This window comes from Magnolia sinica, chromosome 4, assembly GCF_029962835.1.
Source record: "Magnolia sinica isolate HGM2019 chromosome 4, MsV1, whole genome shotgun sequence".
NCBI classification, from domain to species: Eukaryota; Viridiplantae; Streptophyta; class Magnoliopsida; order Magnoliales; family Magnoliaceae; genus Magnolia; species Magnolia sinica.
The window spans coordinates 76,379,520-76,523,698 of record NC_080576.1 but is presented as its reverse complement, the minus strand read 5'-3'; the positions used below and the strand labels follow the sequence as shown (position 1 = coordinate 76,523,698).

Below are 144,179 nucleotides of genomic sequence, written 5' to 3'. Positions count from 1 at the left end.
ATCTACACTCAACTATGCACATTAATGATAGGATTATATGTTCAACATTTTTTAAGAGCTTTTACCCCAAGTACACCCATTGTTTCATGTGAGCGTCGCAATAACATCACTTTTTAAAATATTATTTTTCTACACTGGAGGGCATTATTTGCCATTTTCTTTGACAAAAATGCCTATAATCACAATTTTCAATTTTACATGCACTTATACCTTCTTTTATCATTACTCTTTGACAAACTCTCTAGCAGAAACTCCCACCTCAGAAAAATGAGTTCTTTTTCTCTTTTACTTATTATGTTGAATTGGGCATATTAGTGAAGAAAATGAGAGAAAATTAAGTGGAAAAAATTACAAATATTTCACTTTTAAAAGATATTAAAAAATAGATTTTTCTTAGATGGGTCTTTTCTACTTTTAAAAGATGGGTTCTTTTTTCTATAAAAATTATGATTAAATTGGTCTACTTGGTAAGAAACTAATATACAGAGAGAAGATATGCCAAAAATTCCACTTTTACAAGATAAGTTTTTATGATCTTTCTTCAAAATATTAGGCTTAGATTGGTCATTTGCCAAGAACTGAACTTTGGGCCCACTTTTGAAAGGATAAACGATGTCTAAATGAGATGATTCAAGAGCAATATGAAAGTTTGTCAAATTATCTTTCTAATGATCACCTTGATCCAACTTGTAACGAGGGAGTTATGACCATTTTCATAGGACCGTGTGATGCATTGTCCTAATCGTGATATAGGTTTTAACCAAATCGAGATTTGAATTTTGGGCCCACTTTTGAAAAATCCAATTGATCTACAAATGAGATGATTCTAAAGCCATTTGAAAGTTCGTTGAATTATTTTTCTAATGAGTACAAGATCATCCCAATCCGACCTATAACGAGGGAATTATGATTATTTTCGTAGGGCCACGCTAAGCATTATTCAAACCGTGATCATTGTTTTGTCCAAATTATAAGACTTTGAGCCCACTTTTAAAAGGTCAAATAATGTCTAAATGAGATGATTCCAAATCTATTTGAAAGTTCATCAAATTATCTTTTAAATGAGTACAAGATCACCCCAATTTAACTTATAATAAGAGAGTTATGATTGTTTTTGTGGGATCGCGCGATGTATTATCCTAACCACAATTTATATTTTACTCAAATAGTGATTTAGACTTTAAGCACACTTTTGAAAAGTTAAATGGTCTTCAAAAGAGATGATTGTAAAGAAATCTAAAAGTTCATTGAATTATCTTTCCAACGAGCCCAAGATCACCCTGTTTGATTTATAAAGAGAGAGTTATAAGTGTTTTCATGGGATTGCGTGATGCATTGTTCAAACCATGATCACTGATTTGCACCCACTTTGGAAAGTCAAAGTCTCCAAATAGTATGATTTTAATGCTATTTTAAAGATCATTGAATTATCTTTATAATGAGTATAAGATTACCTCAATACAACTTATAAAGAGGGAGTTATGATCGTTTTCATGGGATGATGTGATGCATTGTCCAAACTGTGATCACTATTTTGTCTAAATTATGATATGGAATTTGGGCCCAGTTTTGACAGGTCAAACAGTCTTTAAATGAGCTGATTCAAAAGTCATTTGAAAGTTCATCGAATTGTCTTTGCAACGAGTATAAAATCACCCCGATTCGACCTATAATGAGGGAGTTATGTAATTTTTATCGGACTACGCGATGCATTGTCCAAACTGCAATTGTTGTTTTGTCCAAATTATAATATGAAGTTTAGACTCACATTTCATAAGTCAAATGGTCTCCAAATGAGCTTATTCTAAAGCCATTTAAAAGTTTGTTGAATTATCTTTCCAACGAGCACAAGATCACCCCGATCCAACTAATAACAAGGGAGTTATGCCTATTTTTATGAGACTGCGCGATGCCTGGTTCAAACCATAATCGTTGTTTTTTCTAAAATACAATTGATGCATTGTCTAAACCATGATCATTGTTTTTGACAAGATAACAATCGTCGTTTGGACTAGGCAACGTGCGGTCCAACGAAACTAGAATAACTACCTTGTTACTAATCAGCTCGGGGTGATTTTGTGCTCCTTGGAAAGATAACTAAACAAAATTTCACATAAATTTAGAATTAACTCATTTGAAGACTATTTGACTTGTTAAAAGTGGGCTCAAAGTCTACAGTACAATTTAAACAAAACAACAATCGCAGTTTGGATAAGGCATTGCGCAGTCCCACGAAAATGTTCATAATGCCCTTGTTATACATCATATCGGGGTGATCTTATGCTCATTGGAATGATAATTCAATAAACTTTCAAATGGATTTGGAATCAGCTTATTTGGAGACCGTTTAACTTGTGAAAATTGGGCCTAAAGTTTAGATTGTAATTCAGACAAAATAGTGATCGTGATTTGGACAATACATTTTGCGGTCCTACAAAAACGGTAATAACTCCCTCATTATAAGTTGGATTAGGGTGATCTTATACTTGTTAAAAAGATAATTCGATAATCTTTCAGGTGGATTTGGAATCATCATATTTGGAGACCATTTGACCTTTCAAAATTGGGCCCAAAACAACGATTGTTGTTTGAACAATGCATCACAAGGTCTCACGAAAATGCTCATAACTCTCTCGTTACAGGTCAGATCGAGGCGATCTTAAGCTTGTTAGAAAGATAATCTGATGAACTTTCAAATGGATTTAGAAACATCTTATTTAAAGACCATTTGAGATTTTAAAAGTGGGCTCAAAATCTAGCTTTTAGTAAAAGACCAATCTAAACCTAATCTTTTGAAGAAAGAAGAAGAACTCATCTTCTAAATGTGGGTTTTTGAAATCTCCCTTCTCCTTATATTAGTTTCTTCTTAGGTAAATGTATTTGAGCATAATTTTTGTAGAAAGAAAAAAAATATATCTTTTAAAAGTAGAGATTTTTTTCTCTTTCTTTTCTTCTATCTGTTTCTTTGTAAAAGACCGATCTAAGCAAAATCTTTTGAAAAAAAGAAGAAAAAGCCATCTTTTGAAAGTGAAATATTTGTAAAAAAATTTCATACAATTTCCTCTCATTTTCTTCTCAGGCAAGCCTAATTTAACATAATAGGTAAAAAGGACTCAATTTTCTGAGGTGTGAGTTTCTACAAGAGAGTTTGTCAGAGAGTAATGATAAAAAAAGGTATGGGCATATAAAAATTTGAAAAAAGGTGATTATGGGCATTTTCGTTCAAGAAAAAGGAAAACATTTCCCTTCAATGTAAAAAAAAAAAATGTTTTGATAAGTGATGTTATGGTGATGCTCCCACGAAACAATGGGTGTACTAGGGGTAAAAATCTTTTTTTTTTTCTTCAATTGTTACCTATCTTGTATTGGAACATGAGAATAAATGGTTGTAATCATCTAACCATATCATGGTAGACTAGATATGAGATGTGGTAGACAGGTGTATGAAATTGCACATGGTGTAAGATACCACGTCTATGTGAGGAAGCTTAGCGGAGCTATAGAATAGTGGCTTTGTCCGAGGGGGAGGGATTAGGACCAAATAATTTTTTTCTTTTAACACTCAATTACTTAAACTAATATGCTAATTTAAATTAAGTAAGACAATTAACTTTAAGACTTCCAATCCAATGGAGGGTCTAATCATATATACTATAATAGATACAATATACTAAGCAACTAGTATAAACAAGATAATGTACATGTATGTGTGGGATGGGCTAACTATCAACTCATAGCATTCATGTAATCATGCATACATATAATTCATCTAAATAATTACATAAGTATTGTTGAGGTCAAAATTTGGACCACCCTCCACTCAATGCTGCGAACCTCGAACGGACCCTGATCCTGCATAGAAAGGTGAGCAAAGGAGACCCTGGCTTAAACAGGGAACCCTCCGATGCCTAAGTCAGGCTAGGGAATCTGGGTCTAAGTTGTGTGTAATGTAGAGAGAGGGTGCAAGATATTGCATACCTGTTGCAATGTGGTCCCTGGTATTTATACCTGTTGCAATGGGGTCCCTGGTATTTATACCTGTGGGTAGAGAGGATCGCGTTCGTTAATCTCAGCACTATTTACTCAATCATGCAAATATTGTAATCGTGGGGATATTATCCATAATCTTTGGGTCATGTAGAGTATCGTGTCTTAAGGGCGCGTATCCTCGGGCGAGATCGTCGGTCACGTCTGCATTTAGGATAGTACCCGGGTTCGGTACTCGGAGCGTCACAACCCGTTCTCGGCCTTGTTTTACCTAAGCCTAGGACCGAGCAATAGTGGTTAGAGTTTACCATTGGAACGCTTGGGATCGGAGTTCATTGAATGCTGTCATCTTCAGATGAGGATGAGGACGAGGACGAGAGCTTGTCTCGGCCGGCCTATAGGTGTAACTCAGAGGTCGGCTCACACTTGACATAATGTTCTCTTTCTAAGGCCTTGATAGCTGATTCGAATAGCTCAGGATGACCTTGATTGTCCTTATTCAGGTTCCCCATAACAGAAGCCCCCTACTCTCTTGGTCTAAGCCTGGACTTAGAGAGTAAATGCCTGAAGAAATGAGACGACGCCTCCACGTCTCTGCTCATGATGACGATTGGGATAACCGGGGTGCAATCACTACAATGATCACGCTTCGGATTCCTCATGCTGTATGGCAGTTACACCTATTCAGGTCACGACATCCATGACACATGGCGACGGTTACGATTCGCGATTTGCGGGGTAGAGGAGACACTGTTATGTGCTCGTGGGGGAACGAGAGGCCGCCAGCATCATAAATAACACTTAATGTTGAGATGATCCGGCTCTGGGAACACGGACTCGGACGTATCGTCTCCCTCCACGTGTCCCTCGATTTCAGTGCCGAATTGTCTCGGCCTCGAGGACAATTGTCCGCAATGATGGCATTGAGTGATTTGGGGGGGGGGGGGGTATATAAACCCCTCCCGTTCTCATTCATACACTTCTTTTACGTCTCTCACTCTCTCACTTTCCACTTCCCTTGCCTTTTCCTTTCAAATCACCCTTTGCTGGAAAAAGGATTTTCGTCATCGGAAAAAGGGTTTCTAACGATCGGAGAAGGGATTCTACTCGGAGGAAGCCGTCGGAGTTGGGAAAATCTCTACTAGAGAAAATCGTCTGAGCGCTGTGAGTCTTCCATCACTTAAGACTTTTTCCTTTCACAATGTCAAGCAATTCTGATGAAGTAGAAGAGATCCGAGGAGCTGATTCCAACTCCAGACTAGAGACCATCGCCTCAGGGCCCGGAGACTCTGAAGGCCCTCTTAAGGCCATACCACTTGGCACCTCAGCCTAGGGAACCGCGAGTCGGAGGGCCAAAGGCTGTGGCAAGAGGTCGAAGAGGGTTCTCAGAAATCCCACGGGGCGGTCGAAGGCAGGCCCTTCGGGAGGCAGGTCGAAGCCATTAGTCCTTGGGGGCTCGATCTTGGTCGAGTCCCAGATGGCCCATCTTCGTGAAGATATTAGATTCCCGACTCGGTGCACATCCGATCCCCTGCCTTCATGGACCAAGCGGGCCTTCCTGCTGAAGGGGAGATCGCCATCTTCACCAGTGCCATCCAATGTGGGCTTTAATTCCCTATCCACCCATTTATACGCAAGCTGACCTTACGGCTGGGAGTGGCTTCGGGCTAGCTAGTCTCGAATGCTTGGAGGATCCTTATCTCCACCTTTATTCTCTGGCATTGGGTGAACAACCAGAGGTTGATGCCGGACGAGTTCTTATTTTTGTACATGGCCAAGTACGACAGGTCAGAGTTGGCTTGGTACTACTTTTCGGCTGGGCCTCCATGCATCCCAGGTCTGGTAACCTAACTTCCTACTTCCAACAAGGACTGGAAAGGGAATTGGTTTTGGTCCTCGGGGGAATGGGAGGCCCCTGCCTCTGAGTTGGACGGACTGCGGGTTCGAGTCCCCACTAAATTTTCCAACCAAGGTCAGACACTTCTTTTCATCACACTGTATGCTTGATTTGTCCTTCTGTGTTTTAACTCGAGCTCTGCCTCTGCTTGTAATTTAGCCGAAAGGGGCCCTAGACCTCTCTCCTCTCCAACAGCAGCAAGTTGCCCAAGCCAGACTGCTCGTTGAGGACCGATGTGTCTGGTTCGAACTCGTTAACGGGGAGAACCTGGTGTCGTCTGGTTTCTGCAAACTCCGGCCACTCCCTTTGCTTTGGGTAAGTGGGGAAAGGGTCCTCGGAGATTATTTGCTGACATTTAGTAGATTTTACTTTGGTTGATTTCCCTTCTTTTTTTTTGGAAATGAATGGAGACAGATGGCTCAAAGAGGAGGTGACTGGTTGTACCACGCCCTCCGATGGACGTTGTCTTCTCATCCAAGCCGAGGACAAAAGTGATGCCGAAAAAGAGAAAGATTTCCAAGGCTGAGCCTGTTCCGACTTCAGCCATGACCTTCTCTGCTCCCAGGGCTGAACCTTTTCCAGCTGCAGCCATGACCTTCCTAGTCGAAGCCGTCCCATCCGCAGCCCCAACTGAGGCCGCACCTGCTATAGCCCCCACCTACTCCCAAAGTCTAGGCTCCCGAGGCCCCTATCGGAGTCGAGCCTATCACTATCTCGACGTTGTCTCTAAAGAAACATACCCCCGAGGTTCCACCCGCGAGGACGGGGAGACTCTTGATGTTGATGTCCCCGCACAATCCGTAACCCGCCACGCTGCTGCTGAGGTAGAGCTCTTAGCCAGCTGAACCGATGCCCTAGCGGATATACTACCACGCCCGAAGTCGCTGCTGATGCTTCTGCGGCTAGTGGGGTCGGGGGAGCTTCCAAGTCCTCTCCTCCAGAGACTCTGCCTCCTAGTTACCACATGACTTTGCTGAACCCTTGGGCGGCCAAGCATGTGCCAGAGTCGAAGATAGCTGATACCCTCTCCCGCAACTACATCAAGTTCATGAATGACTACGCAACAGTCTACTATCAGTCGCTGTCGATGATGGTGGAGGTGAAGGAGAGGTTGAAGAAAATGAAGAGGCTCAAGGCAGAGAAAGTCGAGCTCGAGGCGCAAAAGGCTGAGCACGAGGTGCGGAGGGCCGAGCTCGAATGGCTTCTTGAGGCCTCGGCTGCGGAGGGAGAGGAGCTGAGAAAGGTTGCTGATGAGGGCTGAGCGAGGGAGCTAACGCTCCAGGGTGAAGTCAACCAACTCCAAGCACGCTTGGAAGTGGCCAACCCCGAAGTTGTGCACCTACAGGAGGCTATCGAGCGCCTGGAGGCCTCTATTGCTGATGTAGAAGTTGACTCCACATAACTAGAGAAAGATCTCACAAGGGTGAAGCACGAGGCTACCAAGGGGTTGACTTAGCCGCGGTTTGTTCTCGAGGCCGCAACTACTGCGGAACAGGAGAGGCTGCGAGGGGAGCTCAAGGCTCTTGTGGCCTCGCAAGCTGTCGTAGTAGTGGCAGCATATAAGGAGTCGGTGGAGAGGACCAGAGAATTGGACAAACTGTTTCTCTTCGGCTACAACACCGACTTTGACACTTGCCTTGTCGAGGTCAAAAAGCTTCATCCCAACATCAACCTCAACCTTCTCGTTACGGATGAGGCCGAGGACGTTGGTCTTGCTGCGGTCAATGAATCTGAGCATGGTCCCCTTGCCGCCGAAGTTGCCCCTGACGTCCAGCCCCTTGACTCAACGGTTGGCCCCTCTGCTCGGAGGGAGTGAAATACTTTTTCTCTTTTTTTAATGGAATGGTTATGAATGACAATTTTTTGGATGGATGATGATTTTTTTATTTTGGATAATGATCTTTTAACCCTCGGTCGAAGGCATAATTTTATGTGCTGATTGCTACGTGATGATTTATTGATGTTGAGAGCCAACCCCTAGAGGGGTCAACTATCCACGAATGGCGTATGACAGGCATTTTGTAGATCTTTTGACATATGATGAGCCGACCCCTTCTTTAAGGGATCGGTTCACCTACGGGTTTTTTCTCTGCACATGAGAGGACCCTTTTGTAGATTTCCGTGGATTAACGAGCCAACCCCTTCATTAAGGGATCGGTCCGTTGAGCTCGCCTCTGCTCATGAGAGGCAATTCTTTTCGTTTGTAGATAGACCACACAAGTGGACCATGTAGAAAGAGACTTTTATTAAGAGCCTTAAAAGGCTTGTAGCTCCGAGCTATACATTCATTGAAAGCCTCCAATGGCCAATAGATCCTCATGGATAGTAAATTTTCAAGTGTTCGACATTCCAGGGGTGGGGGAGCTGACGCCCTTTAAGATCTTCCAAGTGATAGGAGCTCAGCTTAGTTGACCTGACCACATGATAAGGCCCTTCCCAGTTCGGTCCGAGTGTCCCAGCCCCCGACTCTGCTGTATTCTGGAAGATGCGGCGGAGGACTAGGTCTCCTGGCTGAAATCGCCTCATCTTGACCCTAGAATTGTAAAACCGTGACACTTGCTGATGTCGAGTAGCGACTCGGATTTTAGTGACGTCTTTGGCTTCCTCGAGCAAGTCGAGGTTTGCTGCGATCTGGTCGGTGTTCTGATCCTCCTGGTAGTTACTAACCCGAGTTGTCGGGAGGCCGATCTCGACGAGACCATCACCTCCAAACCGTAAGATAGCGAAAACGGGGTCTCCCCAGTAGACGACTGAGCTGTAGTCCTATAGGCACAAAAGACAAATGGGAGCTCCTCTGCCCAGTTGTCTTTCACTTTTTCTAACTTTGTCTTGAGATGGTGCTTGATGACCTTGTTTACAACTTTGACCTGTACATTAGACTGTGGGTGCCAAGGCGAAGAGTATGCATTTGAAATACCGAGCCCCTTGCACATGCCTCGGAATCTATCGTTATCAAACTGCTTCCCATTATCAAAGACAATCGTGCACGGGATTCCAAACCGACAGATGATATTCTTCCAGACGAAGTCAATCACCTTTTGTTCTGCAATCTTTACCATCGGTTGGGCTTCGACCCATTTAGTAAAATAGTCAACTGCTATGATAGTGAACTTAACCTATCCTTTTTCAGTGGGCAGAGGTCCAATAATGTCAATCCCCCATTGAGCAAACGGCCACGACCCGCTCATAAGGGTCATCTCTTCCGCAGGCTGCCTCGGCACAGCAGCAAACCTCTAACATTTATCACACCTCTTGATGTAGTTCTTGGAGTCTTCTTTAATTGTCGGCCAGAAGTACCCCTGACGGAGTATCTTCAGAGGAGTGATTTTCGTAGATTTCCTCATGAATCTCTCGAATCACGTAGTCTGCTTCATCGGGTCGGAGGCGCCTGAGATAGGGCTGTGAATGCCCCTTCTTGTACAGGATCCCATCTAAGACTACGTATCTTGTAACTCTAATCTTTAAGTGTCGGGCCTCTATCCTGTCTTGGGGGACCTCACCGGATCTGAGGTGGTTGTGATTGGGTCCATCCAACTCGGAGTGGTCTCTATTGGGTTAACCATCTCCTGATCAGTCCGGTCGATGCTCGGACTATCCAAAATCTCCACCGGGATAATACGTGGAATCTTTCCTTCCACAGTCGAGGCTAACCTTGCGAGGGCGTCAGCCCAAGAGTTCTGTCCTTGGAATCTGAGTGATGATGCAGCTCCAAAACCTTTCTTTCAGCTTCCTGGCCTCGGCCAGATAAGACACCATCCTTCGCTTCTTAGCTTCATACTCAGTGGAGATATGGTTTACGACAATTTGAGAGTCGCACCTCACCTCGAGGGATTGAAGCCCCAGACTGGCTGCCAGTCTGAGTCCTACCAACAAGGCCTCGTACTTTGCCTCATTGTTGGAGGCTTTTAAGCCAAGTCTGATTGCATACTGAATGGAGGTTGCATCAGGTGCCACCAGGACAATCCCTGCCCCGGCGCGCTTAGAGTTGGATGATCCATCCACATATAGTATCCATTTCTACTCCGATTCTACATCCTGGGTAAGCGGGGTTGCGGGAACTGCCTCCGCTCCCGCATCTGCCTCTTCTACATCCAAGGTAGTGAATTCTATTATGAAGTCGGCCACAGCCTGACCCTTAATTGCGGTCCTTGAACGATATTGGATGTCAAACTCCTCAAGTTCTATTGCCCACTTAGTCAACCGACCTGAAACCTCAGGCTTTTGTAGGACTTGCCTGAGGGGGGAGTCTGTCAGGACAATAATGGTATGCACGTGGAAGTAGGGACACAACCTTCGTGCTGATAAGACCAAGCTGAGTGCTAACTTCTCCATACTTGGGTCTATGGTCTCGGCAGGTACCATTGCCTTGCTTACATAGGAGATGGGGTGTTGTTTGCCCCCCATTTCCCTGATGAGTGTGAAACTGATGGCCGAGGTAAAGACCACTAGATATAGGAATAGGGGTTCACCTTCTTCCAGCTTGGATTGCAGGGGAGGTGAACCCATATATTGCTTCAATTGCTGAAAGACTTGCTTGCACTCCGGGGTCCACTCGGCCTTCTTGTGACCCTTCAACTGTTGGAAGAAGGGGAGGCACTTATCGGTGGCTCGGGATATAAATCGACTGAGCACCGCTACCCGACTAGTGAGATATTGGATCTCCTTCGTAGTCCGAGGTGAACTCATTCGAGGAGCGCCTTAATCTTCTCGGGATTCGCCTCAATACCCCTTTGGCTGACTTGAAAACCAAGGAACTTGCCTAAGCCGACTCCGAAGGCACACTTGGCTAGATTTAGCTTCATACGGTACTCTCGGAGGATTGAGAAGGTCTCTCCGAGGTCAGTGATGTGGTCGGACGCTCTAACGCTCTTTACCAACATGTCATCGACATAGACTTCCATAGTCCGACCAATCTGCTTGGCGAATATCTGGTTTACCAACCTCTGATATGTTGCTCCAGCATTCTTTAGGCCAAAAGGCATGACCCGGTAACAGTAGAGACCTTTATCATTGACAAAGGTCGTTTTCTGCCTGTCTGGAGGATGCATGGTAATCTTGTTACACCCGGAGTAAGCATCTAAGAAGGAGAGTTACTCATGTCCAGTCGTGCTGTCCACCAGCTGATCAATCCGAGGCAGGGGGAAGCTGTCTTTGGGGCAGACCTTGTTCAGGTCCGAATAGTCTACACAAACCTGCCACTTCTTGTTCGCTTTCTTCACGAGGACCATGTTAATGATCTAGTTTGGATAATGTACCTCCTCGTGAATCCAACGCTGAGAAACTTCGACACTTCATCTGCTATGGCTGAGTACCTCTCGGTGTCGAATGCTCTTCTCTTCTGTTTTACTGGCCTGTGATCCAGATCCACATTCAGCCTATGGATCATAACATCGGGGGAAATCTCTGGCAATCTTCATGCGACCAAGCAAAGACATCTGCGACCTTTGCTCAGAATTTAGTGACAATCCAAGCTGAATAGTTTTGCTCGGGTCGGCTTCCTCGAGCATGATGGTTACCAAATCCTCCGTGGAGTCTTTTGTAAGAGCTTTGGGGTCGAGGACGTTCACAGTGAGGGTCTGCTTCATCGAACCCTTCCTTACGGCCACGAAATAACACTTCCGGGCCTCACGTTGATCACCTCGGAGATATCCGACTCCTCCCTCTGCAGGAAACTTCATCATGAGATAATAAGTGGACACGACCGCCCTCATTGTGTTAAGGGAAGGTCGGCCCAGTATGACATTGTGCACCGACGACACGTTCACGATGAGGAAGTCCATTAGAAGTGTAACCTAATGCTGCCCTTCCCCCTGCCATCACTAGGAGGGAGATGACTCCCTCAGAGATTACTTTATCTCCGGCAAAGTCGTGTAGTGGGGTCTTCACAGGTCGGAGGCGTGACCTGTCGATCCCTATTCTTTCGAATGCCTCGGAGTAGATGATATCAGATGAACTTCCAGTGTCGATCAGGATGCGGTAAACCTTGTGGTTAGCTATAGTCATAGCCGCCATTAGGGCATCATCGTGCAGATGATGAATTCCGTGCGCGTCGTCCTCCGTGAAGGTCAAGCTATAGGGGCTCACTCGGAGTTCTTTCCTCTACCTTTCGGCCAAGTGGACGTAATGTTCTGGGTCAGAGCTCCAGGAATAAGTTTTACGAGCCCTATTCGAGTCGCCTCCACTAGATGAATTGTTATAGATGGTGCAGATCTCAACGGGCTCTTCCGCAATCTTGCTTGGCTACTCTTCTCTCCGAGTTGACTTCTTTTCCTTGGTGTGTCATCGCAGATGACCCTTACGGATGAGGGTCTCGATCTCATCCTTGAGATCCACACATTCGCTTGTATTGTGACCGTGGTCACGATGAAAATGGCAGTACTTGTGCTTATCTCGTTGTTCTGCGTCGGCCTTAATGCAAACTGGCCAGTGCAGGAGTTTCTGATCCCTGATATCTAATAGGATCTACTATGGAAATGTGTTAAGGGGGGTGTAGGAGCGGAACTTGCTCTTAGGCCTCTTGCATGGTCGGCAAACGCGAGAGGCTTGATCGTCAGGCTTCTTGTAAGATGACTGAGGCTCTTCATTCCTCGGTCTCTTCTCCTTGGATGACTGCTCAGCAACTCGGACATTCATTCAGGTATTTTTGAGTTCGGCTGATGAGCTTAACTAAAGCAGACAGCGGATTCTTCCTGATTGAGAAGACAAACTTCTCATCCCTGAGTCTACTAAACATGGCAGAAAGTGTCATCTTGTCATCGTAGTCGGCCACTAACAGCGCCTCTTCATTGAAGCGGGCGATGAAGTCCTTCAATGACTCCTTGTTCCCCTGTTTGAGGGTAAACAGGTGGGTAGTTGGCTTCCGACTCTTCTTACTAGAGATGAACTAGGTAAGGAACAATGTGCTGAGCTCTGCAAAGGAGCCGATTGACTTTGGCTTAAGCTGTCGATACCAACTCCGAGCAGATTCAAAGAGGGTTATCGAGAAGCCTCTGCACATCATTGCATCTGTGGTCGACTGGATCTGTAAGACCCGTATCCTAGACCATACCATTTCGTAGACTCCCACAGTCCTCCCTGTCGAATTTTGGCGACCCACGATCTGTAATCGGCGTTTGCACGCGACCTTGAGTCACATCCTGTCAACCTGAGACTTGTATCCTAGCGACCGCGCCATCGCCGCGGTTCCAATGCCACATCTTACGCACCAATGCGATACCCAGGCCGGAGTTGTGGGGCCGCGTTTATTTCGAAGAAAAGCCGCACGTTGCAAATCGCAAGAGAATCTCTACAACCCATCACATTAATTAATCAAAGTAAAATAAGTACACAACCCATCCCTCTCCCATTCCCAAAGTCAACTCTCTCTCTCTCTCCGCCCATCCCTTTCTTACACACACCCATCACCTATTTGGGACCCATCTTGATGATTCATGTCCATGGAGGAGCTCATAATGGCGGAGCTCCTCCCATCTCCGCCATTTCTTTCTCTCTCTCTTTCTTTTTTTCTTGATGATGATCATGATGTGTGGCCCACCTGATGTGCATGGCACATCCAGACTATCCAGGGCCAACAGGCCCACCTGATGTGCATGGCACATCCAGACTATCCAGGGCCAACAGGCCCACCATGATGCATTCTTATCGATGCTGTCTGTCCAGTGAATGGGGCCTGCATTGCTACTTATTTTGGGCCAACTAGGACGAAGGAAAACACCAATATCAGCTTAATCCAAAGATGGTGGGTCCCACATGTGTGGACCCACCTTGATGTGTGCTGGATCCACACCGTCCAGAGGTCCCATGCAGCACAATTGCTACTGGATTGAAGTCAGCAAGTTCTGGGGTTTGACGTGAGGTATGTGTCATAACCATACCGTCCGTCCATTTTTTCCCTGATGGTGGGACCCACTCCACACGTGCTACATGTGTGGAGGTGGGGCCCACATTGATATATGCATTCTAATTCACACCTTCCATTGCCCAGGACGGTGTGACGCCATGAGGTATGTGTTTTATACACACCGTCCACCATCCAATCATGGACAGTGGAAGCCCACTGATGCAAGTGTAACACTGGACATGGACCCCCACTTGACGTATGTATTGTATCCACATTGTCCATCCAACTTCCCAACTCATTTTAGGCATTAAGCCGAAATATGAAGCCAATCCAAATCTTTGGTGGGCCGCACCATTAAAAGATTATTTTAATAGTGATAAATTTGTTAAGGCCCATTGTGATGTTTCTATATGTCAAAACATATCGAATATTGGGCTCATTGGACCTGTTACGAACCACAGAATCCGACTAATGGAGTGGATCGTCTTGATGTGGGCCCCACCCATGAAAAACCTGGAATAAACAAAAAAAGGTTGGACGCTGATTGCTGCTAACGTCCTACTGCTTGGATAGGCAGGGACCATGGGCCCCACCACTGGTCCCACCGTGATGTATGTTGGACATCTACGCCATGCATTTGATAGGTCCCCTTTAAATTCAGGGTTATCTCAAAAATCAGCCGTACATGGAACTCAGGTGGTCCACACTACAAAAAGCAGCAGGGAATTGGATTGAACGTCTACCATTGAAACCCTTTTTGGGTCACAAAAGTTTTAGATCAATATGAAATTTGTTTTTCCTCTTAATTCAGGTCATTGTGACCTTATGAACAAATGGGATGGAAACTAAACGTTATGGTGGGCCCCACATGGGACCCACCTGCTGTAAAACGAATTGGCTAGTGTACCGCACACAGCTATATAGCTGCTGTATCGGCGTTAGCAAGTTATGGGGGTCTGATCATGAGGTATGAGTTTGATCCACACCGTCCATTGACAGTGGGACCCACCCCCATGTATTTCATCCACCGTCTAACCCATGGACGGTGGATCCCAACATGATGTAAGTGTTTTATTTACATCGTCCATATGACGGTGGGCCCTACCATGATATAAGTAATTATCCCACCGTCCATCTGGACGGTGGGGACCACTGTGATATGTGTTTTACCTGCGCCGGCCATCTGTCTTCTTGTGGGACCCACCTCTATGTATGTATTCTGCATCCACATTGTCCATCTGCCAGCTGGGCGTGGGACACACCATGATGTATGTGCATTGTCTACACCGTCCGTGAGACCCACTGCACATGTGCAGTCCACAACGTCCGTCCTTGGGTCCCACTTTGTGATGTGTTGTATATTCACACTGTCCATCTACGTGATGTACGTGTTTGATCCAAGTTGTCCGTTTGGTGGGGCCCATTTGGAATGTGTAGGGCCCACCTCAATGTGATGTATTTGTGGTCCATCCATGAGGCCTACCTTGATGTATTTATGGCCCATCCATGAGGCCCACATTGATGTATTTGTGGCCCATCCATAAGGCCCACCTTATGTATTTGTGGCCCATCTATGAGGCCCACCTTGATGTATTTGTGGCCCATTCGTTAAGGCCCACCTTGATGCAATTGCGGCCCATTTGATGAGGCCCGATGTGATATATATTGGCCCATATGATGAAGCCCAATATGATGTATATGAGGCCCATGAGTGAGGCCTGATATGATGTATATGTGGCCCTTGAGTAAGGCCCATTGTGATGTATATAAGGCCCATGTGAGCGGCCCATTGTGATGTGCATTAAGCCCGTGTGAGAGGCCCATCGTGATGCATATGAGGCCCATTGTGATGTGTATTAAGCCCATGAGATGAGGCCCATTGCGATGTGTAGGGCCCATGTGATGCGACCCATTGTGATGTATATGAGGCCCATACGATGCGGCCCACTTGATGTATATGAGGCCCATGTAATGCTGCCTATTGTGATATGTGAGGCCCATTGTGTTGTATGTGAGGCCCTTATGTGAGGCCGTGGGCCTCACTATATGTTTGGCCCTGTAAGGGCCACTCCTTGGGAGCAATGTTGGTTGAATGTCTACATTGATGGGCAATGATGGTTAAATGTCCACATTGTGACCTTCCCTTTGAAATGGCCAAGCTATATGTCTTAGAGGGGGGGTGAATAGGACTATGCCAAATTAAATTTAAATATAGCGGAATATGAAATAAAAAATAGATAGCACTATACACTAATCACAGTATAGGAATGGAAGGCAACCTAAAATAGAGAAATAGAAACAAAAATTGTTCTAAGGACAACCTTAGACCGAAAACCAAAGTTTATGGTAGGACAACCTTATTTCTAGAACAAATAGAGAAACTGAAGCTCAATGTAATAAAGAGATAGCAAAAATATAATGCTGAAATGTAAATCTAAATTATTACAATATTCCCCACTGTGATTGAAATGTAAAATTTACAACATTCACATCCACACATACATTCCACAATTTAGAATGATAAAATATAGAAAATATAAATCACACATCCACAACACAGAATTATAGTGGTTCGCCTATGTGTTCACCAACTGTTAAACAACAGCCACACAGAATGCTACTCCACTCCTAATATCCTCACACAGGGGATATTAGCGTTCGCTATCAAATAGGCTTTCACAGGTTTACCCAAAACCTTCACAATTGTGTCTTTTTCAAAGGGCATACACAATTTAAAAACCCTCACTTCTGAGTTTTCTGGCTCTCCTCAGATAACCAACAACTTTGAGATTTTTCTAGCTTAATCTCAAATAAAACCAAATAATGTAAATTACACAAATTGTAAAATACATGATTTTCTCCTTCGTTGTAGTAGCCCAGAAGAACCAAGTCGGAGTAGAGATTTGAATGTCAAAGTTCAATGTCCAATACTCACTTTATAATGGTTTTAGGTTCTAATAGATTTTAAATTAAAACAAAAGGATTAGCTCTAATTGATTTTGATTCCAGAAAAAGGAAAACAACAATTTCTCTTTTCAGATTAGATTGGAATGCAAGAAACAAAATCAATTAACAAATCTAAAGAAAGAGAATATTAAATATACACACTTAGCTTAAATGGAGCACCGACTTATCTCTCAGAAAACCGAATTAAATTAACTTGAATTGCTTGTTTTATTCTGAGATACGTGCTCTATTTATAGGTGAGCAAATCATATCTTCAACTGGTCTAAGGACATCTTCGACTGGTCGTAGAACCAACGGATATTTGAAAATTCAGGAGCGATAAGATTTGACGGTTTCACGACTGGTCGTAGGTTTCCTTCGACTGGTTGTAGGTCTCCTTCGACTGGTCATAGGATACCTTCGATTGGTTGTAGGTGGCCGAATTTCAACGCTGTTCTTTGAGTCGTAGGTCTATGACTGGTCGAAGATGCAGTCGATACTGTTCGTACGACTGGTCGAACAGTCCTCAGGACTAGTTGAAGCCTAACAGAAAATTTTCAATTTTGCAACAAACTTACGACTGATGCAGGAAATGTTTAGACAGGTCGAAGCAGTGCTAGGACTAGTCGAACAAAGTCCAAAACTAGTCTTAGAACAGACCAAACTCACTTATATAAAACATATGAATTATGTATCCAAAATGGCCTACTCTGAAGGTCAACCTAAGGACAGTCATACCTCAATAGTGAAGTAAGGACATTAAAACTTTAGAGACGAGTGACCTTTAAAAGTAATGGAGCTTGAAGTCTTGCTGTCGTTTAAACTTGAGAGCTTTTTGAGATCTTGAATTGAACTTGAAAGCTTCTTGAGATTCTTGACTTGTGAACAGTGCTTGTCAACCTAAGTTGATCTTGAGTAGAGCATTGTTCTTCACAGATGCAAGCTTCATAACAGTGTCTTTGGCACCACAAATTTGACAACATAAAGGGCTATAAACTATGACACTTACAATCTCCCCCTTTGTCAAATTAGTTACAAAACACACTTTCAAGATATGTTACATAACACAGAATATCTGATTAAAGAATCATGCACCAGTTGTTATATCTGATTAAAGAATCATGCACCAGTTGTTATCAACCGGCATCCTGCAGACTTGTAAATCAATATTTAGTCTACCTCTACAGATCTCTACACATACTCCCCCTGAGTAACATACTCATAAAACACCATACAATCTCCATAACATATCCATACTCCCCCTTTTTGTCACAATAAGACAAAGGAAGGACAAAATAGATGCCTGAGAAGAAATAATCAATGAGAAATATGAGAGGTAACTAGTCAAGATATGAGAACATAGCATAAGCAACACACATAATTCATAAACTAAGCTAAGTTAAAGAGAGTGACAAACTCAAAAACTAGTTAGGAGTAACAAAGTTATTACAGACCAGTAATCTTAAAAATATTAATCTGACCCAGATGAAGGAGCAGGAATGGAAGGATCAAGTTGATGGATGCCTTTGTTCAAGTGCCTAAGATATTTGCGCATATATTTAAACTGTAAATCATGGGCAACAGACATGTTTTCCATCTTAACATTTAGATTCTTAACTTTATCTTCCAATGCACTCAGACGTGCATCAAATGAAGAAGGCTCATAATCTGGATCATTTATAGAATCGGACTCAAGTTCTTCAAAAATATCATCCATGTTAATATCATCAGCAGGAAGATCACCAGCTTCTTCCTCATGTTCAGCTTTAGCACTGCAACACCATCACCTTGGCCAGGAAGGAAATCCAGCTTCATCTTATTGATATTGGAATTGTTAAATATCAGATGATGGCTAGGGGCCTCTCCAACCGGCATGTCGACTGACATATGTGTAGCCAACACAGTCATCAAATATCTAAACGGAATGTCACTGTGACTAGGATGGAGTCGAAACTGAATGATGAAGTGACAAATCAAGGATGGTAAACAAATGTTAACGCCACCGACAATAACATAAAGAATACGAACCATGAAGGAAGTCAATTCAGATTTATTACCCGACCAAGGATACAAATTAGACACAAAGATTTTGTGAAGGACTCTGTATTTGGGTAACAAATATTTTGAAGGAAGCGCATTCGCTTTATGCGTCCATTGTACATCTAAATTGCATAAGTCCTTAGTCAGCATACGTTTTTCAGCGACAGAGGGTTTATTAAATAAAGTATGGATGGGAATACCCTCATCATTCACTGGAATATCCATAAGGGCTGAAATCAAATGATGATCAACTTCAAATGGCCCTTCTCTTGTGGAGATAGAAAAAGTTAAATTTTCCAGTGAGAAAGCACATATGCATGCAAACATGGATTGGGCAATGGACCGGTATGCTGGCCCACCCCAAAGCAATAAGTTATTCCAACCTACAGATTGGAGCATAGAAAAAATATCAAAAGGAGCAACATGATTAATATCAACTGGATGCTCAACATAACATTACACAATCTGATGTCCCAAACATAAGATGGATCGTCCTCAGGAGCCCTAAGATGACGCTTAGTGATAGGGGCCGATCTGGAAGAAGAAGACGGACCACGAGACGTTGATTTTCTTCCTCTAGAAGCCATATGCAACAAAGATTTCAAGAATATAAAGAGTTGCAAAGGATTGAGAAAAGGGTTTTCTCAAATCAGATTTTTCAAAAGAAAAACCCCAAATCTCAACTAAATTCGAAATAGACAACTCCAAGAGAGAAATAGAAGCAATCTAGACATAAATCTACAAGAAAAATGTAAATGGAGCACTAACCTTGAAGATTTTGGAAGATGGGTTCGACTAGTTGTGTGTCGGCTCGTTGGAAAGTGAAGTTGAAATGAAGAAGAAGATGATTTCCCCCAAAATTTAAGTGAATCCACACGATTCACGACTGGTCGTGGATATATACGACCGGTCGTGGATACTCACGACTGGTTGAGTACAGGCCAAAAAAATCTGATTTTTGCATATTTTTCAAGATTTGAAAACTAAACTAGCAAATATATACACTATGATACAAATAGGCATAATTAATCATTTTAAAATGCACATGCCGAGATCAAATTTCATTTTGCTAAACCTGCTTTTGTCGAACGGTTTAATGAAAATATCAGCATGTTGATTCACGGTAGGGATATATTCCAAAGATATAACCTTTTCTTCAACTAATTCCCGAATATAATGAAATCTAATATTAATGTGCTTAGTACGAGAATGCTGAATTGGATTTTTTGAAATATTTATTGCACTGGAATTATCACAATATAATAACATAGAATCCTATTTAATTCTATAATCACTCAGCATACGTTTGATCCAAACAAGCTGAGTACATACATTACCAGCTGCGATATATTCAGCTTCAGCTGTTGAAAGTGATATAGAACTTTGTTTCTTATTAAACCAAGAAACTAAACAATTTTCAATATAAAAACAACCACCACTGGTTGATTTTCAATCATCAAGATTACCAGCCCAGTCAGCATCCGAGTACCTAGCTAATTGAACCTAGTCTCATGTGGATACCAGAGACCGAGATTAACAGTACTTGCGACATATCTTATAATCCGCTGGACATCAGTCAAGTGTGACTCTTTGGGTTCAGACTGACACAAATACCAACATTTAGAGCGATATCGGGTCTACTAGCAGTTAAATACAATAGACTACCAATCATAATCCGATATAATTTCAGATCCACATTTTTACCTGCAAAATCTTTTGAGAGTTTCAAGGTTGTACTCATAGGAGTATTAAAGTTCTTACCATTCTCAAATCCAAATCTCTTAATCAAGTTCATAGCATATTTAGATTGAGAAATGAACATTCCATCAGGTTTTTGTTTTACTTATAACCCGAGGAAATAATTCAATTCCCCAACCAAGCTCATTTCAAACTGAGATTTCATCAAATCTGCAAACTCAATAGTCATGTTAGTACAGGTAGATCCATAAATGATATCATCAACATAGATTTGTACTAATAAGATGCGATCCTTATATTTTTTAATAAATAGAGTTTTATCAACACATCCCATTTGAAAAATATGGCTTAATAGAAACTTTGTTAGTTTCTCGTACCATGTCCTAGGAGCTTGTTTTAAACCGTAAAGTGTCTTTTTAAGATGATACACATGATCATCATTTTTGAGGTCTTCAAAACTCATTAATTATTCAACATAAACTTCCTCATGCAGATCGCCATTTAAAAATGCACTTTTCACATCCATTTAGTAAATCTTAAACTTTCTAAAACACGCAATGGATATAAAGAGTCTGATTGATTCAAGATGTGTTACTGGTGCAAAGGTTTCATCATAGTCAATACCTTCAATTTGAGTGTAACCTTGTACCACTAGTCTAGCCTTGCTTCTAATTATATTGCCAAGTTTGTCAGACTTATTTTTGAAAATCCATTTGGTTCCAATGATGTGTTTATCTTTAGGTCTAGGAACGAAATACCAAACATCATTTCTCACAAATTGGTTAAGTTCTTCTTGCATTACAACAATCCAGTTTTCATCAGCAAGAGCTTCTTTTACGTTTAATGGTTCTATCTGGGATGTAAAATATACGTAATTGCATATATCCTCAAGTTGTCTATGGGTACGAACACCAATGAGAGGGTTTCCAAGAATCTGTGTGGTTGGATGATCTTTAATAGTCCTCAGTTCAGAATCAGTCTGATTAGATGAAATATTAGATTTATCAATTACTAGTACTTCATCATTATCTGAATTTGAGACTGGTGTGTTTAAGTGATCATCAATGATCACATTGATGGATTCTTGAATCACACCGGTCCTTTTGTTCAGAACCCTATAAGCTCGACTGTTTAAAGAGTATCCTAAAAAGATCCCTTCATCACTCTTCGTATCAAACTTTCCCAGATGTTCATGATCTCGTAAAATATAGCACTTGCTGCCAAAAACTCGAAAGTATTTGACAGTAGGCTTTTTATCGAACCACATTTCGTAAGCCGTTTTATTATTACCTTTACTAGTGTAAACCCGGTTAATAATATAGCAAGTTGTATTGACTGCTTTAGCCCAAAGATTCTTAGAGAGCTTCATACTATTCAACATGACATTAGCCATTTCTTGAAACACTTTATTTTTCCTTTCAACTATACATTTTGTTGTGGAGTTTTGGGCATTGAGAATTCATGTAATATTCCTTGGTCGCTACAAAACTTCTTAAAACAGCTATTCTCAAATTCAAATCCATGATCACTATAAATCTTACTGACTTGAGAACCTTTTTCAGTTTGAATCCTTTTGAGAACCTTTTTTACTTCTTAAAGGGTTTCTGATTTATCCTTTAAGAAGACAACCCATGTATATCTGGTAAAGTCATCTACTATTACCAAAATATATCTTTTGCCACCTCGACTTTCCGTCCTAGTAGGTCCTACTAGATCCATATGGAGAAGCTCGAGTGGTCTTGATGTGGTATTGGAATTCACCTTTTTGTATAAGTTTCTTGTTTGTTTGCCAATCTGGCATTCACCACATATTTTATCTAATTTTTGTAGTTTGGGCAGACCTCTTATAAGTTCTCATTTGCTCAATCTATGTAAATTTCGGTAATGTACATGTCCAAGACGTTTGTGCCACAAATCAGTCTTGTCTGTTTGGACCATGTAACATGATTGATTAGATGAGCTAGATTCGTTAACAATATAGCAGTTTTCAGGCGTTCTACGTCCAGTTAGTATTACTGAACCCTTGTTGTTTAGAATCTCATAACTTTGATTAGAAAACCGTACACTATGGTTATTATCACAAATCTAAGATATGCTTAGAAGATTATGTTTTAGTCCTTCAACATACAACACATTTTTAATCAAAGGAAGGTTATAGAGTTGAACCGTACCTTGGCCCATAATCTTGTAGTTGCTGCCATCTCCAAATGTGACTGAACCGTCAGTCATGTCTTTGAGATCGGTGAATAAAGTCTTGTCGCTTGTCATATGCCTGGAGCATCCACTATCTAGGTACCACTTAGAATGGCTTGTTGATTTGAAAGCGGTGTGGGCAACCAAGCAAGTGACCTTTAGAACCCATTTCATAACCATTTTGGGTTTAGGAGGATAGCAGGTCTTCTTTCGATTGTAAGAGTTATAAGTATGACCTAGTGAGTTACACTTTAGAAGCTCATTAAGTAAATCAACTATCTTTTCTGCCAAAGGACTTTGGTTTTGCTTTTTATAGTTGATATATCTTTTATGTTTTTGAAAAGATTTAGAGTTTTTAGAAAACATTTAATCTTTCCCTTTTGAGTTTAAGATCTCTCCCTTTACAAACGTGAGAGAAGTATTCTTCAGTTTAGGAGGAACACTCTTGTCATAGCCCAGACCGGATCGATCGCCACATTTTCTCGATCCAGATAAGAGTTTTTCTAATTTAGGATCACCTTGGGCATATTTTCAGGTTTCCTTTAAACTCAAGAGAGAAGAGACTTCATGTTTTAGTTGTTCGTTTTTAGATTTAAGATTTTCAAATTGAGAGGTTTTAAAATCTAAGTCGCATTTTGTCTTTTCAAAATAGTCTGAAATATGAGACTTTTCTAAAACAAGAGATTCATAAATTTCTTTGAGTTTAAAAAATTTCTCTTTTTGAAGTTTTAATTTCATGACAATTTTACAACTTTCCTTGTATAGGGTATTGTAAGCATCTTGAAGATCATCTTCATTTTCATATTCACTATTCAGATTTTCTTCATTAGTCGAGTCATCATTATCTGAAAAAGTGAATTTGGGTAGACTCATAAGAGCCTTAACATCACACCCTGACTCAGTTTTAGAATCTTCTGATTCAGAAGAAACTTCAGAATTAGAGGACTCATCCCAAGTAGCCATCATACTTTTCTTTTTTGACTTGCCCTTATTAGGACATTTGTTAGCCAAATGCCCATACTCATGGCAGTTGTAACATTGACTGTCTTTTAAAAATTTTCTAGTTTTAGGTTTAAGTTTCTTTTTATCAAATGCTTTTTGAAAGTCAACCCTCTTTTTACTTTTAAAATTTTTATAAAATCTCTTTGCCAAAAGAGCCATATTATCCTCAAAGTTTTCTAAATCAGAGTTTAAATCATTTTCATGAAAACCATTTTTTAGAAGTTTTTAAAACAATAGATTTACCTTTTGGAGCTTTAAAGGGTAACTCATAAGTCTATAATGAGCCAACTAATTCCTCAACCCTCATATTGTCTGTATCACGAAGTTCCTGGATTGTAGTTACTTTAGAATTGATCCGTTCAGGAAGTGAGCGTAGTATTTTAGTACATATCTTGCTTTCAGGAATTTTATCGCCTAGACCTCACATAGAGTTTACAATGTCATTTAATCTGGTATAGAAGTCCATGAACATTTCATTTTCTTCCATATGTATTTCCTCAAATTTAGTTGTGAGGATTTGTATCTTAGATTTCTTGACAATTGAAGTACCCTCGTGTGTCATTTTCAATATATCCTAAGCATGTTTTGCAGAATCATAGGATATAATTCTTTTGAATTCATCCGGTGATAGTGTACAAGTAATTGCATTTAGTGCTTTAGCATTTGCACTACTCTCAGTTTTCTTAAGTGTGGTCCAAGAGAAATACGGTGTAATTTTCATAGATTTTGAACCATCAATCCCGGTTACTTCAGTGGTAGGAGGGGTCCATTCATTCACTGTGGATAGCCACACACTTTCATCCATGGATTTGAGGAAGATCCTCATCCTGGCTTTCCAATAGGCATAGTTGGAGCCATCAAAGGGTGGAGGCCTAGTGACTGATAGGCTATCAAAATTTGACATCTTTTATATAGCTAAGATCGTTAGCTCAGGAATTAAACCCAAATAAAAAGTAATAAGAGTGAGCTATTAGGCTTTGATACCACTTGAAATGGCCAAGCTATATGTCCTAGAGGAGGGGTGAATAGGACTATACCAAATTAAATTTAAATACAGCGGAATATGAAACAAAGAATAGATAACACTATACACCAATCACAGTATAGGAATGGAAGGCAACCTAAAATAGAGAAATAGAAATAAAAATTGTTCTAAGGACAACCTTACACCAAAAATCAAAGTTTATGGTAGGACAACCTTATTTCTAGAACAAATAGAGAAACTGAAGCTCAACGTAATAAAGAGATAACAAAAATATAATGCTGAAATGTAAATCTAAATTATTACAACATTCCCCACTGTGCTTGAAATGTAAAATTTACAACATTCACATCCACACATACATTCCATAATTCAGAATGATAAACGATAGGAAATATAAATCACACATCCACAGCATAAAGAATTATAGTGGTTTACCTGTGTGTTCACCAACTGTTAAACAACAGCCACACAGAATGCTACTCCACTCCTGATATCCTCACACAGGGGATATTAGCGTTCGCTATCAAATAGGTTTTCACAGGTTCACCCGAAACCTTCATAATTGTGTCTTTTTCAAAGGGCTTACACAATTCAAAAACCCTCACTTCTGAGTTTTCTGGCTCTCCTTAGATAACTAACAACTTTGAGATTTTTCTGACTTAACCTCAAATAAAACTAAACAATGTAAATTACACAAATTGTAAAATACATGATTTTCTCCTTCATTGTAGTAGCCCAGAAGAACCAAGTCGGAGTAGAGATTTGAATGTCAAAGTTCAATGTCCAATACTCACTTTATAATGGTTTTAGGTTCTAATAGATTTTAGATTAAAACAAAACGGCTAGCTCTAATTGATTTTGATTCCAGAAAAAGGAAAACAACAATTCCTCTTTTCTGATTAGATTGGAATGCAAGAAACAAAATCAATTAACAAAACTAAAGAAAGAGAATATTAAATATGCACACTTAGCTTAAATGGAGCACCGACTTATCTCTTAGAAGACCGAATTAAATTAACTTGAATTGCTTATTTTATTCTAAGATTCGTGCTCTATTTATAAGTGAGCAAATCACGTCTTCGACTAGTCTAAGGACCTCTACGACTGGTCGTAGAACCAACAAATATTTGAAAATTCGGACGCAATAAGATTTGGCAGTTTCACGACTGGTCGTAGGTGGCCGAATTTTAACATTGTTCTTTGAGTCGTAGGTCTACGACTGGTCGAAGATGCAGTCGACACTGTTCCTACGACTAGTCGAACAGTCCTCAGGACTAGTTGAAGTCTAATAGAAAATTTTCGATTTTTGTAACAAACTTACGACTGATCTAGAAAATGTTTAGACAGGTCGAAGCAGTGCTAGGACTAGTCGAACAAAGTCCAGGACTAGTCTTAGAACAGACCAAACTCACTTATATAAAACATATGAATTATATATCCAAAATAGCCTACTCTAAAGGTTAACCTAAGGTCAGTCATACCTCAATAGTAAAGTAAGGACATTGAAACTTTAAAGACGAGTGACCTTTGAAAGTAATGGAGCTTGAAGTCTTGCCGTCGTTTAAACTTGAGAGCCTTTTGAGATCTTGAGATTGAACTTGAAAGCTTCTTGAGATTCTTGACTTGTGAACAGTGCTTGTCAACCTAAGTTGATCTTGAGTAGAGCATTGTTCTTCACAGATGCAAGCTTCATAATAGTGTCTTTGGCACCACAAATTTGACAACATAAAGGGCTATAAACTATGATATTACACCCTTAGGTCTCGTTAGGCCCATTCTTGATATAAGTAGGCTGTCTAGGCCCATCCTTGATATAAGGAGAGTACATCATCATCATATAATATGCTTAGTATGGCTCCACAATCCATGCCCATGCACATCATATATATGCTTGATATGAGGAGTGATTGATCATAGCACATGTGATTGAGCAGATTATTATGGGACTCCCTGAGAGAAGAAGTTGCCCCGCATGAGCGCATGGTACGCGCAGGTTTGATGCATGACTAGATGGTATGACTCATGCATATCGTATTTTGTGATATGAACACCGTATGCTCTAGCGACATTAGGGTTGTGGCCTCCACAGGCATGTCGTGGATGGCCAGATGGGACACCATAAATGTTTGGTTCGAGCATCTAGACATGTTGGATGTCTGTAGGTGAAAGTCCCTAAACCTCCGTGGCCAGGAGACGCTTCAACGTCTAGATCGAGTGGATATACATGAGCGCCTGAGTGCTGAATACCAGTAGGCCGTGTCTCCCACTATGTCGTGGTCAGTTGGAATGGGGTGTGGCCTTATCCGCCCGAGTGAATGTACTGTAAGCTAGGCTGAGTTTAACCACTTCCCAAATGGGTCCGCTATCAACGAGCCGGGTAGGCATTAGTATATTACTGGCAGGCGGGTAGTGAGGTCCTTTTCACTTGCATGGTTGTACGGCTAGGGAGGCGACAGCTAGTGTGGAATGTACTAGACCCCGATGATGATCCCAGAGATGCACAGTACTGATATGTGGACTTATTGAGCAGGAGTTGTATACTCATCATTTTACTCATTCACTATCCACTCGGGCTGATGGTGCGCAACTAATTGTTATGTGTACCTTCGCAATGGCTAGGATTTTGGTTGGGACGCGCGACCAACCTAAGATCAAGAGTTTACCACATTGAGTCTATCTATCCAAATTTAGGTATGAGACTAGTTTGGATAGAAGTCCCTTGTGATGAACCCCATAGCCTGCGATACTATGTACTATCATCCCAACTTCACACTCTAGCTTGTTCATTTCATTCGCACCGCATATTACATTACATCAGCGGCATATGACATTTTGGGTTGCTATGTTTCTGCATTTATATGGCCTGGATGAGGTTGACGATATTCGTGGACTCGTTAGGATTTTCATATTGTATTGAATCCTCAGTATACGATGTTTGGTTTACTATGTCTTTGCATTGCATAACTGATCTACATTGCTTCCTTAGTATATGTTATTGACCTATTATGTTTTTATATTGCATAGCCTGGATAAGGCTGATGGTATTTATGCACTTACCAGCATGTTTCCGCATTGCTATGATATTGCATACTTGGCACTTACCTTGCGCACACACTTACACCACCCTCTAAGCTTTCTATAAGCTTATGCACGGTAGATGCGTGTTGGTGGCGTTAGGTCGCAGCAATGTTAAGCTGTCTTTTGGAGCTTTGATTTTTGATATATGTATTTCCCCTTTAGCATTGTATTCAAATGTTTATATTAGTAGATATGTGATGATGATGTTGCCTTTGTAATTTGGGTAAACTTGTGGTTATGCTTATTACGAGTTAAATGTACGTTGAAAAATCCTCCTTGTAAGATTTCAGGATTGGAATCTGGCATATGGGCACTGAGAGCCGAGAATAGGATACTACAGAGGCTGTCGCACCAGATTCGGCGATCGAAAATTTTTCGAGCCCGGTTTCCGAGTTTAGGCCGTGACAGGATCTGCATCCACGAACGATAGGACTCCACATGTTCCGATAGGTCCCTAGACCCGGAGTATTAGATGACAGGAGACATCCTGAACCTTGGTGGCATCACCTCATTCATGATTTCTAAGGTGAATGGAGGCTCGGTCTCTTCCATCATTACCTGGACTGCAGTCAGGATGGATACAGACTGCTGGTTCTTCTGCAGTGACTTGATTTGGTCACGGAGTTCCTTAAGCTGAGCCTCACAAGGATTCTGATTCTTAGCTACTGTCTCTTGAGGGGCCTCCATCACTTCGGGCACTCTGCTATGCCTTCTCCTCTCCGGGCGATAGTGGAGGTTAATGGGGGCCAGAGCCGAAGTCCCGGACACATAGGATGGCTCCGCATCCCGAGCAGGTTCCGGGACTCGGGCAGACCGGCTCTGGGATACTGCATTCTGCTTAGTGTTGGGAGCTCGTACGGACTGTGCCTGGGACCCCCCGACTCGAGAACTGACTTGCTGCGGTCGTTCCTCGGGTGCCGGGGTGGCTTCCACCATGTTAAGAGGTGGCTACTGGTTCTATTGCGCTTTCGTTTGGTTAATTTCGTCCCTTAGCATCTGGACTTCGTTTTGTAATGCCTTGTACTTCCCTTCTCGACTCCGGCTTCACTGAGACAGTCCTATCGGAGCTGATTCAGTATTGAACAGGGAAGATGATTGATGTTGTCTACTAGGTTCGGGATCCACTGTTGTAACCTTCTTCTTTCCTCTCGCCATTTTTGATAAAACCTACTAGCTTTTCGTTTGACTTCTCATAGACGACGTAAAAAAATGTTGAGGTCAAAATCTGGACCACCCTCCACTCAATGCTGCGAACCTCGAACGGACCTTGGTCTTACACAGAAAGGTGAGCAAAGAAGACCCTGGCTTAAACAGGGGACCCTCCGATGCCTAAGTTAGGCTAGGTAATCTGGGTCTAAGTCGTGCGAAATATAGAGAGACGGTGCAAGATATTGCGTACCTATTGCAATGGGGTCCCTGGTATTTATACTTGTGGGTAGAGAGGATCGCGTCCGTTAATCTCGACACGATTTGCTCAATCATGCGAATATTGTAATCGTAGGGATATTATCCGCAATCTCCGGGTCGTGTAGCATATCGTGTCTTAAGGGCGCGTATCCTCGAGCAAGATCTTCGGTCATGTTCGCATTTAGGATAGTGCCCAGGCTTGGTACTCGGAGCGTCACGACTCAGGCTTGGCCTCGTCTTGCCTAAGCTTGAGACCGAGCAATAGTAGTCAGAGTTTACCATCAGAATGCTCGAGATTGGAGTTCATTGAATGTCGTCGTCTTCAGATGAGGACGAGGACGAGGACGAGAGCTCGTCTCAGCTGGCCTATAGCAGTAACTTAGAGGTTGGCTCACACTTGACATAATGTTCTCCTTCCGAAGCCTTGATAGCTGATTCGAATAGCTCAGGACGACCCTGATTGTCCTTATTCAGGTTTCCCAAAACAAGTATAATTAAATAAGTGCTCAAAAGATAATCCTAAACATAAGCATGTATAGTGGTTCTATTTCCTTACTCCACTCTCGATGAACGCACTCAACCCATGAGTGTACTGGAATTCACTATTGAATGTGTTAAATCAGGTTCACATCTAACATTTACAACCCTAAATAAGGACCGTGGTCCTACACAAGAGCTTATTTAGCATACACTCCAGCTGAAGGCTCCCGTAAGAGATTTTAGTTAGTTTTTTTATCTGCTAACTAACAATCGTGGTCCTAGTCCAATGGCCTACATTTACTCTTGCTGCAGGCTCCCACAAAGATTAACATGTAGACATCCATGTCTGGTGAAATCGAACTTACACAAGATCCTAGGTCATACATAAGAACTTATCGAGTTTGGGTTATAAACTCTTAACATCAATCCTACACATAGGAAAGAGAGTATAGACTCATTAATTGACACTTGTCGAATTGAGCCCCTTTGATGCACCATCTCGAGTTGCTTGATTGGTGCTCTCTTATGCTTCAATCAGCTCCCTTTTACTCCCCCGTTCTTTGATGCTGACGCTTTGTCAAGGCTTCAACTCTAAGATCAAACCCTTGCATACAATGCTCCATTGAGGTAACCAAGGTGATGAGAGGTTGGGTGAATCTCTTACAACTAATAGGAATGTTGTAATTTCTTAAGGGATTCACGTGTTCTAGAGAGTTTAGATAAGGATTTGGCTATTGGTTCAAGTATAATTTCTAAAACAAGGTGGAGACAAGTCTATCTTTTTCATTAAGGTTGGAATCCTCTTTCAGGTGATGAATTAGAAGGAAGATGACTTATATCTTTTGGTTATAGAGGCTTTAAATGTTGGATATGAGTGGAGAATCTCTTAAGCTTCTATTGCATCAAAAATCCCTACAAATACCCTTTTATAAGAAACCGATTTGCAATGGTTATTAAACGCCTTGTTAACGGATTTGTAAATAGAATCGAAAGTCCTTCGATAGGATCAAACCCTATGTCGATCTTATCGAGAAAATTCAGAAATATCTCTATTGGTTGTTGGACTCATTCTTCGATCGGATCGAGTGGACATTCGATTAGATCGAGTTATATCGATAAGCTGTCGATGGGATCAATGACCACTTGAAAGCTGCTATTTTGGGCATATCTTTTCACAACAACTTAACACCTCTTTTAATCTTACTTATCATGTTTCAGTTAAGCTTTAAAGGCTAAGTGATGATGATCAATAAGGTTTACCTATAGGGTTAGGATCATCTATATGCTAATGATTGTTTTAGGGTTAAGGGTTAGGGTCACCAAGGCACCTCATATATATGTTTTTGCTCCTTAATGTTCATGTCTACTTGTGTATTTAGTCTTTAACTTTTAAGTGTTCAATTGACTCACGTGATTGACAAACAATGTGCATAAATCAGTACACCAATAATTTAGAGTAGTCAAAGCACTAATGTGCCAAGGTCACCATAAAACCTTATCCATTTATCTAAATGAGCCCTAACTTAGGACTCGAAATAGGCCCAAAATCCTCAACCAATGTTGTGTGGGCTCCCAAGAAGTTTTTAATGGTGGGCAACAATCACCATTGTTTCCTATGGTGTGGTCCACCCGAGATTTGGATCTTCCTCATTTTTTATACCATTCCCCAAAATGATATGGAAAAATTGATGGACAGATTAGATATACAACACATACATCGAGGTGGGCCCATGATCAGTTCACCCACTACCATATTAATCGGTAACACGTATCCTCTCCCCGTCAGCTCCGATTGTGTAGCATAGAACACCACATCTAGGTTGGTGTTGTGTTCTTGTGGCAAAGTTTTATGGGCCCAACCATGATGTATGTGTTATATACACATTGTCCATCCATTTTGCCCAGATCATTTTAGGGCACGAGCTTAAAAAATGAGCTGGTCAAAAGCTCAAAGTAGACTACACCATAGTAAATAATGGGGATCGTACACCTACCATTGAAAACTTCTGGGAGGCAACAAAAGTTTTGGATCAAGGTGATATTTGTGTTTTCCCTCCCTTAATGCAAGTTTGTGTGACCTTATGAACAGGTTGGATGGCAACTAAACATCATGGTGGCCCTAGGAATGTTTCAACGGTGGGCATCATTGTCCCTTTCTAGTGTGGTATACTTGAGCTTTGGATTCTTCTCATTTTTTGGCTCATGCCTTAAAATGATCTGGTGCGGATATAACACATACATCATGATAGGGATCATAAAACTTTGACAAGCGGTCATAAAAATAAAAATAAAGTAAAATCATTTACGCATTCAACGTAAGTTATGAAGGACCGGTTTAAAAGAACACTACTAATTTTAAGTGATTTTTAACGTCAAGTGGTTAATTTTTATCTTTTAACGTTTGGGTTTGGGTATATAGTGCGCCAATGTTGGTACCCGATTCTGATTAAAGTGGGCCAATGTTGGTACCCGATTTTGATTAAAGTGGGCCAATGTTGGTACCCGATTCCGATTAAAGTGGGCCATCATTATGTGAACCAAAAAGGGGGCGTTTTAATCCAAAAAGGGGGCGTTTTAATCATATGATTATGCTCCAAAAACATGGATAGTTTTGCAGTATCTGTTTGTGCCAAAAATTGGAAAGCAATGGGCGTTCAAATACTCTTGCTCCGATGGTAGACTCTCAGGCCTATGATTGGCCATTCTAATCTGGCCGTCCAAATTTGCCAAATTCCGACCATTGGATGAGTGCCCAAATCTGGCTATTTTAGACCATTGATTGGACACCAAAAATTGTTCAATCTGGACCATAGATCTGACATCCATACCTGTCGAATATGGACCATTAATCAAATGTCCAAAGCTGTCCAATCTGGACCATTCATCAAATATACAAATATGCTTAAAACTATTCGCGGTTTGAGTTTAGAACAGCTTAAATCCCTGCCCATAAATCTGCCCATTTTTTGGATCATTGATTAGCCATAAATCTGTCCATTTCTAGACCGATCGATGGTCCATAAATATGCCCAATTATAGACTGTTTGATGGTGCTCAAAATTGTCCAAATCTGGACCATTAAATGGTCCACAAAATTTCCCAACCAAGTCTGTTGAATGACCTTCAAATCTGGACATTGGACATACAACCGTACCTTGAAAATAGATAGGTTAAGGCGTCAAAGATGAACAGATTGTGACCGTTTGAATGCGCTCCAAATCGTGGGGTGAGTTGGTGTATTCTATCTCATCCAGAAAATTGTAAATCAAACTAAGGAATTGTGACCAAAATTGGATACAAATCTGACCATCCAATTATTATGCACACAAAAGGTTTTAATTGGTGGGCGTTCAATCACCACTATTTCCTGTGGTGTGGTCCACTTGGGATTTGGTTCTGCTTCATTTTTTGGGCTAATGCCCTAAAATGGGCTGGCAAAATGGATGGACGGCATGGGTAAACACACATACATCATGGTGGGGCCCATAGCACCTACCTATACCTACCTCAATACTGGAAGGGGTCACTACTAGGATTGAAAGTCGAGTGGGTGCAACCCAACCGACCTGTGACCGACTCGACATTGGGTTGGGCTCTGGCAGGATATATCGGGTTCGAGCTTGGGCTATACAAACACCAACCTGATAAAACTAGGGTCAGGCTTGGGTTGAGTTCTCGGGTTGCCCGACCCAACCCAACCCAACCCAACCCAAACCCGATCAATATATAAGTTACTTATAAATTATAATTGAGTGTGGATCATACATGTTGAAGGCACGGGAAATTCCAATGCCGTTGGGTTTCATTGGTCCATGTCATTTTCGATGACTCAAGCTAACAAGATACACCCGATTTCTCTTCCAAATAGATTGCGTGCTACACAACACAATTTTTAAAGTAGTTGTCCTATATTTTAGCTTGTTTGTTAAGAAAAAATAAAGTTCTTTACGATAAATAACCACATATAATTAATAAAATCATAGGTACAAAAAAGTAAGACGTGTATTAAAAATATAATAGACTAATGTAATAATGAAAATATTATCATGTATCCACCCGACCAATCCCGCTTCGGTTGAGAATTCTCAACCTGAGGTAAGGTTGGGTTCGGTTAGGGTTGAGTTATAGGAACCTTGGGTTGGGATAGGGCTGAGCACCAACCCAACCCAACCCAACCTCCTGACTTTCAGCTCTTGTCACTACCGAATCCAAGTCGGACAAAGATTAGACCAACCATTTAGTAGGCCCCCAAATGGACTTGGACTCCACGTGGAGAGAGAGAAGCAAGCCTTGGCAACTGAAAGTAGGTCTTAACAAGAAGCTATTTTCAAAAGCTAGCCAAACAGGATTTTACCCATGGCCATGTTCTATTTTGAAGTTAATAAGATAGGACTTCTGAATTCAACTCTATGTTGAAGTTGCAACCAAACTCACCCTTCCATTTCCAAAGATCCATGCAGGGGACCAATGATGTATATTTTTTGCGTCATGTGTTATCTACAGTGTACTCAACCTGTCCAATGGTCTTTGTTAACTCAAGAAGGCCAACTTCGGCCCCACAAATAAATTCACATCCAATGGATTAGAAACCCTCTCTAATGAGCTCAACGTAAACGATTTTCTTCTTGTCAATGTAACCAAACCTTTTAAGCAAAATTCAAATCCATACAAATCTTTCTTTCTTTCTTTCTTTCTTTCTTATATATATATATATATATATATAAAATTTTAAAAGCTTACATTTCCACTAAAATACCTAACAAATCAATTTCAATCTTCGCGAGTGTTATAAAGGCTATCTTATCATTGAATGGATATTTATGAAAACTTGCAAATAGTGTTATGAAAAGTCATAATGATATCAATTTTTATAATGAAATAGAAAAGCTCCCAAGCATCCTATTTCCATTTCTATTTCTGGACATTTATGAGAAAAAAAGGTATATTAAGCTGGCCATAAAATTAAAGTTGTAAGTTCTCACAGGTGTGGTTTGGCACAAGAGATTAATTAAACAAGGTAACAGTAGTTCAAAAACTAAAAAACTAGACCGATTTCTAGCTAGTTCAGGTCAACTTAAAGCAAGGCATTCTGTAATGGTAACAATGGCAGTGACAACCACTACTGTTACCTTTACAATATAGGTTGTAACGGCTGTTACGGTCTCTCTTTTTATTGAAAAAAAAAAAAAATTGAAAAACTTATATCAGCCCTCTAATGAACCATTACAAGGCGCTTACGGCCTTTACGGGGGCTGCAACAACCTTTACATAACAGCCTTTACAGCTCCATAACAGGCGTTAGACACACCATGACTCAGATCATTTTGGCTCTGTACGGCATTGTAACAGCCTTTACCTTGACCGAGACTTTTATTTAATCAACTCGATATTCTAACACTTAATGAATTAAAATTGTTGGGAATGCATAAACAAATAAAAATACCCAAAATGACACATGCTTGTATAGTGTGGTGGTTATGTTCTAGCTTTGACAGATGAGGACACCTGCTTGATTCTTATCACAAGTATTATGTACTTTTAGAACAAAAACCAGCCTACTGGACCAGTGACTCAGTTGAGTTGCCTGAGTTTTGAGTCAACCCACTAAGGCCCCGTTTGTTAAATCTTAAGTCTAAAGACCAAATCTGATATCCGAAGCCTGAATCTGAAATTTAAAGCCTGAATCTGAAATCTGAAATAAAAAAAACTTATTTGATAATTATGGCTGAAGTCTAAAAATTAAGTATTGAATCTGAAACAAACTGCTTGTTAACAAACATCTTAAATGTCTGAAATATGTTAATTTGACACATTTGCCCCTATCTCTCGTTTGGAAATGTTTTACATTATGGAGAAATTAATTTTTATTAAATGAAAATAAAATTATTATATTTAATTCAAATAAACTAAAATACTTAATAAAAAAACTAAAATATCATTGTTAGGCCCTCAATTCCTCTTAGCTAGAAGATTGTCACTATGTGTTATATAGGATTGAACACAGTAGCAACAAAACCTTCAAATAAGGCCCACCTTATATTTATATGCTATCGAAACCATTTATAAGGCCATTCCCAATTGGATGAAGTGAAAACATATTGAGCCAAAACTTCTATGGCCTATTTAAGTTTATTTTCCATCCAATATGTTCATGAGGTCACAAATACTTGTATTAAGAGGGAAAAATAAATAAATCATATTGATCCAAAACTTCTGTGACCCTAAAAAAGGTTTCAATGGTAGACGTTGAATCCCGTGCTGCTTTTTGCAGCTTATTTTTTGTCTCAAGCTTTAATACGAGCTCGCCAAATGGATGGATGGTTTGGATATAACATGTACCTCATGATGGGACCCACAAAACTTGCTGACGTCAATATAGCAGCTATATAGCTAGTGTGAGGTACACCAACCAATCCACATCATACTTGGACGCGGATTAGCTACTGACAGGTTGAATAGCAAGATTCGCTACAGAACTGACGTCATCAAGTTCCATGGGCCCACTATGATGTATGTGCTTTATCTACACCATCCATCAATTTGGAGATTTAATTTTAGAGCATGAGTTAAAAAATGAGGTAGATCCAAATATATAGTTCACCCCCACCACAAAAAACAGTAGCGAGATTGATGCCTACTGTTGAAACCTTCCTAAGGCTCACCGTGATTTTTATTTGAAATCCAACCTGTTCACAAGTTAACACAAACATGAAAGAAGGGAAGAAAACAAATATCAGCTTGATCGAAAACTTTTGTGGCCTATTTAAGTTTTTAATAGTGGGCGTCACTCTCTTCACTGTTTTCTGTGGTGACATCCATTGGAGCTTTGGATTTGACTCATTTTTTGGATCTTTACTTAAAATTATATTTCCAAATGGATGGACGGCATGGATACAAAAAAAATACATCATGATAGGGCCCACATAACTTGGTGACGTAACTTCGATAAGCGAGTCTCGCTACTCTATCCAATCCGCGTTCGCGGAAACAGATTGGCTACTCCCTTGCCACCAGCCAATGGCTGATGGTCAGTGCTATGTGGGCCACACCATGATGTATGTGTTTCATCATGCCGTCCATTTACGTTTCTAGATCATTTTATGGTATGAGACCAAAAATGAGGTATATCCCAATCTCAAGTGGACCACATTACAGGAAAACAATGTTGAATGAACATCGACCATTAAAAACTTTTTGAGGGCCATAAAAGTTTTGGATCAAGCTGATCTTTGTTTTTTCCGGTCATCTAGGTCTATATGACCTAATCAACAGATTGGATGTCAAATAAACAGTACATTAGGCCTTGGAGAATTTTAATGGTGGATATCCAATCACTATTGTTTTCCCGTGGTATGGCCCACCTGAGATTTATATTCCTCTCATTTTTGGTATCAAGCCCTAAAATGATCTCTAAAAATGAATGAATGGAATGGATAAAACACGTACATCATGGTGGGGCATAAAGAAGTTTCACAGGTTAAGAGTTGATTTTGTATTGCGCAAATAATTTAAAGAGAAGAAATTGTGATGACAACTTGAAAAGGGGTAATTTTGGAAGCAAAAATTTTTGTTTAATGAAAAATTCACTAAGCGCATTCTGCATTCACCATTAAGCCAGGCTCATATCACGGAAAGAATTCAGTGAAAAACCACTTAGCACTTTCCTTCTTCCGCGTTAACGATGCATTAACAACACCACTAAATACGGAACATTTTTCCAATTCCGCGTTAAGTGCAAAAATTCAGCGTTAACAAACAGGCCCTAAGTTTTAAAACTAGGGGTAAAACTAGAAATGAATGATAAATGAATCCCCAACTTCCATAGAATGAGAAACAATCACAACAACAATGTTACAATGACGAATTTTAGTCCTACTTATCAGCAAACATGTAGTTTGAAACTATGCAGGAATCTGCACATGTGGGATCATGGTTCGGCTATCCAAACTATTCTCATGATGAGTCCCTGTCTGAGTGGAGGATCAACAAGAGCAAATCCCAGAATGGGAAGATCCTATGGTAGGGATTCTCTCGGAAATGTCCCAGATTGGAAGATCCCAACTCTTAATTCCTAGGCCTTCTTTTCAGTTAAATGGGGACCGTTGCTGTATATTTTCTGAAATTTTCTACATAAACCCCATCCAATATGGGACTTGTCCGACGAAGGGCTTCAATTTACAAACCATGGAACCAGATGTGTGAACTCATGAGCATCAGGCATCAGGCCATCAGCAAACTACACATTTACTAATGTGCAGGACCTTATCATTCCTTAGTGACAATTATACAAAATGCACAAAAGTGGAGGCAATGATCCAATGATTCAAATACAATGGTACAACAATGTGATAAACAAAAAACTTAAAATACCTTAGCATCATCATCTTAACCTTTCTCACAGCAAATTTGGGGTCTGCTTTTAAATGTAGATTGGCAAAAGTCTTACAATGGACTTCTCACCATATATCAGACTTCCCTTGACTGGTAAAACAGTAAAAATGCATTGGCAAGATAAGAATGGGGAACAAAAAAGTTCTATATACCAACCCACAAAACTACCAGCTGGCAACACATTAGCAACACCGACACGTTAAAATATCCATGCATGTGTAAGGTCTAGCTCTTGCTTGCAGTTCCTCAGCTGCAGGTAATGGTTCAATGGCGTAGATGCTGCTATGAGCACAACAGAAATTATAAATGTTTCTGCAGATGCCTTTACTGAATGGATACACTCTTCCTGGGATTCCCCTGCAAATTGAGAGATAATTTCATGTCATCCGCGTCAATGTTCGAAATATTGGTATCGCGTTACATATCGCATCCTTGGGATACAGATACGTATCGGTTATCGCATGGGATATATCGTTTGTATCGGGTAATTTATCGCACTTTTAGGAAACATGGGAAAACATTGGGAAAATGGTTGAATTTTTCAATGAAACTTCAGGGATTGACACACCTTTAAATCATAACATCTCAAAAAAGAAGTGCACATGATAGGTTTCCTTTGTATAGGGTCATAAGCTATGTGTTGTCTAACTGAACTAATGCAACTATATTCAAATTGAATGCATAACATTTAGAGTGTCTGTGATGATCATCTCATCGAATACTCCTAAATACTTCGAAATTAGTCTCAATTGATAGCTGGTTGAAGGAAATTTTCTAAAAAATACATGGAGAACATGAAGAACCGATGGATATCGAAATTAAAGCACCAACTCCATGATTTTTCATGCAAAACAAGAAGAACCAACGGATTTATAACCATTTGACACTGATTTAATATAATTTGATCAAAAAAAGGGACCGAAAATTGAAAATGCTCACCGGATCGAACATGTGGGATATATTGGCACTACCTGTGCATTTCATATCGCACAGATGGGATACAAGATATATAGTGAGATATATTGGTTAATATCGTCGATATTTAAAACATTGATCCACGTAAAACAAGTAACAAGACACCCCATTTGTATGATTACTCTTCTTGGGCCTGTTCAGGTCTATGATGCCTAAATCCTTCAAATCCCTTGAGGTAGCCGCGTTAGATATGACAAATGTGATGGGCACAAGATCTGGTTCAGCTATCATCAGGAGAAATGGAATAATTTTTTATGTAAAAATAAAATATTATCAAGGTTCACAATGCACAATAATCAGGATTGGAAGTAGGTAGGGGCCATGTTGAAGTGATACACCACAATCTGGTAGCTTAAGGTTTTAGAGTAAATGGTTGTTTGACATGGTATCAAAGCGAAAGGTCCTATGTTCGAATCTCGAGAGCAACAAATATGCATCGCTAATATATTATTCTCCCATGGGGGATCAGGAAAATCAGGTCCGGCCCAAGGACCGGGAAATCAAGCCTGGCCTATTTATGGTGTGAGTGTCCCTCCACCCTCATCAATATGTTCCTGTGCGGAGTTCCCACCCCGCACGTGCGGGGGGGTGTTGAAGTAATACACCACACTTTGGTAGCTTAAGCTTTTAGAGTAAATGGTTGTTTGACAGGCCATTCCAAGCCAGATTCGGGCAATTTCCAAGTTCATTTGGAATCAAATAAAAAAGATTTAAAAAATCCTACAAAATTTTAAACTATAGGAAAAGAGAGGGAAAAAAAAAGAAAGATTACAGTCTATTCATAAAGAAAAGTTTCATTTTCTTCTAACTAAGACCATACATCGAGAGGGCCACTATCATGGTCCAAAATATCGCCTATGGAAAATAGTAATTGTCCAATTGGACTTTTTTCATTAAATTTGAGTTTCGGATACTTTATTAACAGTTCATCTGCAAAGCCAATAATTTGACAGGATAGTCCAGAAATAATTTGTCACTAGGAACGTCTCATTATGTGGTCCACCATGATATAGATAGCTTGATTCATTTGAGGGATCAGAACCACCCACATGGTCACTAGGATTAGGACTATCCTTCTTTAGTTTTTTCTTCTTCTTCTTCTTCTTCTTTTTTTCAATTTTTTTTTTTTCAGAAGCAACCAGAATTGGCCAATTCCATGTGGCCAATTCACCAATACAACATGGGAACTGGTCCATTGAATCAATTCAGACCAAAATTTCGGCTCAGCCCATGACTAGATTGCATCGACTCAGCCGACTCGTTGAAGAATCCACTGGGTTTGTGAAGTATAAAAAATATAATGAACATATATAAAAATATTTTAATAATAAAAATGTTATATAAGATGTGTCCCCACATCCTAAGGGCGTGTTTGGGTACATGGAATCCAAGGCAAAAGAAACGAAAACACAATAATATCCAATGATAATTTCATTGAGAAATATCGAAATATGCAATTCCAATTTTGATTTCTTGTTGGGATAGCAAGTGGAATCACATATCTCACAATACTCACCTAGCATCCAGTGCCAAGAATCCAAATTATAGAAAGTATAGTGGTTGCTTGGTGGAATCCACCCTTTTCCTTGCTATCCAAACAACATGAATAGTTACATCAAAGGAAAACCCTTTTCCTTTTTCATTGTTTGACATGGAATCCATGGTTTCCAACATGGCCTAAGGTTTTGGTGTGAAGCAGTCCCATATCAAGGTCCATGCCTATGCCAGACACTCAAATTTGAGCCCAAACAACGTTAGTTCCGATGTGCCCTAGAGGGGGAATGGAATTAAATGCAGCCTTAGCCCAAACACAAACACCTCTCACAAAATGCAAGTGGTGGAGACTATATTTCCATTCCATCAAATGTGCCCAAAGTAGTACAGGCCCATTCTCATTTTGGGGCATTAAGATCATGCTCCTAGTCTTCTGCATTTTTAGAACGGACCTATTTAATTCACTGCTACATGCAAAGTGAAACCAAAATATATAGTTCCTCATCTGTCCATACCTTAAATATGAAATTCGTCGCCTCCTTGCAAGTTCATAAGTTGTCTGGTTTGTCAATACGAGATAGCTGTAGACAATCAAGAATAGCTTTTCAGTGTTGGATGTATGGGCATTACATATTCAGCTCTCTCATGTAGGAAAGCACTATGATGCACCACAGCTCATAAATAACTGTGGAAGCATGCAAAGTTTCTCATTTTGTACTCCCTCAGTAATAGAAGGATGAACTTCACAAAAGAAAGCAACACAAATGATTTCTTCAAAACAGTTTTGCCAAAACCGTGTCTGTATACATGCTACCACATTCACCAGTGTGGCGCACAGTTCTGAGATCCAAGCTGTTCACCATGTGGGTCCTGCCAACAGAATCAGACTGGTCCACTTGAAACATGGCTACAATGCTAGAAACAAAAGGAGGGGTTCGAAAAACTTCGCCAAGTTCTCTGAAAATTCCATTTGTTTTGAAACTGTAGCACACCTGATCAGTGGACTGGCCTGATTTTTGGGCAATGGCATATGCAAGGTTGGGCATGCCTGATGGATGGCCTGGACCACAGTCTCATGTGCCATGTCAGCTGATGTGGAATGTGTAGGCGGGATGCTTATACTCACATGTGGAATTAGCCAACATCTTAACAAGTTAAAACACATGGGCTATTCAATCTTCATGCCCATAAATTGATTTACTAAACAATATTCAGCTATTCATTCAGTGCTTCATGGTTGCACAAGGTGATTGATTTTGGTTGTAGTTGCAACAAATTTCCGATAGAGGGGGTGTAGCGTGGGTTGTTCGATGCTAGTCAACATTGGTTGATCATGGTCATGTACATGCAAGGACCTCGACAAATTCATAAGATAACATAATGATCTTAAAGTTATAAAGGAAGCAATTAGAATAGGATTAATACCGACAGGTGACTGCACTAAATTTGACAGTGTCAAAAGTTATTTTCAAATTTGAAGAGAATATGCATGAATCTTTCACTCAGATTTATGGCAATGGTTCAACTGCCTAATGATCCAAAATGCCATAACAGTGAACGTGCCCAGGATGTGACTGAATTAAGCAAGCTACAGACACAACATGGATACGGCAGAAAGTAACAACAAGAACTCAAAGATGGGGTTTCCTTCTGAGATTTGGAGTTTGGGCACTCCTTTGTCAGTGTGATTGAAGTTAAAGCAATTGATTAGAGTTAAAAAGAATTCTAGATGGGATTTGTTTCTTCTAGAGTACCGCTCATATTTCTTTTTCATTTTCATTGAAGGAAACTATTAAGTTGAACAAGGATTATAACACTCAACTAAGCTAATGTACAGGATACACCAATAATAAAAAAAATGTCCATCTCCACCCCTTTGTGAGCTTATTCCCCAAAGAATTGGCCTCCCTCAAGACATCTAAACAAGCAAACAATCGTACAAGACTTTCTCATTAACAAAAATGCATGTGCAGGGAGCCCACATGATATCACCTTTGACAAATAGAAGCCCCTAAAAAGATGTGAAACATATACACTCAGAATAACGAAGATCTCCATTCTCTAGAATTTAAGCCATTGGTCCAGACCGATCAAGGTGTTAGAGAAGAATTTTCTTTCTTAGGTTTAATTATGTTAGAGAAGAATTTCTTTCTTTCTTAAGTTTAAATAAAGTTAGAGAATAATTTCTTTCTTTCTTAGGTTTGATTATGTTAGCCCTTGTTCCAAGCTGAGCCTCATTAGGATGTTGCAACTTGAGAGGGAGTGTTGAAAGATTGATAGTTGAATAAAGCCCAATGGGCTCAAGTCCATGTAATAAGGCACATAGGCCCCATCACATTTTTACTATTATAAATAAGAGTAGAGGGTTGGGGTTTCAATAGACCCTAAGCATCTCTCTCTCTCTCTCTCTCTCTCTCTCTCTCTCTCTCTACGATGTAGTCGTTTAACATGATATCAATGCCAAAGTGCTCTCAGGGTTTCTTCTTCTTTTTCTTCTAGGATTTCTTCTTCTTTTCTCTTTTCTCCTTTTCCCTTGATTTTTTCTACTTCTTATTCTTCTTCAATCCTTTTTTTTTTTTTTTTTTTTAAATATTTTTTTCTTAAGGACTTGTTGATTTATGTGTTGCCTTAACTAGTGTTCGTAATATCGATACTATCGGCCGATATTATCGGTATCGGTGGCGAGCGATACGAAACCCCTCGGAAGGCCCTTGAAATACAAAAAATTCGAAGAATCTTTTGTGTCGTACGATATATTGCAAAATATCGTGCGATATCGATAGATATTATCACTTCTACTGTTTTTTATCAGGGATTTTAACATTTCCTTCGCAATTAAAGGGCCGGGAATGAAGAAAAACCAGAAAAAAAAAAAAAAAAAAAAAAAAAAACCCGGAACAACCCCAAAAAATCGAAAAAAAAAAAGGGAATACTCTCAAAATAGTGTATTTTGGTACCTGTAGAAGAAATTGCCTAATCGGAAGTTGCATTTGGTGGGCCAATCGATCAAAGCCATGCGCCGTTCATAGGTAATTGCGAAAAAATCTTCGATTCCCTTCGATTTCGGCAAATAATCTAAAAAATCGGAGAGGTGGAGTGTATTTGAGAGAAAAAGCGAGATTTTAGGGATTTAGGGTTCCTTTATTTCGAAAAAAAAAAAAAAAGAAGCCTTGGGTGCCTTTTTACAGACGCGGATTAGCTGCTGAGAGGTTTGAGTAGCAAGGCTCGCTACTAAAGTGACGTCACCAATTGACGTGGGGCCCACCATGATGTATGGATTGTATCCACACTGTCCATACAATTGGAGAGATCATTTAAAGGCATGATACAAAGAATGATTCAGATCCAAAGCTCCAGTGGACCCCACCATAGAAAACAACGGGGAGGGTGATGCCCACCATTAAACACTTCTAATAGCTACAAAAGTTTTCGATCAAGCTGATATTTGTTTTTTTTCCCTTATTTCATGTCTCTGTTAACTTATGGAAAGGTTAGATCTCAAATAAACATCATGGTGGACCTTAGGAAGGTTTCAACGGTGGGATTCACTCTCCCCACTGTTTTCTGTGGTGGGGTCCACTACTGCTTTGGATCTGCCACATTCTTTGTCTAATGCCCTAATATGATTTCTCCAAATGGATGGACGGTGTGGATACAAAACATAAATCATGGTGGGGCCCACGGAACTTGGTGACGTTACTTTAGTAGCGAGTCTCGCCACTCAACCTGTAGGGCTAATCCGCGTCCTTTTTTTAGGGCCGCATGCAGATTCGGTGGCGGATATTAACGGTCTTGTTGGGGGCTTTGTAGGGCCCACCATGATGTATGTGTTTTATCCACACCGTCCATCCATTTTGTTAGGTTATTTTAGGGCATGAGCCTAAAAAGTGGGCAGCTCTAAGGCTCAAGTGAACCATGCCACGGGAAGCCGTGGTGATAATGATGCCCACCGTTGAAACTTTCCTAGGGTGTGATGTTTATTTGCCATCCAATCTGTTCATAAGGTTTGATAAACCTAGATGAAGAGAAAACATAAATATTAGCTTGATCCAAAAATTATGTGGCCCCATGACATTTTCAACTATAGCCATTCAATCCTCACCGCTTCCTATGGTGTGGTCCACTTGAGCCTTTGATCTCCCTACTTTTGTAGCTCATGCTCTAAAATTATCCGTTAAAATGAATGGACGGCGTGGATAAAACATATACATTAAACTGAGCCCCACAAACCCCTAATAAAACGTATACATCACATTACCGATGTGTAGTATATCTATGTTGTCCATCCGTTTCTCCAACCCATATTAGGAATAGGATTTGGTCCCAAAAATTAAGCAGATCCAAATCTTAGGTGGACTACACCATAAGAAACAGTGGTGATTGAGTGCCTCACTATATAAAAAAAATAATAAATAAATAAAAAAAAATCCTAAAATTTAGGCAAATCCAAATTCCACTGACGCATCATTAAAAACTTCATATTGCCCATGTTTCCAACGGTACGGTCCACATGAGATTGAATCTGCCTCATATTTTGGATTATGGTCTGAAACTATTTGGAAAAATAGATGGACAAAGTGGATAAAATGTATATATTATGGTGAGGCCCTAAGATCAATAGGCAATTCACATCTTGCTAGGACCAAGTTAGAGATGGATGGTCCTATGGGGCTCATGGTGGGGCCTACAATGATGTTTGTGAGAAATCCACTTTGTCCATCCATTTTTCCAGAGCATATTAAGGCATGATACCAAAAATCAGGCAGATCCTAAGATAAAGTGGGCCGCGCGACATGAAACAGTGAGCATTAAACGTCCATCATGCCCCAAAAATCAGCTAGTCACATTATTGATGGGTATGTTTACAATTTCTACTTTTGAATGAATTAATTATATTTTCATACATGTTTTAATACATTTGTTAATATTATGCATTCAATTTGAATATAGTTACATTAGTTCAATCAGCTAGCGCATAGCTTATGACTCTTTACAGAGGAAGCCTATTATGTACACTTCTTTTTTGAGATTTTATAATTTAAAAGTGTGTGTTAAGGTATTTTTTAATAATCCCTAAAGTTTCATTGAAAAATTCAACAATTTTCCCAATGTTTCCCCATGTTTCCCAAAAAGTGCGATAAATTACGTGATACAAACGATATATCCTGTGCGATAACCGATATGTATCTATATCGCAAGGGTGCGATACCAATATTACGAACATTGGCCTTAACTAGGGTTTACTTGATTTTTCCTGTTAAAGCAGATTTTTGTATTGCCTTGGTTAGGGTTTGCTGATTTTTTATTTTATTTTATTTTATTTTTTTATTTTTTGTTTTTTGTTTTTTTCTATTAGAGAATATTTTTGGATATTTTTTGTGTTTCCCTTTTAATCCTCGATGGTTCTCCTCTTTCCTTTTTCTTTTTCTTCTTTCTTTCCTTCTTTTTCCTCTCCTTCTTCTTCCTCTTTAACTCTATGAGATTTATTCTTCTGACCCTTCTCAATAAGTGGTGTTTCCCTTTCCTTTCTCATCTTCTTTTCTTCCCTTCCTCTTTTTCTTTTTTCCTCTTCTTTCCCTCTTTCTTTACATACACAACTTCTCATTAACTATTTTCCCTTCACCCTCCTTTTTTTTTTTTTTTTTGTCATGGGGCCTTTTCCTCATTGACTCATTGTGATTCATAAGAAGGGGTTGGCTTGCTGCTGGATTACTTTTAGGATTTTGCATCATGTGTTGCAGGATTTGAAGCCTCTTTAATATGCGGTTGAAGCCCTTGCTAATTTTTCTAATGTCCAATTGAAGATGTTGCTAGAAATTCTTATTCTATTCCTTTTTTGAAGAATTTTTCCGAGGGATTTGCTATTTTTTGCTAAATGGTTGGAGGTATTGTTGGAAGTCCAGGTATTTGACTGGATCATCTCTTGTTGTGTGACATGTGCTCATGACTTCTCCATACCTCTTTTGATGACTTAACAACTTCATTTCGGGCTCTTCTCGTCAAGATGTGTGATGTGACCAGTATTTATACCGGGTAGTTGGGCCGAACCCATTTATGTACCGGACAATTGGTTCGGGCTTTGTTTGGACTAGGTGATTGTCCTAGCCTTTGCTCATACTTACGATTGTACTAAGCTTGTTTACTCTAAGTAATTGGCTTATACACGTTGTTCGTATTGGACAATTGGTCCATTCTTATTTATTCGGAATAGTTGTTTGGACATATGATTTTGTTGGGCAGTTGGCCTAGCCTTGGTTGAGTTGGATTGTTGATCTAGATTCGTTTGTTTATATTGGACAATTGGTCCATTCTTATTTGTTCAGATAGTTGTCCTAACTTACGATTGTGTTGGGTAGTTGGCCCGGCCTTAGTTGAGTTGGATAGTTGATCCATACTCATTTGTGATGGACACATCACTGAAGTTGCGGAAGTGCTTGTTCGCCTGAAGTTATTGGTTGTCTCATTGCCTCCACTTCTTATCTGCTCACTTGCGTCTTGTCATAGCCAATGTTACTCATCTCCATAGCCGCACTACTTTTTTATTTTCTTCTTTTGCAAAATCTTTTATGTGCCGTTCCAAACTCAAGTTCCTCTTTTTTTAGAGCACCTTGAATTTGAGGGGGGATGTTAGAGAAGAATTTATTTCTTTCTTAGGTTTGATTATGTCAGCCCTTGTTCCAAGCTCAGTCTCATTACGATGCTCCAGCTTGAGGTGGAGTGTTGAAAGGTTGATAGTTGAATAAGGCTCATTAGGTCCAAGTCCATGTAAATTCACGTTTTTACTATTATAAATAAGAGTAGAGGGATGAGATTTCAATAGACCCTAAGCATTTCACGTTCTTGCTATCTCTCTCCTCTCTTTCTCTCTCATTGTTTCTCTCTTCCATCTTTGTTCTCCTTCTTTCTTTTTCTTCTCATTGTACCTTCTCACAGGCCCTCAAGGTTAGCACAATGTAGCCGTTTAACACAAGGAAAAGATAATCTAACTGCTCCCACAATGCCACTAATCCCACAGTTACCAAGGTTCCTTGTAGAGCACCCTTCAAGGTTTGGCTCATAGTTACCAACTTCGCTCCATCTAAGCTCGAACCATGATTTGTGAATTAGTTAGAGCTCGATTACTGGAATCCAGACCAACCAAATTCTGGGGTATATTGTACTAAAACATCTCTTAAATCACATTGATCAAGAAATACCAAACATCAAATTGATGGATATCAAATGGATGGTTACATGTAAAATAATGAATGGTCTGAATTGGATCAAATTGCACCTCGTACTAGTCTATTGAACTAGATGAATCAAAACTATGAGTACAACGAATTAAAAGATGAACTACGCTACCCTGCTAACTTACAAATTTTCAAAAGTTGCAAACTACAAACTACGAATTCGAACTAGAAATGGTTGAACCGCGATTCAGGTAACTATTTACAGTTACCTAGTTGGGTCCAGCTAAGCTCGAACTACAAATCAGTTCGAGTGGCCTAGTTCACACTTTGAATAGCTTCAATTTGATGATATTCATTGATTCACTTGTGACAATTCGATTAGCAAATTGGGCATAGTTCGTGACAGTTCACAATTCAAATCATGCTAGTTTGTGGCAGTTGGAAACGATAGATCTGTAGCAAATCCGAGACCTGAAGGTGGATGATGATTGAGTTCAAAACACAGAACCGCAAAACTGCAACTCCAGTGGCAGACAGTATTGTGGTATTCTTCTTATTCAAAGAGGAGAAAAAAAGCAAGTTATTTGACATTTTGATGGAGGATGATAGTTGAATCGTTGATACACGTGCACATAGAAACTGCAAGCATGCCCCAAATCATCCAAATTCTGGGGCCCACCACAGACATAGCATGATGCAAAAATCAGATTGATTGGATAATCCAAACTTTTGATTTTTGGTCACTTGTATGTTGAACTAGGACTGTTGGATATTATTCAGTCCACATGCATTAATCTGTGGTTAAGTTATTCAAGAAGTATGATTTTTATTATTGACCCATCCAATGTTATCAAAATTGTATGGTTCATGATATGAAATGAATCGTACGATTCATATCATATCGTATGGGTGTACGATTTGAATCATACACCCAAATCGTAAATCCTAAATAATCGTGCAATTATTGTATGAATCGTAAGATAATTGTAGATCGTGTAAAGGTCCCAAAAAATACTTTAAAAAATCAAATTATTATTATTTTTTATTCAATTTTTTTTCCTTTCCTTTATACCCTTTTGCTCTTAAAATATCAAAAAGGCTCCCCTATTAAAAATGTCCAGAGAGAGAGAGAGAGAGAGAGATTTGGGGATTTCGATATTCAAAAACCCTAAACAAAGAAATCAAGATATCTTTTGATTCACAATGGAATCGAATGCCATTTTTTCTAACATGATTCTACACTCAAGAAAGGTACAAAACAAAAATTTCAAGGACTCTTTTAAGGTAAGTTAAAAAATAAGTAAATAATATATATATATATATATATATATATATATATATATATATATATATATATATATAAAGAGGAAAAGGATAAGAATTCTTTAATATCATGATATTTATACCGTATACATTTTCTCAATTGATAATATCATGATATGTATTGCTTTTTTGGTACATGTCAATGTTAAATGGATGATTGATGAGTTTTTATTCTTTTATGATTTACTTATATTTTTTCATGTCTCACACACACACACACACACACTTTTATGATTTATATCTTTTCATATGTCAAACACACACACACACACACTTTTATGATTTATATCTTTTCATATGTCAAACACACACACACACACACACACACACACACACACACACACAGAGGATTGCTCACCTGTGCACCTTCTTACATGAGCACCCGTGCGCACCTTTGAGCACGTGTCATGGGCACAAAATTTGAACGGTCCACGTGATGCAGCACCCCTTGAAACTCTATGGGCCCAATTTTCGCCTGATCCAAAACTCTAGTGGGCCATAGCTAAGAGAAATGCAAATCAAGGAAGGAAATTGTTTCCTTTTGCCATGGTCCACCAGAGTTTTGTATTGGGCTCTAAGTTGGGCTTGTGAGGTTTCAAGGGGTGCTGCATCATGTGGACCGTTCAGATTTTGTGCCCATGACACGTGTGCAAAGGTGCGCAAGTGAGCATTCCTCTCTCTCTCTCTCTCTCTCTCTCTCTCTCTCTCTCTCTCTCTCTCTCTATATATATATATATATATATATCAAAATAAATCTTATGATTTAACACCTACTACGATTTGTGGTACGATAACGATTTTGACAACATTGGACCCATCTAAATTAGGTACCACAATTTGGATAGTTTAGTTGGAGTTCTTTTTACTCATGTATTATCATATTGTGCACGAATATCAATTTTTTTTTTCTCTAAAGGGATTCATAGGCCAAACAAAGATGGAGAATGTAGAGAGGCGTACACATGGGATTTTATGTAGTCATGCGAAGTACCATACTCCTCTATTATTAGTAATAGTGTTAGTCGGATTAGAGTCATTAGGCTACATATGTGATGTCAACTGATACTAAAAGGTTTCTTTCCACTAACTTTGACATGAAGGACATGGGAAAAGCTAATGAAATATTAGGAATTAAAATCATAAGAAAAGATAGTGAATTGTGTTAACACAATCTCATTACATTGAAAAAATTCTTAAATGGTTCAATCAATATGATTGTACACTAGCTCGTACTCCCTATGATTCTAAAGTCAGGTTAGTAGGAAATACAGGAAAAAATGTATCTCAACTTGAGTATTCAAAGGTCATAGGCAACTTGATGTATGCCATGTACTGTACAAGGCCTGGTATAGCTTTTTCAGTAGGAAAATTGAGTAGATACACGAGCAATCCCAGTGATGAGCAGTGGATGGCAATAACTAAAGTTTCGAGATATTTAAAGAAAATCATAAATTATGGTTTTCATTATGAGAGATATCCAACTGTAATTGAAGGTTACAGTGATGCCTCTTGGAATTCAAGTCCCGATTATTCGAAATCTACAAGTGGTTGGATCTTCAACTTGGGAGGTGGAGCAATTTCTTGGAAGTCCAAGAAACAAACCTGCATTACACAATCAACGATGGAGTTAGAGTTCATCGCCTAGGCATTAACAAGAGGAGGCAGATTGGCTTTAGAGCGTATTAGTAGACGTACCTATATGGAGTAAGACAATGCCTGTTATTCCTACATATTGTGACAACAATGTTGCTTTGTGCGAAGCATATTGTGAGTCATATAATAGAAAGTAGAGACAACTACGACTTAAACATTGCTGTGTAAGGGAGATCATCAAAAGTGGAATAATCTCAATCCAATATGTGAGGTCGGATGGGAACTTGGCCAACCCATTGACCAAAGGCCTTGGTAAAGATCTAATCTCTAATACATTGAAGGGGAGGGAACTAAAGCCCATACATAATCAATCACCTATAGTGGAAACCTAACCTATTGATTGAAAGTCTAGGTTCAATGGGACGAACAAACTATATGAGTCATTGCTTTCATATAATAGCATTATTTGAAATTCTCAGTGGTAGAGGGCCTGCTACCAACGAAAATTCTGCATGCTATCAAGGAAAGCAGCTTGCGAATCTCGGATAGAGATGATTAGTTGATTTGGACAAAGGTTTCTTCTGGCAAGTGCAGTTTGAAATCAGCCTGGAACGCCACCCGTCGACGATATCCGAAACTGCGTTGGACCACCTGGGTCTGGAACAAGTATATCCCGCCAAAAATCGTTGTGTTTGTATGAAACGTGTTGCTTAGGGCTGTTCCTGTGGATGTCGAAATTCAGCGAGTTGGAATCCAAATGCAATTGTTGCACAGGGTTGTTCCTGTGGCGTCCAAATGCAATTGTTGTGATGCAGACAATCTGGATTCCCAGGGTGGCCTGGAGATTGTCAATGATCGAGATCGAGAGCAATGAGGCAGTCAATGTACACGACACGCTGTGGTGGATGAACAAAGGGCGACTGATGCTCCGCTTAATCAGTGATGGAGGGCTAGAGTTGAGGCAGAGGAAGTGAATCATCAGAAGGCTCACCCTCAGTATCAGCTCCAGGAAGAAGCTGAGGACAGTCCCCATCGAAACATAGCATCCCCTCATAAATCTTCTATGCAGGGCCAAAATCAAGTCAGGCTTCAACCCCCTGAGGGGGCTTTCCAAAGGCTGTGATCTGAGGAGCGTGGTGTGATTGAGCCGAGCTCAGCTCAAGTTATGCAGCCCATGCTTCCAGTGCAGAATCTGCATAGTGACCAGTCGGTGGCTGCTGATCCTCAATTTTCTGTTATGCCTCTGCAGAATCAAAGTCAATCTTGCCTGTTGCATACCCAACCGAATGATCCTGTCTCCAATACGACTCGGCCTTTGATGCAAAATGGGATAGAGGATGTTGAGCACCTTTTTTGCAACAATCGGGTAGCGACCCAGGTATGGAACCATTTCTCCCAGTTATTTGATAGTGAAATCAACAATGCCTGTCCATTCAATAGAGAATAAACCTCTGGGAAAACAGGGCTTCCGCATCGTCTTCATTCACAATTCTGAGGGGTTTAACTCCGTCTTTCATTCTATGGGAGATTTGGCTTGGTCGTAATGCCAGTGGGTTCGAAAACCACAAAATGTCGACCCAATCCACTATTATGAAGGTTACCAGGTGGCTGAAAGAGGTGGGTGTCCAGATTCCGGAAAAAAGAAGCTTATCTCTCTTGGAAATGCTAACCTTACAGTCCTTGGGACTTGGAGACAACAATAGAATTGAGGAACAAAATTTCCACGTCATTAAATGAACAAGGCCGGATGAGGGCTGCTTAAAGCTTAATGTTGATGGATCTTCAAGGGGAAACCCAAGCATCGACGGAGGGGGAGGAGTTTGTAGGGATCACCGAGGGAAGGTTGTCTTTGCCTTTCACAAAGGATACGGGAGGGTATCCAATAATGTGGCAGAAGCTCAAGCGGTGGTAGATGGGCTCGAGATCTGCGAGAGCATAGGGCTAGACAACATTTAGATAGAATCGGACTCCCGCATTATTGTTGAGGCGGCCTCCAATCTGAAAGGGAATGCTCCTTGGGGTATTTGGTACCGAATCGGCATCATTAACAAAAAAAGCTCCTCGATGAACTTCAAGATTCCCCACACCCACCGGGAAGGGAATGCAGTGGCAAATGCACTTGTGAGATTGGGTAGCGGGGGGGAGCCCAACATGACTTAAATCAATTCAGCGGAGCTTCCACGGCACATCAAAGGCCTGTTGTCTCTGGCTGGGGTCGGGGCTCTTAGTCATATGAAGATATAGTCCAACCTTGGCCTCAATGATGGCCTTCTCTTCTGCCCTATAGAGCTTTACAACCTGTTTTGTATAGTCTTTTTCTTTTACTAAGCTTATATGATAGGTGATACACGGTGTTTTTTCGTTGGGCTCACCCACATGGATGCACACCCTATATATATATATATATATATATATATATATATAAAATAAATTTGTTAGAGAAGCATTCCACATACTTCTTACCATTCCCATGATGTATGTGGTGCTAAAAATATCTGTAATGAATGGCGGTTGAGATTTTTCTCTTAATGAATCTATGGATTTTGAATCAAGGTGATTAAGTTCCAATATTACCTTTGATAGATTCACCTATCAAAGTGTAGAAGTGGGTCGCTTCTTATGAGATAAGGGCTAAATCTTTAAAGCACTCAGCAAAACGGGAGATAGCATATGACCGTATAATGTGCTAGCCGGTTACTGTTCTTACAAACCTTGAAAGGATTGTATGTGTGGCTTCAATAATTCCATCAAATAGGGCAAAGTAGTTCAAGACATTCATCATTATATGCCTTAATGAACTTTGACCAGTCCACCCTAAGGTCCCAGTCCAAAAGACATCTTTCTTTATGTACAAAACTTTCCTAGACACAAGGGAATTCTTTTTTTCTTTTTTTTTTCTAAGGTTCTAGAAGTGGGGGGAGGGGGTTGCATGCGTTTCGAATATAGTGTATGTCATTCATGTATCTCGTGTTTTAATTAAATGTGCATGTAGGTGTCATCCATAAGGTACATGAATATTCATAAGGAAATATACATGCATCCACCAAACGATGCATCCTTTCACAATCACAGATACATGTATTCACCAAAGGATGTATTGATTTGTTTAATACATTAATTCAATTCATGAACATATGACTCTTCACCAAAGGTCACCTAAAACCTATATATACCCTACCTTAGTCCATTTGGAGAGAATTGAAAATCTTCTCTATTCGTTCTCTCATCTTGAATTCCTATTGTTTCTTAAGTAAGGTTAAAAGAGGATAATCTATCATTTTGGTTGTGCAAACCAACAATAGACACTATTCTTGTGTTGAGACCAGATACAGACTTTATGAGGGTTTGTGATGCAAGACGGAATGATCTAACCAAATATGATGTTGTGAAATTAAAAGACAGATTAACTAGAGCAATGGAACGATAAAATATAGCTAATTTACCATAAATTCAGAAAATTTATATTCATGACATGTCCAAATTCAAGTCTACGACAGTCCCACAATGCGAAACTCACAAATAACTGATTTACCGGGACCTATGGGAGATAGAACCCCCATCCTAACATAGGGTTAAATCTGAATTCAATGTAAATCATGTCTTGTAAGAGTTTTGACGTGTTAGGGTTGTTTACAGGCTAGGGAATGTGGGAAATGGGTTTGGGTTATCTAGTATTAGAGGAATTAGGATTTGGAACATTAGGATTGAGGTTTTGGGTGGTTTCGGGTTAGGATTTCAGATTTAGGATTTAAGGGATTTAGGGTTTCTAGAATTGGGAATATGGGTTTCAGGTTATGAGAATTAGGGATTTATGACTTGGTCAAGGGATTTTCAAATTTTGGGGATTTGGGTTCTGAAAGGAATTTATGAATATTAGGATTGGGGTTTTGTGAAATTAGTTTAGGGGTTTTTAAGAGGGAAGGTAAGGGAAGGGAAGAGCATTTGTGACGAAATGAGGGGGCCACTATACGAGGTTGTTTGTACGTCTGTACGGACAACAAAGGATGGCCGGCTGTAGTCGGTTTGGGCTTGGGATGGGTCGATTAGGTTTTGAATGGTAACAAAGAAGAAAAGGAAGATATGAACGATGAAGAAAAGAAGAAAATGAGAGACGATGATACTTTGTTGAGGAGAGGGAAAAGTAGAAAAGATAACTAGGGAATTACTCATCGTGGTTTCGCACCACTAATCCAATCACAGGATGGAGTTTTGCTCAATCTCAATGCAAAAGGAGAGAAATCTCTTTCATTCACAACATGTATATAAGCTAGGGTGGGGACGTTCAACCCCTTATAGTCTCAAAAAAGACCTTTTACAAAAAGGCGCTCTCAGATAAGATCCTCAACATAAAGATGCTTAATGAATTAAAAGTTGTTTCTAACTCCCTAATCTCAACACAAATATGAGTTATACAAAAAAATAACGAAGCATGTAAACAAACTAAATAACCAAACTATTTCGTGGCTCATTGGGGTCCACAATTAATACTTCCAATGATGATGATCCCATGATCCGATCATCGTGTCCACTCAATCCAACGGTCCAATGTGTCCATCAAGCTCCTATGTGCAATTCACATGCATCTTCCCAGTGTGTGGTCTTCAAAGATGCACGAAATGCACATGGGGTCTTCAACGTGGCTAGGAATATGAATTGGGCTAAGTGGGCCTAATGTAATGGTCATCTAGCCATAAGGAGGCTAGCTCAACCCTTCTCCTCTGGTATATTGCTCCGATATCTTCATCAATTTGGGCTTAGCTGAATCCCAGGGATAGTAAGCAAAAAACTCTATTGCACCGTTTGAGAGGCGTAAACTGTATTCAAGAAACAACATTACAATGCACCTCTGAGAATGTGGTTTCCGAATGAACACATTCTTAATTCTAACCTTCCTAGCCTCCATGCATACATCTAAACATCCTCGGCTTTGCAACACTTAGTCATTGCTCCTGCTGCCACCAAAGTGCCCAACACTACTCCATATAGCATAGCCAATAGAATAGTTGCCTTATAAAACTTTCCCTTAAGTTTCATAGGCATGCATGATGCAACAATCACTCAACACTCCGAAGGTACATCATCACTTCATCGACCCAACTCTAATCATGTTGGAAACATCCTCATTAATCTCCATGTCCTTTTTGAATAATTGAACCATGGTAATGAAACAACAACTTTTGGGAATCTCGTGACTATCAACTTTAACCAAAACCCTGCCTTTATAATTGCTCTTGCTAAAGTTGCATTCCAAAGTACCCCATCCTGGTTCTGCTGAATTTTAAGCATCTAAGCTCTAGAACCTTCCTCGAAACTTCAAATAGAATTTTCCGTCTCTATACTTGTCAACCAACACCACATCATCCACAAATAATATGCGCCAAGGGACCTCAACCTGGAAAATAGTGGTTAATTCATTTACAATGAGATCAGCAAGGCAAGGGCAATAATGCTAATCCTTGATGAAGAACATATGCCACTAGCAACTCGTCAGTCTCACCAAAACCATTATCGACCTTGTAATAGCACTTTCCCATGTCTTTAATGACGTCAACATAATCCTCCTAGGATATATTTAATAATGCCAAACAAAATAAAATACACAAAATAGCCATATGTGTTCCCTCTTTCTCATGAATTGGTATGTCACATGTACGTGTTTACTTGGCACCTGTACCCATACATTGGGGTCCTAAATGTTGTCGCATTTTCATTTAGCTAGGTATTGTGAGATGAGCATCAATTACATGACCTCGACATTCTTGATAAATATCGTGCTCAAGCAACATAGGATCTCATGGAAGGCCTCTTGTTCTTCCTGATGTCTCTCCCCAATTTTGAGACAAAGGAGACTACTAATCCTTCAAACCTACTCTTTCTTGAATTTCATCGAGCCTCCTTGAGACTCATTTAGGGCCTGTTTGATTTCAAGGGATTTGGGAAATACCCTTGCAAAAGTTCATTATTACCTTTTCCCTTGTTTGGATTTTCAAATGCAATTCTGCCTCGAAAATTGGTCCGAAAAAGTTGACTTGCATTTGTGGACCCCACTGTGATGTGTATGACATATCCACACCGTCCAGCTATTTTATCAGAAGATTTTAGGGCTTAAGTCTAAAATTGATAAGAGATAAACACAAATATCAGCTTCAGCCAAAACATCTAAGTGCCACAAAATTTTTATACGGCAAACATTAAATTTCCACTGTTTCCTGTGGTGTGGTCCACTGGAGCTTTGGATCTGCCTCATTTTTGAGTTCATGGCCTAAATAGAGCTGACGTACAGGATGACCGGTATTGATACATCATATACATCACAGTGGGCCCTATATTCTTTTCACAGCCATCCTCGATTTTAACGCCGAAAGGCTACGCCGTCGACATCAGCGCACAGGAAACGAGAGGCAATTCCCTGGTAAGTAATTATTACTTATTTCCCGGGTAATTCCCATTTCCTTCACAAATCAAACAGGCCCTTAATGAACTAGTTCTTCCTGAACCCCATCAATAACCAACGCATCCCTAGTTTTACCCTATATGAATGTCAAGAACTATAAATTCTCTCAAATGTCTATAGCAACTGTCTCCTTGCTGGTAAGAGAAGGTAGCTTCAGTCCATATATCAGATAAAAAGTAAGTATCAAAGAACAAATATTATGTCTCAAACAAAACAGCTTATTGAAGTATTTAGTCACAGATGACAAGAGTGAACATATAAGTAACAACTGAGGGTACCAGCATGTGAGTCCCAACCAATGGTGCCCAAAAACTGCAAAGCATGTGAGAATGGATGGACCAAAGCATGAGGTAGAACAGGACTTTACCCAAATGGACCTCCCCAATTATATTCTCCGTAGCAAAACAAAAAATAAATTAAGAAGAGAACTAGTAAAAGTAAATCAGGCAACGCAGTTTCCGTCAACACTTACTTCTGAAATACACAAGATGGACAAGAAGACTAGAGTGTATTCAACAGGGAAACTAACAAGAACTAGTGCACTTTAACTTAACACAGATGTTGCTCTATAATATGATTTATAACCACAAACTAGAAAATAAATATATGAAAATGGTTCATCTAACAGCAATAAAGCATAAACAACCAACATGAATCATAAAATCATAGTATAATGTGAGACAGTGAAAATTGCTTGAAGACAACAAACTACAGCATATGAGTTGTATGAATCTTACCTGTGGAAAAGAAGAAGCAAGAGCAGAAATATAAGGGAGATAAACAAAATCACCAAAAACATGATCATGACTGCATCCTTCCACCTGATTAGATTCCATTCCAAGATATAATAAAAGATGATCAAAGTATGTGGGAAATTGTTGCATTCAAATGTTAAAACTTTGACACATAGACCTTCAAATAAATTCTCATTGTGGGCCCTGCCACCATCATGACATATTGTGATAGTAGCATCATACAACTTTATTAGAGGACTCAAATGAAATACTGAAGAGAGAATCGTACCACTCCCATGTAGTATTTCCTTTCAAAAAGGTGATGTACAAGATGCAAGTCCAAGTGCATAGTATGGTTTCCTCAAAAATGTACCACCTATAGTAAAAGGAATAATAGTAAGCATAAGACCATATAAAAGAAAATACATTAGAAATGAAATGAAAACAAATTAATACTGAAAGGTATGAAAACCAAAATGAGCAATGGAGGATGAAGATTCTCATATTTTAGGATTGAGTTGAAAATTTGCAATGGAATGTTTATAACGAAGATTCAAAGGGAGCATATTTCTCATTTTTTGAAATGAGTAGGGATAGAAAGTCCTGGTGAATTTATATCTACTACAGAAACCTTAATACTCAACTAAAAATCTCTTCAATTTGGCCTTTTTATGTCTGATTTGGCTTACTACAGCACTTTGCTTTATCAATCAAAGAAGAGATAGTGATTTACTTTGCCTTAAAATGCCTTTGCCACATCAAAGCTAATTAAGAGATTAAATATTAGTGAAAATAACCAATCCCCAACCAAAGAAAATGAAAAGTGCACCTATAACTCTACTCAAACTAAATGGACATTCACAATCGATTGGATATAGAACTGCATGATAGCCATATGAAATAATCAACCTTGATGAGATTCTCAGCTCACAAAAGAATAGCACCACCTGATCTCTACAAAGCAAAGCAGGACAAGTTTCACAAAGCACAACACCATGTGAGCTCAAATGCATACAACTCTTCAAGAAGAAAACTGCAAATGCCAAAACTGATATAAATCAGATTAGGATATATGATAATTAGAAAAACCAATCAGCATTTGGAGTTGGACAGTTAGCCAATATGGATGGAGAAGAATTAGAAGTCCTCAAACCATGTAATGGTTGGGTATTCCAAAGAACAAATCCATTGAGAAGCAGGCATGGGGAGTAGGGAGCAGACCTGGAACAACACCATGGGTATAAAGTTTCAATCTATTAAGACTCCCTCTCTCGATATTAACGCCTTCACAGCTGGCCCCATCGATTACGCAGTAATCTTAGGCCTAGACAGTAGGACACGTGACCTCAGGACCCTAAACCCACACACGTGTCATTTATTGAATCTCAACCACCCCTCTGTGTGTCCAGAGGAGATTCATCCATGTCTTCAAATCGCTTTCGGCGATCTGAGCGTCTTGAAACACCCTCCACTCAGTCCCATTCTCGAGACACCTGGCAGGCACGGAATGGCTGTCGAAGCTTCAGTGTCCTTACCTACCGCCTCGGAACATGGATCAGAAATAGCTAGAGGCTTGAAAATCGATTTCAGCTCAGAACCTCCTTACAAACCCAAACCGAACCACCTCCCTCTAGATCCGACCCGTCCAATGCTCCTGATTCGTACATCAGCCCTATCCCCCACCCACGAGGCTCGGGAAGTTTCCTCTGATGCTAATCACTCCACTTCCCACCCTCATCGACATACGGACCCTCCCACCTTTCAATCCCCTGCTCCTATCTGGAGAACTCCCACCGACATCCCTGTTCTAATCTCTTCTACGTCGAACTCTGATATGCCTCCCGAACTCGATTGTCAATCGTGGCACTCGGAGAGCCAAGATCCCAGCCCAGTTTCCTCGCCCACCATCACCAGAAGCGTAGCCTCAGAACTAGCTCTTTCCACCTTATTTCAAGAAGGGGAGGAGAACTTCATCGAAGCAAAGCCTCTACAGACTCGTGCGGGACCCTCCTCGCAACCGATGGACTATTTCCTGAAGTCGAAGGCGGATGTCGATCTCCAGAGGACTGATCTGATCGACGTTATCCAGGGGAAAAAAATGGATCAAAGACGCCATCGGTCACATAGGAAGATCTCTTGGTCTGTCGTTCGGCGACTATCCAGAAGACTGTATCGCTCTATTCCACTGAGTTGAAATCAGAGGCCGCCCTCTCCTTACCTCAAGATCCCCTAGAAATCGACGACCAAGATCAAACAACAACAGGGAAATCCAGGCCCTCTCATCCTCCATCACCTCTATTCTCAACATCAATTCGAGAACATGGTTGTCAGCAAATCGGGGCAGCTCGGTATCTCTATGAAGATCATCTCCTGGAATGTTAGAGGAGTCGGATCGAAACAGAAAAGAAGACTCCTTAAAAATACCTGCGACAAACCATCCCGACATGATCTGCCTCCAGGAAACTAAAGTTCAAAAACTCTCTGATCAACTGATGAGGTCCCTTTGGAAGGGTCAAGACGTCAAATGGGTAGTATTAAACGCCTCTGGCAGTGCGGGTGGAATCTAAGTGGCGTGGAAATCCGCTTCTTGGACCTTGGAGAGCAGTTGGACAGGAGAATTCTGTCTCGGTTATTCTAAAAAAAATTTCCAATGATTTCTGTTGTCTAATAACTTCGGTTTATGGCCCTACTTCTAATGCCAGGAGACAAGATTTTTGGCTGGAACTCTCTGCGGACAGGAACAGATTTGCTGGCTCTTGGTGTGTGCACATACTTCAACATTACAAGATACACAGAAGAATACTCTCATCGGTCCAGGGTCTCTCCAGATATGCGCAGATTCTCCTCTTGGATCAATGACCAGGAGCTCATCAATCTCCCTCTTCTCGGTGCCAAATTCACATGGACCAATGGCAGACTTAATCCGATCCTCTCCAGATTGGACCGATTCCTAATCTCCTCTGATTGGGCTGACTCCTTCCCATTCATATCATAGTCAGCCCTCTCGAGAACCACCTCTAATCACTGCCTGATTATGCTCTCAGCCGACCACCAGAATTGGGGCCCTAAACCCTTCAGGTTTGAATTATCCTGGCTAAAATCTCCTGGTTTCCCTCTAATGGTTAAAGAATGGTGGTCTAGTTTTGTTGTCGAAGGCTTTGCAGGATATAGGTTGAGTTGTAAGCTGAAACTTCTCAAGGAGAAGATCAAAGAATGGAAGGTTATTGATCAACTCAATAAAGATAAGGAAATGGAATCTCTGCTTTCGGAGCTCCAGAATATCGATGCAAAGACGGAACAAGGATCCACATCTACAGAACAATTGTCCAAAAGAATTCAGACCATTCAAAACATCTCAACCAGAGTGCTTCAGGACGAAATCTCTTAGAAGCAACAATCTCGCTCAAAATGGATCAGGGAGGGAGATAAAAACACAAAAATCTTCCACAGTATAGCAAATGCGAGGGCCAGACTCAACAAGATCGACAACATAATGATCGATGGCATCCCCATTGACAATAAAGATCAAATCGCATCTGAATCAGTTAATTTCTTCAGTAATCTTCTTTAGGGAGAGATCTGAAAAAGACCTAGGCTGGATTTTCTGCACTTCCACAGTCTAAAAGAATCGGATGCCATAACCTTGGAAGCCCCTTTCTCTATCGATGAAGTTAAAGTTGCTGTCAAGGTGTCCTGTATCGGTGTCGGTTGGCGTAACGGTGCCCTCCGAAACTGATACGGATACGGGGGCGTAACGGCCCGTAACGGCGCGATTTTTTTTTTTTGCCAAAAAAATATGAAAAACTATGGATTAAATCCGGAATATTCTAAGCATTCCAAATATGCATTCATTTATAAATTGGAACATGTTTATGGTGGTGTAACGGTCCACTCTTTGGTGAGAAGTTGTATCGGACTGTCTGATGAATTTATGAACCAGATAACCTGAATTTGACTACAAAATTCATATATTTAATTTTCTAAATATATAATTTATATACTTAACAATTTGATATCGTTTCTCCCGATAGTTTTTTAAAAAAATGAAATTAATTTCAAGTAGATGGGGTTGCCAATTTGGGGCTGACTTGGAGGACCAATCCATGCCCCAAATCAGCCTCAAATTCATGCAATTTATTGGCATTATCCCACTTATAAATTGGTGGACATTTATTGGATAGTGAATCATGAAAAAAATTAAAAGGCCCTATTTTAAAAAATAAGCGTCCACAAATTAACAATTATAACTATTCAAACAATTTGATTTTGGCATTGTGAGTTAGCATCTATAGTTCATAATTTAATTGGTAAATTTTAAGTTAATACATGTCTTGTGTACAATTTTTTAAGGGCCCGAATTAGGCGGGACTCGGATTGTGAAGTGTAGCACACGAGTGTCAAAGTTTTTTGGGCCCCACCGTGATGAATTTCTTATATCCACACCGTCCATCCATTTTGCCAAATAATTTTAGGAAATGAGCCCAAAAATGAGGTAGAACCAAAGCTCAGGTGGACCGCAGCATAAGAAACAACAATAATTAAACGTCCACCATTAAAAATTTATTGGGGGCTACAAAAGTTTTAGATCAAGCTGACATGTGTGTTTTCCCTTCATCCACGTCAATGTAACCTAATTAACAGGTTAGATGGAAAATAAACATTATAACGGACCGTGTAACAAAACAGTGCAAGTGCACTGTTCAGCGTGCACCACAGAACACAAAAAATAATAATAATAATAATAATAAGTGCGTGGCAGTCCATTCCGATTTTGACGCTAGAAATGAAAAAGAAGAGAGAGGGAAACCGAAAAGGAGAGAGAGAGAGAGAGAGAGAGAGAGAAAGAGAGAGAAGAAGAAGAAGAAAGAAGCTGCGGCCGAAGCCGCAGCAGGGCTGCAGCTCCCAGCCACGCGGTCCATTCCGTTTTCGATGCCAGAAATGAAAAAGAAGAGAGAGGGAAACCAAAAAGAAAAGAGGGAAAGGAGAGAGAGAGAGAGAGAGAGGAAGAAGAAGAAGAAGAAGCTGCGGCCGCAGCCACAGTAGTCCGAGAAGAAGACGAAGAGGAAGAAGAAGAAAGAAAGAAAAGGTATGTATTTTTTTCCTTTTTTTTTTCTTTTGCCCGTAACAGCGGTTACGGGTCGGTAACGGCTGTTACGCCCGTAACGGGCCCGTATCAGCCGATACGGGTACAAAAAAGGGGAACGGCCGATACAGCCCCGAATCGCGTAACTGGTACCACCGTTACCGATACGTAACCGATATGGGACACCCTAGTCGCTGTGGACGACTTGGGGGAATAAAAAGCTCCTGGACCTGATGGCTTCCCAATCATGTTCTTTCAATATTTCTAGGAAGTGTTGCGGAAGGATATCATGGACTGCTTCAACAAATTCTTCGACAGGGGCCGTCTCTCAAAAGCCCTTGGCGCCACTTTCATTGCCTTAATCCCAAAATCCCCGGGTGCTGCTTCCTTAAAAGACTTCAAACCGATCAGTCTGATAGGAAGTCCCTACAAGATTCTTGCGAAAGTTTTGACTTCCCGTTTAAAGAAAGTGATAGGAAAAATTATGTCGGGGAACCAAAGCGCTTTCATCTCAGGCAGACAAATCCTGGACTGTTCCTTGATTGCTTATGAATGTCTGGATTTTGCTCATAGATCCAAAGAGAAGACCATTCTATGCAAACTTGACCTCAAGAAAGCCTACGATCACATCGACAGGGGATTCCTCTAGTACATGCTTCTTCGCTTGGGATTTGGAGCTAAATGGAGAAAATGGATGGGAGAATGCGTCAGTTCAGCCCACTTCTTTGTTCTCCTCAACGGTTTCCCAAGAGGATTCTTCAAAAGCTCCAGGGGGCTCTGTTAAGGTGACCCATTATCGTCTTACCTCTTCCTTATCGTAGCTAACGCCCTCTCCAGAATGCTATACAGGGGCCAACAGGCAGGCATCATCAACGGTGTCACAATTAAAAACATCGATAGTCAGATTTTTTACGTCCAATTTGCAGACGATACACTCCTCTTCAGCAAAGCAAATCAGAAGTCAGTGGGCAACCTTCGTACAACCATCAGATGCTTTGAGGTGGTTTCAGGTCTGAGAGTAAACATGGCAAAATCTAAAATCTTCGGGGTTAACATGGGACAGGACGAGATAGATTCGCTCGTAGAATTATTTAACTGCCCTTCAAGCAATCTTCCAACCTCTTTTATGGGCCTCCGTTTATGCATTGGTAAGCCTCCAAAAAATCTCTGGGATAAGATTATCGATAGATTCGATAAATACCTTGCCACTTGGAAATGCAGATACTTATCCCTTGGGGGTCGGGTCCAAGGGATCGGGTCACTCTAATTAAAGCAACTCTATCAAATCCTCCTCTATACTTTATGTCCATGTTCAGATTTCCGACAATGATCCTGGCTTCTCTGGAAAAATCAAGACGCGACTTCTTATGGCACGGTCGAGAGGAAAATAAAAAAATTTCATCTTGTCAGCTGGAAAGAGGTCTGCAAGCACACTCAAGCAGGAGGAGTGGGGATTCTAGACCTAAAGATGATGAACAAGGCCCTTCTTGGCAAGTGGGTTTGGAGACTGGGTTATGATAAGGACCTTCTCTGGAACAAAATCATAAAATGTAAGTATGGCCAATCTCCAGGGGGCTGGTGGACCAAAGACTCCTCTCTCTATAGGGCCTCGGTCCTTTGGAGAGGCATTCTAACTACGAAAAAAGAAGTGCTCAACAACATTGCCTTCCAGATTGGTAAAGGAGACAAAGTGCGATTCTGGGAAGATAGATGGGCAGGCGTCTCTCCTCTCAAAGCGGACTTTCCTAATATTTTTTGTATCATCCCTATCCAAGACATTCCAGTCTCTAAATGTATCTCCTTATCAGGCGATAACACTGTTTGGAATCTGATTTGCAGAAGAAATCTCTACGATAGGGAGATTGCTGAGTTCACATCTCTCCTTGCCAGAATTTCTTCCTTCATGCCAAACGACTCTTCAGAAGATAACATTGTCTGGACAGTCGATAAATCTGGTCTGTTCTCTGTCAAGTCCTTTTACAAATATCTAACCTCCACCCCTATTCATGAAGATCAAATCTCCACTGCCCACATCTGGAAGTACGTGGCCCCTCCTAAGATCATTGTTTTTGGATGGCTGGTGGGAAAAAGGAAGGTTCTTACGATCGATAATCTGAAAAAAAAAAAAAAAAGGGATGATCTTCCCCAATATCTGCCTCCATTGTATGTCTACTGAAGAAACTGTCGAGCATCTTTTCCTTCACTGCCCATTTATTTCCCAGATATGGCCCCTTCTCCTTAATCCCTTCAACATCTCTTGGTGCTTCCCAGATTCTCCAGCTCGTCTTTTGAAGGCCTGGCATAGGGTTCATATTGGCAAACTCCGAACTCCTATCTGGAGGATAGTCCTCCTGGCAATTTGGTGGTCCGTCTGGGAAGAAAGGAACAGTAGATGCTTCAGAGATATCTCTAACTCAACTGAGTTCGTTGCAAACAAAGCTAAGAACTCTATCTCCAAATGGGTTTCTTATGTTGATTCCTTGAGGGGTTGTAATCTTCCTTTTTTTGGGCCTTTAAGGGAATGTTTTTCCTTTTCCTCTTTTTGTTCTTTCTTTCCTTTTGAGGGTTGTTGTTCCACTACCTCAACGGATCAACTCCTTCTCCCTTTTTTTGTCTCTCCTTTTTCTTCTTTCAATGAATTTGCGTTATCTCTCCAAAAAAAAAAAAAAAAAAAGAAAAAAAGAAAAAAAGAAAAAAAAAAAGCTAAGAAAACTTGAGTTGAGTTAAGACAGCCTCGACAGAAGCAAGTTATCTTGAGGCAAAGGTAGCATTGTAGATGTGTGTGATTCATTTCGAAAACAGTTGTTGGATAGACAATAATAGATGTATGCGCAAGGGCATCATCATGAAAAACACACATCACGTGAACCAACCTCTAGATGAACACAAAAATGAACTTCTTAATTGGTTAATTACTCTTAGCTAAGCATGTCTTGTAGTACTTCAAAACATGTAGGAATTTGTTCAAGACAATAAAGGGGATTCTATAAGTTGTGAAGGAAAATATATATTCTTTCTGTATTTTATTCTTTATTATAGGGGTGCGGGTATACTTGGTCTTTTATTGTTGAGTATTTTATGGATGTAATTTGGATTTTTTTCACCTTCAATGTGTTGACTACGTATGTACACCCAATCTAGGATAAACTACATTACACTTTGAATATTTCATTCATCTTATTCTTCTCTTCCCCACATCTACATTTTGTTTTAATGTATTGCACTAGTATCAAAGACCAAACCTGATCCAAATCATGACTCAGTCCGCTCTTCAAGGAACATCATCTTTTTCTCTTCTGTTCTCCTTTCTCTACATCCAGACAAGCCCTTCTCTTCAAATATATGCAAAATCATCTGTAACCAGTATCGGCTTTGGTCGTGGGTTTGCTCACCACAGACAAGAATTCGGGTCCCCTCCTCGTGGATTACTTGAAGCACGTGGTTGGCGGGTGATTGCATGCATCCGGAGGGAATAGTCTTGCCTTGAAGGGGTGGGGACGCCCTGTCGTAATTAATAAATAATAATAATAATAAATAAATAAAACTTTGATGAGGACATCAGACCCTTCAAAGTTTATCAAAGACGAAGGCGGCCAACGAATACATCTTTATGGCTCGATGATGGTTCGTGGCACAACCAAGGAGAATTTTGAAGACCTCAAACATGTCTCTAGATTAATTGAAGGCCCCACATTAGGAGAACACACGTGTAGAATGAGTTAGAAGACTAATCTGTTATGCAGGGATTTTATATATATATATATATATATATATATATATATATATATATAAAGCTTTGTTTTGCACGTTTTTTTCTTTTCTTTTCTTTTATTATAGGGATAGTTTAGTCATTTTCTTTTAAATCCGAATTTTATAAATAGGGTGTTTTCTATCCTAAACCTAATGATTTTTTTTTAACGAAAGCTTGGTGCCTCATTCCCCCCTCTCTCTGTGGTAAGTTCTTCTCTTCACCTAATCTTTTCTCTTCTTCTAAATTTTATTTCTAGCCCTCCAACCTTCTTCTCTTTCTATGCCTAGTATTCTGTGATTGCTATTCACCCTGAAAATCTGAGAATTGATCTCAACCCTCTCTCAAAATTTCCAGCCATCCTTATTCCAAAAATCCTTTGATTTCCTGAACTAGAGAAGCTGCATTGATTGTTGGATTGAAACCATGCAAGATTGGGAGGTCCCATCCCTCGCCGGATCCAAGCCACACATGACTTGAATACGGTACCTCAGGATTATAATGACGGTCTACAACCATTGCATGTTTCCTTTGTTATTATCTTTACTATGATGTGGAATGTTGAATATTTCAATTGATTTGATTAGTTTATTTTGCTAGATAATTTATATGCTCACACATGCATTCTAGTTTAGACCATCCTGCATCAAATTTGATATCAGAGCTTTAGGTTTTGCATGGTTTTTGTTAGATCGAGTTATCTGAACTTAGGATCATCTGTTTTCTCATTTAGGATTGTCTAGATAATTCCATATCTACATCCCACAGAAATTGCGAACCTGCTTTTTCATATTCACAGCCCTGTGAGATAAAAATCTGAATTTCCAAATTTGTGTTTTCATTCTAGTTAAATCTGAAAATCTGCAGAATTCATACATCATATAAAAATATGATCATACATCCATATTGAGGTCTATTCAAGCCTTAGAGTCGTGCTTAGGAAAATCGAGTTCGGGTTTTTAGTGTATGCCCACTAGAAGTGATAAGGGTTTTGGCCACCACCCCATCATGAGTAACGAATAATTAACCAATCACCTCGCTCAATTACTCCAAAAGATAACTGCCATAGAGACATCCAACAAAAATATCGAACGAAAACCGACAGCCATCGAAGCTAGACTTGAGCGATTAGAGACATCTCAAAGGGAGAACCCCACTTTTGGGGAAATGTGCAGTTGCAGGCAGGTGGTGTTGCTGAGGAGCCAGCCCTTAGACAACCCCCACCAATGGCGGGCATGCGGGTAGAGAACGGGCATATCAGAACCGCTTTGATCCTGACGAAAGGGCCATGAAGAATCTCAAGATTGATGCCCCGAGCTTTGATGGTCGCTTTGACCCCAAGACATTCCTTGATTGGTTAGCTGACATGGACCACTATTTTGAGTGGCATGAGATGTCAGAGAACCGACAAGTGCAGTTTGCCAAAATGAAGCTTGTGGGGCAAGCGAAGATGTATTGGACCAATAAAGAGTGTAGGATTGAACGGGTGGGAGGAGCTCCCGTTACCCAATGGAGAGAGATGAAAACTATGCTAAGAGAGAAATACCTCCCTCTCACTTATCGCCAAAAGCTCTTGGAACAATGGCAATCTTTATGCCAAGGATCCATGCCTATCAAGGAATACATTGCAAAATTTGAGGAATTCGTGATGCGGTGTGACATTGAGGAAGACCCTCTAGTAACGCTGACGCATTTCAAGACAGGCCTTCAATCGGATCTTCAGCATGAGCTTTGGGCTCGTCCAGTGACAGATTGGGACGAGATGTACTACGTGGTGCAGGAATTAGAGTAGTATCTGAAGACTCCTGTTACGAGACAGTTCGATTCCCAAGACTCTAATGTTAGGATTGTTTTTCATTTCTTCTCAAACCCTACATCCTTTATTCTCAATCTCTTCCAAATCTTTGCCATATATCATTCTCCTCTTTCAGAATCATTCTCAAACCTTTTAAACTCATATTTATACATAAAAATTCAATCTAGAACTCTAGAACTGAAGAATAAATCCGTAACTCATTTTTATTGCAATGATTTGAAGACCTAATTGATCTTCATATTCCTTTTGTTTTTTTTCAAAAACTAAAATAAAGTCATCCATACATACAACTTGGAATGCAAAATTTGATTTTTCTTTTCTTTAGAAATTTAAAATTCAAATTTGAAGTTTCTTATTCAAAATTTGAAATTTGAAATTTGAAGAACAAAAGAAAAAGAAAAAAGAAGAGAGAGATCCTCCGTTTCTCTCTTGACTCTTATGGCTTCCTCCTCATCTACCTTCACCCCAGCCCATTCTTCATTCACAAGTCTTCTTTAAACATGTCGATAGAACTCCTAGAATAAAGCTTTTATTATCAGGAATAGACAGAATCCCCATTTTGCTCGTGCCATTTTACCCTAGTGTAATAGGTTACCTTAACAGATCTTCCAGAGCTCCACATGAACACCACAAAACTGCAATCACCATTAATAGTTTTGATTAACACGACAAGGGAGGCCGTGAACACAAACCTAGATTTATGGAGCGATACTTTTGAATCTAAAGGATTTAAAATTAGTCAGACCAAAACTGAGTATACGGAGTGTCATTTTAGCAACAAAGGAGTGAAAATGAGAGTGGTGAGATTGAGAAGGATGTTGCCCATAGAATTCAAGCTAGGTGGATGAAATGGAGATATGTATGAAATGGAGATATGCTTCTAGAGTTTTATGTGATCGTTGTTTACTGCTCAAACTATATGGGAAATTTTATCAAACAGATATAAGACCAACCATGTTGGTAATTAAGGAACAGCATGTTCATAAGATGAGTGTAGCTGAAATAAGTATGTTGAGAGGGATGAGTGGTTAGGATAGAATTAGACATGAACGCATTGGATGGAACTTGAGTAGCACCAATAGGTAATAAGATGAGAAAAAGTAGACTTAAATGGTTTGGCCATGTGCAATAGAGACCAAGAACCATACTGGTTAGAAAGAGTGAGTTGGTATAAGTTGAAGGCACTGAAAGGGCAAGGGGAAGCCCAAAAGGATGTGGATGGAGCTAGTTCTAAACAGTGTTCATAATATCGATATATTTACATGTATAGTTGGCTAGGGATACAAAAACATGTATCGATATCGCCAATATTATTGCCGATACCTGAAAGTGTATCACTGGGCAAGTGAAACATTGGGGAAATATGGAGAAAATTGTGGAACTTCTCAATGAAACTTTAGGAGATGCTAAAGTACACGTATTTGCATATTTAGGAATCAAATAATTGCAAAAAAAGGTACATATACAATAAGTTTTCTTTTAATGGGGCCTAAAAGCATGTAAAGTTGACTTAGGGAAACATTGGAGAAACATGGGAAATGGTGGAATTTCTAAACAATACTTCAACAAATGCTAAAATACACATATAAACTTAGGAGTCAAATAATAGCAAAAAAGATGCATACATAATAAGGCTCCCTTTAATGGGAGCTTTTAAGCATGTATCGCTCACTTGGGAAAACATTGGCGAAAAATGGAGAACATGGTGGATCCATCCATGCATGCATGCATGCATGCATGCACAGACATACAAACAAACACACATGTGTGATCCATCCAACCAACCATCCGTGTGTGGATACATACATACACACACGCATGGTCCATCCATGCATGCATGCATGCATGCATACGCACATACATGCATACATCCATCCATCTATGCACACATACATCCATCCATCCATGCATGCATACATATACACACATCTACATGCATTTCATCATACGATTGTGCATCCATTAAAAAAAATTGAAATGGATTTTTTTTTTTTTTAATAAATAGAATTTCGGCAACACGATGCATTGGCAATACATTGGCGATATTATCAATAATATTGCCAATGTACCAGCGATACAAGTGACATTTGGAATTTATACAATAAAAAATATCACCATACATGATACATTGGTGATATCGATACATTGGCAAACACACACACACACACACACACATATATATGCATTTCATCATACAACCAGTGTTCGAAATATCGGTATCGCGCAATGTATCGCACCCTTGGTATACAGATATGTATCAGTTATCATACAGGATATATCGTTTGCATCGCGTAATTTATCGCACTATTTGGGAAACAGGGGAAACATTGGGAAAAGGTTGAATTTTTCAATGAAACTTCAGGGATTATTGAAAAAAAAAAAAAAAACCTTAATACACACTTTTAAATCATAAAGTCTCAAAAAATAAGTGCACATTATAGGTTTCCTTTGTATAGGGTCCCAAGTTATGTATTGTCCAATTGAACTAAGACCACTATATTCAAATATGATGTATAACATTTATAAATGTATCAAGACATGTATGAAAACACAACCAATTGATAAGGTCATACGGATTTGGATGAAAGACAAACAAATATCACCTTGATGTAAAATTTTTGTGGCCCACAAAAAGTTTTCAATGGTCATTAACCATTGTTTCATGTAGTGTGGTCCACCTGACACCTTTATCTTATTCATTTCTGGGATCATGGCCTAAAATAAGTTGAAAAAGCATATGAATGGCGTGGATATACAATTCATACATCAAGGTGGCCCCTACAATCAGGTGTCCCACCAACATTGCTGGTTCCAAGGTCTCACCCAAGTTGGGCTTCATCGGTACCTAGCAAGAGATGGACGAACCTATCAAGGACTATACGGGGGCCCACTATATTATATATGTTTTATCCACGCCGTCCATACATTTTGACAGGTCATTTTAGGGCATGATCCTAAAAAAGAGGCAAATTTAAGGCTCAAGTGGACCGCACCACATTAAATAGTGGTGATTGAGTTATTTGCCATCCAATCTGTTCAAAATGTTGTAGGGCCCATCTTGATGTTATCCAACCTGTTCATAAGGTCACATAGACCTAAATGAAGGTAAAAAAATAAATATTGGCTTGATCCAAAACTTGTCCCTACCGAAAAGTTATCAATTGTAAGCGTTCAATCTCCACTGCTTCCTGTGGTGTGGTCTACTTGAGCCTTAAAAAGGTTTCATTTTTTATGATTGATGCCCTAAAATGATCTTCTAGAATGAATGGACAGATTGGATAAAACAGATACATCAAGTGGACCCCACAGCCCGAACAGGAAGTTCGTCTCAAGCTAACGCCATGCAAAAGGGGAAGCGGATTGGCGGGTGTACCACACACCATCGACCTGGTTGGTGTGTTAACGTCACCAAGTTCTGTGGGTCCCATCATGAGGTATGTGTTATATCCAAACCGTCCGTCCATTAGGCAAGCTTGTCATGAGGCTTGAGCCTAAAATTAAGACGGATCGAAAGATCAAGTGGACCATACTGTAAAAAGCAGTGGGGGATTGAACGTCCACCATTTATAACCTTTTAGGGGTCACAGAAGGTTTGGATCAATATGATATTTATTTTTCCTCTTCATCCAGGTCTGTGTGACCTTATTAACAGATTAGATGGAAAATAAACGTTATGGTGGGCCCTACAAATGTTTTAACAGTGAGAATAATTGTCCCCACTTCTATTTGTGGTGTGGTCCACTTGAGCTTTGGGTATGACTCAATTTTGGGCTGATGCTCTAAAATGATCTTGGAAAGTGGCTGAACGGTGTGAATATAATAAATACATCATTTTGGGGGCCATGTTACTTTGATCTCCTTTGGACCGTTCGTACAACTCGGAGCTAAGCATCGGTGCTTGTCTTTGCACGACACACACCACACGAGTTGAGTAGCTAGATTGGCTACTAAAGTGATGTCACCAAGTTCTGCAGGCCCACCATAATGTATATGTTATATCCACACCGTCCATCATTTTGGAGAGATCATTTTAGGGCATTAGCCAAAGAATGAGGCAAATCCAAAGCTCGACTGGACCTCACCATAGAAAACAATGGGGATTGAATGCCCACCATTAAAAACTTCTTGGGGGCCACAGAAGTTTCCGATCAAGCTAATAGTTACGTTTTCCCTTCGTTCATGTTTGTGTTAACTTATTAACAAGGTTGGATCACAAAAAAAAATCTCATGATGGCCCCTAGGAAGGTTTCAACGGTGGACATCACTGTCTCCATTGTTTTCTGTGGTGGGGTCCAATCGAGCTTTGGATCTACCTCATTCCGTCTCATTCCCTCATTCCGTCTCATTCCCTAAAATGATCTCTCCAAAATGATGGACGGTGTGGATACAACACATACATCATGGTGGGGGCCCAAAAAACTTGCTGACGCCACTTTAGTTGCGAATCTCGCCACTCAACCTATCAGTAACTAATCCGCTCCCATTTTTGAAACAAAAAAGGGTTTTGGAAGGACCGAAACCCTAAAATCCCTCCAAAATCCCCAAATTCCCTCATTCAAACCCAAATCTATAGGATTTTTTGGCAGATTTCTCGCCAAAACCTCGTGCACAATTTGAATCTTACTTCTATTCGAAGCAAAAAGGTAAGAAATCTAGATTGTTGAATTCAAAGCTTTTCCCTGTTTCTTCTTCTTTTCGATTTTTTTGGTAATTATGCAAGCCAGAAGGAATAAATCTGCAGATAATATCTGTGATATCGCAAAAAATGGTGCGAAATCGTGCAATATATTGTACAATACATAAAAATCTGTTTTTTTTTTTTTTTTGTATAATTTCCAAGGGTTTTCTGGAGAATATCATGTCGCTAGCCAGCGATAACAATAATATCGGCCAATAATATCGATATTGCGAACACTACATACAACCATGCACCCATTAAAAAAAAAAAAGTTTGAAATGGATTTTTTTTTTTTAAATAAATAGATTTTTGGCGATATCAATGCATTGGCAATACTTTGGCGATATTATCGATAATATTGCCGATGCACTGGTGATACAAGCAACATTTGGAATTTATATGGTAAAAAATATCGCAATACAATGGCAATATTGATCCATTGGCGATACTTTGCGATATATCACCGATACTTGGATTTTTTCTTTTATCCTTGCAGTGTTATCAATATTGCCAAGCTGACGATACTGCTAATATCGGTGATATTATTGATAATATTACCGATACTTGGAACATCGTTTTAAAAGACTTGATGACATATGGTCTAACCACGCTAGCTGTTGGGCTTGCGCAACCTGATGGAAAATAATCGGGGCTTTCCTCCCTTCTGCTAGCATGACAAAGGTTGCTCCTTAAGGATCCTCAATTTGGGGGAACAAGCTAAATTGGCAACAACTAGAGTTGTACACGAGTTGAGTTAGCTCGGTCAGCTTGCTCGACTCAACTCAAAAAAGCTCGACTCACCTCGGCTCGAAATTGGATTTAAACCAAGTCGAGCGGTTTTTGGAGCTTAAAAAAATTTTGAGCCAAGTTTGAGCTTGCCCAAGCTTGACTGGACTCGGATCAAACCTCAACTCAAATCGACTCAGATTGAATTAGCTTTATGACTTTGTTATTTTGATATTGATGTTGCTCGCTGAGCGTTTGATGAAATAACTATAAAGTGTTGTTCCTGTTTTGCATTTTGTGAAAAATTGAAGATGCATGCTACGTGTTTGAGAAAATGTCACACAAACTCGAACTCAGTTCAAACTCACACAAGTTGTTTACCGAAACAAGCCGAGCTGGCCAGACAAGCTTGAGGACCGAGTCGAGACAAGTTCAAGCTGGGGTTAGCCACTGGCCGAGTCGAGCCAAGTTATGCCAAGCTTGACTCGGTTCGACTCGTGTACAGCTCTAGCAACAACGTCAAAGAATTCACAAGGGCTAGCTTAACCACAAACAAGTCAACTCCTTGTGGTTTTTTGGAGTACCTCCACAGTCACGACATTTGCAGAGTACTTTTTTGCAAGGACGCATAACGGGTTTCAGAGACTGCAATATTTCCCCTTTTTTGCTTTGCCTTGACTCAAGTAGGGAAACCTTCTATGGCAATGACGTATTTCTTCTAGGGTCACTCTTTAGGGGTGACTGTTGAGCATTGGTGCATTATGCTTCCACTCCTTTGAAGGATTTCTCGTTAACAAAATCCTGATGGAGTTGCTTCATCTCGTTGAAATATTTGAAGCATTGGTGCAACTTCCACTACCATGGAATTATCGTGGATCCAAAGCCTCCACAATAGGAAATTTTATAACACTTTCGAGTTAATGGCATGGTATAGCAGGTATTTTAAGCAAACGAGCCACCTTTTTGGCACTTCAAGCAGATTTTGTTGACCACTCATTGAGAATCACACATTTTATCCTTGGATGGTCACTCTTGTGTGACTGAGGCAACTAGTTGGAATGCCTAGAAATGCTAGGACTTGTAATGGCATCACATCGACAGTAGAGCCCGAGTTAATTTGAATATGAGGCAATCTAGCCTCGCCAATATACCTCATGAGATAAAGGAGATCATATTTGATGACGCTCAACAAGAATATAATGTTGGTGGCCTTGTTGGCTCATAACATCATTCACTTTTGGCATGTTTTAGATTGGATTTTCATCTGATACACTTGCATCATGTAATTATCCACCTTTAGTAGCACTTAAGCTGGAGATTTTCTGATTTCAAGAGATAGACATTGAGGTCATAAGAGGATAGCCTAGCGGGGACACACACCAGGTGTTCAATCAAGTTGTAATTAACATGCTCATTAAGATTTGGTAAATTTTAATTCTTTATTCTAGGTGACATTTTACATTCTACACTTAATTTTCAGTTGATTTTCCTTTCTTCACCAGTGCACTTGATATAGGACTTAGTGTACTTTGAAACCATTGGATTGAGCTTAGGGGGTGCTTTGCGCATGGGTTTACAGGGGATTAGATGGGAGTGGGTTTTAAGATTCCATGGATCATTGCAAGGTCCTGTTTGGGACTAAATAAGGTATGGGTTGTGAAGACCCTTCTTAGAATCAGTGCCGGGGCAAGGGTTTCTACAATCCTACTATGGGTTTTTGTGGCTTGTGGTCAGTGCTACGTGGACTCCATGATGTATGTGTTTTATCCATGCCGTCCATCCATTTTGAAATATAATTTTAGGGCTTGATCCCAAAAATGAGGTAGATATAAATCTCAGGTGGACCACACCATGGGAAAATAATAGTGATTGAATTACACCATTAAAAACCTCCTAGGGCCAACTGTGCCAACCACTTGAGATTTGAATCAAATTCATTTTTGGGCTCATACCATAAAATGACATGGAAGAATGGGTGGATGGCATGGATGAAACACATACATCATGGTGGGGCCCACAAAGCACCGACCGGTTGTGGCAAGATGAGTAGCCAATCCGTTTCCCAAACATGAAGTGGGATGGCCTCAAGCCATGGGATTAGACGACAATCCCTGACACAGTGTACTCATTACATTTTGGTAATTCCATCCCACTTAAACCCATCTAATCCCATGCTCCAAACACCCCCTTAGGTGTTGTTGAAGATGAGCCTAGGACTAACTTCGTGCCAAGGCGCTATCTTGTTACCCAACTAGAGATCTGGTTGACTGGAACATTTCCGACACTTAGAACCTTTGATCTAGCTTATGTTATGGAGTAGTGTCGTCCATGGTGTGATGTTGACCTGTTGAATTGACCAACTAAGCAGCGCAGAGTTTGAAGTTGTTGATCATGGCCATTGAAGCTTGATCTGCTACAATGGGAGTACCTGCATCTGAAGGAGGGTGATTCGGACACTATGGAGTATGGACGGTCCAGATTGAGGATTAGTGACATTTTACCGTCAATAGTCCTCATCATTTCCAAGAACTATTCTAGAAGGGTTAAGATTTCAATGGAAGAAGTTGAGTTGCCATACACTAGGAGAGCAATAAATCAAATTCATGTTTGGCCTCAAGACCTTCATTTCGCTATTAATGACAACCAACTAATTGCTCAATCTGACAACTGGACGCTTCGTAAGTATTTTTTTAGTAGGGGCCAAACTCATAAGGTTGATATGAATTGCTTCCATTGTGATTATGGATGACAATCACCTTAACAGTGAAATATATTATAAATCACAATCTAATCAATAAAAGAAGTGGCATTATTTCAAGAAAGATGCACAAAAAGGGTGCAACATACACCATACAGAGCTATTCCATCAACAAGGAATTTTCTCTGAATATATCAAAATTTAATCTTTCATTGATTCCAGAACATAATTGGAGGCTCGAATTCCACCAGTTGTGGTGTAATAGTTCATAGGCATCGACAATCATTTCTTCCACATCCAATTTCTTTTCTTAGTGAAAATTAATTCATCTGTAAAATGATATTCTTACATTTCATTTAATTTGGAAAGAATAATATGTGGACTGCTTGCCAAATGCCTTAGAAAGTTATAGTGGCAAGGCCTTTTTCTTGGTAAAAGAGATTTTATAAATAACTATCTGAACCAATGCTTTAAATATCGACGATATCAGCCGATTTATCCCATAATATATCTTGTATCCCACCTGTGCAATATGAAACACACAAGTAGTACCGATATATCTCACATGTTTGATCCGGTGAGCATTTTCAATTTCTGATCTTCTTTTTTTTGTTGAAATTATATTAAATCAGAGTCAAATTGTTACAAATCCATTGGTTCTTCATGTTTTGCATGAAAAACCATGGAGTTGGAGCTTTGATTTTGATATCCATTGGTTCTTCATGTTCTCCATGATTTTTTTCGATATTTCCTTCAATTATCTGTCAATTGAGACGAATTTTGAAGTATTTAGGAGTGTTTAATGAAATGATCATTACATACACTCTAATTTCGAAATTTGAGTGTAGGTGGTCCAATTTGGGAAAAATTGGGGAAATTTCAAAATTTCCCCAGTCTCTTTGAAATTGATTGCAATGTTGCACTCCAAACATGAAATCAAGCATGTATGAGGGTTGATCTACTGATTTGTGAAGTCCTTGTCAATTTTCCAAAAATAAATATAATTTTTAATTAAAAATATTAAAATATTATTTTTTTCGAAATTTCCCTTTAACCAGCTGTCAATTGAGACTAATTTCAAAATATTTGGGAGTGTGATGAAATGATCATCACATATACTCTAAATGTTATGCATTCAATTTGAATATAGTTGCATTAGTTCAATCAGACAACGCATAACTTAGGACCCTATACAAAGGAAACCTATTATGTGCACTTCTTTTTTGAGATGTTATGATTTAAAAGTGTGTATTAAGGTCTTGTTTAACAATCCCTGAAGTTTCAATGAAAAATACAACCATTCTCCCAATGGTTTCCCATGTTTCCCAAAAAGTGCGATAAATTCCTTGATACAAACAATATATCCCATGCGATAACCGATACGTATCTATATCCCAAGGGCGCGATACGTAACACGATACCGATATTTCGAACATTGATCTAAACCACATGCAATTAAGACAACCAGTCATACTGATCAAAATTCAAAGTAGATCAAGTATGTATATCAAACCATCAAAAGATGTGTTGGCAAAAAAAAAAAAAAACTCACCAAAATCGGCAATGGTTCCTCTGACCTATGCATGTCCCAAGCCAGACACAATGATGATCAAACTGAAGTACGCACTTGTCACAATCATGACAATGCTTTGAGCGTGGAGGCTGCGAAGGCATTAAGACATATAATAAACAATGTAACAAGCTAATTGAAAAGTTAAATGAGACACTAGAAAGCAACTACATTTCATAGAAAATTCTCAAAGGTTATCAAACTATAAATTTAAATTCATTTCTATAACTATATGTAATTAAACATCTCCTATTAAATCATTAAAACGGCAAAGTGCTTGTTTTCTAAGAACGTTGGGCTCTCACATGTCAAGTAATCAACTTTGGATTCTTGATGCCGCTAAAAAGGATGAAAAACTTATATAGCTCACTAATTCAGCTGAGGTAACTATAATGGAAGGCTTGAGAACAAGCATAAGTAGTATATCAAAACTAACTCAATCAAACTCATCAGTTGTGCTGGCTGAGGCAACTCCAGTAGAAAACTAGAGAACAAACACTGATAAAATATTAGAACTGTCACATCCTCCATTGTTTAAAGATCTTCCATGGATGCTCAATGAGTGTTGGATATGGTCTATCATGCATCCATTGTTTGAACTTTTAAGTATCGATATTGGTACAAGTTTCTTTGGTTGGGGGATACGGAAACAATATCGATATCGCCAATAACTGAAAATGTCGGAAAACATTGGGTAAACCAGTGGAATTTTTCAGTGAAACTACACATATTTGCATATTTAGGAATAAAAATTTGCAAAAAGAAAGCATACATAACAAGTTTCCATTTAATGGAGACCTAAAAGCATGTGTTGTCGTAAGAAACCAATCCAACCATCCCATCCATCTCATCTATCCAACCTTCCCACCTATCCATCCAACCATCCATCGCTATTTCAGAATATCGACAACACATGATATTTTGCCAAGAAATCATCGACAAATGGAAAGGAAATGAAAGATTATGGTCTCAACATCGCCCATGTTGCGATAACGATAATATCGCGATATGATTGGCATTATCATCGACAATTTGAACACTACATACAACCATGGACCCATAGCGAAATTTGAAATGGAATTTATTTTCTAATAAACAGATTTTTGGCGATATCGATACATTGGCAATATTATTGAAATATCGTTGATACACTAGTGATACAAGTGACACTTGGAATTTACACAATAGAAAATATTGGCAATATCGATACGTTGGTGATACTTGGCAATACATCGCCGATACCTGGAATATCTAAGACTACCAATGTTATCAATATCGCTACTAGTGTTATCAGTATTGCCGAGCTGGAGATATGGATAATATCGGGGATATTCGATAATATTGGGGATACTCTAAACAATGCATGCATCCAGACCACTATTACAATGATGTGGCCATGATAATCAAGACTGGGCCCCACAGTCTGTATGATTGAATATCCAGTCCCCTCCAAGATATACAGGGACCTGATGAACAGATTGGTCATTCTTTGGGCCCCACAGATACATGTGGATGGCCCTGATTTGGGTACTGAATAATTCATGGGCCCCTCGCATATGAGTCTAGCAATTTTTGTTAAACCATTAGACCTTATGGTCTGTAGTCTTTTCCATTCGCTTTATTTCTATTTACATAAAGAATCCCAGTGGCTTGCTGCCTAAGCGTATTTCCCACATTAGAGGGATTTGGACTTCCAATTGCTGAAGGTTGTATATATGGCCATACTTATGGAACACGAAGGCAAGAATTGATTTTTATTTTTATTTTTTTAAAATCAGGGTTTTACGCTTCTGGAATAGGAAAATGAGAAGGGTGATTCTTCTATCAGTTTCTAGTGTGGTGACTCTACAAGAAGATATTCAAAGAATCTTCAAAATCCTTTTTAGTTTTCTTTTGTACATTTATATTTCTGCATGTGTGCAGATGCATATGTATTTATCATTGTTTAAAACTCAGCTGATATAGTAGATCGCTCGCTCCGATTTTAAAGCGCTGGCCTTTCGGCCAATTTGACTCAGATCGGCATGAAAATGAGGCAATTTCCCATAGCGCTCAGGTTTATGCAGGGATTGGGTGTTTCCAAATAAGCTTGCCTAGTCCATGACAATTCTCTCATCATCACCGAATGCATTCTTAAAAAGCATAAGTCACTCCAATTTCTCTAGCCATTCAAAAATGAAGAGAAAGGTGCTAGTTTAAGAACCAATTCGATTGTAACTAGATTCCAGATATACCTTCAAATCCGACAATGTATAGGGAAGATGAGGAAAGCAGAAGCGGCCAAAGGATCTTCAGAGTGGAGGGGATGTGAGAGGGTGGGAAATTTTGTGATGAATTTTTTCACATATAACCACATGCCAACTAAGGTAATTGTGAGCTCACACTTCAAAAATATGATTAGTGAAGTGTAACTTGTGGGTGTGGGTATGGTGCCACCTACACCACGTGATATTATGGGGCCTTACCTAGATGATGAGATTGCTAAGATGCACTGTTACAGGCCTGCATGGGAAACTTATGGGGACATGCTGATGTGTGGTACATGGACAAGGTCGATGAAGTTGTTTGTCATAAATTTTATGGTCTACTGTAGAGGGAGGGCCATATTTCGAAACTCCATTGACACGTCAAATGAAATTACGAATGCAAATTACATATATTGGCAATGAAGGATGTGATGAAGGAGGTGGGGAGGAAAAATGTAGTACAGTTCATCACAGACAATGAAAGTGCATTCGTGAAGGTGGGGAAGAAGTTGAAGAAGAAGTTTGACCTACACTAGACCCTGTGCACTTCATTAAATTAAATGTTTAAAGGCATTAGGGTACAGACTCACAATTAAGAGTGTGATTGTTGATGCTCTGACAATTACAAATTTCATCTACAATCACACACGGTTATTAACTGAGAAGTGAGCGAGGTGTCATGGCAATAAAATATAGCCTGTGATGATGTGGTTTGCCACTAATCTCATCACCTCAGAAAACCTCTTGTAACACAAGCATGGAGTCAAAGGCCTAGTTAATTCTAAAGAGTGCGAATTGGAATTAGAACGGCAATGTTCTAGCAATAATGATTGAGGGGACCGCGTACATAATGACAATGTGTTGGGTATTCTAGAGCCTATTTACAAGGTGCTAAGGACGGTGGATAACAAGATATATCCATTGATAGGTTCCATGTACAAGTCCATGCATACATGAAAGATGCCATCAAGGCAAAGGCCCAAAGGTGTATAAATGGGTGACACAATCATTAATGACTCATGGGATAAGACTCGAGCATCCACTTTACAAGGCTAGTAAGGAATTAGATTTAACTTTTTTATGTTTCAATACTTTATTAGTTGCTTGCTTGATATGGACCCGTATGGTTATTTTCTTGACACTATAAGTAAACATGTTCACCATGTGAACCATGATGGGTTTCAATATACTTTTTACATCCCAAGTACCACTACGGTCGTAGACTCAACGAGGACAATGACTTAGAGAAGGCGGTGCACAAAGTATACAAGAAATTGTTCTCCAATTCTCCGGCGAAAGCTCATTTCCAAAACAAATAATCGTTGCATTTAATTCCTATCTAAGATCTTGCCACACATTATACTAACAATTAGTGCCATTAACGAATTGTGGACTTTCGAGATGCAAGAAACATATTTGGGTGTGAAGCTGCAAGAGAGTTGAAGAAGACAACGATACTATGTGACTTGTTGCATGGAGACCAGTAGCCAAAAGTTAGTTTTTGTGTTTTAAAACTACATATGGAACTGAGAGATGGCCATAATCAATTTACAAGTGAATGGTGGGCCATGTACGAGAGTGACTACAAGACCTTGCAATGATTAGCTATCCATGTACCTACACAAATGGTGTCTAAATCACCGTATGAGCGAAATTGAAGCACGTTATCACCCGTTCACAAGAATAAGCGAAACAAGTTGGGTTACAAGCAGCTCCAGAAGCTTATACTCTACCGCTATAATATGAAGCTTTGAGAGAAACTGCTACAGGTAGAAGGTGCAAGAAAAGCATAAGAGGACCTGCTAGATCTCATGACGATTGGTTAGAACTTAGAACGCATTCTTTTAAAGGGATACAAATGACCCACTTTACGAGTTGATTAAGTCAGTTGATCTGGATCAAGTAGATGGCAGTTGAATCCCAAGATAGCAGAGCAGGCAACATCATAGGGCATTGATGTTGATGCGATTGTAGACGTAAGATGATGCAAGACCAATGCATGAACTCAAATAATGTGAAAGATCAATAAAAAGATTTAAATTAATTAATGAAAACTATAAAGACCATTATACATGAGAAACTAGGATCTAATGGATGTAGAAACATCCAAATAGCATAGGGTTAGGCCTATTGTAAAGGGGAAGGTCTAATACTACTTAGGGTTTACTAGATTTAGGTGTGGGTGAAGCTAGGGTTAAGAAAGTTTGGGGAAAAATATGAAATTAAGGTTAACGTGGGGAATTGAATAAATGGATTAAAGGATTTATGTACTAGGACGTGGGAATTAGGGTTTTGGATGTAGGGAAATTAGGGATTTTAGGTTAATTGAAGGATTTGAAGATCTAGGGTTTTGGAATTTGAGAAAATTGAGAGATTTGGGATTTTATGGTTAAGGTTTTGGACAAGGGGAAGAAGGGGTTTTGGAGGAAGGGTTCAAGGAGGCAAGGGGAATAAAGGTGTGGCCATACGGACCAGCCCGTGGCCTCGCACGTGTGGCCGTATGGTCACACGTATGGGGTGGGGTCCGATTGGCTAGGGTTTGGTCCGTAACCTTGAGGTTTTTTTAAGGGAAAGGAAGGTAATGAAGAAGAAAGGAAGGTGTTGGATAGGTTTTGGATGAAGAACTAAGGAGATTTCAACAAAATACCTTGCACGAAGAAGAAAACTCAAAGATGGATGACTGAAAGCCTCGCACTCCCATGATTGAAGATGGGCATCATACCAATCTTCGTTCCAAATCGCATGGAACAAGTCCTTCACATCGCATGAAGAAGAAGAAACAAATGAATTTTGTTTTCTTTTTAGAGAGAAATCCACCTAGAGAGGTCACATGCCCCTCTCTTTATATAGTCTCAAGAACTTTTCAAAATTACATAATAGACCCTGTTTAATGACTTTTAACCAAAATAACCCTAGTCTAATGAAAAAACATATAAAACCACTCATAAGGTGTCCAAAGCATAAATCAAATATAAACTAGATCCTAAAACATAAATATGTCTTATGATAAGAAGAATGGTCCACAATCAACGATTCGATCATGTAATCCATGCGATCCAATGACCTGATCATCACATCCCTCAAATCCAGCGGTCCAAATTATTCCCTCAAGCAACCCATGTGCATCTTACCAGTATGGGTTCTTCTAAATGCTCGCACATGCACATGAAGTCTTCAACATGGATACTTGCCTAGACACAGAGAAACCGGGATGGCCAGCATCCTCTGATATGTAAGCAAAGGTGTACATGATGTGATGTCCTCATCACAAGATCTTCCCTTAAAGCTCTTGACCCATTGTCGAGGATTCCTGGAGGCAGCCAAATCATGAGGATCTCATTGGACACATAGTGGTTGCACTCTCGAACACCAACAACAATACAAAGAGCAACGAAGGTGGTGGGAATGGTGGTGATGGAGATAATGGTGATGGCAACAAGGTAATGGTGGCAGCAATGTCCATAGCGAGAGTCAGAGTCAAAGACCTCTTAGCCCACTCACTGGGGAGAGTGAGTTTGAGAATGACACGGAGGACGAAGATCGTTGTTCTCGTCCTATCTCAACATGGGCTTTTAGCTGAAAAATAAGTATAACCGCCGTAAGTAGCAGCAGTTGAGTATCACTGATGAGTCTCGTTGAGGGGTGTTGAGGAGTCCTTAGCATGGAGCATGGGGTCCATGGAAATCAGTGGCAAGCAAGGTAGCTCTTTCCTGTACCATAATATGGATATGGATTATAGGGTTATGGACCTCATGGATATGCAATGATCAATTATAGTAGTTATGATACACAAATGCAGTCATTCCACCAAGGATACGGGCAGGAGTATGCTTACGCATACAAGCAAGGATATCCAAAGTATAACTATGAACAGATGCATCCAAGAGTCACAAGTATATAATGTTCCATGTTTCGGCGATATTATCAATAATATCACCAAAATTATTGGTATCGCTAACCGAAACCCAAAAAAATTAGTGTTTCCCTATATCAAAGATACCTAGGCGATATATCACCGTGTATCGATATCGTTGAGTTATCACCAATATGTCGAGTACAATAATGCCATGTATCGAAAGTTTCGACAATATTATTGCCCAACCCCCCATTTCTACAGGCGGCGTGCGTAAAGGGGAAATTTTTCAGGAAAAAAAAAAAAAAAGGGAAAGCCAAGATTTTCTGAAATTTCTTCCACATTTAGGTTTGAGGAGAGTTTTCGGCACCTCATTTCCATACTGTGGATTGAATCGCCAATTTGGGGGAGAAAATGCAGATCAAAGGCTTGGTGGCTGGAATTGCGAAAAATCATAAAAATAAATACAAAATAGAATATTCAATTTTTTTTCAAAAAAAAAAAAAAGAGAGAGAGTAGGTATTTAGTTAGGGAGTGGATTTCAACCACTCATCTCCAATTTTTGTGAATCAAATTCCCAATTTTAGAGAGGGGGGGGGGGGGAGGAATTGAAAAGGGGAAAATTTGTGTAAATATTGCAAAATTTAGAAAAAAAAATCAAGAAAAAAAATAAAAATTCCAATTTTTTGGGAATTTTTTTAAGGGATCTGGTTGGGGATTGGATTTCAACTACTACTCTCGAACTTTTTGTGAATTAAATCCCTAATTTTGGAGGGGAAATCGAAAATGGAGAAACCATGCATAAATATTGTGAAAATTAGAAAAAAAAATTTTAATAGATCGATTTTTCAAGGATCTGGTTAGGGAGTGGACTTCAACCACTCCTCTTCAAATTTTTTTTTAATATTTTTAATTATATAAAATTTTGAAAATGCAATATATATATATATATATATATATATATATATATATATATATAAACCAATGATACCATTTCATGAAAAACGTATTAATTTTTTCTATTTATGGATGAATGTTGATGAGTATTGTGTTGCAATTTTTAATATAAAAAAATAAAATAAAATTTGAGTTTAATAATATTTAGGAAAAAAAATATTTTTTGAGTTTAATAATATTTAGGAAAAAAAATGTCTACTTTTAAAGTGTAATTATTTTATTTCATAATCTAGTATGTGTGTATAGATGGATGTATGATATATGTATGTGGGGGCGTGTGAACTGATGGATGGAGGATGTGTTGTGCATGTATAGATGGATCATGGATGCATAGTTGTATGCATGGATGGATGGATAGACATGTATAGATGTATGTATGCATGGATGGATGGATGTATTAGCGTATGCATGTCTGCATGCATGCATTGATAGATGGATGGATCATGTATGTTTGCATGTATTTATGCATGGATGGATGGTTGAATGGACGGATGCATGGTTGGCTGTTGGATGGATGAATGTATGTGTATGTATGGACGTATGTATGCATGGATGGATGCATTTTTGTATGCATGAATGGATGTTGGAAATATGGATGGATGGATAGATAGATGTATTAGTGTATGTATGTATGGATGGATGGATACATGACTTTTTATTTGATTTAGAAACAACTTTAGGTGATTATTGTGTTTCTAATGATATTATTGGTATAAAATGTACTCATTTGGTTACCATTGCACAGATTATTGTGTTTCTAATGATATTTTGGTTACTATTGCATAGATTTTTAACGACAACACATGCTTTAGGCCCTTGTGAAATAGAAAATTTATTTTGTATGGTTCTTTTTGGCAATTCTTTTATTCCTAAATATGCAAATGTGTATTTTACCATCTCCCAAAGTTTTCCTCATATTTCTCCAGTGTTTCCCTCAATCAGCGATACATTTTTAGATATTGACGATATTGATACATGTTTCCATATCCCCAGCTCGCAACACTTGTAATGATACCGATACTACAAACACTACATATACACCAATCCACATCCAACTCTAGATCCACATCAGTCACGGATGGAGATGATCACGCAATACCCATGGAAGGGTGTACTAATTCAATTCAGAAAGGATGGGTATCAATGATACCTGAAAGGGTATCTTAATTGGTATCAAACTACTATGACCTGACATAGTATGGTTGATTCCTAGAAGAGCAATACAACAGCCACCCCTATGGAGATGAGATGATTACTTGAGCCGCCTCATAACTCTATGTGGGTTTGAAGCACAGACGCATAGGTGAGAGATGGAATAGAGAAGAGGAAAGGGAGAGAAGAGAATATAATGTTCTAAAGTTAGGGTTCTTTTATATGATCGAAGTTTCATAATTACAGAAATTCCATTAATAATAAAAGCAAAAATCCTCTCTATCTCCTAGACCAAAATAACCCATCTAAGTGGGCCTATGTAGGTCCATATTACATCCATTAACACTCTCCCTCAAGCTGAAGCATAGATATTACTTATGCCAAGCTTGGAATATATGTGTAGCCTGAGTGGAAAGAAGAGCCTTGTTGAACACATTAGTGAGTTGGTCCGGAGATCGAACATATGGAGCAGAGATTTCACCACTGGAAACTTTCTCACATATGAAGTGACAATTGACTATGATGAGTTTCGTTCTTTCATAATAGATCGGATTTTTTGTTATGTATAAAGCAGCCAGATTGTCACAAAATAACTACATAGGTAGGTGCACTGTAAATCCCATTTATGGCAACAATTTCTTAATCCACATCAACTCATAGGAGGTATGAGCCACTACTCTGTACTCTGCTTTGGCACTCGATCGAGCCACCACATTCTGCTTTTTGCTCTTCTATGTGACTAGATTTCCTCCCACAAATGAACAATATCTAAGGAACCTGCCCAATTTGAATTTGTACATCTTGTGACCTGAAGATGACTATTCCATTTAGACAAAATTCCCTGACCCGATGCTCCTTTGAGAAAACAAAATTCGAATAATTGCTCCCATGTAAGGTACTCTTAGAGAACTCGTGAATTGGCTTACCACGCTCACCACATAAAATATGTCTGGTCGAGTAATAATTAAATAAATAAGTTTTCCAACCAATCTTCTATACATCCCCGGATCCTCCACTGCGTCTCCTGAAACACTTAAAAGCTTGTGATTAGGATCCATTGGAGTGTCAACTAGCTTGGTCCCAAGAAGACTTGTCTCCATGAATAAATCCAGAACCTATTTGCTCTTAGAAGAATTAACTCCTTTGGATATGGCTACTTTCATAACAAAAAAGTATCGAAGACTGCCCAAATCTTTTATGGTAAAATGTTGTTGAAGATACTTCTTTACATCTTCAATCTCCTCGTTGTCGCTTCCAGTAATAAACATATCATCCACATATGCCACAAGAACAATGAGACCTAAGATACCTTTCCGTACAAAAACAAAATGATCAACATGATTTTGAATAAAGCCATAATTTAATACAACATTGTTAAACATGTCAAACCATGCACGTGGAGACTATTTTAACCCATAAATTGCCTTTCGCAATTCACACACTTTGTCAGGCTCCCTTTGAGCAACAAATCCAGGAAGTTGCTCTATATAAACTTCCTCTATGAGATCACTATGAAGGAATGCATTTTTTTGGTCAAGATGGGAGAGGGATCGGCTATGATTAACAACTACAAACGGTATAAGCCAAATAAAATTCAACTTGGCCACACAAAAGAAGGTTTCACTATAATCAACACCAGGTGTTTGAATATACCCCTTAGCAACTTGGCAAGCCTTCAACTATACCATCAGGATGGAACTTGATTGTGAAGACCCATGTGCAACCCATAGCACGTTTAGCAATTGAAAGAGTGGTAAGTTCCCTAGTGTCACTCCGATGAAGTGCATCCATCTCTTCCTCCATAGCCTGCTTCCACCCCTTATGTAACAAAGCTTCCTCATATGAATTGGGAACAAAGTGAAAAGACATTGACAGGGCAAAGTTGTGGAAATTTGCAGATAAGCAATGAAAAGAAGCATACTTAGAGATGGGATAATTGGTACACGTACGCTAACCTTTTCTTAGGGAAATAGGTGTCAGGCCTGTGTCCTAGTGACCATTCCGTTTCGTAGGATCCCGCAGTCCTCCCGGTCAAATTCCAGCGACCAGCAACCTGTAGATAGTATTTGCGCGCAACCCTGAGTCGCATCATGTGAACCCGAGTTGACTCAACCCGAAACCCATGCCATTGCGACCACGTCGTCGCCACGGTTCCGACACCACGTCTTGTACGCCAATCCAACGCTTAGATCATAAGATATGGCCCGCACATTATTATGGCCGTGGACCGCACGTTGCAGGACCCACCTATCTCAAATGGCACCATTCCCTAGGCTATCATGGGGGTGATGTCATCACCCCATGCTTGCTAGGTAATGACGGCCTCTCTTCCCCATGTTCTTACAAATCCATCATTACCTTACAAGTCATAATCACCTTACAACTAATCATTGCCTAACTAGAGAGCTAGCTATCTCTCTCTTATCTCTCTCCCTCCCTCATTCTTCCTCATTTTCTCATCCTCCATTGCAACTAGAGAGCTTGGGACGTCCCAACCCATCTCCATATCCAGCCCTCTTCCACCTATTTTCCCCACCAATCCAACCATCAAAAGCCCATCTCCACCATTAAAAGAGCTTCATAAGAGCATTGGAGCATAAGGAAAGAAGAAGTTAAAGATCCAAGGTGGGTGCATGTTTAGGACTAGATTTCCCTTTCTCTCATGGATCTTTATCTTCTATTGCATGGGAGCATGTAGGACTCACCAATCAATGGTGGATATCCTACTTGACCCTTTGGATGTGGCCAATGGCCCATCCTTGTTGCATGCATGATCCATGAAGGGCCCATTCTCCATGGACCCCATCATGATGTTTTATTTAAATCCATGCTATTGATGGGTCATCTAGACCCTTGAGTTGTGGTGGGGATGGCATCCCCACCTTAGATTTTCTTATGTAGGGCCATGCAATGCATGGGACCCATCTTGATGAATGTATGATGTATGATGCATCTATTGAGGGACCCATAGTGGCGGGGCCCCTCCATCACACGTTTCTCTCTCTCTCTCTCTCTCTTGATCCCTTGCATGATGGCCCACCTGATGCATGTTGCTGTCCAAACATGGGATGCCCACACATCTAGATTTTTGGGCCACCTTGCTACCCATTTTCAAGCCAATCTAGATGAGGGAAAACACAAGGATCAGCCTGATTTTCTGGATGGGTGGCCCACCCACGTGGACCCCTTGCATGATGTATATGTTTCATCCATGTCGATCGCCCGTGGGGCCCACCTTGCTGACGTCCAGCAGGCCTAGACGAATAGAAAACGTAAGTAGTAGCTTTATCCCAAGCTATGGTGGGCCACACGTGTGGACCCACCTTGGTGTATGGGTTTCATCCTCACCGTCCAGCTGCTGGACAGTGGGACTCCACCACAATGTGTTTTATTCACGTTGTCCGTCCATTTTCTGGGCGTGGGACCCACGGTGGGGCCCACCTTGAGACGTGTTGTAGCTGCACAGTCCAACCTGCTGGATGGTGGGACCAGCATGATGTATGCATTGTATATCCACCTGGCCAGCAGTGGTGAGGCCCACTTTGTGATGCAATAGGCCCACCTTGATGTATGTATTGTAAGCAGACTACCCATCTACTTTCTGGACCAAAGGGCTAATCTATGGGACCCCACCTGGATGTGTATATTGTGCATGTTGTCCATTTATTTTCTAGACTATATGGGCTGCCCCATCGGGCCCACTATGATGTATGTGTTGCACACACTACCCATCCCTTATGTCTAGCCCATGGGCTATGATGTATGTGAGGCCCATATGATGAGGCCCAATGTGATGTATATATGAAGCCCATGTGATGAGGCCCAATGTGATGTATATGAGGCCCTTGTGTGAGGCCCAATATAATGCATGTGAGGCCTTTGTATGAGGCCCATGGTGATGTATATGGGGCCCATGTGATGAGGCCCAATGTGATACATGTAAGGCCCTTGTATGAGGCCCATGGTGATGTATATGAGGCCCATGTGGTGAGGCCCGATATGATGTATATGTGGCCCTTGTGTGAGGCCCATTATGATGTGATGAGGCCCAATTATGATGCATGACTCCACCATAATGTTTGTGATAATATTTATGATGATCATCCATTCCTAGCAAGTATTAGGCCTATGGGCCCCATTATAGGATAGATTCTAAATGGGCCTAGCGTTGGAAGCAATGATGGTTAAATGTCCACATTGTAAGAGCAATGGTGGTTAAATGCCCACATTGTAATCTCCCTACGGCCCATTGTTAGGCCCATTCTCATCTCCCCTTAGTGGACTAACCCAAATTGATGGGCCCCCACTATTATTAGTATGATCCATCTCACCTTTTTGGGCTATCCCAATTCATTGGGCCCCCATTGATATTAACATGACCCACCTTATTAGGCTTAGCCCAAACCGTTGGGCCCCCATTATTGCTGGTGTTTCCATCATGCCTTGTAGATTTGTCCAAGGTCATAGAGCACACCTTGTGCATATCAGGCCCATTGGGAAGCCCAGTTTGCTACGTGTCGGAACGAGCGAGGAAGCCCACTCCTTGTCCCTAGGTTAATCCTTGTCATGAGGAGAGTATATCATTACCGTAGATGGTAGGATCTGCGATGTCAGATTTGGTATATCCACAGTTAAGGACCGATCTTCATGTTATAGATCAGATCCGCTGTCCTTCTATGGACCCCGCCTTATATACAAGCCGATTATCGATTACGACTATGAGTATGCTTAGTATAACACTATGATTTATGCCCATGCGCATCATATGTATGCTTGATATGAGGAGTGATTGATCATAACATACACCATTGGGCGGATTATTATGGGACTCCCTGATACGAAAAGTTATCCACATGAGCGCGCGATACGCGCAGGATTGTTGCATGACTGATTAGTGTGACTCATGCATCTCGCATTTGTGTTACACGATTACCGTATACCCTAGCGACATCAAGGCCATAGCCTCCACAGGCATATCGTGGATGGCAGGATTGGACACCGGAAATCTTTTTCTATACATGGGGCACGATGGATGTCCCTGGGTGAAATTCCCTAAACCCTTATAGTACCAGGAGGTTGCTCCAACGTCTAGACCGAGTGGATGCATGAGTGTCAAGTGCCGAATACCAGGAGGCCGCGCTTCCCACTGTGTTGTGGTCGGTTGGAAGGGGGTGCGGCCTTACTCGCCCGAAAGGAGGGGGCAAAGCTAGGCTGAGTTTGACCAGTTCGAGAAATGGGTCCGCTATCAACGTGCCGGGTAGATATTGGCAGATTACTAGCGAGGCGGATAGTGAGGTCTCTTCCACTCGCTTTATTGCGCACGATGAGGTGGCAATCTGGTTTGGAGTGTAATAGACCCCGGTGATATTCCAGAGATAAGTTGTACTATTATGTAGATTCAGATGAGGATTAGTATGCTTGAGTTACATCTCGCATATAACATTGGCCATGTAGGCCTTGCATCACATAGCCTTGGTATGGCCGATAGCATTCATGTCTCACATCGCATAGCCTTGGTATGACCGATGGCATTCATGTCTTACATCACATAGCCTTGGTACGGCCGATAGCATTCATGAACTTACCAACATGTTTCCGCATTGCTCTAATATTGCATACTTGGCACTTATCTTGTGCACGCACTTACACCACCCTCTAAGCTTTCTATAATAAGCTTATGCATAATCGTTGCGTGTAGGTGAGGCTAGGACGCCACAGCAACATTGAGATTGGAGCACGTAGCTATCTTCTAGAGCTTTTGATATTGATATTGTATTTCACTTATGCATTGTACCTAAAGTTTTTTATCATAGTAGATCTTGTGATGGTGTTCTTGTTATTGTTTGTGGGTTATGCTTGTGGTTTTGCTGAAGCAAATTCATGTTGAAAATCCTCCTTGTAGGATCCCAGGATCGGAACCTGGTATATGGGTGTCGGGAGCCGAGAATGGGGTACTACGAAGGCTGCCGGTGCCGGATTCGGTAATCAGGAATTTTGTAAGGCCAGTTTCCGAGTTTAGGACGTGACAATAGGAATATAAGATGTATCTAGAAAAGTCACCGAACCACAAGTCTCTGAAGAAGATATGTTCGACGTCACGTTTTGATCAGTTGTACCATTTGTCCGTTTTCATCCTAAGTAGACCTTCAGTTGAGGTACAGTGGGAATGGAAGAGGCAGTAGATGATAAATGTTAGATGTCTTCGTTGACCACAATAGGTATGGAAAGAATTTCTGTATCAAGAGATTTGTTATCTTTTAAGAAGAATAAGGGAGGGTAAAAAAGGTAGCATTTACACATACATATTGTCTTTAAAGTGTTAGAGTATAACAACGATGACCCCTTTGTGTGCGAGAATATCCAAGAAAAACACATTTAACTGCTCAAGGATGAAACTTACCATGGTCAGACTCCAACTCATGGACTCCAACTCATGGACAAAATAAATGCATCCAAAAACTTTAGGAGATAGAAAAAACAACGAAGTATTTGAAAACAAAACTTGATGAGATGATTGACCCTTTAAAATAGATGAGGACATCCGAATTATTAGAAAACACGTTATGAGTACTACAGCACTCCAAAAACTCTTAGAAACATTCATATAAATTAAGAGAGCACAAGTTATCCCAAGGAAGTGATGATTTTTCCATTCTGCAATCCCGTTTTGTTATGAGATATGTGCATGATGTTGGATATAGGATTCCTATTTTAAGAAGAAAAAATTTTGACTAAAAACTTGGGACGTGTACTCCTTAGCATTATTAGACTAAAACACAATCACTTTTGAATTAAACTAATTATGCACTTCTATGTGAATTCTTAAAAGTATAAAACAATTCAAATCTATCTTCTATTAAATAAAGCAATGTTGCTCTTCAATGATCATCAACAAATGTAATAAAATACTAAAATCTAAACCTACTAGATATTTTAACTGAACCCTAGACATCTAAATGAACTAAACGATGCTTCTCAACACGTGGTAGAAAAGTAGCACGGTGATGCTTGCTCAACTCACAAACCACACTCTAGACATGACATCGACAACAAGGAGTGACACCTTTTTCAATGATGGATGACTGAGACGCTAGTGCCACTGATTGTTAAGATGTCTTTTTGTGCTATTGCGTCCATAATGTCACAAATAAGATAGTATAGCCCATCGTGCTCATGTCCTCCACCAATCTTCCTCTTCATCTTGAAGTCTTTGAAAACACAATGTGAATGAGAGAAAGTAATGCAATAGTTAATAGATATGATAGTTTGCTAACTGACTAGAGGCTTTAAAAAAATTTGGACAAATAAAACAGAGGATAATGAAAGAGAGGGACTTATATGAACGGTACCCATTCCACATACTCTGGAATGGGTACCATTTGCCACAGTGACAGAAGAGCTTGTTAATGAACCATCAATAGATGAAAACATACTAAACTGACTTGTCATATTGTCGGAAGCTCCAAAATCAATTACCCATGAAGTATGAGACTTAGATCCTAAACAAGTCATACCTGAGGTTACGAATGTAGCCATAGGAGTGGAAGTAACTACAAAAGTAATAGGAACAGACTGATTCTATAGATTGTTCAGCAACTTAGAATATTCTTCTTGAGTCAAAGTAACCATCTCACCAGTCATACGTGTTTGTGGAGCAGTAGATGAAGAATTAACCAAAAGATGTCTGCTGCTCTCTCTAGTGTGGGGAGCTTATTCAGCCCATGCAATTCCCATGGAGGTCCCAGCATTTTCCATCAAAATGATTGGAAAGCCCATAATGTGTGCACTTCCTAGGTCCGCGACCTTTGCGACACCCAGCTCCCATATCACCAAGACCAACTCTTCCACCATGGCCACCATTATGGCCCGTCTAGAGAACAATGCTAGAGTCGAGTTGTCATTGGCTCCACTTGTAAAGCCCAAAGATACACACTAGAGGCGTGCATACACCTTGCTTAAAGATGGCACATTTTTTTCTTTTGTTTTTATTTTCTTGAACCTTCGCTACACAAAATTGTGCACGAACCAGTTTATACTCACATTTCAACCCAGATAAGAAGTTGGTCACTCGAAACTCTTCATGTTGCTCACATAATTTCTCCAAATCGGTAATTAGGGACTGATACACATTTAGCTCTCCCTACATTCATTTAAGTTTGGAATAGTATTCTATTCACCCAACAATTTCTCCTTGTTGAAGCTCAAATATTTTTTCATATTACTAAGTACAAGAGATGATTTTATCAGATGAATACATCTCTCATAGAGCATCCCAAACTTCCTTAACCGTATCCAAAAACATGACATTTTTACTTATAGAGGGTTCCATACTATTCCATAACCATGTCATAATTTAGGCGTTTTCCTTAAACTATTGGTCGTAAGTACTAGATTCTTCAAGTTTCTCTGTGACCAGATATCTCAATTTTCCCTTGGCCATGAGAAAAACTTTGATTGACTTAGACCACTATAAATAATTTGTCCCATTTTACCTAATAGAGGTTATCTGGACCCCTAAAACGTCATATGATTTTATAAATTTAGGGTTACTATTTATCTCCATAACAAATAAAAGAAGAGTAACTCACAAGTAGAAATGCAAGTTGACATAGCACAATTAATAAGCACCACACTTGAACACTTCACACGATGCACACTTCACCTCAAATAGAAGAATCAGCCCACACATCCACCACTTCCAACCAGCCATAAAGAAATATAGTCTCGAACACGGCATCCAACACAAGCAAACAACCCACACATTTGCAATGATCACACATGAGGTGATATCATTAGAGAAGCCAATGTCCTCATTCACCCACGCACACACAGACCAATACAGAGGCCCGGCGCACAAATGAGACAAAAAAGAAACACTAGGTTTCTTTTTAAAAAAAATTTCAAAAAAAAAATAGCACAAGCAAGATAAGGAGCACCACGGGATAAATGAAAAGAAGAAGAAAAAATAGAGAATAAGAAGAAGGATCAGAAACGACCTAGCTTTGATACCATGTAAAATAGTGGAAAGAAAGATGGAATAGATAAGGAAAAAAAAAAAGACGAGAAGAGAATGGGCTAAAGTTAGGGTTCACAGCCCCCCTCTCCTTCTTTTATATTATGAAAGTTTCATAATTACAGAAATGTCATTAATAACAAAAACAAAACCCCCTCTGTCCTAGACCAAAATAACCCATCTAAGTGGGCCTATGTAGACCCATATTACATTCATTAACAGGTGTAATGAGGGCACAAGTATATTTTTACTTCTTTTCTTTTTTTGCTTTTAAATGTATTGGTTGTGTTTTCGCACTTGCTTTGTATGATTTATAAATGATATTAACTCATTTTGGATATAATTACATCACTTTTGTCAAACAGTGCATAGTTTAGGACCTGATGCAAAGGAAACTTATTATGTATACTTGTTTTTTTATGATTTTTTTTAGTTCTAAGTCTGTAATAATGTGTCTTTTTTAACATCTATTAAAGTTTCATTGATAATTTTGATCAATTTCCCCAATGTTTCCCATAAACAATGATACATTGCAATACCAATATGTTTCCACATCCCAAGGGTGTGATACATGCATCAATACCGATATTTAAATCACTATAGAGAACAAATTATTCATCTCCCAATTATGTGCAATTTCATTAAGTTTGTGATAGCATAAATGACATAGAAATTGGTGAAATCTTCACAAAGGCACTTGAAAGAATCTAGTTCTTTGACCTTCATCTATCTTAAATCTCACAACTGGAGGTCTAGCTTCAAAATTAATTGCATCTAAGTAGTTCAACATTTCCAACAACTATGCATCGTGAACTTAGAATAGAATGATACTGATGCAGAAATCTAAAAAGTGACTTACTCAAAAACATCTATAAATTGAAAGCATCTAATAAGTAGCACACAATGAACTTTGCTTTTATATCGTGACAGCCACCACATGTGGAACAAAAGAACCATTCAGCATCTGGTGAAAAATCCTACAGAATCACACATTCTAAAGTAGAAAGCAAAAGGATATAAACAGGATATACCTGCAAAACATGACAATAGGTGCAAGTCCAATTTCTGCCATGTCCAAGAGGAAGAAGTTAGTTACATAGTTAATGATACATCATGTGAAATTCATCTAACTGAGCTTATTTCACACGATACATAAACATGGACAAACCCCAGCTATTTTTAGCTCAACATCCCCCTTCCAGGTGAAGCATCGCATTTTGAGACAAGCATTAGTGAAATACCCCCTTGAAAAAAAAAAAAAAAAAAACCTTTTTAAAAAAAAAATAATTTGTAACAGTAGGCAGACCATGCCTCCCCTTGTTGGACACGGATTGGGGCCCAACGTGATGTTTATGAGAAAAATACCTTGTGCATCCGTTTTATAAGCCAATTTTAGGACTTGAGTCCAAAAGTGAGAAGGATCCAAGACTCAAGTGGGCCGCAATAAAGGAAAAGGTGGGTAGGGAAATTCCTACCTTTGAAACCTCCCTGGGGTCGACAGTGATGTTTACATGCCATCCATACCGTTAATAACGTCATTGCTATAGGGATGAACAGAAAAAACAAATATTAGTCTGATTCAAAACTTTTGTGGCCCCATGAATATTTCAACTGTGGACGTTTTATGCTCACGTTTTAGGCCCACTTGAGTATTGGATACGGCTCATTTTTGGTCTCCTGTCCTAAAATGAGCTCAGAAAATGGATGGACAGGGTGGATTCTCACAAACGTCACGTTGGGCCCCACCTAGGTTACCAGCGTAGGAACTTCCTGCGAAAGGCTTTCGCAGGAAATCCGCGCCCCCCCTTGATACAACCGGAAGCGACCTCCCCACCAAAAAAACAAAAAGGCCCAGAAAATGAAATAAGATACCCTATCTTCCCAAATGAACAAGTTCCAATCAAAGAGAAGATCAGAAATGGAGCTCCCTCTGAAATGGGGCTGAGACAAGGCCCAGTTTGCTACCATAACCTGGATGTCTTCACTTGATCATATCCACCGAAGAGCCTTTCTTCTCAAAAATCATGGAGGTCGTCTCGTTCTATGAGCCCCGCATTGGCACCCGATATCATGCTTGGGATGTTATGGCCTTGCAGAAGGCAATTCTTCAAATATCATTTGGCCTTTTTATCTATGGGCAATTGCATACCATTTTTCTGTGGGTGTCATCATTACAATGAATAAACTTAGTTAATTCTCGGTTTGCATCTGATTATTCTCTTCGTTCTGGATGTCAATATGCTTATTAGTGGTCAGCAGGCCCATCATCTAGTCCGAGGGCCATTACTAATGCTGCAGCAGAAGTAACAAAGATTGAGGCATGAATACAGATTTTCAATATAAATGAGAAAATCAGAATTTTCCATGTCCATGACATCCATTGAAAGTGTCTTCCAGGGGTATCAAACATATTTTCAAGCTTCTAAGTAATGTGCATGCACCTGTATATAACAAACAACCAATGATTTATGTTAATATTAAAGAGAAGCCTTAGAAATTTGTCTACCTGCTGGATGATCCAGGAGGATACATGCCCATCAATAGCTTCGTCCAGGATGCAGAAGTCATCCCAGGAGTATTTTCTCCTGGCTGATGACCACCTGTGAGGGGAAGCAAGCTTCCATCTTTGCTCGAAGCAGATTGTCTTTGCTTGATAGACACAAAAGCAAAAGAAAATAGTAACTAGTAAGCTTTAGTGACTACTTAAGGGTCGTGATCTAGTAACATTTTCACCATAATTACAGTGCAAAAGAGTTGTGGGCCACACCGTGATGTGTTCATGGTATCCACTCCGATAATCATGCACGTCATCCCTTGTTTTGCCATGGGCCCAAAAGTCAGGCCAATCCATGAGTCATGACTCAGGTGGACCACATGAGCAGGAACAGTTGGGAGGGCAATGCCAATCATTGATTTTTCTGGGGCCCACTGAAGTTTCAGAATGGCCTATTTTTTTATGTGTGCCTTCATTGAGGGCAAATCTTTGATTCCCATGGATTGGATGACATATAAACAACACAGTGGACTTTCTATAAGGTGGGCATCCCCTCTCACTCTTGTTGCTCGTGTGGCCCACCTGACTCATGGATTGGCATGATTTTTAGGCCCATGGCCAGATGAGGGAATGCATGCAAAATGCTTCAGAGTGGATGCCATGATGTGTTCATGGCATGCACTCTAACAACCATAGATGCTATCCCTTGTTTTGCCATGGTCCCAAAAATCAGGCTAATCCATGACTCAGGTGGGCCGCATGAGCATGAAACAGTTGGGAGGGGGACGCCAGCCATTGATTTCTGCTGGGGCCTACCCAAGTTTCAAAATGGCCTGATTTTTTGAGTGCCATCATCGAGGGCAAATGTTTGATTTCCATGGATTGGACGACATATAAACAACAAGGTGGACTTTCTACGACAATCAAGGGTGGATGTCGCCTCTCAACTCTTCCTGCATGTGTGGCCCACCTGAGTCATAGACTGGCATGATTTTTTGGGCCCATTGCCAAATGAAGGAAGGCGTGCAAGATGGTCGGAGTACACATCATCACAGTGGGGACGACAGCAACCGTTTGCACTTGATTATTTTCTGACTAATTAATGACTCGCATTATAAGTTTATAACAATAAGATAGTACAAGACTCTCTTCAAGCACTAGGTAGCAGCAAGAGAAAATCCACTTTCAGCAAAATGAACAATTCTTACTTTGAAGTACTTGATGTCTTGCTGAAGATAGCATGTGTTTCATTGAAAGCACTCATTGCATCAAGGACATACCTAACATACGAGAAATTGCATTAACCATGTCTTACACAAACAGAAACAAGAGCCTCCAATAATCTAATCAAAATTTCTGAATCGAATCTCAAGTTGCGGAAGACAAACTTGGCATGCATGAAAGTCATTACCCTGGAGATGAAGCTGATGTAAAGAAATACTGAAAAAGGGTTGCAATGAACAGCACCAAGTATAATGCTGTATACCTGAAAATTAGGCAAGATTAAAGACCAGTATAAGGAAGCTGCAGGAAAGAATTGGTGAATAAGTATTGAACTGAAATTTTTACAAACATTGCTAATTCCAGAAGCCTCATCTTCAAGTATAAACACAAATGCGCTACACGCGCCTAAGTGGGGAGAACATGGGACATTCATGGGATGGTCCCTATCAAGGTATTCCGTAACAGAAATGGTGGCCGTAACGGCCACCACCGTTACCTTTACGATACAGGTCATAACAGCTGTTACGACCGTTACGGTCTCTTTTTAATTGAGAAACACAAATGCGCTACACGTGCCTAAGTGGGGAGAACATGGTACATTAATGGGATGGTCCCTATCAAGGTATTCCGTAACGGTAATGGTGGCCGTAATGGCCACCACCATTACCTTTATTATACAGGTCGCAACAACTGTTAAGGCCCCCATAACGGATGTTATTATTGAGAAAGAAAATCCCGAAAAACTTGTATCTGCCTTGTAGTGTTGAAAAAAAAAAAGTATGAAAAACCTGAATCTGCCCCGTAACAGACCATTACAAGGTTGTTATGGCGTTTACAGGGGATGGAATGGGCTGTTAACGGTGGTTATGGGTCATTTTTTCCATAACGGCCGTTACAACCCCATAACGTGTAACGGTTGCCACTATTACCTTTACGTAACGGTCTTTACAACCCCGTAATGGCCACCAAGGTCCCAATAGTGAATATTCCTTGGCAAAAAAAATAAATAAATCTAGACGGTTCACCCAAGTAGCCAGAACCCTGACATTCATGGGAAGGTCCTAATGGTGAATGTTCCTTGGCACAAAAATCTAAACGGTTCATTTATCAAGTGGGCTAAACATGTATGAAGAAATGGATGCCAGGAAAGACAATAAACCATCCGTTTACACTAAACATGCATATATTGCTCAACTGATGAGTGGTTCAAAAGTGTAAATGACAAAAGCACCAAACAAGGTTTAAAATCTCAGTTTCAATCCCGGACTAGCCCAAGTCAAAGGCCGAGTCTTATCACCGATTTGGATATGACCCATCCAAAACTAGGCAAGGTTAAAGGAATGATCATATACAACTATAGCAGATACCTAAACTATGGCAAGAAATGCTTGGGTGTGTCCATGGTAGGATGAAAGAGCCAGCTCCCAAAGACCTTATGTATGGAGATTGAAAATAAAAATAAAAAAAACTTGACTTCATGGTTATTACATTAAAAGCAACCTCGTGTCAGTAAAAATCTTATGTTTTCTAGGACAACTAAAGAAGATCCATTGCTTCTTGCAGAAGAAAAATATTTCCCTATGACCTCAAAATTTGTCAATTCCATTTGGGGAAGAGAACTCTAGATGATTATTATGCCTATTTATGAGGTTTGTGGTTAGAGTTAAACCATTGTCAGCCCATATCTTCATTTTGTGTTACTGAACAAAGGGAGTAGATTGAACAAATATGGATATTTGACTTACTAGATGCCCACTAATCCTCTGGTAGTGATTGTGTAAAGAGAACTTCAATCCAATGACTCAATCTCACTTCATATGAGTCATCAAAATTCATAATAAGAATGAAAAAGAGAGAAATTTTGCAAAATCAAGATGGCATTCCTAGAGTAAGCAGTGAAAGATTATATCAGTAGAAAGATGTCTCTTTATCAAACCGAGAAGGTTTTTGTCATCAGAACAACAAATCTAGATTTACTAACCCATAGAAGGGAAAAAGAAACTTTCTCAAATCCGAAAGGAAAAAAATCAATTTGCATCGACCAATAAGCATTTAGAGTACAACTCAAATTTCGACAAGTTGGCAAGTTGCACATTCATTACTTCCTTTCTTTTACACACCATGATGAAAACAAACCACAGCAAGTCTGATTTCTGTGTCAATGAATGATATACCAAGCTAAGGGTGTGTTTGGATTTACCATTCAAATTTAACTAGAATTTAATCTTTTAAAAAAGAAATAATCAAATTGGGATTACCGTGATGCACATTCCAAACTAAGGGGGGTTGGGAGCAAGGGAGAACCCTAATTACTCCAAAACCACATGGTATCAGAGCTAGGGCTTCTCCAACCATAGTTCTCTCTAGGCGCAACCACCACACAATATCGGCGCTCCACCACATCACAAAGGCACTCAAACCACCTCGTAGCCCCTGCTACTCACGGCCTCGCCACCCCTTGTTCATCATCTCCGAGCAATGTTGCCGTTTTCCATTCCGAATCATATGTGAAGAACCTATGTGTTATACTTCTCTCATCGTTTGCGACCATTCACTTATTGGTATGTGTTATTTTGGTATCTTCATGTCTTCCTTTTTTTTAGTATTAAATTATGGATGGTCTAAAGGTTGGTCCCTCAAGGTCAATAGACCAACATCATCCTAGCCTTTGCATTATTACGGTAAAATTGGATGGCTGCAACCATCTCACATGAGCACAGTATATGAAGATATTTCTTGGAGGTAAGAGAAAATTGGATGTTATCTCTAGAACAAAGCTTGCTCTACCCGTAGGGACCCATCCCATGAAGATTGGAATAGTGACAACGTCACAGTTATGGAGTGGTCACTTCACTCTATGTAGCCTAGAATAAGTGAACCACTAATGACGTGTTCAACAACCTAAGAGATTTGGGATATAGTTGCCAAAATGTTTTCTCACCATGATGATTTGACACGAACGTATTAGTTACACAGCTAATTAATATGCGACAGGGGAGTTCTCTATGGAATCCTATTATGCTTTTCTCTATCAAAGGTGGAACGAACTTTATCGCAACATGCCATAATCCCCAATTCCTAATGATGTACGGAAGAGGCATAAGAAGATTTGTATATTCGAGTTCCTTGGGGGACTCGATGATGATTTTGAACCTCAAAGGGTTCAGATTTTGGAGCATGAGTCTCTTCTCCTACTTGAGACCATATATAATTACATTTGTAGCAAGGCAAACCGATGGGCCTCAATTATGCCACCAACCATGGAGAGGCCTGCCTTTGTTGTTGGATCCAAACGAACAGGGTAGGATTTCCAGCAAAGGGACAAACTGGGGAATGAACAAATCATGCACCCTCACAAAATGTTGGTCAAGATAGTTTGATTTGTACTCATTGTGGTCATCATCGATATATACTAGAGAACGTTATTATGATCTGCACCCACATCTTTGACCGAAGCCTAGAAGATGGGCCAATACTGTCACAGTTGAGGGGGAGGGGACAGTTTTGAAATCATCCAAGCTCCTGCGTTAATTAAAGCTACACAAATCATCAAGCATCAACCTCTTCTGCCACTCTTACAATACCCTTTAGGTATCTCTACCAAGCATATTTAACCTCCTGCCTAGTCCTTGTGCATCCATGATTATAAGTGTTACTGATCACAGACTAATAAACAAGGTAATTTCCTTACATTCTCTTCCTTTAATGATAGGATCAAGTTAGCAAATGGTTCCTTTTCTAAAATATTAGGGAAAAGAAGCTGTCAACTTTATTCTTCTCTTACACTTCCCATTTGTCATTCATGTTTCATCATTCCCATCCAAATTTACTTCCAGTAAGTGCCCTAACCAAACAACTGCAATGCTCTGTCACATTTTCCCACATTTTTGTGTTATTCAAGATCTGCAGACTGTGCAGAAGATTGGTGATGAATGTGAGTCAGGATGGTTGTACATGCTTGATATAAACAGAGTGTCACCTTCTTGTGCAACAATTTCCAGAAGTAATGATGGGGAGTCTCTTAGTCTTTGGCACTCCCATCTAGGACATATTTCAGTACATTCTATTTTGAATTTATTCCATTAAGTTTAGTGATATTTCTTCTTTCAGTTATGAAACATATAAGCTTTCTAAGCATACTCGTATGTCCTATCCGTACATTGAAACTAAAACTAAATCTCTTTTTGAGTTGGTACATTCAAATGTTTGGGGAATTGTTATATTTTTAGATTTACATGGCTTTATCAATTAAAAAGTAGAACTGAGATTGCATCTATTGTTCAAGCTTTTACTAAATACACGAAAACTCAATTTGGAAAGTTATTAAAGGGTTTCAATCTAACAATGCAAAATAATACATTTCATATGAATTACAACAATTCTTCACCAATTGAGGCATGAAAACTCAAACCACGTGTGTATACACACCTCAATAAAACGAAGTGGCTAAGCATAAAAATCGCTATTTATTATAGTTAACTAGGTCCATCATGATTGAGATGGATGTACCAAAGGTTTATTGGACAAAGCAAGTTTAACTGCTAAATAAATGACCAATAGGATGCCCTCTAAATCTTTGACCACGAGTATCCTCTTCAAATGTTGCAATCTAATACCCCATTGTTCCATCTACCTCCTTGCCGGCGTGTTTGGTGCAACGTATTAGAATGTATTAAGAGGGATTGAATTGCAAGTCCCATGTTTCCAACCATATCCTTCATTTGGAAACTTCATTCGTCGGTGATGGTTTAGGACATTGGAAACCATGCTCGATACGGCATCAAATTGAGAGAGATTCTCCCCATCCCACTTCGATTTTCGAGATCTGCTTTCATATCCAGCAAATCTCTTGATGGATTTGAGAGAGAGAAAATCGTCTCAAGGAGGCTTGCGATGACTCCTCTGAATCCATCGATTGAACGAAAGAAGGAACTTGAAGGAGAGAACTCTGCCCTCCGTCTTCATTGTAGGCGACGATTGATTAGTGAATCATCTTCTTATATAAAGACGAAGGGAGTATTGGTTAGCCATTCGCAAGAGGGTTTCCATTCAAAAGACGGTTTTCTCCACTGGTATCTATTGTTCTGATCACAAGAGCCCGAACAATGAGCATGGGATTTATGGATCGGAGAGCTTCCAGAAAGGTCTTGAGGCATCTTTGTTCTAATCGGTCTCTGAGGGAGAGGCCTCCACTTCCGAGAAGTGTCTTGCATGTCTGTATACATATGCTCCATTGGAAGTGGTGGTTGTGCATCTACACTTCAGTCTTTTTGTGAGGATGCAGTAGATTCTTTTTTCTTTTTTCTTTTATACTTTTCTTTTACTTTTTTCTCTTTTTTGTTTTCAAACGGTAGCTCCAATCATTGGCTCTGGCACTTAGAAGTGTCTAAGAACCTTAAACGAAGCTTCTCGAGTCCGTTTTCAAGGATTGAAAGTTTGGATCCGTCTTAGACAGCGAGTTCTCCTCCACTTCCAACCATGTGTGGTGCATGTCCAAGTGCCTTGTTCCACAATTGTTCCCTATTCAACGCCACGAGCACTCAATCCAAACATGGTATCCCAATTAATCCAAGATCATTATGGGGCTTTCTTACATTCCAAACATGGAATGGGATGTTTTAACAACGTTTGAATTCCACAACAACCCCTAATTATTACTTCAACACAATTCCATCCCACGTAATACCACCTAATCCCACGTGCCAAACAGGCCCTGAGTGTTTGGTTGTGTATACCTTGTTCATGTGACGGGACCTTCTCATAACAAAAACTCATGTCCCGTCAGTTCTCTGTGTCTTCCTAGGATATTCTAATGCTAAAAAAGGCTACAAGTGTTACTGTCATGTTGCAAAGCAACAATTTGTCTCTAGGGATGTTACCTTTCTCCAAAATATCTCTTATTTTGGACAGAAGTCACCGCCATTATCCTCATGTCCTGTTGTTCCTATATTGGATAGCACTGCCAATGTTAAGCAAGAATTTCTTCAATGACTCCTTGACCTCCACTATCAGTTGCCTTGTCTACGAACACTAATGTTGTGGATCCTCTTCTTAATCTTCCCACCACACGTTACCATACTTACTGGCTCAAGCATTGATCATCCCATTAATAATCATATCTCCTACAATTGTTTATCCCTGCCATTCCATACATTTCTCTTCATTGATTCGTCTATTTGTCCCCCATATAGGTGCAAATGCCTTAAAAGGATCCTTAATGGAAGGTTGTTGTTCTTGATGAGATGCAATCTCTTAAGCAGCAAGATACGTGGGAACTAGCTAAACTCCCTAAAGGAAGGCATGTGACTGGGTGCAAATGGCTTTGCACCCTAGAGCACAACCCTGATGAGTTTGTGGCTTTATGGCTCGATACAAGCCCGTCATGTTGCAAAGGGTTCACTCAAAAGTCAGGAGTGGACTATTATGATATATTTACACCCATTGCCAAGTTAAATTCAATTCGTGTAATTCCCTCTTTTGTTGCATACAAACGTTAGCCACTTCATCAATTTGACATTAAAATTGTGTTCCTTTATGGTCATTTGCATGAAGAGATTTACATGCACCTTCCTCCTAGTTTCTGCCCTCTCATATATGAAGGGAATGTGTTTAGTCTCCATAAGGCTCTTTACAGTCTCAAGCAATCCTCGAGAGCTTGGTTGGAGAAATTTAGTTCCGATGTTCTTAAGATCGGGTTTCAGAGGTGTGCGTCTATTCATTCTTTTTTTCATCCAGAAATGGGGCGCCAACATCACAGCTCTGACAAATAGTGATATTGTGTTAACTGGCGATAATGCAGATACTATGTTATAGTTAAGCAGTTTCTTGCTGATCAATTTGAGATCAAAGACTTGTGACCATTACGGTACTTTCTAAGGATTGAAATCGCTTGTTTGGCACGTGGCATTTTTATTTACCAATGAAAGTGTACCGTTGATATTTTGACCGCTATAGGCATGTTAGGATCTCATCCAGCCAAGACACCAATTGAAGTAAATCATCGTCTGTTTAGCAAAGAGTCTCTCCTCTGACTGATGTTGTGCAGTTCAGGCGCCTAATGGGTAAACTTACTCTCTCTCCATCACTTGCCAAGATATTGCCTACATTGTGAATGTTGTTTGTCGGTTTATGCAGACCTCATGTAAACATCACCTTGACACCGCTCATCTCATCCTCCGCTATATTAAGGCTGCCCCAGGGAAAGGTCATTTATATGTTAATATGACGATCTCGATATTCAGGCATATTGTCATGTCGATTGGGCAGGTTGTTCTACTAATCATTGTTCCATAACTAAATTTTGTATATTTGTTGGTAGTAATCTCGTCTTTCGGAAGAGTAAGAAACAGTTGGCGGTCTCTCACTCTTCCATGAAGGTAGAGTGTAGGTTATGGGCAACATAACTAGTGAAGTCGTTTGGTTATGCACCTTCCTTATTGATTTGGGCACTCCTATTAATCCATTGTTCCTCTCTTTTGTGATAACAGGCATGGTGTGCCGTAAAGGCGTAAAGGTAACGGGGGAAACCGTTACACGTTACGGGGTCGTAACGGCCGTAACAGCCGTTATGGAAAAAAAAATGACTTGTAATTGCCGTTAACGGCACGTTACGTCCCCTATAAAGTCCATAACAGCCCCATAATTGTCTCTTATGGGGCAGATACAGGTTTTCTATACTTTTTAATCAACATTACGGGGCAAATATAGGTTTCTCAGTATTTTTTTCAATAAAAGAAAAAGAAAAAAAGAAACAAAAAAAAAAAAAAAAGAGACCAGGGGCCATAACAGCCATTACGAGCCGTATCGTAAAGGTAATGGTGGTGGCCATTACGGCCACCGTTACCATTACGGAACACCTTGATAACAGGCGGTGATCGGCATTGTCTCTAATCTAGTGTTCCAAGAGTGTACCAAACACATCGAATTCGATTGTCAATTTTGTTCATGAAAAGCTGAAAGCTGGGGTCATCAGTACCCCTCATCTCGGGTATGAGGAGCAACTGGCTGACATCGTCACAAAGGGCGCTACTGCATCTCATCTTTAAGACATTGTATCCAAGTTAGGCATGGTAAACATCCATGCACTGCCTGGAGGGAGAGTGTTAGAGTGGTGTGCTCAATAAGGTAGTCCCATGGACTACAATACTATTATTATTTTTATAGAAATGAGACGGGGCACCCTAATTCTAATTACTCGAAAACCACACATCTGAAACCCGAAAAAAAAAAAAAAAAAAAGAAGAAGCAAAAATGACATGGGATTTGATACCATGGCTGCTTTCGAGTTTTTTCGACCAGGCCCGTGTCAAATAGAAACAAAACACCCACAAAGATGAGGTGAAGGACCACCAAAGCCACTTTCAGACCCAATGAAGATCTCCTACCTGAAACCCACAACTCAAAAACAACAAACCAAAACAAAAATCATTAAAAAGGGTTGTAAATCTACACAAATAGAAAGACCCGGAAACCCAATTTAGAGAGAGAGAGAGAGAGAGAGAGAGAGAGAGAGAGTACCTGGATCCGATAGACAAGGGAAGTGCTGAAAGCATCTGTCAATGGCCCGCTCCCAAGCCTCACGAACTGAGAGGCAGAAACCCATCACCGTCTTCGAAATCTTCACATTAGAGAAGGCTCGCAGAAAAAAGAAAATAGAGTGTCTAAGTGACAATTTAGGGGCGTCTAACAGAGGCCGGAAATCCAACGGCTAGAGAGAGAGAGGAGAATGTAAGATCGGGATCGCTCAACCGGCTTCTAGAATGCGTACGCTATTGCCGCGGGAGACTGGACGGTAAAACTTGAAAAATAGTGAACGGTCTAAATTCAAACAGCTAGGGCCCATTAATCAATGGTCAGGATTGTCCAATCAGTTTGATTTGAGTTGTGATCAACTTTCACTGGTCCCATTGGAATGTTTGGTACAAACCGCGGCATGCGGATTAGGTGTTGTTGCCAACGCCACCCCCCTCAGTGGTGTGTTGATGTGTTGGGAGCTGTGGGGCCCAACGTGATATATATGTTTAAAATCCTTTCCGTCTATCCGTTTTTACAGCTCATTTTAGGTATTGGGCTAAGAAAATAAACAAGTCTGGAGCTTAAATGGACCACACCACAGAAAAAAGTGGGGTTAATGACACCCACCGTTGAAACCTTTCTAGGCCCACCGTAATGTTTATTTGGGAAGCGGATTGGCTAGTGTACCACACACCAGCTATCCAGCTGATGTGTTGACGTCACCAAGTTCAGTGGGTCTCATCATGAGGTATGTGTCATATCTAAACCGTTCATCCATTTGGTGAGCTTGTAGTAAAGCTTTAGCAGAAAAATAAGACAGATAAAAATCAAGTGGACCATACCGTAAAAAGCAGTTTGGGATCCAACATCTATCATTGGAACCTTTGGAGCCGCATAAGTTTTGGATCATTATGATATTTGTTTTAACTCTTTGTATAAGTCTTTGTGATGGTGAAAGAGTCTTTGTAAACTCTTTGGAGCCACATCTACCAACCATTATGGTGGGCCCTACGAATATTTTAATGGTGAAAATCATTATTCCACTTCTATCTTCAGCTTTGGATATGATTCATTTTCGGGTTCACCATCTAAAATGATCTCGAAAAAATAAATTAACAGTGTGGATATGATAAATACATAATTTTGAGCCATGTAAGTTTGATCTTCGTTGTACCCACACCAGTTGTATTGTTGCTACGTGGTACACCAGCCAATTCGCTTCTGTTTATTTGACCTTCGATAAGGCCACTAATACGGACATGGATTGCGTCCTACCCCAACTGTGACCTTAATCCGTTTGGGTAGGGCTTTATGGGGTCCAAAGTAATGTAAGTGTTTTATCCACGCCATTAGTCACTTTTATTATATCATTTTAAGGTACAATATGAAAGATTAGGCAGGTCCAAGTCTTAAGCGGACTACAAAGTGGGGATTTAACTTCCACCATTAAAAACTTCTTGGGAGCTTGAGAAGTTTCGGATCAAGCTGATATTTGTGTTTTTGCTTCATCCATGTCTGCATGACATTATTAATAGGTTGGATGGTAAAAAAAATAATCATAATAGCCCTTAAAAAGGTATCAACGGTGAGAGTCATTATCACTTCAGCTTTCTTTGATGTGGTGCACTGGAGGTGTGAATCTGCTTAATTTTAAAATGGTCTGAAAAAGGCAATTAATGATGTGGATAAAACACTTACATTACTTTGGGCCCCACAGAGCCTTGCCCCAATGCAATCCGCGTCCCAGTAATACCAGGATAAAGGGAAAATACGATAGAAAACTTTTGTGGGCCCATGAATTTTTTAACGGTGGACGCTTGAATCACCACTGCTTCCTGTGCTATGATCCACTTTAGCTTTGGATCTGCTTATCACTTTTTTTGTTACATGCTTTAAATTGAGGGGGGAAAACGGATGAACCGCGTGGATATAAAACACATACATCAGGTTGGGCCCATTAGTGCCCAACACATCGACACACCACCGGTGCTGGCAATACCACGTGATCCGCGTCCGAAACCCAGAAACGGATTGGCTACTACCCCTGCCACCAGCCAATGGCTTGTGGTCGGTGCTTTGTGGGCCACCATGATGTATGTGTTTTATTTTTATCCATCTGCTTAGATCATGTTGTGGTCTGAGACCAAAAATAAGGTATATACCAGTCTCAAGTGGACCGCACTACATGAAAGAAAGAACTTATACCATTAAAACTTTTTGGGGGCAATAAAAGTTTTAGATCAGGCTGATCTTTGTTTTTTACCTTCATCTGGGTATGTATGAGTTAATCAACAGATTAGATGTCAAATAAACAGTGAAGTGAGCCTTAGGAGGATTTTAATGGTGGATATCCAATCACTATTGTTTTCCTGTGGTGTGTTCCACCTGAGATTTATATCCCTCTCATTTTGGGGACAAAGTTCTAAAATGATCTTTAAGAATGGATGAAAAGAGTGGATGAAACACATACATCATGGTGGGCCCAGAGAGCACCGACCATCAGCCACGGGGCTGGTAGCCAATCCATTTCCCCGAAGCCCCGCTTGAGATCATACCACTGTAATCTCTCCTCGTTCCCACGTAACTGCGATCCGTCTGGACTCTATCATCTGGGTCATCTTCCAATGATCCAAACCGTTTATTCTCCGAGTCTCATTTTCTATGGTGTGAATAGACAAAAATAACTGCTCTTGATTGGATTATTTAGATGATGATCTATTTTGATTTGAATATGGACAATCAACATAAACTTTATATAGTCAAAGGGTTGAGATATTCAATTCTGTTTTCGGGAATCCCCATCCAAGGAAAGCCCTAGCAAAGAAACGGTCTGGATCATTGAAAAAGCCCCAAATCCAATGGCTATAATGCCAAAGTATCATATTGGAACACGTGGAGGTATTCTAGCAAACCTCATCTATTTTACCTGCCTTGTCATGATTTGTGGGCAGCTGATCGCTTTAAATTGCTCGGTCCACGTACGAAGGCCAAATCAGGTTCATCGCGTTGAACCGTCTTGCTCCTCTGCCTCTCACCACCCAACGCACGCGTGCTGAATCCAGACCATCCATCTCATGCAACCTATTGAATTTTCCAACTGAGGATGTCCCACTGTAAGAAAAGTCAAACTGATCAGGGATTCTTAGCTATCTGATATGTGCCCTTCAAAAGGACAGTGAGAATGAAAATGTTCAATGGCTCTAACTGAAAGGCGAAAGAAGTCCCTAGCTAGAAGGCTACGATCATCCACAACATGTAGGTTTTGTAAAATAGGCCAGCGTTCCCTCCAGATGGACGGTCCGATCCTCTAGATGTACAGCCGGCAATGAGCATTGCAATGATCGGTTGGTGACACGAGACCGAAAAGAGATGGAATTGCGTCCAGCACCCCGCCGCATCGGGTGCGGATTACTGGAAGGGCTTATTAATTAAAATAACGCCTTAGTTATAACATAATACAAGTGCTGATGTAAGCTTTTTCAAGATGAAAATGTTCCTTTCACCCCCTCCTACGTTACTTTTCGCGAAAGTCAACAGTGACTTCTGAGAATGAGATGTCCGCCCATTAAATATACATTTGGGGTCATTCTTACGTAGATATAATCCATTCACTTTAATAGGCCCATCGTGAACCATGGTAAAATTATTTTAAAGAATTAAACGACCAATCATGAACCATAATAAAATTATTTTTAAAAAAATGAAATGGTCCAAAAGTATTGTACTATGATGCTGTCGTGGCAATCAAAACGCAATCGGATGCCAATTGTGGGGGGAAACGGATTGGCTACTCCCCCTGACACCAGCCCCGTGGCTGATGGTCGGTGCTTTTTGGGCCCTGTCATGATGTATGTGTTTCATCCATTTCATTCATTCATTTTTACAGATCATTTTATGGCATGATCCCAAAAATGAGTGGCATATAAATCTCAGGTCAACCACACCACATGAAAACAATAGTGATTGGATATCCACCGTTAAAATCCTCCTAAAGCCCACTGTACTGTTTATTTGACATCCAATATGTTAATTAGGTCATACAGGCCTAGATGAAGGAAAAAAACAAAAATCAGCTTGATCCAAAACTTTTATGGCGCCAAAATGTTTTTTAATGGTCAACGCTTATTCAACACTGTTTCATGTAATGTGGTCCACTTAAGATTTAGATATATCTCATTTTTCGTTTCATACCGTAAAATGATCTGTAAAAATAGATGGACGGCATGAATGAAACACATACATCATGGTGGGGCCCACGGAGCACCGACCACCAGCCATTGGCTGGTGTCAGGGGGAGTAGCCAATCTGTTTCCATTGTGGGGGTTATTAGTCTAAATAGTCCCCCTAAAAAGTATTGTACTATGATGCTGTCATGGCAATCAAAACGCAATCCGATGCCGATTGTGAGGGTTATTAGTCTAAATAGTCCCCTTATGATGTTGTTGTGATAGGAGCCTATCCTTTTTTAACTTAAGTTTTTTAAGCCTTAAAATCACTTTTTCATTTTTTTTTATAAGGGAAAAATGTCTATCCATGCCACAGTTATTCCTTGAACGGCGGGCACTCGTATTTAAAGAAGAAAGGTTTTTATTTAAGGACATGGGTTCTACAAAAAAGCAAGGATTTAACCCACCCCTTGGCCGATCTGATTCGTTCATTTTCATCGGATAGCCTTAAACCAACAAAATGGTTTTTCCATATTTCTGTTTGAAGATATTTGTGGCTCACAACTATACTAATGTTATGAGTTAATTATGAATTATTTTCTCTGGTGTGATCCATCTGTAATGAGTTGTGCTCTCAAACTTAGGCTGTTGACATGAAATTAAAAACCCCTACATGTAGACGGTTTGGATTTACTTTATAATAACCCTGTAGACCTCACCTAAGATGTGGATGGGTTTAAAATGAGTGTCCCTTGCCGCATGAGGGCCATTTGGCCATTTAGTTTTTCTTTTGTCTTCTTCTTCTTCTTTTTTTCACTTATTGGGATCACATGAAGCCAAAGCTTCTTTGACGGTTGGTAGTTGTACAGTCGAACACCACATTCTTTAAGGTGATGACGAAAAACTCCAGATAAGCTCTGGTGAAGGTCCGACAAAGCTCATAACACAGTCTGAATGTTAAATAATGATTTTTTATTTTTATTTTTGAAGTTTTTCAGTCACGATCTCCAACATAGAAGCTATGGTGTCAAAAGGTAAGCTTTTTTGTGTTTGTTTATATGATTGGGTATGATTAGTGGGAGTTTGTGAAGGGAGGAGGGTACGGTGGTTCCCTTTATAGTTGTTGTAAGTTTTCTTATTATATAAATGGTGAGAGTTAAGATGTGTGACTACTGCAACTTTGAGCAATTGCATCTCTCGATATGAGTCGGTGCGAAATTGGCTAAATTAAGATTAAAATGTTGTTTCTTTTATATATGTAGCCTTCTGAATTTTATATTTTTAATGAAGAAAGTCGATTTTTGGCCCTTTTTGTTTATCTGGAACTACACATTGTAGTAGTTTTTTTTAAATTTCATTTAGGTATGAATGGTGAGAGTCTGTGAAAGGGACGAAGGTGTAACACCCCGTACTTTTCAGTACTCGGGTGTTACCATGTAATCTAACTTAATGAAATGTTCATCTACACCCTAGCCTAATTAGGTCAATATGAGATATCTTCGTCCATTCATCGAGCCATCCAAATGTTCGTCAATACCTGGATAGTCATTGAACCATACTAAAGACAAACCAAACCATTGATTAACAACACTAGGTAGACCATACATCTACACTAGGACTCTTTAGATACACTACAAATCAATCACAACGCTCTGTTGATCGATCTAACGACTAATTTCCCAAACTTGACCAACGGATTCTAAAATCGACTGTAAGACTGTTTAAGTAGTAGATGTGCCTGGAATTGGACACGTGGCTCACTAGGATATGATTCAATTCATTGATGACTCGAATCAAAGGCAGGTAATATAATATAATAATAATATTAATAATAAACAATAAATAAACAAAATATCTATGTATGCACACATAAAAATAATAATGATAATAATAATCAAATATTTAATAATATAAAATCATGAGGCGAATAGTCCTAATAACCTACAGAGTGGGAGCCACAACAAGACTATGATATATATATAATAGAAAAATGTGGTAACCAACACCTTTAGACATTAAACAAGGAGTTGAACCCGCTAACGACATAAATCTGTCAAACCCTTCCTAAAAAGACGCTTGAACAGGCCCTGCTAGAGATCTGACGGTGCAGATTACTTAGATCATCATGTAGGCCCCACTTTTAAATCATGCACGTACACAGAACCATGTACACCGGCTGTGCATGGGAACTAGTTTTGGGTCAAATAGAGTTTGACCCGATAGAAGTCCGAAAATCGGACTTTCACCCGACTTCCCGCTCACGCCAGTTTAAACGCACGTTACAGTGCAACCACCATCTGGCCCACCATCATGTCCTGTTTCCATGATCTAAACCGTCCACTTGGTGCGGACGAAAGTTCTGACCAAAACCTAGGCATTTTTACACATAGCTACACGCACGTGTGGACATAAATTCAGGCACATTCGGACTATGGAAAACCAATTTTTTCAAAAACGGAAACTGTCCCTCCTCGCCATGCTGGCGATCCATGTGAGGAGGAATCCTCCATTAACAGCCCTCCATTTGGACGAATCCGCGCCTTTCCTTCAGCGATAGAAACGGCTGTCCTCTCCCTGCCCGACGAAAGGTGGGAGATGCTGTGCCATTCCGGGAAATAACTATCCCAGACATCCACGTGCTCTTAGGAACCTCCCCAATGAATCAGGGACGTCCTTCCTAGGGCGGAAACACCATGTTCAGCGGAGAAAATGAGAACTCCACGAGATATTGGTGGCGACCGAAGATATCGGACGAGTATCACTTGCGCAAGGAAGTACAGATAAAATGTGGACCCCAAAATGATCAGAGGGCCTATCCAGTCCGTCCAAAAGGCTCAGATCATTGTATAAGGCCATAGATGAAAATCTGCCATTATCAGCCAGGTCATCTTCCCCGCTAGATCGAAATACCCATCAGGATGGTCTGGGCCCCATCTGCAGATATACGTTGATTTTCCAGTGGTCCATAGTGATGGGAATCCATCCCTCATAGCAGATCAAACCCATGCACGCATGGAGTTGAAAAGAGGACGTGAGTTGAGTTGCATTAATCTCGACCGTTTGCTACAACGGTGCAGGCAAACCCTAGGGCTATAAATAGGGCCCTACTCTCTCAGGATTCCCACAAAAAATCCAGGAAAGGAAAGAGAGGAATAGAGGGAGAAAGAGAGGGAAAACAGGAGAGGAAAGAGAGAAAATTGGGTGAGCTATGGTGCCGCAACACACCAGACCTCGTCCGAGTCAAACTCGAATTCGGGGCGAGCTGAAAGCCCTCCTATAAATAAATAAATAAATAACAGAAAGAGAGAAAGAAGAGGAAAAAGAAGAGAGAAGAGCGAGGGAGAAAGAAGCAGTGAAAGAGAGGGAGAACTCAACTCGAGCTGTGCTGCACTTCCACCGTTGGGTCTCATTGACTTGACCCGTCCAAGTTGCAGGCCGGGCCTGGCGTTCTTTTTGGGCCAGCCAGGTGAAGAAAAACAAGAAGATGAGAAGGGACGAATGAGAGAACGAGAAAGGGAGATAGAGGGTGGGGGTTGCTGTGTCAACTCCATTTTACTGAGTCAGGCGAGTCCAGAAACGTGTTGCACCCCTGGTGCTACACCAAGTTGGGCCGAGCCCTGGGTTGAGCTGAGCATGGATGGACTGAGTTCAAACTCAGTCCGGCTCGTTCCTAAGTAAAAACGAGAAGAAAGAAGAAGATGAGTAAAGAAATGAGAGAGAGAGAGAGAGAGAGAGAGAGAGAGAGAGAGAGAGAGAGAGAGAGAGAGAGAGATCCCCAGTCAACTCGACTCGACTGAAACTCTCTGGGTCGAGCTATGCAAGTCAGGTGGGCCTGGTTTAACCCAACCACCTTGCTAGACAGTAGGTTTTGGAAGAAAAACGGGAGGAAAGAAAGGTAGAAAGAAAGAGGGAGTGCTTGGGATGCTTTGCGTCCATGTCGCATCGGGTCGACTAGACGAGTCACTAGGCCGAGTCAGCCCGTGATTTGCCGAGTCCATTGCTGGACATCGCTTAGCAGAAAGAGAAGAGGAGGAATATGAAAGAAAGAAAGAGAGGAAAGGAGGGAAGCAAAGGACGATGCATGCTGCTGAGTCAACTCGGCCGAAACTTGTCGAGTTGAGCCGTTTGAGTTGGGAGAAAATGGAACTTGTGCGTCAAACTGAGTCGACTAATGTATGTTAACTTTTCCTCCCAAATTATATTGCTTTGGTTTATTATTATCATTCATATTACCCTAACTATCATGATTATTAAGCATGAATAACCATTAGCATGTTATGTATACTAGTATTAGTTATTGTAAATAAAGCTACGACTATTAAACATAATATTTTATTTACCATTCTTAAATATTATCATTGATAATAAATCGTATTAATTATTACTATCACAATGATTATTATAACCATATTAGCAAATGCTAATTATATCATTAATGATAATAATTATGTTGTTATAATTATTTGTACACCAACTAGAGTTTAAATCCTAATATTTATCCTAGACCTAAACTCAAGGATGAAACCCTATACCTAGGTAATCTAAACCCTAGGTTAGGACTTTAACCATAAATAGTGTGAAGAACTTTGATTTAACCGCACAATTTCATAATTTGTGATAGGATTCGAACCCAAGGGTGTGCATTATGAGACCCGTATACTAGTCCGTACCGTTCCATACGCTTCCGTGGTCCTCCCGGTCAAATTCTGGCGACCCGCGATTTGTTATCGGCGTTTGCGCGCGATCCTGAGTCGTGTCCCATATATCAGGGTCGGCTTCACTCGAGACTTGTACCCTAGCGACTGCGCCGTCACCGCGGTTCCGATGCTGCGTCTTGCGCGCCGAGGCGATACTCGGCCAGGAGATGTGAGCCGGCATTTAATTCGACAAAAACGTCAGGCATTGTGAATTTTGAGTGAATCTCTATGACATGTCACATCAACCAATTAATGTACAAGTTAAGTACATATCCCATCACACTCATCCCTCTCTCACCCACAAGTCAACAACACCCATACTTATCCCATCCCATTCTTACCAAAAAGTCAAGGCAACCCATACATTCTCATGTCATATCCCTTACACCACTCCTCTCTCTCATTTCTCATTTTCATTCCAAGCAAATCCCATGAGTCCAAAGTCCAAGCTCTCTGTAAGAAGAGCTAGTGTGGCCCACCTTCCTACCACTCAATCCCACCCTCCAAGCCTCATCTCAACCGTTGAAATGCATTCTATGGAGCTCTAAATCACACTGGTGGAAGGAGAAGTTCAAGATCTAAAGGAGGATGTTTATAGTGTTAGATTTTTTATTTTTGATTTAGGGTCCACACGATTTTTGGGACCCATTTTGATGTATGTACTTACATGGCCCACCTAGGGAGGGCCCATAGTGTTGGGGTCCCTCCATCGCACGCCGTCTCTCTCTCTCTCTCTCTCTCTCTCTCTCTCTCTCTCTTTTTCCTTGTATGATGGCCCGATGTGTGCATTTTATCTATGTCGCCCACCAAGGGAGACACACCCGCTGTCTAACCGGGGCCCACGTTGTTGTCCACCTTGCAGCCCATTTGGGCATGCCCTGTTTGAAGGGAAAACATGTATATCAGCTTGATCCATGGGCCCCACCATAATTTATGTGCAATGCCCACACCGTCCCGTGGCTGGACGTGGGGCCCACATGATCCAAGTGTTTTATCCCGGCCACCAGTGCAGCAACAGGTTGCTATGGTTTTTTTATTTTTTTAAATAATAATAATATAAAAATAAAAAGAAGCAATACTATGCCTATATAGCTGGTGCATGACATCATCAATCTCTGAGGGTCCCATCGTGGTACGTGTTTCATCCCACCGTTACCGTTCATCTGGTGTGAGGCCACCATGATGAATGGGTTTTAACCCACGCCGTTCGTCTAACTAGGACCCACCGTATATGTGTTATATCCAAACCGTCCCTCCATTTTATATCCTAACTGTCCATCTTTTGGTGATCCACACCGTCCGCCTGATGGACGGTGGGCCAGTAGCAGCAGCTTAGCTGCCATGTTGATGCCTTCAAGTTCTATGGGCCTCACATGAGGCATGCATTGTATCCAACCGTCCATCTGGAAGTTGATGTCAGCAATCCATGTGGGGCCTTCTTTAATGAAGGGTCCTATCCAGCACCGTCCAGTAGCTGTTGCACGGTGGGGCCACCTTAATATATGTATTGTTGGGGACGTGGGACCCCTTGGTACGTATGGTGTCCACTCTGTCCAGAAGATGGGACAGTGGGACCCACACCTTCATAAGTGATATATGTGCCTTATATCACATTGTCCAATGGTCTGTACGGTGGCAACCACCATGATGTATCTATATCCAGACCGTCTAATATTTCTGGATGGTGGAGCTGGGCCGTACGTGTGGTATCCTCACTGTCCAGGCCTTTGACGGTGGGACCCACCTTATGCAATTGTTCTATATCTAGATCATCCGTCTATTGGACGGCCAGGTCTAGCCATTTGAAACCATCACATGTATTATAATACTATATATATATATATATATAGTATGTATATATAAATTTATATCATATATATCTCTCTGGAGGGCCACACGTGGTACCCACTAGATGGGCATGATTTATCCCTGTCGTCTAGATGTCCTGGACGGTGGGGCCTACTATGATATATGTGCTGTATATCCCAACCGTCCATCTGGACGGTGGGACCACCTAACTATGTGGCTACTGCTGTTACGTCAGCAAGTTCTGTGGTCTAGACACGAGGTGTGTGTGTGTTATATCCAACTATAAATCCTCACCGTGCAAGTGCGACCACGTGATGATGTGTCACATGATCCAGTTAGTCCAGACTACGTGGGGCGTACCATGATGTATATGTAATCTACGCCGTCCATCTGTCGAGTGGAACACATTACAAAATCAGTGAAGGGTTTAACGTCCACCATTGAAACCGTTTTAGGGTCACAGAAGTTCTGGATCAATATGTAATTTGTTTTTCCCTTAAATTAGGCCTTTGTGACCTTATGAATAGATTGGATGGAAAATTAACGTTATGGTGGGCCCCATGGGTTTTAATTTGTGGAAATCATTACCTTCATTGCTAGTTGTGATATGGTCCAGATGATCTTTTGATATGATTCATATTTTTAGGTAATGCTCTAAAATGATTTCTAAAAATGGATGAACGGTGTAGATGGTGCGGCCCAAATAACGCGACCCACTTATTATATTTGAGAAGCCCATTGTGATGTATTTGGAGCTCATGGGTCAAGGCGCATTGTGATGTATTTGAGGCCCATGGGATGTGGCCCTTTGTGATGTATATTAGGCCATTGTGTGAGGCCATGGGCCCACTATACGTTTGGCTCTGTGTAGGCCACTCCTTGTGAGCAATGTTGGTTAAATGTCCACATTGATGGACAATGATGGTTGAATGTCCACATTGTGACCTTCCCTTAGGCTTTGTTAGGCCCATTCTCATCGAAATCCAAGCCGATTCCAATTTTGATTGTCGAAGCCGATTGTCAAGGCCGATTTTGATTGTCGAGGCCGAGTCAGATTGTCGAGGCCGATTTCGATTCCGATTGTCGAGGCCGATTTCGATTGTCGAGGCTAATTCCGATTATCGAGGTCGATTCTGAATGTCAAGGCCTAATGTGATATATATGCGGTCTATATTTGAGGCCCATTGTGATGTGTATTCAGCCCGTGTTTAAGGCCCAATGTGATGTATATGAGGCCTATGTGATAAGGCCCATTATGGTGCATTTAAGGGCCAGACAATGGAGCCCATTGTGCTGTATATTAAGCATATGTGAGAGGTCCATCGTGATGTGTATTAAGCTCTTGAGTAAGCCCATGGTGTTGTATATTAGGCCCTTGTGTGAGGCCATGGGTCTATTATATGTTAGGCTCTATGTGGGCCATTCCTTGGGGGCAATGTTGCTTAAATGTCTACATTGTCGAGGCCGATTGTTGATGCCGGTTATTGATACCGATTATGAGTATGAGATAGTATAGCATCATGATACATAACTATATGCATCATCTGCATGTTTGTTATGAGATGTGATTGACCATTGCATATACCATAGTATAAATGGTTTATGGGACTCCCTCATAAGTGGAGTTATCCCACATGAGCGCACGGTATGTGCAAGATTGATGCATGATCAGACTACATGATTTATGCATCTTGCATTATGTGATTCTGATTACTGTACGTCCTAGCGACATCAGGGCTGTGACCTCTACAGGCATGTCGTGGATGACCAGATGGGACACTGAAAATATTTAGGTTCGACCATCTAGGCACTTTAGATGTCTGTGGGTGAAAGTCCCTAAACCTCCGAGGCCAGGAGATGCCCCAATGTCGAGACTAAGTGGATACATGAGCGCCGGAGTACCGAATACCAGTAGACCACGTCTCCCACTGTGTCATGATCGGTTGGGAGGAGGTGTGGCCTTACTTACCCGAAAATAGGAGGTATAGATAGGTTGAGTTTGACCAGCTCGTGATTGGGTCCGCCATCGACGTGCCGAGTAGATATTAGCTGACTACTGACCAGGCAAATGGTGAAGTCTCTTCCACTTGCATGGTCACGCGTCAGTGGGCGGCGATTGCATGTAGAGTGTACTAGGCCCCAGTGATGATCCCAGAGATGTACGGTACTGATTTATAGAGCAGGAGTTGCATACTTGTTCATTCATTCACTATCCACTCAGGCTGATGGTGCGCAATTATTTGTTACATGTACCTTCGCAATGGCCAGGATTTCGGTTGGGGTGCGTGACTAACCTGAGATCAGGAGTTTACCACATAGAGTCTGACTATCCAAATTTAGGTATGTGATTAGTTTGGTTAGAAGTCCCTTGTGATGGACCCCGTAGCCTGCGATACTACGTATTATCATCCCGACTTTACACTCCAGCATAGTCATTTCATTTACACCGCATATTGCATTACATCCACAGCATATGACATTTTGGGTTAGTATGTTTCTGCATTTATACGGCCTAGATACGACTGACGGTATTCGTGGACTCATTAGGATTTGCATATTGCATTACATCATCGGCATCTGACATTTGGCTTGCTATCTCCGCATTGCATAATTGATCTGCATTGCTTCATCAGTATATAATATTATTTTTATTATATTTCTGCATCACATAGCCTAGATAAGGATGATGGTTTTTATGGGCATATCAGTATGTTTTTTTATTATATTTCTACATCAGATAGCCTGGATAAGGCTGATGGTATTTATGAGCTTGTCAGTATTTCCGCTTACTCTGATTTCTCTAATATTGCTTACTTAGCACTTACCTTGTGCACACACTTTCACCACCCACTAAGCTTTTTATAAGCTTATGCACGATAGATGCGTGCAGATGGCGTTAGGTTGTAGTAGCGTTGAGCATGGAGCATGCAGCGGTCTTCTGGAGCTTTGATTTTGACTTATATATTTCTCTTTCAGCATTATATTCAGATGTTTATATTAGTGGATATGTGATGATGATGTTGCCTTTGTGATTTAGGTAAACTTGTGGTTATGCTTCTTACGAGATAAATGTACATTAAAAAATCCTCCTTGTACGATCCCAGGATTAAAATCTGGCGTATGAGTGCTGGGAGCCGAGAATGGGGTACTACGGAGGCTGTTGGCACCGGATTCGGCGATTGGGATTCCTGTGAGTCCGATCTCTAGGTTTGGGGTGTGACACGAATGCTCTTCCTAGCAATGTTAGTTGGCGATTCAATTCATAAGGTGATGATTTTTTCCCCTTGAGCTTTCTATTTTCCCATTAGCTTAAGTGATAGCTTTTATTTTAATTTCGATTGATAATTGATATCTTCATTTTATAATTACATATGTTAATTGTTGGAATTGAATTGCTAGATTTCATGCTTAATATTTATCCTGCATATTTATTTCATACTTGTAGATTACTTGTGGATTGCTTATGGGATTTAAACTAGTACATCAATGGGAAACCCTCACTTATAAATGTACACCCATACTTGGGATGTAATTCGATTGATTGTGATTGTAATGGACCTTCAACTTAGTGGTTATTGAATGGTGGTTTAAATCGAATATTGATTGGGCCTACCATCCAGGGGTTGTTGTGTAATCCCTCGAAAATCGGTACCCGAGTACATAGACTTCGATCCCGAGTTCCTAGCTGTTAACCAAATGAAAACGCACGTGTGCCCTTATTCAGATTCAAATTTCTTTCACACACAGAAAATCAAAGTAGCGCAATTCGAATTAGCGGATCCAAAGTGAGGTAGAGACGACAATAGATTCAGAAATATGAGGCTAAGAGTTAAAGATACAATTTCAATTGTGATGATCGCCCAAAATGGGATTATACAAGCCACAATATACATACCCGAGATTATTAAAGTGTAAAGCTTTCAGTTAACTCTCAATTCTCCAAAACGTGACGGCGTTGGCACAACCCAATATAAGCCTACCAGTTTGAGGTTTCACTAGTACTTGCATCAATGATATGCTTGGTTGGTGTTTTAAAACACCGTCCGAGGTGGGAGTGAGTAGCTAACTCAGTGGTTCCATTAGTTCTAAGTTACACATGCTATCGATATAATAAGCGCAGGTAATGATAAAACAAGAACTCAAATATTTCTTAAATACTCTTATTAAATGTGCATATGAAGATATGACATGATGCATGCCCTTTCCAAACAACACTCCCTCACACGCGACTCCGACCACCTGTTTCACAAATGACAACACTTCCTCATCACGCGACAACCATGCCTATTCGCCATATTCTAAGCTAATGCAATGCGGTGAATGATCATGTTAGCCGAGTAATTATTAAGTTCAATTCATCCAGCATATTGGCGAAGCTAGGATACCAACGTTATATCATGAGTCCTTATTCGGATCACATGGCTCGTTGCCATATGTGGTGGCTCCTTACCAGTGTCTCTTGATCCAAATTTAGGTACCACTTGTTTATATCACAAATCAATAATTTTAAGAGTCCGGATCCTCTGCCTCCGGGAGGCAGAGAGTCTCTGCCTCCCGCAATCTCATTGGTCCACCTCACCGCTCCTGCCACGTAGGACTAGCCCATCTGTTTCCGTTTCATATTTTTTTTAAAAAAAAAAGAAAAGAAAAAACGAAAATCTCTCTGCCGTCTTCCCTAACGGCAATGGCACCACTAACGGCACGTTCCATTTCCGGTTCCGGAGATTTTTCAGAGATTTCTTGTTCTCTCGTTTCTAATTTCAAATTCTTTCCTTTTACAGATGGATCTCATCAAAGCGGAAGAAAAAGAGGGGTTTTTCCTTTCAACGATCGGAGGCCCTCTTTCCCCAATCTCTCACAATCCCTCTCGCCCATTTTCCACCGAGCAGCCGATAGTCAATTTCTACTATTTCGTCTATTCATCCATCGAAGATCCACCCCACTTCACAGGTATTTTAATTTTTAATTTTTATTTTTTACAGATTATTTTTTATATATATTTGATTGTTTTAATCCCTTTTTTTAGGACCATTTGATTTAAAAATTTATCCCTTATCCATCTTTGTGGCTGGAGCATCTAATGAATTGACAGCCTGATTTTTCCCAAGCAGGTCATCTTTGTGGCTGGAGCATCAGGTGCACTTCCCTGATGTCTCCCATGGTGCAAAACAGCAGAATGTCTTAGTGGCCCATCTAATGAATTGACAGCCTGATTTTTCCCAACCAGGTCATCTTTGTGGTTGGAGCATCAGGTGCACTTCCCAGATGTCTCCCATGGTGCAAAACTGCAGAATGTCTTAGTAGATTCTGAAAACTGACTGTTCCCGGTCATGGCCTACTTCCAGCTTCGAAGGCATGAGCTTAATAATCTTCCTAGACACTTCCATGGAGAATCGTATGGAACATAACTGCCACATGTCTTGAGCTTTGTTTTCCTCTAAACAAAGGAGACATCTCTTTATTTATGTTATGCTTCGGTGCAATGGGATTTGCTTATTAGAAGTAGTTCTGGAACTATCAAATTAAGCGTTTTTTTTTTCCTCCTGTTTTCTTTTGAATGCCTAAGCTTGTACTCCTTGCTTTCATATAGGTCTTAGCAAATGAAGTAAACATCGGGTATGAGGATATGGGCAATCAGCAAGCAAGTGATCTCTCCTGCTCCCTACTGAATTTTGATGTCTCCATCCAGGGCAGTATATGATATATCATTACTTACAATCTACAGGTTCTGAAGTTTAATGGGACTCGGATCAGAAATATATGGCACCTAGCACATCTTGTTGACTGTAAGCACTCTGCTGACCGTTATTTGTCCTGGAACTATATGGTCCTGGGCCTCAGCGATTGTACTGTTTGCTTTGGCTCACAATTGTGAATGTGGGGCCCATGGTTTGGTGATCAGATTCCAGACCATTGATCTGATGGGCCAAAGCATGGATGAGGGATCTAAAAGGTTTTTCAGATTTGAAGATCCTGCTCTTAGATCTTTGGCCCCATTGAATGTGGACCATTGCCATAATTCTTTTCCCAACCATCTCTGTGGGCCCACTGCTTGAAAGTTTAGGACCAAATGGAGCCTAAGTCCCTTTTTAAACATATTAGATTCATTTGGTCGTCACAAGCCAAATGGAGCCCAAACCCCTTTTTAACTCTGCCAATGCAATTCCTTGCATTGCTGGTCCTAAGCCCGGGTAAAGGAGGAGGGAGAATGGGCATCAAGATGAGTTGTGTACTATTCATTCATTTGTATGATTGCAGCAGGTATTTTGAAGATATTGTTTTGATTGATTCAGTTCTGTTTTTCATTGCAGTTTGTGGTGTGTTTGCCATACATTCCATTCATAAGTTCACCCATATCCAGAAAATCAGACCATTCCAAAACACAGGCGGTTCACATGACACCCAATGATTGGGATGGGAAGCTCGCCATGCTAGAAATGCAATTGGACGAGATGCAGCTTCAATTCAAAGAAACTGAAAAGATGATAGTGAAGGAACAAGAGGCTATGAAGGAAGCAACAAACCTAATTCCTGTCATACATGAGGTCCCAGTCATTGAAAGTGTGCTGTTGGATAAACTCATGACCTTTGAAAATGACATACTGAAGGCGGGATTGCCATCTCAAGGAGTTTTGTGATGATTAACATAACATTTCAAATTAGTTTGCCTAAATTCCATGGGTGAATATGCATTTGCATTTCTAGCTACTTGCGATATTTATGTCACTCACCATTAATTTATTGTAGGCCATGCTAAGCTCACTGGAAAAGAAGTTAGATGAAAGTGAAAGAAAGTGTGAAGAAACACAGAGGCTTAGTGAAGAAAGGCTTTGTATGGGGTACTATTAATTATTTGTATGGGGCCCCAATGAAAAGGATCTTGTTGTTATTTGATAGATGTTGGCATGTCCACAGTTGGTTTCCATTGCACTATTTACTCATTTGGTGTCAATGTGTAGTATCTGAATATTTTACGAAATGTTGTCCAACTACAGATCATGTGCAAGATTCCCTTACAATGGGATTGTGGCTGTGTGAAATGTCTATGGAAATTGGATATCCTTGAACTCAAAATCAATCTGTAATCATGACCTTAAGCCCTCTAATGTCATAAGGATTAATCAGGTTTAGTGCAACCTCAAGGAGTAATCAGCTACGATCTAATCTGTAGCTAAATATATATTGCTACGGATTTTATCCGTAGCTTTTTATCCTCTTTCTGGTACTGTATTTCGAATTTCTTCACATATTTATTTTATCAAATTTCAACTAAAGAGGCCTCATCTCCAAGATTGCTCCGGTTAACACCTGAATGATTGGATTTTCTTTTCAATTTCATTGGCAACCCCTTCACTTTATCTAATGAACCCCATCACTTTATCCAGTAATCCAGTCACTGTCTAGCATTGTTGTGTTTATTTCACCCATATCCAAATACTAACTAGCTAGCATGCAAATACATGTCCGGCAACCCATCACTTTTTTCAACAATCTTATGACAAGGACTTAGATAGCATGTTTGGCTTTATTGAGGGATATGTGGTCTATCTGAAGACTATCAATAAGCCCTTTCTACCCTATCGAGACAAGAATCACACTCTCATCTTTCCAACTGAGGAATTTGTTGGAGTGTACTTTGTCTATTGAACCCCGTCACTTTGTCCGACAACTCGTCACTTTTTTCAACAATCTAACGGTTGGGTTGGATTGCAAAATCGTTACTGTTTCTAGTGAACCCCGTCACTTTGCACTGCAACTTCGTCACTTTATCTATTGAACCCCGTCACTTTGCACTGCAACTTCGTCATTTGGTCTATTGAACCTCGTCACTTTGCACTGCAACTTCGTCACTTTGTCTATTAAACCCCGTCACTTTGTTCGGCAACCCGTTACTTTTTTCAACAAACTAATGGTTGGGTTGGATTGCAATATCGTCACTGTTTCTAGTGAACCCCGTCACTTTGTATAAGTGAACCCCGTCACTTTGCACTATAACCCCGTTACTTTGTCTATTGAACCCTATCACTTTGCACTGCAATTTTGTCACTTTGTCTATTGAACCCCATCACTTTGTTTGGCAACCCGTCACTTTTTTCAACAATCTAATGGTTGGGTTGGATTGCAACATCGTCACTATTTCTAGTGAACCCCGTCACTTTGTATAAGTGAACCCTGTCACTTTGCACTACAACCCCGTCACTTTGTCTATTGAACCCCGTCACTTTGCACTACAACTTCGTCACTTTGTCTATTGAACCCCGTCACTTTGCACTGCAATTTCGTTACTTTGTCTATTGAACCCGATCACTTTGTTCGGCAACCCATCACTTTTTTCAACAATCTAATGGTTGGGTTGGATTGCAACATCGTCACTATTTCTAGTGAACCCCGTCACTTTGTATAAGTGAATCCCGTCACTTTGCACTACAACCCCGTTACTTTGTCTATTGAACCCCGTCACTTTGCACTGCAACTTCGTCACTTTATCTATTGAACCTCGTCACTTTGCAGTGCAATTTCGTCACTTTGTCTATTGAACCCCATCACTTTGTCCAGCAACCCGTCACTTTTTTCAACAATCTAATGGTTGAGTTGGATTGCAACATCGTCACTATTTCTAGTGAACCCCGTCACTTTGTATAAGTGAACCTCGTCACTTTGCACTACAACCCCGTCACTTTGTCTATTGAACCCCGTCACTTTGCACTGCAACTTCGTCACTTTGTCTATTGAACCCCGTCACTTTGCACTGCAACTTCGTCACTTTGTCTATTGAACCCCATCACTTTGTTCGGCAACCCGTCACTTTTTTCAACAATCTAATGGTTGGGTTGGATTGCAACATCGTCACTGTTTCTAGTGAACCCCGTCACTTTGCACTGCAACTTCGTCACTTTATCTATTGAACCCCGTCACTTTGCACTGCAACTTCGTCATTTGGTCTACTGAACCTTGTCACTTTGCACTGCAACTTCGTCACTTTGTCTATTGAACCCCGTTACTTTGTTCGGCAACCCGTCACTTTTTTCAACAAATTAATGGTTGGGTTGGATTGCAACATCGTCACTGTTTCTAGTGAACCCCGTCACTTTGTATAAGTGAACCCCGTCACTTTGCACTACAACCCCGTTACTTTGTCTATTGAACCCCGTCACTTTGCACTGCAATTTCGTCACTTTGTTCGGCAACTTGTCACTTTTTTTAACAATCTAATGGTTGGGTTGGATTGCAACATCGTCACTATTTCTAGTGAACCCCGTCACTTTGCACTACAACCCCATCACTTTGTCTATTGAACCCCGTCACTTTGCACTGCAACCCCGTCACTTTGCACTGCAACCTCGTCCTTTGCACTGCAACCTCGTCACTTTGTCTAGTGAACCCCGTCACTTTGTCTAGTGAATCTCATCACTTTGTAATATAACCTCGTCAATTCATTAAGTGGAACCAGGTCACTTTGTCCGGCAACCTGTCACTTTTTTCAACAATCTAATGGGTAAAAATGAAGGTCCGAAGATCCAGTGGACCACACCGAAGGAAGCTGTAGTGATAATGACACCCACTGTTGAAACCTTTCTAAGGGCTTTGGTGATTTTTTTTTTTACCATCCAACCTATTCATAAGGTCATGTAGACGTGGATGAAGTGGAAAAAAAAATATGTGATATTTGATCTGAAACTTATCCAGCTCCCAAGAAGTTTGTAATGGTGGACGTTAAATCCCCACTTTGTGGTCCACTTAAGCCCTTTACCTGTCTCATTTTTTTGGTTCATACTTTAAAATGATCTAAGATAAGCGATGGATGGCGTGGATAAAACACTTACATCACCTTGCCGTCGAGTCCCCGTACCATTCTTATGCCCTGAAGATTTCTATAAAATACGAAATGGCCTTGACATTCATATTTTATACTCTGGCAGAGTTGGAAGCCTGATACACAGGCACTCAGGAAATTTACTCAGGTCATATGTTCAAAGTCAAAACATTTTAATGGTGAAAGTCATGTTTCTCAGTCACGATCTCAAAGATCAGATTTGTTGAGAAATCCTAACCGCGGATTGATGGAAGCTTAATTTTTGTTTCTTGATGCATCTAAACCGGGTCCCGACAGTTTAATTTGAATTAATTTTAAGCCAAGTGTGCATTTTTTAATAATTTCTAAGCGCATGCATATCACCCATCACACACGGTCAGAGTATCTATTCTCTTCTATTTACAACTTTAAATGTTTGCTACAATACATGCGGATGCACTGAAATTTTTGCCCAGCATCAGTTGCGTAACTAGGATAATCACTGCTATCGCTGATGTATGAATCCTGTGCACAGTTCTGCAGTTATAATATGGGCCTGAAGTATCCAAAGTTGACATTTCAAGCCTGCCTAGTAGATAACTAATTAATATTAATGTGGGTCTGACCCTAAAAACCAAATTTATTGATTTTAATCCCACAGGGCTTCCTACTTTAAAGCAAGAATGAAACTTGATAGTTCAATTCATACAATTCAAATCAAAACTTGTAGACTCCAATTGAACAATTTGAATTGTCCATTAAATCCAAAACACATTTAACAGGCCACCACGCAAAAAAGAAAAAAGAAAAAAACAGAAGCCTTTATCAATCATTGATTTGGCCCTATTGCACCTGTTGCCTGATTTGGTTTTATTGTATTGATAGGATGATCCAATCCATAACTTGGATACTCTAATTGAACAATCTAAACTGTTAACAGGCTACCATGCAACAATTGCATTCATTGGACCTATAAAAAAAAAAAAAAAAACTCCTGAGAAGATCATCCCCAACCACATTTGAGCAGAAAGAGCTCCATATAGCTGTTATACTCCTTGCGAATTGTTATCAACCGACAAGCCTGTCAAAAAAAAAAAAAATGAAAGAAATGAAAGAACTTAGAAACCTGCTTATGAAATGATTTATTTTGCACATGATTTTCTTCCTGCTTATGAAATGATTTATATTGCACATGATTTTCTTCCTGCTTAAAAATGATCATCAACCATAATTCAAGATACAAAATTGATGATTAAGATGATCTAATCCTAATGCACCCAATCAATGAAAGCAATAGTTTTCAAACATCCACCTAGCAGGACCTACCATGGTAAAAACTAATTAATCTTAAAAATGTTCTATGCACTACAATCTAGCCTTCGTGAATGATTCACTAACAACCTTCAATATCAGCTTGGAGCCATGAACATAGATTCTCCCTCTTACAGTACCTGTAAGATAGCAATCATATGACAGGCAGCCCCAATGCTTTCACTGATAAAGGAGAATTTTGGCCTGAATTCCATCCACAACAAGACCCATCATGAATACAAGCAAAGCATATTTGCATCCCGCAACAACTATGATAATAATAAAAAATAAAATCAAAGCACATACCTTCCATTAAAAAGAGCAACATGATTGTAAGTATGTTTCATACCTTTACATGTCACATTACTGTGGTGTAATCATTTTGCCCAGCATCAGTTGTGCAACCAACTTTTTTCGTTCAAAATTCATTGGCCCCTGATGATGAAAGTGGATCGTAAGTATGTTTCATAAATTTTGTATAAGAAAAAGGAAAAAAAAAAAGAAAATTTACCGAGTTGAAATCAAATATATCTCCACGGGAAAGACATTCCATAAATTTCATTAAGTAGACACCACAATCAACCCTACTAATACCATACAAAGATAGATAAATATCATTAAATAAGAGTAAATTCATATTTTAAATGGAAAATGACTTACGAATTTGGTTGCTGGGGGCATTCTTGGTCTATAGAGACAGTAAATCCATCACATTCTATTTCATAATTTTTTAATAAATGGATCTTCAAACGTGAAACCTACATTTATAATGAAGAAGTATTAAGTACTTTCACAATCACAATTTTTTAAGTTGAATGTTCTTCCATTGAACAAAGTAATATACATACCATCGTATTGATGTAGGTTGATGTTTGGTGACCTTTGAGAGAGTTGTAAATTGAAAATATTTTTCTCTTTAAGTCAATGACAAGCAAGTACCAATGGGACATTTCATTCAATGGGATCATAATTTTTTCTTTACTCTTTAGATTGTAAGGAATCTTCCTTATAATACATTCAATTTTTACATCATTACCATCATAATATATATCTTCAATTTTCTTGTCTCCTTTCGCTATAATTCTCGTTGTACACACATATTTCTGCAATGGTAAAATTTAAATAAAATTAACATCATTTAAACACAAATTACTTATATATGATAATTTTGTTATACATATAAATGAGGAAGCTTACATGAAACCATGCGTTGAAGAAGTGACATTTTAACAAATTATGCCCACCACTATTTTCTCGAATAGCCATCAATTCGGTATACTTGGATATAACCTGCATCAAATTTAACATTTTAATAAATTAAGTCATATCCATGAATGATGGATCATACCTCCTTGTAATATAACATTTAAATTATACCTCATCATCTACCCATTTCATTGGATTCAACAATGACTCCAAGGATCTCCTTTCGACTGTGTTCATCATCATCTACCCGTCACTTTGTATAAGTGAACCCCGTCAACTATGTTCACCTATTTGAAGCATGAGGTACAAGCCACATAGGATTGTTCCATTCAGTAGATCTTTGAGGGGCTAATAAATCCATTGGGGCCCATTAGATCAATGATGTGGATAACTGCTACAAATTGTACATACTACATGCATATCTTATTGATATCCTTGCTCAAGGATCATATTGTCACGCCCCGAAATCCGGCACCTGGGTATATCCGACCCCGATTCCGTACCCGCAGGCATGACTTATGTTTTGTATGTTTACACTTCATATTCCACGCATATATTGACAAAATAACCTCATTCATAAAATATAACAATCCAAAATTTTAATAATTAAACATTTATTTAAAGAAAAATGTCCATGTTCCGACTATTCAAGATTATCATCAAACACATATCATCGTAATGTTGTCATACTAAATGTTCATTACACTTATTTAGAAAATGGTAAAGAAACAAAATAAATAAAAGAAAATCTCTTTAAGCTCCTCCATGTGATCCTGATCCTGAAATTTTAAAATCCCAACAGGGTAAGCTGCGAAGCCTAGTGAGTAATCTCAACACAGGTTTCAAAATAACCTCATATAACATGAATAAAAGTATTAAAAGATACAATATCTATTTAGGTAAAACAACAAATGAGGAGATCTAATAAACACCAAATTTCAACGTAAATTCAAAGAAACATGAATGAATGAAATCAACATATAATATACTCCATAATAAAGGTGTGGTTTATTCTTTTTAACACCAGGGCCAGTTTACACCGGTTGGCCAACACCCGCGCCAATACAACACCTAGCCTGGCAATGGGAACCTCTTGCATGACATGCTCACCCATCCAAAGGGCACTTGGTGAGGGACCCATTTGTACGTTAGCTGGTCAAACTACTACCCTACCGAACCTGGCAGTGGGAACCTTTTGCAATCCTGACATGCTCACCCACTCAATGGGTACGGTAGATGTTCCAAAAGGTACCAATTGGGTTTCTGGGACTTTCAACCCAAGGGTCTTGATCGCCCCACCTATTTACGCTTTAGGGATTTTCAACCCAGAGGACTTGATCGCCACACCTATTTTCTGGTGTTCCAAAAACTGTTCGAAGTATATATAATTTTAATAGTTCATGAGCAAAATATTTCTAAGGACAAATTGTTTCTAATCATTGTAACTTGTTTGTACATGATTTAAAGTTCTTATGTGAAAATATATTTATGCAATGCAATCCGTCAAATCCGATTCGATGGTTTGGAAAAGTATATTGAACTTGAAGGTTTTTTTTTTTTTTTTTTTGTTTAAGAGATGCTCTAAATTCAGATTTTCTGAAAATTACAACAAATAAAAATAATAATAAAAGAATTATTATTGCATGGGTAAACAAAATATAAGATTAAAGTTGATTCATAGCTTGCTAATTAAAATAAAGAGAACTATAAAAAATCATGTTGAATAAACACAACAAACTATAAATCAAGTAAATAAATCAATAAGAGAAAAATGCATAATTATTGAATTATTTGCATAATAATAAAAATAAAGGAAACCAAGTGGAATATAAGAAAATATATAAAGAAAAATATCAAGTGAGAGAAACTCACTTTTTCTTAAAAAGAAGTCTTTTCTTTTTCTTTTCTTTTCTTCCTCTCTCTTCCTTTTTCTCTCTCCTCTTTTCTTTCTTCCTTTTTCTCTCTCTTCTCTCTCTCCCTCTCTTTCCAACGTGAATGTCCAGCAATACCTTTCTCTCTCTCTCTCTCTCTCTCTCTCCTCACGTCACAGCACCTCACCTCACCTCACGTTTCACCACCTACCACCCTACTCCTATTTATAGTGATTTATTTCACTGGCTATTAAACACGTGGGGGAGAAGGCAACGGTTGTTGCTTCGGTTTTCATCTCATTTGGTCACGTTTTTTTTTTTTCTTTTAGATTTAAATAACGTGCACCATTAATATCATGTAATGTGTCATGCATGCCACGTGTGTGGCACATGTGTCACATGTGTGTGGTCCATGTATGTGATGTATATGATGCATGTATGCCACATGTGAAAGGTATGTGTGCATGATGTGTTTGGTGCATGTGTGTGGTTGGGATGTATTTGATGGTACATGGATGATGTAGATGGATGGATGGATTAGTGTATAATAGATGGACGGATAGATGTATGGGTAGATGGATGGATAAATGTACGGCTAGATGAGATCGGGGAATGGACTTTGTTATGTACCTGTGGATTATTGGTGAGATGGACGGTCAGTTTAGATGGTCAGTTCAGATGCAAGGACAAGTGTTTCGATGATTTCAGCATATGGACGGTTTGATGGTTGTATTGTTGGATGGATGGTTAAATATATGGTTGGATTTATTAGTTAACGAACAGTTGGATTGGATATGTCCAAATTAATGGTTGAGATTGAACCAATTGATCTTGTAGATCGACAGTCATATCGGGCTAATTGGGTACATTGGTCAATGGTTAAAATTTGACGGTCAAGATTTATTTGGGTTATTACACATATAATTCCTCTTCCTGAATTACCATCTTTCTTTATCATATTGAAACATCAAGACTGCAGCAATAAGGTTGAAATGGCTATATTCCTGAATCAAGTTTCTTCAGCAAGACAAGCATACATTACAACAGAGAAACTGGAAAAGAAGTAAAGAGGTTTTGACTAGAGAGTGAGAGGAAGTCGTCATGAGTAGTTTCTTCAATGTCAAGTTCCGATTAACACTGACCATAGGTGGGTCTGTAGCCAGTACCATGAGCATTGTCGAGGTTGGTTCGGTCTATCTCAGAGTCACATTTCTCATTTTGCTATCTGAAGAATATGGTTCTAACCATTGTTATGAACATCCAATTCAACAGTCCGTTCTTAAGGAAGCAGGCTAGCATGCTTTTATCCAGTAGGAATAAGATTTTCTAGTCTGTTTATGCTTGCTTTTTCATTTCCTTGATAAATCGGCATAACTCAATTCTTTCCAGATCATATTACCGTGTTTAAAACATTTCCATGCAATTTTGTTGTCTGCATTTAATATGGATAATGAGCTAACTAGTTCAGAGAATTAAGGGCAAGCATGTTACTCACACCTGCCAATTTCTTCTCCTTGAAGACTATTTATGAGCTAACAGTTACTACTATTAGATCATGTTCATACGAAGAAAAAAAACAACATTATCTCATAAAATCTATTTATGGAAGATCAAAAAATTGTATGTAGACATGCAGGGATTTGTAGATTTTATCCATTTCTCTTAGTCTGAATGAGTAATTAGTTTCTGAAATGGTTAACAGCAAGTTTTCTGTTATGAAGCAGGAGGAAATTTACACTAGAATCTTTCTGTTAGTATGCAATCTTCACATATACTACAAAGAAATATGTACGAAATTCACTCTCTTTTTTCTTACTTTGGATTGTTATCCTCTCATTGCAGCTTATGACCATTCTAAAGGAAATGCAGAAGCAAATGACAGATCGAGCATCTGGAGGTTCAAGATTTAGCAAAACCAAGACTGTGATAGAACAATAAGAATTATAAGATAGAAATTTGAAGGAAGAATTTAGCATCTGGAGGTTTAAGATCGAGCAAAACTAAGACATTGTGATGATATCTTATGATGGAAAATGGATTCACTTGAAAGGGGTTGGAAGCGTACCAGTTAAAAGAGCTCAATCCACCTTTGATTGCTTTAAATTGCTAAGAACTTTATTTAAATGGATAATCTTTTGTATTTTCCAAAGTTCCATGTAAGTAACTATATATATATATAGCCTTGTTTACGATCCTCCTTAAATTACATTGGAACCAAGGCATAATTCCTATTGGCCAATATATGGTCCTTACTAATTCAACTCAAATAACTGTATTAAGGTTTTCATATCAGAAAAAAGAGAATGGAAACCAAATAAGATTCAATCACACTCAATTACTAAAATTCAGGATCTTCTACACATCTGAATGCCAAAAATGCGAAACTGTGTATTGTGTACCATCCTATAAGTTGCTGGCTGGACTTGTATGTGTTGTAGATTCAGAAAATGAAGAGCCATCCATGTTTCTTGTCTGTGCTGTAGATTCAACTTCAAAGACTCCTATGCCAACTCACGTTACCACTAGCACCATTGATCTTGTCCTCTTTTGGTGGGTAAGATTCTGTACCTGTCATTTCATTTACCCCTTCTTCCGGAAAACTTAATCCTCTAGTTATCAATCTTGTGAGATCCAGGGCTCAGTGTCCCCTCTGTATTGGGAATTACCTTCCTCTCCTTTAGCTTAATGAATTATCATCATCCTTCCAAAAAAATAAAAAAAAGAAGAATAAAAAAAGATTCTGTACCTGTCATTAATCTCTAACGAAAGAACTTTTTCTTTTTCTTTCTGAGAATTAGTGAAGGGTTTTTCATGGTAAGACAACTAGTACAAATTAGGGAAAGAGTTGCCATTACAGAGCAGATCATCAACATGTGCTGTGGCTGAGGTATTGGCCATGACATTACCTTTTCCTTTTCATTTGGGTAAACTAAATGTTCAGCCTATAAATGGTAAATCTTCTCAAACATAACAGATGGCGGCCAAGGCTCCAATTGGTTGTGGGAAGACGTTTCATTTCTAGAATCACTCCTTTTCAATGGGCATTTACCCCCACCTCCAAGAAATCCCCCATTCTCATTGGCCCGGATAACATCAAAAAATTGAGCATTTATCATCATTCACCTCCAAGGACTCCATGTGCAAACAATCAAAATTCACTCCAACCAGATGAGCTTCCATATTTAAGATTCTCCTTCATTTTCTTTGGAATAAATCATGATCCTTGTTAGCAATACTCAAGTTTAAAATCCTTAATTTAATTTAATTTAATTTTTTTAAGCGTAAATTGACTAAATGTTTAAAACTCTGTATTTTTAGCAAGATAGGCATTAATAAATAAATATTTGGACAAACCAAATTAAAACTCCATATTTTAAAGAAGATGGGCAGATAGTGAAGATTTCAGAAGAAACAGATCAATTTGTATGGGGAATACTTCCAAAGGAAGGATTTAACAGAGGCAAAAGATAATATTAACCCACTATTCGATTACCTTTATAATAATTGCTTATACATTTAGAAATTTTAACCGTTTTAATTGAAATATTCACCCTTAACCTTATTTTAAATAGAACAAACCCATATGCATATATAGCTGGCTTTTTGTTTTTTTTATTTTTTTTATTTTTTTAATTTTTTTTTTTGTTTTTTTCCATTTTATTGAATTGGAACCATGTTAAACCCAAACTTTTCATTCTCCGTATTTCTGGGTTTTTGCTTTCTTTCTTCTACCAAACTTTGACTAAAATTTTAATGATAGAGACCTATTTAAACCTGAACATTTCCCCCTACTATTCTTTTGACGTCTAGTGTTTGCTAAATATGGTCTTGAGTAACTAAGCAAAGCCCATGTTAGATGGAGCCACCTCATAGAATTCGTGTATAATGAGGTCTTGTTTTATCATATAAATATTGTTAGCGCCTCTCAAAACTCCTGTCGGGGAGAAAAATCAATGTTCTAATGTTATCTACCTATCCCACTCATTCTTCAGATTGATTTGCAAGCGATTCTATCAGTTCTTCCTCTTCCTCTGAGTCAAGGAGTCCTGCTATCCCTTCTCCAACAACTAGCATGCGATATTGGAAACAATACCTCCCAGAAGCTAGATTGGATGGTAGACGTTGTTGTTGCTATAGATCTAGTGGACCCAACAATTGCGGCGCACGGGCGGCCAATATTTGAACAGGTTCATCAGATATTGGACCACCAGCGGGTGCTCCCGACCACCACCACAGCTGAGAGAAGCAGCATCCGCCTCATAATGTGTGCAATCAATTCAGTATTGAAGACCTGCAAATGACATTTCTCTTTCTCATTTGTACACAAACTGTTCAGGCCTTTTGGCTGTTGCAGAAGGACGTACAGAAAACAAGGAAGAGGGTGTGTGTGTGTGTAAAGAATAGGAGAGTTTGAGAAAAGTTGGGGCTCGTTTGGCACCTTTTTAATTGGAATGCATTGGGATCCAATTCACGATTACAATGGAATCCATGTGAATCAGAATCCTTGGTTGAATTTGGCAGCTTGTAATTGGAATGCGCTTTAATCCTAAAAAAAAATTGTATTTAGATGTCCGTCATGAATGTGTTGGAACTCTTTAGTATATTCATAGGAACCTTAATTTGATTAGTTAAATCTACTTTAATATCGCAAATTAGTGTATATATATATGATGTTTGATAGAATGATCGTAGTAAGCCTATTGAAATATATATTTTCACCTAAAATGAGGAAATTCCGAGCCTCTAGTAGGCCGAAAACCTAGGGATCACAAACGAGTGACTTGTCAATGTTTTTTAACTGTGCATTTAAATTACCTATGTCTAGACAGTTTCGATCATTCAATTGGTGTGATTTAAGTGATGCAATTGCTGAATGAATTGTTTCGGGGTATCATTAGCATGCCAAGTGTATGGTATATTAGTAGCCTAATAACACCTTTGTTACTCGTGCAACTCTCTTACTTTTAAAAGAGGGGTAAGATAGCCATTTCACACCAATTAGCTTGAATTCACGACAAAATAAAATGATCTCAAAACACTCCAAAATATGTGTTTTCATTTACCTTTGAATCCAAGGCAGTAAAAACACCATTTTGGTGCATTTACCTCCAATTGCCTCTAATAACACCCAATTCTAGGGTGCTTAACAGGCTATGAGTATTATTCCTCTCTTTTTACTTTGAAAAACTCTCTATTTTTTTTTTTTTGCAGCAGTGTGATTTTTTAATGGTCGCTTATACCAGTAAGTAAAAAGGAGCAGTAATGCAAAGGAAGAGAACTCCCAATACATAATGAAGGGCAATGCATGCCCCCTTTAGCTGATCATCAGCCAAATCATTCACCTCTTGACCAATACAGGCAAACGATATGTATAGCAGGTAGGCCAAAAGGCAGATTTCATCAAACACATTAGATACTTTCTGAGGATTTGAGGAAGCTCCTTGGGCCCACATGATAACTTTCTTTAGTCACCTTCTCCAATGTGTGTAAGTAATACTTCTCCCTCGGATCCATGCATTGCTTGAATCCTGAATTCAGGTTTTGATGACCCACCATTTAGAACTTTTCACATGTACTAGTTGAAAATAAGATTTCCACAATGAGGGTAAACAAACAAGACATACTTAGAACGTACATGTGCCATAGAAATCAATCTATCATCATCAATATAAAACCATATAAAATAAAAACCAAAGAAATCTATCACCAACCACGTTACCTATCTTTATATCACATTAAACAATGCATGAGTGGAAACAAATTAAAACATAAAAAATTCGGATTCACCATAGGAAGAATCCTGAAAATCTCCTATTAGTCTACATGCACATAGGCATTTCAAAAACAGCATCCAATGTTCCCCATTTAATAGTCTGCATTAGAAAGCAAAAAAAAAAAGATATACCACAGGCATTGGAGGCAGATCATAAATAATCTGTAAAAAATTAAAAAAAAATTAAAATACCTGTGAGGTGGGGTGGATCTTCGATGGATGAATAGACGAAATAGTAGAAATCGACTATCGGCTGCTCGGGGGAAAATGGCCGAGAGGGATTGTGAGAGATTGGGGAAAGAGGGCCTCCGATTGACAAAAGGAAAAACCCCTCTTTTTCTTCCGCTTTGATGAGATCCATCTGTAAAAGGAAAGAATTTGAAATTAGAAACGAGAGAAGAAGAAATCTCTGAAAAATCTCCGGAACTGGAAATGGAAAGTGCCGTTAGTGGAGCCATTGCCGTTAGGGAAGACGGCAAAGAGATTTTCGTTTTTTCTTTTCTTTTTTTTTTTTTAAAAATATGAAACGGAAACAGATGGGCTAGTCCTACGTGGCAGGAGTGGTGAGGTGGACCAATGAGATTGCGGGAGGCAGAGGATCCGGACTCTAATTTTAAAGGTAAGATATGATACCTAAACGTATGAGGATCAACCTGGTATGAGTTGTCACCTAAACGGAGTGTGATCACTCAGTTCCGAGGTTATAACAGCCCATAGCACACTGCCCTGACCAACTGGAGTGCTATTTTCGAAGCCCGACCGATCTCATACATGGACTCGGATGACAACCCACGCTCGGATCATAGCCTGGATGAACGGTGGCTGGGGTGTTATAGAGGTGCGGACTTATCACATTAAACCAAATCAGTACAAAGGAAATGGCTCGTCACCCAATTCCATTCATGCCCGGTCGTTCGAACGGTACTCTGGCACAGAACCATTGGTCAGGTAATTTGATGGGGGTTGTTTGAACAATGGTCTGTCACCTCCATAGTGCTCACTAGTCACTATGGGGAGGCATGTCACCCCAGCATAGGCCGACAGCTCGGACACGGTGTCCCATACTATCGTGCCTAGCTCATGAGTCTTAGTTACTCACTGGTCACTACGGGAAGGCTCGTCACCCGAGTGTAGACCGACAGCTCGGACACGGTGTCCCATACCACCATGCTCTACTCATGGGTCTTAGCGGATCGTATCGCACTAACAGTTATGAATGGACACATCCATTGGGAACGAGGTATCCTATATTTCATTTAGTCATATCATACATTGTGAACGTACATAATCAACCGGCTAGTAGGCTAATTTGATTAACATGGGAGAACCACGACGTAACCGGCATTGGGTGCAAGCATCCCATGTAGTTCAACTACTGTCGATCGTCTGTATTCAACCCGGGTCAATCAATCAAGCCTAGGGTGGCCGCCCTAACTCGGGCCACTCCTTTAGTTCTGGCAGTTAGCCAACTGACCTAAGTCACCCAACATCATAGAAATCCTAAGTATTGTTACGGACAAAACATTACATCAGACAATTATAGCATGGGTTCTACTACACAATCACTCAAGTATTTCATCGAACATGTGAGCATTAATGGAACAACACATCTACTTAGGCATTTTATCAAACATGTGGGAATCAACAAAATAATACATTCAGTTAGGCATTCAATCAAGCATATGAGCATCCATGAAACAATGCATTCAATCACCTATATATTTTATATATTTTATTAAACACGTAAGCATCCATATGCAACCAATAACATATGTTAAAGAAAAATCAAAATGTTAACATATTAGCATACACAAATTCATATACAAGCATTTAATCATTAACTGAGACCCTCAAGGGTTGATAAATAGAAACCTAAAAATAATGGTTCGCACCTTAAAAAAGAATATTTGATTTTGAGCTCATAGGGTTAAGGATTTGGAAAAAATCACAAATTCCTATGTAAACACCAAGAACTATATGAGATTTATGCAATTCATTTTAGAAAAACCTAGGTTAGGAAGTAAGATTTGTTTCTTACCTCCCAATCGCAAGTAGGGTGGATTCGGTGGAGGAAATGATCGAGGCTAGGGCCTTGGTTGGAGGAGACTGATAAAAGGAAGCACCAAAACCTCCCACTCCTACTCCTACTCTTCTTCTTCTTCTTCTTCTTTATCTTTTTCTTTCTCTCTTTCTCTCCTTTAGAAAATGCAAATTCGTATGGAGAGATGGGGTGCCCAAATGAAGCCCTTATATAGTGCCAGATTTGGTGTAAATGGCCCCAAGGGCTGGGTTTTTACTATATTAGCCCTATGGGAGGATTTTTCTAACCTCTAGGGCCCACTATGGGGTGTACATGTTAATATACACCGTAGGATAGTTATCCCTAATGATGATCTACGTATGGATATGATCAGCTTGCCATTTGGATGCGTCAATCAACAGATATGATTAAAAGTTCGTTTAACGGTCACCGATGGTCGATCAGGGCCGCGGCTATACGGATATGAGCAGAGAAATATCATTAACTCATGCCTCGGGTTTAGTTGTGATCTAACGGTCGGAAAGCCACAACTTCACGAAAGAGCGAAAGGTCTAATTCACTTAAGTTTCAGATTTCGGCCTAGGGGATTCACGCGTTGCAAGCACTTAGCTTGTGGCTCAAGTTGAGCCGTTCTAGGTATTTTCTTGGTTTGCCACCCACGATGGGCGTCAAGCCTAGTGAGAAAGACATTATTTTATTATTTCGGAACTAGTGGTCCACTAATGAGCGATTTAGAGCTTGTTCAGAAAATTGGGGTATTTCTGGAGTGAATTAGGTATCGAGATTTCTCGTGGGCAATTATTAGGGTTTGGGTTAACTATGTTCATAGTGTGGTCTATTTATAATTACTGAAAGTTGATATTTGGTCATGATTGCTCTAAACTATCGGTTTTAGGCTAAAAGAGTAACGGGGTTGATTTGGTCTATTAGTCAAGATCCGGGCCTATCTGACTCGGCTTCGGGTAGATCTAAGAGTGAAGAAGGGTTTATGGGGAGTAAAAATGAGTTGAAAAGGGGTAAAAGGGGGTTTAAAGGGGTGCAGGGTCGTGTAGTGGGCCCCCCCACACGTGGGAGGGACTCGGCGGCGGCGCGCCGCTGTCATGGCGGTGCCGCTGCGCTCTTTTGGAGCCTTCGGTGATGGCCACCCCCTTGGAGTTTGTGTTTTCGCTTCGTGGGACCCCCTAGGTCCCCCTAAATGTATCCGTTTCATCTCTAAGTTGAGTATGGTGCACGTACTGCGGTCCATGGGCTATTTTTAATCATTGATAAGTCAGTTAGATTTAGGCCCTATGTGAACATATCATGGGGATAAACTTGATGTTTAAGTGATCGGTTGGGTTCATTGGTTTTCTACGGTTGATCAATCTTATTAGATGGTTCTTTATCGGTACCAACCATGTGTAAGCTCACCTCGAGCGTCAATGGTCTGTAAGTGATGACGTAGTTAGTTATAAAAAAAAATTTAAAGGATTGTTGACAAATCCAAAACAGTGAAAATCTAAGACGTTACATGTTGTGTCTAAGTAGTTTTTAAGGATGGTCTTTTATCACATGGTTTTAATAATTGTCCTATGTGGCTTAGTTTTGAAAATTGCCCTATGTGGCTTAGTTTTGATATTGGCCCTATGTGGCATAATTTCGATAATCGTCCTAGGTGTCTTAGTTTTGGTATTTGCCCTACATGAGTTCGATGTACTATTTTATGCAACCATGCGATGGTAAGCCCATATAATGAAATATGATTGGCCACTAGTTGACGGGTTTTCATTGAACATCCTAAAGTGGCAGCCTCATGAGCCATGGATGGTGGAATGAGACACTATGCCTGAGCTGTCGGCCTACGCTGGTGACGAGCCCTCATAGTGGCCTTTAGCCTATTTAAATCGGCTGATTGTAATTGGACTAATAATGGCTTGGCCAATCATGCATACATGACATATCCAGACCATCGTTTATCGATTTACGTATGTGATATACGATGACAGTCGTTATGCGGTACGTGATATATGCACGTGATGTGCTTCGCTAATGACTAACCTTTCCATGGGTGATGAGCCCAACTTCCGAACGGATGAGCATCCCCGGGCCGATGATGCATTCACGCATCTATGTATTTAAAAAGACTACATCATGTATTATTTTGTATGCCTTGTTATATTTTTATAACTATGCTTACCTAATGCGGCGGTGTGTAATCTTGAGGAAAATTCACACTAAGTTGGCCACTCATCCATCAAATATATAACCATACTGGTAGTACAGGTGGCTTAAGTGACATTCAGGTTCAAACTTAAGGAGGAGCAAGGTACAAGTGGCAGGGGTGCATGGCTGTATCTACCTCGAGAAGCTGCGCAATCTTGCGGCTTCTTTATATATGCATTTTAATATTTTCTCATGTATTAAGTAATGAAATTCTTGCAGTTGTAAATATAGAGACATTAGGTTGTATAAGTCATTATGGGCAACCTCTTGTATATTTCAAATGTAAATGCAAACTTTCCTTTATGTTGATTTGTCTATTCTATGCTAATTTGCTAACTCTGAATGAAAGAAAAAAAAATATGAATATGGCTCTCTATAGGTTAACACTCGGGTTTTTGGGGAACAGGTCATATACTCGGGTCCCGAAGACATGGGGCGTTAAAGAGGGTATGGAAGAATGTTGTAATATATGAATTTTTGTAATTGAAGAATGTTATAATGGGTGAATTTTTTGTAATGGAAGAATATTGATATGGAAGAATGTTATATTGAATGAATTTTTATAATGGAAGAATATTGAGAGGGAAGAATATTGAAATTGATGAATGTTGTATTATGGATTATTGATATTCATCATTGATCGTTGATATTCACGATGAAGTGCCGATATTTTCACTGTGAATCACTGATATCAGTGTGGATTGTCGATATTTTCATTATGGATCATCAATATTCAGTGTGTATTGTTCATATTTACTGTAGATCGCCAATATTCAGTGTGGATCACTGATATTTACTATGGATTGCTGATACTTTGTAATGCCCTGAAATTCGGGGGTCGAGCATAACTCAGCTCCCGAGTTCCAAAACATCACTTATGTAACATATTTAACGATGGATGTATGTTGTCGGTACGAGTACATAAAACATGGAATAGATTAAGCCAAACTATAAACATAATTCAGGGATAAGTGAACGACGCAAGCAGAAGACTTAAAGAAACATATACATGTGCAAGTCCCTGAAATACGTATACATGCCAGGTCATACTTACAAGTGTTCATATTCAAATATATAAGTATTAAATGATATTTTCTATACTAAAAGAAAATCTAGAAACCCAGCACATCAGGACATGGTTCACAAGAACCCGCTTGAAAACTGCATAAAAGAAAATGCGGCCTCATCATCCTCGAACTCCTGCTTTGCCTCAGGGGTCACATCAATATCTGCATTTAAGACAGAGTCTGGTTTGGTGTTTAAACACCGTCTCAGAACGTGGGAGTGAGTGATCAACTCAGTGGAACAATAAAGTAAAGGTTAACATGTTATCAATTCAATCAAGCAGTAATGATAAAGCAGAACAATCAAACATGTCCTAAGTACTCTTGTTAGTGCAATGATGTATGTAGAATGATACGTGCCCTCGCCAGTACACCCTCAGCGTCTTCATCTTATGTTACGCATGACACCACCTCAAGTGCTCCACCTCTTCCAGGCACATGCAATGCGGTGCATGAACATGATTACCAAGTTGTTATTAGTCCTTTTCATATAGCAGGATTGGGAAGCTAAGGTACCTTCCTCATATCAATTTCCAAACAGTGATCCATTCTAGGGTCGTCAGTCTTAGACAATCTTAGATGATCATATGGTTTTAGGTCGCTGCAAAGGGCTCGTCACCAATCAATACACGCCTATCATACCTTCGTTACTACAATAAGGCTCGTCACCTCAATGCGGTATCTAGGTATGCTCGAGGTCACTACAAAGGGCTCGTCACTAATCAATGTATGCCGACAGCACGAATATAGTGTCCCATACCACCATAATCAGTCACGAGTTTGGT

The 144,179-nt window shown here is 39.9% G+C and overlaps 2 protein-coding genes and 1 long non-coding RNA gene across 6 annotated transcripts; 1 reads left to right on the top strand and 2 right to left on the bottom strand.

Annotated features, from left to right (window-relative positions):
• Positions 1-37,855: 37,855 nt before the first annotated feature.
• Positions 37,856-107,601, bottom strand: LOC131243245 (protein S-acyltransferase 10-like). The gene is made up of 11 exons (XM_058242445.1): positions 107,465-107,601; positions 107,217-107,331; positions 99,135-99,209; positions 98,932-99,003; positions 97,736-97,873; positions 96,261-96,294; positions 77,991-78,100; positions 57,979-58,065; positions 57,693-57,776; positions 40,929-40,994; positions 37,856-38,301 (listed from the first exon to the last, which is right to left on the bottom strand). Exons 1-11 carry the CDS (start codon positions 107,547-107,549, stop codon positions 38,127-38,129), a joined length of 1,041 nt encoding a protein of 346 aa, XP_058098428.1. The 5' UTR covers positions 107,550-107,601; the 3' UTR covers positions 37,856-38,126.
• LOC131243246 (uncharacterized) lies at positions 57,034-57,558 on the top strand. The gene is made up of 2 exons (XR_009169964.1): positions 57,034-57,181; positions 57,218-57,558. It is a non-coding gene; the product is annotated as an uncharacterized LOC131243246 (long non-coding RNA).
• A 21,258-nt stretch (positions 107,602-128,859) lies between the features above and the next one.
• LOC131243243 (ubiquitin-like-specific protease 1A) lies at positions 128,860-130,665 on the bottom strand. 4 transcript variants are annotated; one of them, XM_058242441.1, is made up of 7 exons: positions 130,615-130,665; positions 130,435-130,527; positions 130,086-130,340; positions 129,898-129,995; positions 129,749-129,821; positions 129,587-129,672; positions 128,860-129,007 (listed from the first exon to the last, which is right to left on the bottom strand). In XM_058242441.1, the coding sequence occupies exons 1-6, from the start codon at positions 130,633-130,635 to the stop codon at positions 129,601-129,603; spliced, it is 612 nt and encodes a 203-aa protein (XP_058098424.1). In that variant the 5' UTR covers positions 130,636-130,665; the 3' UTR covers positions 128,860-129,007; positions 129,587-129,600. The 4 variants fall into 4 exon arrangements, 3 of the variants coding, with proteins under 3 accessions (XP_058098424.1, XP_058098426.1, XP_058098427.1); XM_058242443.1 differs by lacking the exon at positions 128,860-129,007 and adding an exon at positions 129,280-129,377; XM_058242444.1 differs by lacking the exon at positions 128,860-129,007 and adding an exon at positions 129,341-129,441.
• Positions 130,666-144,179: the final 13,514 nt, after the last annotated feature.

Excerpts from the sequence above, each read along its gene's own strand:
- LOC131243245 (XM_058242445.1), bottom strand. The coding sequence starts at position 107,549 with ATGGGTTTCTGCCTCTCAGTTCGTGAGGCTTGGGAGCGGGCCATTGAC. Across the intron at positions 58,066-77,990 it reads AGGAACCATTGCCGATTTTG|GTGGTACATTTTTGAGGAAA; the intron begins GTGAGTTTTTTT and ends CTTTTACTATAG. Across the intron at positions 38,302-40,928 it reads CGACGAATTTCATATTTAAG|GGGAATCCCAGGAAGAGTGT; the intron begins GTATGGACAGAT and ends CTCAATTTGCAG.
- LOC131243243 (XM_058242441.1), bottom strand. The coding sequence starts at position 130,635 with ATGAAATGGGTAGATGATGAG. Across the intron at positions 130,528-130,614 it reads TGAAATGGGTAGATGATGAG|GTTATATCCAAGTATACCGA; the intron begins GTATAATTTAAA and ends AATTTGATGCAG. Across the intron at positions 129,996-130,085 it reads CAACCTACATCAATACGATG|GTTTCACGTTTGAAGATCCA; the intron begins GTATGTATATTA and ends TTATAAATGTAG.